Source organism: Neolamprologus multifasciatus, chromosome 20, assembly GCF_963576455.1.
Source record: "Neolamprologus multifasciatus chromosome 20, fNeoMul1.2, whole genome shotgun sequence".
Classification (NCBI taxonomy): Eukaryota; Metazoa; Chordata; class Actinopteri; order Cichliformes; family Cichlidae; genus Neolamprologus; species Neolamprologus multifasciatus.
Window position 1 is genome coordinate 15,159,295 of NC_140458.1, and position 144,179 is coordinate 15,303,473.

The following is a 144,179-nucleotide window of genomic DNA, read 5'->3' on the forward strand; positions in this document are numbered from 1 at the left end:
CAAGGCTGGTAACAGTTCAAAGACTTTTCAGCAATGCGGGAATTCTGTTTGACGATGGAATGCGACCAGTCAGGAAGGTGCTGCAGCAGGTGAGTGCCAAGCAGACATACTGCTGCCAGAGTGAGTGCAGCAGGTTGACTGATGAGGGTGGAGGGTAGCAGACTGAGGGAGATGAACTACAGGCTAAAGCCTGGCAAGGAGAGAAGGAAGAGAACCTGAGGCACTGATAAACACAGGATTGTGTAGCCTGAATGGTCTGGTGGAGAACAGAGCTTTATTGTTCAAACGGCAGGATTGGTAGGTGAATCAGAGGTGCACAAATGAATTGGCAGCAGGATGAAAAGTGCACCCGAGGTGTAAAATGGTGATTCACAATAACACAGGGAAGAAGAAAACCCCCCCCCAAAAAAATACATTAAATGAGGGAGAAGTGTAGTCTAAACCATGACAAAACTGTGCCTTTAGGTTTTACCGTGCTTTTTCTGTATTGCAACAGTCCAGTTGCTTCAGTTTAGTGGACACTAATTTAATCCCCCAAATACAGTTTAAATAAAGTCTTATTTTGCTTAATATTTGTCATAAAATGTAATATTACAATAACCATTTCTCAGTGTAGTGGAAAAAAGGAAGATGACTTTACACCTTAATGCTTAGGGTATTATCAGTGATTTAAACAGTCTTGCATTATACATGTGTATCAGGGGAAGAATGAAAACAACAGCACTGACATACAATTATAGGAAATGATAAAATGGCTCAAGGTAGGGCTAATCCTTATCATAAACAACTACAGACTGGAAGACTAATAGAAAAGATAAGAAAAGATAGTGAGCCTATGTAGACTTTAGAAATGCAGAAAATAATAAAGCTTCACAGAATCCTGGAAACTAGATGTTATCGTGGATATACACAACTGTGCAAAAATCTTGATCACCCTTTCTTTATATTTTGATAGGAAAATAGGGAATAGGTGAAGCAACATGCAAACATAAATGGAAATATAGTATATGAGGCAAAAATGAGTCTAATGAGGTATTATTAGACTATTATTCTATTATTATTAGACCCAACTTTATTCTGCAGTACAGCCTGCGAGCAGCTTTTTTCTAATTTCTTTAACACTAGAACCACCAGGAAGCATCACTTTGACCTTGTTCTGCAGGAAACAGCAGTAATGGCAAATAAATAACTTCTTGAAGAGGTTAAGTTTATAATTGTTCTCTAATTTTTGAATTGTAACTAAGATTTAGCATTTCGGATGGGGCTTCAGCAAACAGCAGATGGATCAACTGAAGGTCAACTGTGTCTTTCAGGTCCTGCGTCAGGATGTTGGAACTTTCAGGGACATGACTTTCAGATACTGTTCATCTAGTGTAGATCGTTTATTACAGGTGCCACTTCTTTTATCCTTCACTTACCTCATTTTTTTAAGGGCACACTGCAATTCCAGGTTTTCAGCTAATTACTCTTTTGGAATCACCTTGTTGGTGCAAAAATAATACTTCATGACTGTCAAACTGTGTTAGCGTTGGCACTTTTAAAGTGGAAAATGGGAGCAAATTCTGTGTTTTTGTTATAGGGTGCTAGTAAGTTTTTTCTTTTTCACTCACTATGTGTTTATACACCTGTGGTAGAACTTGACTTTAGTGGCCAAAGAAGTGCAGGAGACAGATGCTGTCCAGTGTAGAGAGTGATTTATTCACCGTATTGTGACCAAACAATATTTACAAAAATAAATAAGAAACTCAACTCCATAGTTAACTCAGTACAAATAAACATAACTGAACTTAAACCAAACTAAGCTAAACTAAGGTCAAAATGCACACAGCTACACTGACCTGGTCGTTTCCCTGAACACCTGCATTCATCTGCTTAAATAGTCCATTCACCCCTGGACTATTCCATTAGGTAGGTGAGACAAACATTTCAATACTCAAACCTATACTGCTACTCCTTCCTAGCAATAAAACTCTAAGGTATAGTCAGTAGGAAATCTTTCCTGCCTGTGGCCATTTCCCTGTACAACGCATCCACTTAACACACTGGTTACTGCTACAACTACACGTTTCTTTTCCAGCTATTTACTAATAAGTGACTTATGTACATATATATATATATATACTACTATTCTTAGTTAGTGTATTGTCTGTCTTGTTAATGTTGGTTTATAATGGAGCACTGTAACAAAAAAATAATTTCCCCCAGGGATCAATAAAGTATTCTGATTCTGATACATATTACAACAAATTCATTTCTCTACAAGCACTCTAAAATCAGCTTTATTAAATTACAAAGATTCTCCCTTCTTCACCTGGTCTCTTCCTGTGACCTCAGATTAACCAGGAAGCTATAAATACAGGAAATAAAACCATATTTCCTCCTTTTGTTCCTGGAACACAGGTAGGTAAGCTGAGTTCAGACTACACAAATTAACAGTTAAAATAAATAACATTTTAACTTAACAAACTTTGTCAGAATTGATTTAAACCAAGATGTTATGTTATATAATCTGTAAAAGTGCAAACCATAAACAAACCTGGGATAGTAGATGTTTACCTATTACAGAATACATATGAGATATGGCTAAATCAAAACAAGAATGTTAACTAAGACTTTGGACAAATGGATTTCTCACCCACTTTGTCACAACACCTCTCTGCATTTAATTATTAGTTAGGCCCCTCTTCTGTTTGGCCTTCAGTTTGGATTCGGGAGACAGACGCCATCTCTACTTTCAAGATTAGGCTTGAAACTTTCATTTTTGCTAAAGTGTATAGTTAGAGCTGGATCAGGTGACCCTGAATCCTCTCTAAGTTATGCTGCAATACGTCTGGGCTGCTGGAGGATTTCTTCTTCAGTCACCTTCTCCACTCACTGTGTGTTTATACACCTCTCTGCATTTAATTAGGTTAGTCAGGTTTTCTGTTTTCTTTGTATTATTGTAAGATCTTTACTCCTTAAAATATAGTGTCCTGAGGCAATTTTTGTTGTGATTTTGTACTATATAAATAAAACTGAATTGAACTGAATAGTAACAAAATGACAAAAGATAAAAAGACAAAACAATGATTCATCCATTGACTTGGGTACCTTTTATGTAGCTTAAAAAAAACAAGCAAAAAATACTTCCCTGAAAATGATTGGTTACAAAGAGTGGACTGAAAATGAATGAACAAGAAAGTCTGTCTCCTTTAAGCAAAATACTAAGAAGTAAAGGAAACTGAGGTAACAAGACATTTGCACAATGTTACACTACAGTAGAAGTATAAACTCATACTGCTTTGTAGGTACTGCAAAGCCACTACTAGTATATTATTTAAAAATGAAAGCCACCACCTTAATTTTAAGGAACAGCCAAATCTAATAACTGAAACTTATGAAAGATTAAACCCAGATTGTTGAGCTTTAATTTATAAAGAGAGGCAAATCCAGTCACTTTATTGGCTTAATCATTCTCATAAATCATTAACTATGGGTCTTGAAATCCTAAAAACACTATACTAAGTAAAAAAATCAGATAAAATGATGGGTGCCAGTTGTGATTATATTAGAGCTAACCCATGACATTACATAGAAAAATGGCAGTGAGATGGCTTCAGAACATTTTATTAAAACACAACAGAATTTATAACAATAAAACAAAAATCTCTGTATGTGTGTGTAAATTGGTGAGTGAAACAAAGGAAAGAATGCGATGCAGGATCAGATCTGGCTGGTGTAGGTGTGGAGATAAGCAGACATAAGATTTTAGAGCTCAGTGGGAAACTTTGAATTAACTTTCACCCAACATTACTCTTAACACAGAGCCAGACGAGCTCAAGCAGAGTCGAATTTTACACGAGAGTAGAGAGACAAGAGCACACACAGCCCTGTTCACAATAAGGACTGCACAGGTCAACAATATAGTGTGCAGCACACCACGTGCTTTTTCATTTATGACACCTGCACGTACTGACAGAGGATAATGTTGTCAGTTATTTTTACTTTATAAATCAAGCTTTCAATGTTTGCAGTGCAAATTGTCCACAGCAATTTTTACGAAACTATAAGACAGTAAGTCTGTTACTGAAATACAGGCAGCAACCAAACAATCCAGTTACGTGCAGAGACTGAGAAAGGAGTGCCTGGAGAAACACTGTTGTATTTGGAGTCAGGGGACTGCAAGATGAAAGAAAAATGCAATATGAGAGTTGCTTCTTATTAGAACACTGAGAAATCCGGATGTTTAGGACTATGATTATCCAGATGATTGCAAAGATTCAGTAGGGAACTGGGACTCCCTGTAGACTGGCAAAAAGCTAATAAGTAGTATGAGATGCAGTCGCATGCACACGAAAGTTTACATCCTTACGGCTATAACTTCCACAGAAATTAAGAGGGAAAGTAGCAAACAGGCACTGGTAATTCAAATACTGTATACTTGACAAGCTGATCATCAATAAGCATGAACACCACTCTAAAAGCAGTGATTTGGGGAGGTTATGGGGTTTGTAGCATTACGGTGTGTTTTAAAACAATGCCAGACATTAACAATAACCTCAGAGAAACGATTGTTGTTCCACACCAGTCTGTGGATGGTCATCAGGCCCTTCCAAATGATTTGAAGGCCATTATTCTACGGTGAGAAAGATTATTTACAATTGGAAAAACATTCAAAACAATAAGTTGCAAATATTCCCAGGAGGGGACATTCCTGCAAATTCACTGCAAGGTCAGACCATGCAATGCTCAAAGAAAACAGAAAACAGACTCAGTCTCTACTGGCTTCAGTTAGGATGTTAGAGTGCAATCAGAAAACAACTGAACAAGTCTGGCAATGTAATGCACATTGGCAAAATCCAAACACAGCATATCAGCACAAACAACTTATACTAGCTGTAGAATGTGTGTCTGACAGATAAATAAAATGCCAGCAACAAAAAAAAAATCAAGTCGATGCAATGGTCCAGTCAAAGTCCAGATTTCAACATGACTGACATCCTATGGCAAGACCTTAGAAAAGCTGTGAATGCTTACAAATATCCAGCAATCTGTTTTCTTCTGTTTACCAAATTCAGCACAGTAGGGGAGCTAGAGCTTTTTCCCAACTGTCATAGGGCAAGAGGCAGGGTAGACCCAAGTACATGTGGCCAATCTATCACAAACACATAGCACCAGGCAACCATTCACACTCACATTCACCAATTAATCTAACCCTGTGCATGTCTTTAAAATGTGGGAGGAAGCTGGAGTACCTGGACAGAACACATGCAGAGACGATGAATACATGAAAACAGTGCTAACCACAGAACCATTCTGCCACCCACTTACAAGCGTCCTTATTTTTATTTTTTTTACAAACTGTTCTTAACATTTTCTTCTTTCTAAAAGGGTAAAAAGAAACAAACTATAGATGCAAAGCTTTCTGCTTCATTAACTGGAACCAACCATCTGACAAATAAGTGGCTAAAGTAGCATGTGTGACCTACATAGAGGACAGACATGGAGACACAGACTGAAAATGAGCCAGAGGATTGAGAAAGTGTCAGAAATAATCATCAAAAGACGCAGAGAAGCTCTGGAAGGGTTGACTGACTGAGATGTGGTGTGGTTGAAAAAACAAAAACTGAGACAAGCTTGTTGGGATTTTTTTGTTTGTTTGTTTTATTGTCCTCAGTATACTTAAAGAGAAAAAATTCAACCACGTAAACAAGCATATGTGTGTCAAGCAAACACATTAACTATACATTATCAAAATGCGTCAAACTCTTAAGGATATTTATGCTGCTATAACTATTTAAAGAATGTTAGCTATGTTTATGTTTCCGTGATGTAGGAGCACATCCACATCCAAACACTAGTCATTAGCATGTGTGCGTCTTTGATCACACTCGGGACACGCTTGCTTGTTTACTCCAGTGCAAGGTCACTCTTATCGCTTTGTCAAGTTGTAAAACTCAATTAGTGATTTATCACTTTGTTTCAGTTGGATGAACTGACATTCAAATTTATCATCGTCATGACTACATTACAGTATGTGGCCTGTGCAAAGCCCACGTTATTGCTCATCTATATATCACAATAAAAGAGCTGTATATCGCCTGCTTGGCATTTTCCAAATCTACATAATGTTCTGCTTTTCTGCATTGAGTGATACCTTCCTAGAACCTGTGTGCATGTTGGAAACTTGCCCAAGACAGATTAGTTACGCTAATGGTGTATTATGGTGCTAGTACTGTTATTCTGAAGGATGTAATGGTTTGACATTTTTTTTTACGTGTTACAGGAAGAAAGGCTGACACATCTCAGCGGCTCTAGGTATGCTTGTGTGTAGCACTCTGCCTACACAGTGACAATGATTGTGAGAACCAACGCTTAGTTTACTGTTCATCCATGCCAAGCTAATAAAGTGTTCCTCATGGGTGATGACACTATGCATAGGTCAAATTCAACAGCTTGAATTGAAAAACACATATTCTTTGCAGTTATAGCTCATTAGTCCGCCCACCTTTTCTTCTGCACATTTTCAGTGTAAATATTTAAAGAAAAAAAAAGTAAAAAAGGAAATTTTGGAAAGAAATAGAAACAAAAAGAGAAAAAATATAAACATATGAATAGGGATGGGTACCGGTATCCGGTGCCATGATGGCACCGGTTCTGACATAAACGGTAGTAACCAGACCGAAAAGCAGCACACATTTCGGTGCTTTCTTTCAGTGCTTTTTTTTTTCCTGAGATGTCATACACTTTCCATTGTTTAAGCACTGCTTCCAGCCAAGAGTGATACCATATATGCCCTATAGCTGCAGAAAAGCCTAACATTGTTATCTTTTTACAAAAAAAACAGCTGAACATGAGAGGTATTTGGACAAATTGTGTGTTCTCCATTCTTTAAACACCGGTTTGAGCACCGTTTAAGCACCGGCACCGTTTCAAAAGTACCAGTTTGGCACCGGTATTGGATAAAACCTAAACGATACCCATCCCTACATATGAATATATAGCTCAGTGGTGACAGTTGCTGCTTTTTATTACATGTTATTAATGTTGATTTATTTAGCAAATCCTCTAAACATTTGCACTGCTTTAAATTCAATTTCAATTTTATTTATATAGCACCAATTCACAACAACAGTCACCTCAAGGTGCTTTATATTGTAAGGTAGACCATACAATAATACATACAGAGAAAAACCCAACAATCATCTGACCCCCTATGAGCAAGCACTTTGGCGACAGTGGGAAGGAAAAACTTCAGGAAGAAACCTCCGGGAGAACCAGGCTCAGTGAGGGGCGGGGCCATCTGCCGCTAACCGTTGGGGTGAGTGTAAATTTACACTTGGATTTAATAAATGGACAGGCCTCGCCTGCTCAACAGCCTTACAATATTTAAATAAATAGAGATAGCTGTGTAGTGTGTGTGGAGTGTGTAGCTTTACAATACTGGGGAGAACATTCTCTACTGTAAGTGTTTGTTTCAAGGTTATTTTACAGCATGTGTGCTGGGTTCATCTCTGGCCTATGGCTGGCTACAAAAGGAGGGTTTTATTTGTTTGAAGACATTTTATAATAGATTTACTTCACTGTTTGCAGTTATTGGTGGTTCCTGTCGCAACGCAATTCTCACTCAGCTTCAAATTAAGGACACCCCGACCTGCAGTAATCACCTAACTTAATAAAACTGGGAATTTTTTTCCTTTAGTTGGTGCAAGACAGCCCCAAACCATAATGTGTTATCCACCATAATGCACTTTTGGTGGGATTATGTTTTCATGATGGTATATTGTGTCTTTTTTATGGCACATAGTCGATACTCCCAAAAACATTCATCATCCCAAGCGAAACATTACAGAACATTTTCCCAGTTGTGTTTTGGATTTCTCTGTTCTTTCTCTGTCTTACTCGCTTTGTCTTCACACCATAATGCCTGTTGATTGGTTTGTTTTAGGGCAGAATCATGCACATAGCTGTTTACAAAGGCCGAATATTAATTAAATCCTTTGGCTGGTAATCTGTGGTTCATTTTTAACTGATTGCACACTTAGATTTTTCTTTTGAAATCAGCTCAGTGAAGCATAGGGAACGGTATCACAGTAATAAATCATCCCCATTTATGAAAGATTGTTTAACTGATGAATCGCTAAACACAGACCAACTCTCAGTCTGGAGTCTTCTGACATCTTTTTTTTTGTTGACCATTTTAAGACAAAGATATTAATATTTCTGAAACGGAGAACAAACACTTTGGAATCACAGATACGGAGCTTACACTGGATAATAGTAATTGTAACCCAGTGAGTTTACACAACTCAGTAACGCACTACAACATTGTTATTGTTAATTGTGATTCATCATTACTCTGTTAATCACTGAGTTGATCAAAAGTAAATCAATAATAAAAGATAAATACTATAAATATAAGAATAAAACCCAAAGAGTATATTTAACACCCCTACTGGTTAGGAAGGAACAAGCCCCGCCTTCCCCTGCTCTGTACCATCTAGTGATGGGATTTCCGGCTCTTTTTAGAGATCCGGTGCTTTCGGTTTGGCTCACTAAAAAGAGCCGGCTCTTTCGGCTCCGAACCGGCTCTTCAGGTTGTTTTGTTGCTTTAATTAATTTATTATTAACAATAATATAAAATTATGCAAAAAAGGAATTACTAACGTAAAAAAAAGTGGTTATATTTATATATGTTTATATATAAATATATGCGGTGGCCCCTAGAGACAAAACACGTACAAACTCCAAAACACATTTCTAGCATGAACTGAACTTGTGTGTATTGTTTGTGTATTTATACACAGGCACTCATATATATTCAAATAATTTAAAAAAAAAAGTTCATTTACCTGTTAATACCACACACCAAATCCGGTCGTTGGTACTTGCTGGCTTGTGTAGCCACTAGGTAACAAAAGCTCAACACTGCGCCCAGCATCCTGGAGCACTTCTGTTGTCTTTTGTACGTGTTTTGAGTTTTTACATGCTTCTGAGTTTTTACGTGCTTTGGAGTTTTTACGTGCTTTGGAGTTTTTACGTGCTTCGGAGTTTGTACGTGCTTCGGAGTTTGTACGTGTTTTTACGTGCTTCGGAGTTTGTATGTGTTTTTGAGTTTGTACGTGATTTGAAGTTTGTATGTGCTTTGTCTGTAGGGGCCACCGTAAATATACTTTTATTTATTCACTCCACATAAAATGTAATAAGTAACTCATATAATACAAAAATCAACTATTCACATTTCAAATTTTAACTATTTAAATTTTCAGCTTTTTCCTTTTACAAATTTAAAGTGAAACAACACAAAACACTGCAAACCACAACACAATTAAATATAAATTAAAATATGAAAACAAAAAGAAGATGCATATTCTCTGTCATATGGACCTGCATGAATAAACTTTCTGAATCCTTTATCATCTGCAACCGAAAATAGTTGTGGATGATTACTATACCTTTCTATCTCTTTCTCTTTCTCTCCCTCGGCTCTGTTCCTGTGCTACTGAGTGTAACTACCGCCCCTCACCCCTCTGCCCAGCGTAAAGCACAAGGCTCGTGTGCAGCGTGAGGCGGACAAAAGTGCGAGAGAGAGAGGGTGAGAGAAAGAAAAAAAACCCCATGTGACGGCTTGCGATAAGGAGCCGGCTCGCGTCGTTCATGTCAAAGAACCGGCTCTAAGAGCCATTTCGTTCCCGAACGACCCATCACTAGTACCATCATGTGCTCAGACACAGAGAGAGACGGAGGTGCATGAGACCATAGCTGATTTTCACCGCCAAGCTTTTTGCTGGAAAAGAACTATTAACTTGATAAATTGAGCAAATATCCATACCGGAGATCTGCATGGACCTTGGAGAAACGGACCTGATTTGTTGTGAACATTTTGGACCTTGAAACCATCGTGGTGAGTCAGAAGCTGTTAAGCTAACCTTGAAGCTAAAAGGCTAACAAGAAGTTAACGGGAATATAATGGCCCAATTTCAATGTTGTAGATCTGCACGGGAGCGGATGAAGTGGACAAGATCCTCTCTGAGAGTTGAACATTAAAAGTGTGCTGGTGAGTTAAACTGGGACTGGGCAAATCAGGCTAATTGAAAAGCTAATTAGCCTGGTGCTTATAGCTGTAGCTGACCACGTTTTCACTGTGGGAGAACACAGTTCAGCCATTCTGAGCACTCAGCTTGTGTGCTGATGATATTCTAGTATTACTTGTTGAATATTAAATGCACTAAAATAAGATGATGGAATAAGTTAATTTTGATCTTAAAGGTCATGAATCTACTTTATTTTTGTTACATTTGATGCTCGAGCGGCACTGGATAGATGTCCGTGTGTATTCTTACTGTGCTGATACGTTACCACATACTGTAAAACTACAGCCTGTGGGTTTTGTATATTCTTTTGGTAATTTTATTCTGTACATTGAGTGTAAATAATATATTGCTTTATTGCTATGCAGTGTAAAGCAATGCTCCTGTAATTCAGTTAAAGGGCAATACTGTAAAAAAAAAAATCTACCATAGTTTATGGTTTATTTCTGATTTCTGATAGAAATGTGTACCTTGATGATAGAATAAGCTGATTGTGATTTAAAGATTGCATTCATGATTAAGATGCACTGTATGGACTATAGTTAGAAATTAGAATTAATGTTTTGAGCTTGTTTTGTTATAGCACTTGCATTATTTACACATATGGCCATGTATATCATTAGAGTGTGAACTGAATTAGTAATAGTCCTGTTGTTTACAGGCTAGGTTTTTTTATGGGATCGTGAGACCTGGATTTCTTCCTGACGAGGAAGATGGCAAGCCTTTCCCTTTGAACCAAACCACAGCCATTCCGAGTTGGCCCAGAAGGGCAGGTTGCTCTTCTCTCACGAACAATTGCAACAGTGCGGTAGGACGAAATCGCACCAATCACAGACTTTTGACCTATTGGATTTGACTTGACTGAACACTGACTATTAAGCCGGCAAGACTGACATATCTGAGCTCAGATAGGATTCTGATTGTTATTATTATTGCTGTTACTGTGTTTTATTTTATGTTTTCATTTCTGTTCATGAAATGCTGTTAAATTGTTGCTAAATAGTTTAATACAATTCATAGCAACTTTACCTGTGGCTCCAGTCATTCTTCTCCACGCAACTCACTTTATCACTCCTACGAATCTAGCTATTGGCCCATTCTCTCCATCTTACTTTAACTTTCCCTACCCTATCCTGTACTTGGCTACATAATGCTCAAATATCTGTGTAGCATATGTCCCCTTTTCAATTATTATGTTATTATGCTGTTGAATATGTATATATTTATAATATAAAGTTAGTTCAATTATGCACTTACAGCTTTTTAAAAAGCAATGAAAATAAAATTCATTTTCCAACTTTAGAATTGGAACCTAAAAAACATATGTAACCTACAGAAAAACACTAAAACACAACGAAAATACCCATAAGCCTTGAGAGGTGTGTTATCTCCACTGCACCATGTTTGTTTCTCTTTCTCTCTGTGAAACTGGGTAGTGGAGGTCGGAGGGGGCCCTACCTGACCCTGCTGTGACACAGAGAAAGATAAGACACAACCAGGCAACCAGAAATGAAAAAAATGTGTCTCAGTATTTCTTTTTGATCAGTTGGCTCAGGTGCTGTATAAAACTCTTATAATTTTAGTAAAAACCCTGCAATTTATCCTTGAACCAGTATGTTTTATGAGAAGTTAATAAAAACACATATTGTACTAAGCTGTTATGGCTGCTATAGGGAAACAGATAAAAGTGATATTATCATAGCACACTGATGCATTATAATTACAACAGAAAATAGTTTATGTAGTAAATACACTCCAGCCTAAGATTCTGTACTATCTACGCTAAATTTTAAAAAGCTGTGGTTCCTCAAAATCTGAAAATATGCATTCAGTCATGATGATTCCACATCTATTGGTCTAAGAATCATAAGAAGTCAAATGGATTATTCAATAGCAATCCCCTGACAAGCTCGTGGGAAGTGCATCAGTGTGTGTCCTATCGTCATGCTGGAGAGAGACACAAGGATTACTGATTTGTTACAGTCCAGTGTGTACTGACATGTGACCACAATCTTCTCTTTTTTCCTCAACAAAACACTCCATGTTTTGGAGCTATTTCTGTTTTCGTCTGGTTTTTGTCAAAAACCACAGATGGTCCCAGCACTCATATCGTTAAAACAGAAAGGAAAAAAAAAACAAAGACAAAGACACACAATAAGCCAAGTGAGACACCCATGACCGAGATATTAGGGTAGGTAAAAAAAAACCCAAACAAAAACAATTTTAAGGTGTCTGTTCAGTATATACAGCGGTGTGAAAAAGTGTTTCCCCCCTTTCTGATTCCCTATTTTTGTATGTTTAACACACTTAAATGTTTCAGATCATCAAAAGAATTAAAATTTAGATAAAGATAAAAGTAAACACAACATGCAGTTTCTAAATGAAGGTGGCCCACAGGTGGCGTTGGGTGAATAAGTGATTGTGCCCCCCACTCCACCAGCACATCTGCTATAACAACACTTTGGAAAGCTGAGTTCAATTTCTATAGCCACACCCAGGCCCGATTAATGCCACACCTGTCAGTCACCAATCAAGAATTCACTTAAATAGGACCTGCCTGACAAAGTGGAGTATAACAAAACATTCTCAAAAGCCAGACATCATGCCATGATCCAAGGAAATTCAGGGACAAATGAGAAACAAAGTAAATGAGATCTCTCCCCCACAGTGAGAATCATTATCCACAAATGGCGAAAACATGGAACAGAGGTAAACCTTCCCAGCAGTGGTTGGCCGACCAAAATTACCCCGACAACCTGTCCAAGACGTCACAAAAGACCCAAGAACAACATCCAAAAAACTGCAGCCCTCACTTGCCTCAGTTAAGGGCTGTATCCCAATTCAGGGTCTGCAGTCTTAAAGGCTGCATTTTAAGGCCGGTTACGTCACAGTGGCGCGCCGAAGGCTGTCCCAATTCAAAGGCTGCTCGAAATGCGGCCCTCAAATGCGTCCTTCATTTCCCTGAATTTTAAGGCTGTGGCAGTGTAGACTTTGTGGCCCAACATATCCCACAATTCATAGCGCGGCAGTCGGTGTGGATAATTTTGCCGCAGACGGCAGAAGCGGAGTGGCCGAAGAGTAAACTGTGAAAAGTAAGTACTGAATATTATGTCACTTATTTATGTGCAAATGTTTAATAATGAGGAACATTAAAACATTACTGTTGGCCACATGTCGGCAAACTTATTTGCCATTAGCGATGTTTGTACTTTCAGCTTTTACTTGCTTTTAAAGCCTTTAAAATATAATAATACAATTGTCGACCTTAATCTTACAGAGAATGTGATGATTTTGTGGATAATTAAAGTCAGTCATTTATTTACAAACACAACAAGCTGAAAGTCAGTGATGCTGCTCGGTTTGCAGTCCTGAATATTACGACACAAGCAGGATTCACTGCACTGTTAGCTATGTTATATTGCTGCCTCTGTTCGGTGGTGTCGAGCCAAACGGACTTTAACGTGTGTTTGAACGAGCTGACGGTTCACTCGTTAAGCTGAAAGAAAGATGCTTTAATCACAGCAGTCACACATGTGTCCACTGTACCAGCTGGGAACTCTTCTTGTTTCGTAATAACACAAACACTAAATCTTCCTGTTTGTAGCAGTGTATACACCTGAGACTGTCACCTGTCTGTCTGTCCTGCACTCTCTCTCTTTTTCTTTCTCTCTGATTGTGTAATAAAAGTATGAACATGTATTTATAAATTACACTTGTGTTTGAATCCTGCAGCTTATCACACATTTGATTTCCATGTGTGACAACTGCAAGTGTCCAGAGTGAGGACACACTGAGGGACCCACTGCTGCACATCATCTGTGAGGCTTTGCACCCCTGATGATCCACCAGGACAAAATCAGCAGTGTGTGAGGAAGAGGAGGAGGAAGAGCCAGCAGCAGCTGACAGATGGAGAGAATAGACAGACTGTTCCCTGTTTGTGAAGGACTGCTAGGAAAGTTTAACATAACTAACTGTCTGTCCTGAATCAGTCTTATTAGATAATGTTGAAATAATTTTATCATTCCAGTGTTTGCAGTGGGGGAGAAAGTACTCAGGGCCTTCAAGTTAAACACTATGAAAGGAAGCAACAAGTTTAATATTCAGAAACCTAAAGTATGTATCAGCAGCAGAATGGAGCTAAAAAATAAATGTTTGTTTCAGTTCTATGAAGCTTTGAGTATTTTGGATTAGTACTGCTGTGTTTGTTGCATCATATTGCTGTAATTGTTTATATGCTTTATATATTCTGAGGTAAGTTGATCTATAGTGTTACATCATATTCTATAAGGATGTTATGTGTTTGTATACTTTCTGCCCAGTTTGACCCATTTAGCAGAAGTCAGCCTGTTTAAGGCTCTGATATCTATTCTGTATGACTTAAAGCAGTTATGACATGGTCTGATTTTCTCACCCAATAAAGGAATATTTAATATATCAGTCTACTCTTCATTCTATCAGACACAGTTATCACAGCTCGTACATTTGCTTTTTACACATATATGTAAGCATTGAGCCAAATTTAGTAATGCCAACATACTGAAGGAACAACATTTGCCTCTTATATATAATACATCTATATATACACTGTCAAAGATACTTGAGTGTCTTTGAGTGAAGATTTAAGGTGATAGGACATATAGCTGCAACTTGAATCTTTAATGAAGCTCAGTATTTGACACAGAGTTCACTCACATGTGCTGTACCAGTGTACCTGCACATGTGATGTGACAATAGAAGTGATTTGAGAGTTCAAACTCACTGCTGTAATAACTTATAATGATTAATATAATAACTATAATATTGGCCATCTCATATTTACACTGACTTTAGTCTCATGAACAACATTAACTATTTGTTATTTACTAGCTAATCTTATATTACTTTTCAGTACAGATATGAAGCCCAACAATCATGTTTTACAGTCCTGAGGTCTCAGCCTCAGATAGTTATTAAATCACACAAAGCTCATGTAGAAACAAACAAATGAACAAAATATGTTCTCCTTCATTTCTGTCAACCACACGTTTCCAGCTATCATGGTTGCTAGGCAACCTGGGCAGTGCGACAGAGGCTAGACCGTCCCATTTCACAAGCCTCACACTTCCGGCCTTAGCGGTCTTTGAGTACGCGGCCCTTGTGGACCGTTGAGGCTGCGTACTTTAAGGCTGCAGACCCTGAATTGGGATACAGCCAAGGTCTGTGTTCATGGCTCCATCATAAGAAAGAGACTGGGCTAAGATGGCCTGCATGGCAGAGTTCCAAGCCAAAAACCACTCCTGAGCAACAGGAACATAAAAGCTCATCTTAGTTTTGCCAGAAACATCTTGGTAAACCCCAAGACTTTTGGGGAAATACTCTGTGGGCTGACAAGACAAAAGTTGAACTTTTAGGAAGGTGTGTGACCCATTAAATCTGGCATAAAAGTAAAAGCTTTTCAGAAAAACAACATCATACCAACAGTAAAATGTGGTGGTAGTGTGATTGTCTGGGTCTGTTTTACTGCTTCAGGACAGTAAATGTAACAATGGATTCTGCTGTCTATCAAAATGTCCCAAAGGAGAATGTCTGGCCATCTGTTTGTGACCTCAAGCTGAAGCGCACTTGAGTTCTGCAGCAGGACAATAATCCAAAACACAAGTCCATCTCTGAATGGCTTTAAAAAGCACAATGCAGACTTTGAAGTAGCCTAATCAAAGTCCTGACCTGAATCTAATTCAGATGACCTTAAAAAGGTGGTTCATCTTTGAAAAACCCTCCAGTGTGGCTGAATTACAACAATTCTGCAAAGATGACTGGACCAAAATTCCTTCACAGTGCAGTAAAAGACTTATTGCCAGTTATTGCAAATGGTTGACTGCATTTGTTGCTGCTTTGGGTGGCCCAACCATTTATTAGGATTAATGGGCAATCACTTTTTCACATAGGGCCTTCTAGGTTTGGATTTTTATCCTTTTAATAATAAACACCTTCACTTAGAAGCTGCATTTTGTGTTTACAAGTGTTATCTTTGTTCAATATTTACATTTCTTAGATGATCTGAAACATTTAATTGTGACAAACATACAAAAAAAATGGGATCACTTTTTTCACACCACTGTACAGACATAAATACAGATGCATTAAACACTGTAAATGTTCATGAAAAGTCAAATTTATACTAATCAAAATATAGATCATGAACAAACGTACTTACAGAAATGTGTTTTTAACAGACATTTAAATAACATTTGAGGGAAATATAAAGGAAACATTGGTGCTGCTACCTCAAAAGACTGGTTGTATCTTGGTTTTAAAAGATTTCACGCATTTAGTCATGTAGACACGGTAATTTGACCTGCTGACTTTTGGTTGTTTATGCCAGGCGAGTTGGTTTGAGTATTTTACATTCTGTGGTTTACAGAGAATGGTCCAGAGAAAAAAAGAAAAATATTAAATAAGACACAGTTTGCTGAAGAGTTGATTGAGTCTTGCTGATGCCAGAGATCAGAGGACAATGTAGTATCCTTAGTACCAACTGAGCATTGTTTAAATGTCACAGCCTCCCAGAATATTGTTGCTGACCATGTCCCTCCTTTATGAACACAGTATATTAATCTTTTAATCGCTGCTTCCTGCAGGATAATGTGAAAAACTCAAATTGATTTATTGAACATAACAATAACTTCACTGTCCTCAAATAGTCTCTACAGTCACCAGATCCCATTCCAATAGAGCACATTTGGGATATAGTGCAATGGAAGATTCACATCATAGACGTGCAGCTGACAAACCTACAGGAACTGTGTGATGATATTGTGTCAAAATATGGACCAAAATCTGTGATGACTGTTTCCAGCCTCTTGTTGAATCTATGCCAAGAAGAATTAAGGCAGCTCTGAAAACAAAAGCGGTCTAAGAAAGTGGCCCATGACTGTAAAACATTCCCAACAGCAATGATGGAGCTCAGGATTCAACCTGAGGGCAACTGCTGTGTAGTTCGCGAACGACCCATCGAGCCGTGAGGTTTTTTTTTTTTTTTTTTCTCACCCTCTCTCTCGCCCTTTTTTCCGCTAAACGCCGCACGCGCGGCCTGTACTTTGCGCTGGGCAAAGGGGGGAGGGGCGTTAGTTACACTTGCAGTAGCACAGGAACAGAGCCAGAGAGAAAGAGAGCGAGGGACAACAATGTCACATTAGAAAGGTATAGTAATCATCCACTATTTTCAGTTGCAGATGATAAAGGATTCAGAAATCATGCAGGCCCATATGACAGAGAATGTGCATCTTCTTTTTGTTTTAATATTTTAATTTATATTTAATTGTGTTGTGGTTTGCAGTGTTTTGTGTTGTTTCACGTAAAATTTGTTTAAAAGGAAAAAGCTGAAAATTTAAATAGTTAAAAGTTTAAAATGTAAATAGTTGTTTTTTGTATTATATGATTTATTTATTACATTTTATGTGGAGTGAATAAATAAAGTATATTTACGGTGGCCCTTAAAGACAAAGCACATACAAACTCCAAAACACGTACAAACTCCTGAGCATGTACAAACTCCAAAATGCGTAAAAACTCAGAAGCACGTACAAAAGACAACAGAAGTGCTCCAGGATGCTAGGGCACAGTGTTGAGCTTTTGTTACCTAGTGGCTACACAAGCCAGGAAGTATCAACAACCGGATTTGGTGTATGGTAGTAACAGGTAAATGAATTTTTTTTTTAATTATTTGAATAAATATGAGTGCTTGTCTCACTCATATTTAAATACACAAACAATACACACATGCTTTAAATTGTGTAATTTAAGTGATCTGGGTAGCTCTGTTTTTGAAGTTCAGTTAACGCTAGAAATATGTTTTGGAGTTTGTACGTGCTTTTTGGAGTTTGTATACGCTTTAGAGTTTGTACGTGCTTTGTCTCTAGGGGCCATATATAAACATATATAAATAAAACCACTTTTTTTACATTAGTAATTCCTTTTCTGCATAATTTTATATTATTGTTAATGATTAAATAATTAAAGCAACAAAACAACCTGAAGAGCCGGTTCGGAGCCGAAAGAGCCGGCTCTTTTTAGTGAGCCGAGCCGAAAGATCCGGATCTCTAAAAAGAGCCGGAAATCCCATCACTACTGCTGTGTATAAAACGTCTTTGTGTCTCAGTTGCACAGAGTAGATTTTGATTTGCTGTTAGGTCCTGATATAATCTATCTCGGGAGTAATTGATAGTTCTGACTAGAAATAATGAATAGTTATGGATAATGCTTTCGCATGCTGTGTCATGCCATATTTCATTAACTGAAACAGCTGGAAGCAACAAACATTGCTTCAGCTCCTGTTGTCAGACCAGTGAGGCTGACTCCGATAACTCAAGCAGGTAAACCAATCAGTGCTCTCAGATATTTATGGATCAAGGTTGGATCTGAAATGTGGAAAAAGTCTCACTAAATACTCCGTACAGAAAAAAACAAGCTTACTTCGCCATTGTCTGGGGAAGTGTTGTGTTTCTGTTATTTTTCCACTCGGCTCCTCCACCTTGGCTTCGCTGGTCTTGGGCGGAGTCTGGCACCAGGGCCAGCCCAGTCTCACCTGCAAGCCATTGGCAGCAATCAGCGGTCCTGCATTTAAGGCCAGCGCTGATTTCCACTCTTTACCAGATCGTCTGCTACTCACAGTGGTAAATCAGCCTCCATGTATGAGTTCAAGTTTGTTTTCCAAATGTTAATATTCCGTCTTCCTGTGCTACAGTCTCCACGCCTAGGGACATATTTTCCTACATTTCAATAACTCCTTGGATCACTGTCCCGCTGGCCATTCTTGCAACATCCACGGCTCCTGTACCACTCACCTGCTCACCTGCTCTCAGGATTCCCCAGATCACTCTCTGCTAGAGCAAACACCTGTCGAAGGAATTCCCCTCCTGTATCCTTCTCTGTTTGGACACCTCAACACTTACCTGGACACTTCCCTTCCCCCTCACAGCTCCACAGCTCTGCCAAACAAAGTAAGGAGAATGCTGGTCATTTCCATAATCACTTCAACAGCTACCTCACCTCTACCTCTGTTTCAGTATCTCCTCACCGGTGACTCTTGTCTCTTCCCTACCCCTATGATCCAGTCTCTTGAGAAAAAGATGAAATAAACCTTCCATTCCTGTGAAACTTCCCTTCTGTTGAGTCTGCTTTTGGGTCCGGCTTTTTGATCCAGCCTTTTGGTTGTCTGGCAGACTTATGTTGTTTTTTTGCTTATTTGTCCTTAGATTTTCTTTTTTGCCTGGCATGAGAACGTGTGAAGGAACATAGATCACATACTTCACTCATAACTCATTATGAGCTCTATATGAAATGGTATATTTGTAATAACCTGCTTCCTCAGGAAAGCAATCAAATCCTTAGTTTGCTAGATTCTGAGGATAAACAGGGTATGGTGGCCGTGATTTTTCTTTATATGCAAACACTTGAGCTAATGACAGGAATGGAGGTGGAAAGGAAATATTTTGACTGTGGGTTCATGACTTTGTGGTGACATTACTTTCTAATTCGAGTAAGGACCTGGCAACACAACTCGGTGATATTGTGGTAATAGTGGTCTAATAAAGTGGAAACAAGGAGAGCAGTAATTTGTAAGTTTTTTACCAATTAATTACCACTTTTGTATCCAAGTAATTATCTTGTATCAACATCAGTTATAGTTTGTGTGACAGGCTAGCAACAGGGGGTACTAATGTGGAAAATAGTGAATACTCATGAGAAAAACAAGCTAGCGCTACAGAAGAAGAGTGAGCACAAAGAGAGCAATGGGTTTTTTTTAAGTGGCAGGTAATTTAAAATGCAATTGTTCAAACAATTCAACAAATTTCAGGAACAAAGCACAGAATTGTGCAATTTCTCACACAGTTTGTCTGCCAACTAAAGTTACAGGTGCTGTATTTCCCAGGAAGAGAACAGAGTGTGAGATGGCTTCACTCACAGAAGGTGAAAGATGTAAGAAAGGCAGGACAGGAGAGGAAGAAGAGAAGTTACATTTAAAGTTGAGGACTTCTCTGCAACATCTGTTAAATTGGAAATTTAGAGCTCACATGTAACATTAGGACAAACAGATTAGCTTGTCTTGAATTTACAGCCAAACACTGTGTTGCCCTGGTGCACAGTGGCTGTGTGGAGTCTGTTTAGATGTGGAGACAAATACTAATATAACAAAAATAGTTATTTTTGTTTGTTCTTTTTGCACAAAAAGAGTTAGTAGAAATGTTCTCCAAAGACTTTTTACTGTGAGTACATTTCAGAGTCTGTACTTTATCACTTTGACTACTTTTACTACACTTTTAAGTATTTGTACAAAAATTAAAAAATGTGCTGATAATGATGAAGAAGACGTTGGCTCCCCCAGAATAAACCAAAAATTCATTGATCAGGAATCCTTCGCTGCATTCAAATTTTTACAATTCATTCATAAATAAATCATTACATTCAAAGGACTTTAGACTACAAGAAACATTTGCCCATACAGCACTTTATTCTATGTACTCTGGAGGAATCCAGAGTACCCGAGGCACAGAGAGAACATGCAAACTCCATACCAAAGGGCCCATCTGCAAAAGATTCAAATGCAGAACTTTTTTGCTGTGGGTGACAGGTAGCCACTGTTAGCCCCAGAATTGCACATCCTTATTCTTGTGTTAGATGGGCTATCAGTGATGGGCTATGGGGTATCACCATGTGTGCACTCAGCATTTGTTACCTAGAGCCTGTCTCATCTGTCCTTACAGTTTACATGTCAAGTATGCACCTGTCCAACACTGTGTGTTGTCTCTATGCCTGTCTACAATGGAACTAACTCTGCTTTCAACAGTTGTCTTATTCTGCAAAATAGTATGCAAAAGTCTAAAATCCTCTCTCATGTATTTATATTTTTCTAGGAAAAGGGGAAATAGGTGCAGACATAAATGGAAATAAAGCAAGGGTTTTACAATTTTAAATAACTTCAATGTCAGCGTTTAGTTTGGTCACCCTTATTCTTCAACACTGCCTGAACTCTGTTAGATAAGCTTTTTTGTAATATTTATACATAGTCTTCAATAATAGTTCTCTGGACTTCTTGAAGGACATTCAAAACTCTTCTTCAGAAGTGTTTTGAATGTGTTGGCAACCTTTTGTTCAATTCTCTGTTTAAATAATGGTCCCTGGGACTCTGGGTAGGCAGACTTTGCTCAGTTGTGTGTTTTTATATTCATGTATGCTTTAACTGCAGTATGTTTGGGACCACTGTCATGCTCAAGAATTAAGTTGTTGCCAGTCAGATGTTTTCTAGATGGTACCGGATGGTGGACCGAGATCTGACTGTACTGACTGTACTGCACTCATAATCCCATCAATTTTGTTAAAATTGCCAACACCATTGGCTAAAAAGCCATTCAAGACCAATAGAGCATCTATTCCTCTCTTTTTGGCTCCGTTTAGTCACTTCCTTTTTTACATTTACAGTAATTTGAATCTGAAAATGGTGAGGTACAGGACTGGACTGAAGAACTTTGACAGACCATCAGAAAGCCTGGAAAACTATTACAGTTTGCCTCCTTTTGAGTCACACAACAGTGTATTGTTTTAAATTATTACCACTGTTAGGACATGCACAGGGTTGGTGTGACAGCATCATCAGTGTGGTCCTAGCATCATCATGATGATGCTAGGAATAGGGTAAGATGAAGGGAGATGATCTACTGTGGCGAATAACTAAAAGAAAAAGACTAAATATAAAATTTTAATTTGAGAAATATTATATTTTTTATAACCATAGCTACATTTTCAATACACTGCAAGCGATGCATATTAAAAAAGTGGGGTCAAGGGCAAAAGACTGGAAAAATTCTGTAATGCCATCGCCCATCAGTATGTCATGTCACACATTCAAGTCATGAAGACAGATGTGACATCTCAACCAGCTGCGACAGCATGGCTGGGATTGTTTTCAGTCTGTCTTTCTGTATTTGTGTACTAGTGGAAAAATGTGGATCTGAAGACACCTGCTGTAGCTAAAAGTAGCACAGAGAGTAGTTTGGCAGATGTATATATATATCTGCCTGTATGTGGATAGATTTTGTTAACATGGTGATGTTGCTATTGCTGAGATGCATTTACTCAGACCCACAAATGCTGAATAAGGGGCACTGGAAATTAATCGTTTCCCACTTTACACCCCCGTCACACAATCTTCTGAAATTTTCATGCGTTTTAACTCCAGCTGAGACATATTTTTATCTTGTGTATGAAAATGTAAATAGTTTATAATTAGTGTGGCCTGCAAATTCTGTGTTATTGCAGCTTTTGGGACCCCTTTTTCTCCAGCCTTGTGAAATTCTATTCAAGAAACTTGGGGAGCAAATGTACCCACACTAGTGTGACTTTGCTGGTAGCAATAAACTGTGCTAAGGGAGCGAACATTAAGCATGACATTTTGCTTTCAGTTGCACTTCAAAGTCAAACCTGTGCCCCAGTCCACCCCCGAGAACTCCCCACATCAAGATATTCATTTTGTGCGTGTGTGTCATTGTGCCTTTGCATTCTCACGGTTAGCTTTCTGTTTTCATCTTTCTCTCTTCAGTGCCTCTGTCTTTCTCCTGTATAGTATGTTAAATCTCTAAAATTCAATGTACATCAAGGGTTAGGGCTAAAAGTGAAAATGTGATAACAGAAAGAAATACTGGGAGGAGAGATTGTAAAGTGGGAAAGGTAACTAGAATGAATCAAAAAAATATAGAGACATTAAAACCATTAAAGACTATTTGGGGTAACTACAAGGAGAATGTGGTGTGTGAAGAAAAATGCTGGAACATAAAAATTGAGAGAGATGTGCGCGTGTGTGTGTTTGTGAGAGAAAGCGAGGCAGCAGATGCAGTGTGGAAAATGCATGTGTGTACAAGAGTGAGATTTAAGGGGGGAGAGAGAGACAGAGCAGAGCAACACAGACTGGTGAGAGAGTGGGAGCTGCAGACTGAGAGACAGAGGAGAGTGCTGGAGAGAGCAGAGACCGGCAGCACAAGGCAGCAGCATGTCTGTTTCTATCTGACGACTCTTGGATCTCCCCGAGCACAGCTGTCGGGCTGCTGCTGCTGCTGACTTGTGTGCTCACTCAGTGAGGGAGTGCTTGAGCGCGTAGTATACACCAGAGTTTACCAGTGGCTATGCATGTTCAACTCTACTGGTTTTCATAGCACTACCACACGTGTGAGAAGATTTAACCAGCTTCGCACTGGACCTGACTCAACACCCATGATCCCCAGCCAACCCTGGCATACCCTCTCATTAAGGTAAGGAGATCATTTATTTTACTGACTGGATGTGTTTGGTGTTCTAACCAGACTTGTACAACTTTTCTGTTTCTTTGCTCAAATATTGAATTTCTGATTATAAAGTATTGCTGTACAAGCTTTGTAAATTTAGAATAATATTTCTTTAAAATAAATAAACTACATGTAGCCAAGTACATATTGAGCTTGTCCCAAGCTTGTCCCAAGCTCAAGTTTCACTGTTTATTGTCTGACCTGCTTAACATGTACACACATTTTTATAGACTTGCTTATATCAAGTGCTGAAATCCCAAAGCTCTTACATTACCGGTGAGATTCTAACGAAGACACAATCCTACTATATGTTCTTACATCCAAGAGTAACTCTTTTCCTTAAGGAGTTAATGCAATAAAAGGTGACTGGGTGAGCGTGTAAGTGTAGGTTTAAAAGATTGTGCTTTTGAGTTATTTGGTTTTCTTGTTTCATCATCTATTGAATTAAAGTCACTTTAAATCTGTCATGTGACTCACAATAGCTATGGCTAAAACACATTTGACTCATTTACTCTGTACACTGAGCGTATTTTATAAGATGAAGATTCTATTAAACTTTGATTAACCTTGAGTAACATGGAGCAAAATGTACCCCTGCCATACATGCGACTCGGATTTCCCGGTTGATGTGTCTGTAAATTGTGTCAGTGAATGTACTTGTAGTGAAGACTCTCATAAAACATAAATAGGGATCATCAGTGTCTCTCCTGAGGAGCTTGACCAAAGATACGTTGCTCCCTCAGTAATGCCAGCTGTATCTATCAGAATCTCTCTCTGTCTCTCCTCATGTTGAGACTCCAGTGTGTCTAACTCTATTTGCTTTGGTGTTTTATGGTGAGTTTACCATCAGAGTTTGACACGGAAAGGTCCAATGTGAATAAAGACTTTCTCGTGTTAATGGGCTAAGAACAAATCCTTTATGTTGGTTATCTTATGAGCTAACCAAACTGAATACTCGATTTGATTTTATCTAATCAATTCTGCTCAGTTACAATGATGCCTTCTTGAACTGTTGTATGACGCAAACACTTGCCCAAATAGGTAAATCAAATGTGATTGCCATCAAGCTTTTTGGTTCTCTAATTTAATCACAGCTCGATAAAATCTTTATCAAAGGTGTTTAGTGCTAAAGATAAAAACAAAAGTATCACGGGGAGAAATCTAACCGCTTGTGCATCTGTTAATTTGATGATCACAGCATCGCTAGACTAGAAAAGCCTGACAGGCAAAGCAAAGACATTTAATTACTTACGGAGGCTATATACAAATCAGCTGCATAATATTTGACTTGTAAAACAAACAACGACTCTAAAGGCAACTTGTAGCATTAGGCACTAAGACTTTAGCAGCAGTCACATTGTAAGGTTGTTCTTACAGCACAGAAGATACATCAAACTGAAAACAAGTCAATGCCTAGAAGTCTTTGTTGTGTCCTCTAACCATTCCTCAGCAGCTCTTGCAGTGTGACAACATTAGAGATCAAAGCCAGCCTTTACTTCCCATGCACATCACTATGCCCACATCCCTGTCACCTATGCATTGGTTTTCCTTCCTTCTACTAACCTCTGCAGAACATTTCTGACCCTTTCTACCCACCACAGTTTGTCTCTTTTCAAAAATCTCTTAGGTCCTATCACTTATCCACATTTAGCTCTCCAAGGAATGACTGTTTCTAATAGGATATATACCCCAGCTTCCACCCCCTCCACATAACTGACACCTTTGTAACAGTATTAATTAATCTCACCTGTCAGTAGCTGGTAGTTGTATATGTCCTGTATAATGATGAGGATCAGCATGGGAAAAGATTAATGTTAAGGATTCAAGGACCACAAACGGCTCCACTGATAAGATATCAGCAGAGGCAAACAAAACACTACATAGCCACAGTAGTGATTTTAAAAATGAATATGATAAATATCTGAGATACAGAAAAAGTACTGATGAATTAAATTTCAGTGAATTTCAGTGGAAGGTTTAGCATTTGAGAATAACGCAGGGTCTTAAATCAAACAGGGAATTCTGTGGAGTATTGATTTGTAGTGGGACTTAAACAACCTGACTAGAGGCAGTTGCAAAGTAGACTTCTATGTGAAAAAGCTGACATTTGAATTTCAAATATTTTAATCAATATGAATAGAAAGATCAGTCCGAGACGAGGACCAATTTCTGGGGCACATCTTCAGATGAGCCCAGAAGTGGTACTCTGGGCAATTGCATTGAAATCTGCCCAACAGGATATTATTCAAAGCATTCCAACATGGGTCTTTAAGTCTTCAGTTTAAAACTGATCCACAGAGTCAAAAGCTTTATAGATGTCAATAAAAGGCTCTATGTTGCATGCTGTTTTTTATCTGGATAAATTGTATAAGTTGCCACAGAGAGATTAACCCTCTCAGGCTCAAAGTAAACTTTTTGTTGCTAATGCACAACCAAGTCCTGCAGTGGTACTTCTGAGTAGAAAAAACTCAAATAAAATATGTATGTGGGGTAATCAGGTTGTTAGTTTTTAACTGTTGCAAATCGGCAACGCCTGCCTTGAGAGGGTTAAAAAGATATGGCAAAAGCAGAGTAATAAAATCCACTGCTAGCTTTAAAAAGTAAAAGTTTGAGGTTAAAAGGACCTGCTGACTTCCTGGTTTTTAAATGTTTGAGGGCTTTATGCACCTGTGGGACTGTCTCTGGAAGAAAATTAAAGGAATAACTTCTGAGAATATTATCATTAGAGCAAACATTAGAGGGAATCTGATAAGTAATGTTAAGAGAATCAGAGAAAATGAAAGTCTTGTTCAGACTGGCAAGAATTTCAGCCTTATCAGAAATTCTTTATGAATCTTTAAAGATCTTTGTGACCTTGTTTTTGTTTCAGACATTTTAAAGATCAAATGATTCTTTAATCTTAAAAATTGAGCTATTAGTTGCAGGTCTAACATGAAGTTATGAAGACATCCCTTTGGCTTCAGTGAATGGTGAATCTTTTTGTCTTTCATTTCTGACATTTAAGATCCTCATAATAATCACTGGTTGATGCCCTACTGATTATGTATACACCTATTTGTGGCACATGTTTGGTGTCTGTGGATGAATGCGTGTATGTATGTGTCATCTGACTCTGACTTTATTTATTTATAACCCATGATATAACCCAGCTAGTCGCACTCTGTGACTTTATGGAGGTGTCATTTCAAGCATCAGTTTCCACATCAATGTGGGAGGGAAGGCGCTTTGCAGTGACGTGCCAGTGGGTGTGAAAGGCTGAGTCCACAATAAATCAGGTTTATGGAACAGATGAAGGAGAACTCCCAAGTACCTTTGTATTAGGAAGGTGATATTTTATATTGACCACTCACCACATCTGCTCTTTCTTCAAGGTGATTACATCATGTTGGTGTCCTGATGTTTCCGGACTACTACTTTTTTACTCCATTTGCTCCTGTTATTTTACATCTTTCCTTTAAAATGGGTTGAAGAGTTGCCAGAACAAATTAATGTAATCTATTTAGTTGGGGAAAGTGCTAGCATGCTAGAACGATAGTCAAGGTTACGTCATTGATTATAAATAAAGAGGGCATGCACACACACATGAACTCGCACACACTTATTACCCTTGTTTTTATTGTGAGATGTAAGTGGACGAGGTCACTGACAGTGTATAGGAGTGAATTATGAATGAAAATACATCATATTTCCAGTGGAAAGTCACACATGTGGTTATTATGTTCACACACAAACTGGCGGAAAGGCTCATTGATCCATTAACTTGTAAAATCAAGAGTGTGGATGTGGGCCAACTAAATCATGTTTCATTTACTTTTGCTAACTTGATGTCTGTCATTTGAATTTCATCTTTTTGCACATTTAATGAAGATGCAGAATGAATGTTTGAGAATCTGACAGGAAATTAAATGATAATCTACTGTTAGTAGTTGATGTATTAGTACATCTTAATATGCTTCTACCACAATTAACTACGTAGGTATAATTGAATTATAATTGCATTTAGTCAGGTACAGTGTATACGGACAGACTGCTGTGCAGTGTTTTTGTGTTATTACAATCAGTCCAAGTCTTGGGTGATAGAACAGCAACTCGGTTGTTTTTTATTACTCTATTTGGTCTAATGCAACAATAATATTTATTATCTTACAGTCAAAGTAATAAAGGTCAAAATGATTTATCGCTTGTTAAAAAAAATTCAAACAGTCTTTTTATAATCTTTATCCTTTATATGAAATTTTACAGGCTTAAAAACAAATAACAGGATCAATAAAATAAATCTTTTACATATCTGGCCCTCCAATAACACTGCTCACTTTTTTCCAAATTAAAAAACAAAAATAAATAAAACCCAATACCAAACCATATAAATAACAGATCACAAATCCCAGCTTCATTCAAGAATGTCTTAAACAGAAAGTTGGAAAATGCTGCTTAGGGCATTATGAGAATCAGAACAAGTGTAAAGCACATAGTTTTCTACAAAGAGCTTTTTTAGCTGGAGTCTGATCTCAGAGCTTCTAAAGACCATAACAATTTTGTCAAAGATTTCCCCTTCTTCCCAGCACAAATCAGCAGAAATCACAGGACATGCCCAAGGGATAATGTGACACCGAAGAGCACAATACACTCTTTGCTTTCCTTCTCATTTGTTTCTTACCACATTGAGAGTTTAATACATTACAAATACACAGAACGGCTGAGAACCTCAATTTACATCAAAAAGACCTTTTTTTTTTCTCTTTAGTCTATTTATAGACTACTCCATTTGAATTCCTTAGCTTTTCCTTGTACGCAGCACTATCTCTACTCTATGCTTTGTATGTGGACCATATAAAATTGCATTTTAAGGACAAACACAAAGAGCTAATAAAAGTTAAGAATTTCTTGACTTCCTCAGTGTGTCCAAACAAGCATTTCTTTGCAATTTAGTGTCCTAATCTGCAACTTGTGCGTAGGAATGCAGTTTAACAGCATTAATTAAATGAATCCAGTTTGGAGTTACTAATGTGATTCATTAACCATGTCTTGACTTTTTACTTTTGCTGCATGGGGAAATCATGTTTGCTTCTCACTATCTGCTCTGTTGCAGCTGCGGGCTCAAGTAAAAACAAACACAAGGAAAATCCTCTCAATTCTCCAACCTACAATGAATATCAGTTATTGAATTGGTAATATTTTGCATGCATTTTACTCCTAATGTTTGCTGAAGGCAGACACATTGCACTTCTTGCTTCTCATCAGATGTTAACACTCTGAAAGCTGAATATACACTGTGTAAGGCAAGAGTCAAATGCCCGCCAATAAAACAATTGACATTGAGTGGCTGTAATTTGACAGTAGCTGTGACAACTCATTGAGGTAGTAATGGTTCTTTAAAACGCTTAGTAAAAAAATCACTTCTCTGAGTTACCATATCCTACAATACTAGGTGTGACATCATCACATGAAATAATTTGCCTTCGATTGTGATGATGCCTAGCAACTAGAGTGACAGGCTACACCCATTGCCTAGCAACAGCGAAAAGGCACCTAAAATGAGACCGCCGACCTCTAACTTCAGGGTGCACTTACTTGAGTCCCCAGCAGTGTGCCTGGATAATCGGTTCTCAGAAAAAGTACAGCAACACACACAGAAGGAGACTGCTCGATTCAGTGGATGTTAGAGATTTACGTTACGTTTTCACGTTAGATGATGTGCTTCTATGGATGAAAAAAAAGTACACAGAACATTTTATTTTTTTTACCATGGTTTTAGATTTAATTAAGTTAATAGTGAGTGTGCATCCCTTTAAAGGCAATTTTGCAGCTGTGGTTCCTGCTTATCACACACAAAAAAAAGTAGGGACATTTCGATTTGATGACAGCAACATGTCTCAAAAACGGAGCTGTTTGCCCCTCTTTAGCTTCCCCTTTTCTTTTAACAACAGTACATAAATGTTTGGGTACTGAGGCAATCAGCTGTTGGATTTTTGGGAGAGGAATGTTGTCCCATTATTTTCTGATAGAGAGGTCTAGCTGCTCAACAGTCCAGCTGTATCCATTTGTTTCATCATGCAAATGCCACCAGATATTTTCAGTTGGCGAAAGGCTGCGCTATGTTGTTTCTGCAAGGCCTAGCCTGAAATTATCTGGATGAGAACATGTTGAATCCAAAACCTGTACTAACGTTTCACCATCGATGGCAAAGTTGAAAGAGTTTGAACTAAATTCTTTAAAAATTAATTAATTAATTAATTAATTAATTTTAAAGTCTTTAAAATTAAATTTGCAAATTACGATTAAATACGTATTAAATAATAATAAAAAAAGAATGAAATTTAATTAAAATGTCAAAATTAAATTATTGACTAAATCAAATTAGTGACTTACACTGTTGCCAAATGGTGATTGAGAATATGCTGCTATCATAAACATGCTGCAAAATTTACAGTACTACAAGCTGATGTCCCTCATACAAAATATTTTTAGTCATGCTAATGGAAATTAAACAGTCAGGATTTCAAAAGAAATCATGCTGAACACATTTAACAACAGCTATATTTAAAAGCATTTGTATTATGAAGTAGTCAGAGGGAAACTTTGCAGTGTGTTTGTAAGCGATGTCATATCACTGAAGCTGCATACAAAACAAAAAAACTGGCATTTTCTACAATTTTAACAGCGAATCAGTCTAAGATGATGCAGGGTGAAGTGGAACAAGAAGGACCTTCCACACTGAGGTGTAGATGAAGAGCTGCAGGCAACAGTCGGAATCCAACTTCTGAGCAAGGTAACCAGCTCCTTTGACTTTGCCCTGCTGTTTCACAGGCTCACGTTCAGCATAAAATCAGATCATAATGGTTCCCTGAATAAAGAAATAATGCCAATTGCTCTCTCCCTTTCTCATCAAAACATTAGCAGTTTCTTTTTGCTTCCCCTAGAATTGTGTAATTTCCAGCATTGAACCATTTAAACTGTTTTATTAGGAGCAGCTAATCAGAGTTAAATGTCCAAATAGAGTGTTTTTACTCAGCTGTGTAGCTGCAAATTGGTTATAGGTTTAGTTTTGCAAAACTCTGCAGAATTTGCTATGGATAAAGTTACAGTAATAGCATCAGCCAACAACTGCCTGCAGTATAAAGACTCACATGTTCAGTCAGTCCTATACTGTGAATTGTTAACCTAATGTTTGCTGTAGTCAGTGAATTTAAGAAATCCATGAGGAATTTCAGTGGCTGCTTAGTGGCTTTTGGTATGTTAGTATATTCAATTCTATATTGAAATTATTATACAAAAATTTCCAGGTTACACAATGTTCATAAAGTTGGCTGAAAAAACAGTCTTGCTTGCTAGCTTTACAAAAAGAGATCATGTGATGTGGAATTAAATTCTATCTACCAGGCTGAGACTGTGGCCACAGTAATTACCTACATTAAATGGTCTGTGTACAACATTTAAAAAAAAGCTTCTGTGTTCACAGTCATTTCAGAGTTTAAACAGCACAGAAGTAATTTTCATGTTTCTTTAATTGGTATCATTTTTAACCTCTTAAGCCCCAATGCCCCCTAATACGGGGGCAAAAAGCAGGAGATCAGGTGGGGTTGGGGCTTAAGAGATTAATTGGGATTTTGAGGATGTCACAGGTAAAGTTTTCACTGAGGGCAAAGAGTACCAGAGGTCTGCTAATTGTGACAATGGTAAATGCCTTAAATACCCAACTGTGTTCCAATTAGGGCGTTCAACTCTCAGCCTAATGCTCACACCATAACCACCTTTAGTGAAGGGCATCTTTTCATTTTTTTTTCTCTAAACACTGCGTCACACCGTTCGCGTGTATACCGTTCTCTTCTGAAATTTCTCGGCTTGTCGTACAGCCTTTCTTGAGCATAGTTTTCTTTTTGAAAAGCAAAATTGCTACTTGAGTTGAAGCTGATATTCACCTGTAAGTCGCGTTCAGCTCCAAACCCACTTCCCTTCTCTTGTGGTTCTCTCGCCCATAGTCACAAGTTCCCTGGCTATAAAAAAATTGCCTTCGGCGTGCACACAACTTAAGTGTTGATGTATTTAGTATGGTGCAATATTGACATTATCGCAAGTGGCACAATATTCATGTGCTGTGTTGCCTTTTTAAAATTAGATTTACTCACATTACAAGGAGATTAACTCAGGTGAGTCAAAGGTTGAAAATAAAAATCTTTTCTGGCACAAACTATAACCTTATAACTCTATAATCAAAAGTGTTCACCCAACGCACGGCTTTAGTTAACTATACAAAACAGTAAACCGGTAAATGACTGACAAACATAAATCTAAAATGTTCAGACAGCTCTTTAAGTTATGTTGTGACATGCTCATAACATTTGATCTCCTCTTGATGAAATAAACAGACGGTTTAAAAATAAAAGTGTTCTTGCAGCAGTAAGCCCTGGCTGCGCAGCTGCTTCCTACATGTCTGTGTCACAGAGTTATGTGTGTTATGTACTGTATATGCTTCAGTAGACAACTTATGTAACATGCTGGTCTAAATACCATAACTGATGCAGTGTGGCTACACTTTACATTCTGGACAAATATTATAAAAATGAAAAAAAAAAATTTAACTGTGTCGTAATTGCAACCAAAAATAAGAATTAAAAATGCTTGAATTATACATATTTGACTGTAACTCTCACATTTGACTAAGCATTGTAGACACATGAGCCCATGCTGCATGCACACTGTGCTTTAAGCTGTTTAATCAGCTATTGTTTAACACGGTTACACAGAGCTGAATCCAGCCTTCTGCCATTTACAGTACCCGGATGAGAAATAGTGTATACTTTGGCTTATGTACAGCAACTTGTGTGTGTTTGAGGGTGTGTGTGTGTGTGTGTGTGTGTGTGTGTGTATTAATACCCATGTGTGATTATCGGAAAGCGTAGTCCCCCCCAGGGAAGAAATATCCTAAATGACGAGCAACCAAATGTCAACTATCCTTATCCTCATGTTCTTAATGCATTATGTATGAGGCTGTCACTCTCAGTTTAGACTATAAGGACAACATGAACATGATTTTGCACACATACACCAGCACACTAGCAAATGTGCTAAATTCCATCACATTTACACACTCAGTTATATTGGGAATTTAATAGGTTGTGTTCATACTTGCCAGATGTATGTCTCCGTTCCTCCTTAAATATGGTGCTGTAATCTCCCAGACTTAAGAAGCTACAATACAATAACTATATTACTGTGTTTCATATAGCGTGTGTCATATATTGTCTATATGTGATTATTAAAATGTGCCTACACTAATGTTAGGCAAACACATTTAAGTTGGCAAGCTGAATAGACATATCCAACAACCTAGCCAGCAAGTATAATAAAATCAACACACTGTTGGATTTAGAACTGATTATCATGTCTTTACAGCTGGAGCATGTAGCATCCTGTTAGTATGTGTCTTTTGTCTGGTTTTCAGTTCTCTTCTATCTGTAAATCCATATCCATACACACAAACAGAAATACTCTCTCTCACACACGCACACATACATATGGATATATTCAAATATTTACTACTTTGCCATCTTCAAAGAAAAGCAAGTCCAATCACTCAAGTAAAATCAATTTGCAACAGCAACAAATTTGTTCCCAAGATGCATCCATGGCAACAAAAATGGGAAGTACCCATTTGTTGTCTTTCATAATCCTCCCTCCAGTCATTCAGAATAAAGCATCAGCAACACCTATGCAAGATTAAATATATAAAACCAAGAATACCAGATTCAGGTGGAGAAACTCTGTGCACTGCAAACTCCCACATGTGTTATGCACACAGGCTTTCCATTGCCGTAAACTTCGAGGTGATTCATTTAGGATTCACTATGGATTCTGACAAGCAGTTAGTAGAACAGTCCACATACCTTACAGTGTCGCCTCTTCATCTCTCACATTCTTTTCCTCTGAAAGATTACATTACATCTCTGTGCTATTCTCCCTCTTGCCATTCCCTTTTCATGTCTGACACAGATCCAAACCACCCCACACCTTCTATCAACCTATAACCACCTCATTTGTGTCAGGTCTGAGGGTGACACACTCTGAATTCTTTAAAAAATGTAGTAATATGATGCTCACCAGTTTCAGATAAAGAACCAGAATTTGAAAATAACCCAACTGTTGAAAAACTCACACTGCAGCAGACATGTTCCACCAATATACAAATAACTCACTTTGTACCTGCTGATATGAATGAACCTCCTACCTGTTTGCACCTCCAGTCTGTGCACTGGACATCCTACTGGCACAAAACAGTCATCCACACATGTATTTTTCTACAAGGGAAAAATGCATTTCAAGGTCAGGAAAAACAGCTTCCACCGGCTGTTCCACTCACATGAATAGGGTTTTAAAAGACTACACCATTTAGGAAAAAAATGACTGCCTGTGTCCGATATGCTAAAAATACTCGTTTTCATGCTATAAAATAAAAGCTGAAAATTACAAAGATGTACTGTATAATGTATAAGGCAGGATCCTTTTGGTGTATGACATCAACAGCTTATCAGCAAACTACAAAACCTTTCTACAAAACCCTGACATCAGGGTTTTGTAGAAAATTACTCATAAAAAATATCCCTGCTGACCATAAATGCTCCAAAAGTTATGCAGTTTCAGGGATTACCTAGTTATTTGTACCTAATGATTTGGCATTTACCAAAGGTACTCAAGACTTCATGTTTTCCTAATCTAAAACATCCAGAGCAAAAAATATTATTAAAAAGCCTTCACACCATACCGTAAAGATAAGAGACATGAAAGTGCTACAGAGGCCTGGAGAAGTCATACGTCAGCTAAGTTTTATGATTAATTCTTGACACGAGGCAGCAAAAATTAATTAGTGTTCACAGGAAAAAGTTATAAATGTCATCATGCCAAAATTTTCCAGGAACCCATAAATTGTAGAAATTCATAGAAGTGCTAAAACCACCTGCAGCAGGGGTGTAATTTCTAGTTGTTGAAATCTGTCACTGTTGCCAAAGTATCAGAATTTCACAATTTACTTATTTAAAGAGTCTATATACTACCAAGACTACATGAAGTACTTTCTGAAAGCCTGCTAGAAGATGTGAATGCTGCTTTAAGGCCAATCCATCACTGAAACCAAAGTAGCTGATTTACACCAAGGCAACAGTGATTTTTGAGAAGCTTGGCAATAAGATAAACAGTACCCAGCAGCAGTAACCCCCATGATGGCCAAGATCAAGGTAGCACAGAGAGAAGTTAGCCAACTGTCAGAACTGTAGAAAGGTGTGATGAAGAAATGGCTGCCTAAAAATACACCAAGCCACTGGTGCCTGAGGTCTTACGATGGCCCAGGATCCAGAAACCATCACAGCGGCAGACATCAGAGAAAGTAAAAAAAAACAAAACTCTTTCACAGTGTGTCTTGTGTAATGAACATTGTTTGTTGTACAAAGCTTGTGACTGATATATTCTTATGATGTTATTCTATATAGTGGAAAAACAAAAAAAAATACTGTAAAAATACAAGTCAGTGAATAACAGTATATTTTAGATAAGAATACAACCTCCAGTATCTCATATTAGAGACTCATATTTTACTGCCACCTTCTCTTTTGCATTTCTGTGGAAGGGTGAGTTGAACAAAATATAGCATCATTGAAGCAATGCACTTACAAATCTGTGAACCTGTGATCAGCAAAAACACTTTAGGGAGTTTAGGGATCAAGAAATACAGCACATTCATGGCACAAATGATAGTAAAGGAGGTTGTGGAGTTTGCTTTTGTGACAATGGCTTGAAGGAAAATAGAGAGCCACCCCCTCTATTTGTTTTTGGCTGGTGCAGTATCATTGGGGCATTGATAGGAATATGTGTGTCATTGATGCCATTTATATACACTGTATACAATGTTTCCAATCAATCCATTGTCTCTTGGAGCTGTGCACCATTTGAGACGCCAACGCATACATACAAAAAACCAATTCATATCAAAATTCATATGAGGCTACAATTCAATACAAAATAACAGTGACACTAATAGGATTTCACCAGTGTATTGTTTTACTCCTTAGGTTTGACTTAACAAGTTCAGATACAGTGTCAAACATGTTTAGACTCTATTTATCTACATAAAACTGTTGAGACATTTGACCAAGCCACAAAGTCTCATAATTTCCCGCGACTTCCTACTTTCTGTGACTAGCATGAATTGAGAATCCTCTGTTTGCAGGATCTAAAAGGTTAAGACAAATTTATATATTTACTGTTTATTAATAGTCAGAGAATTAAGTGGAGAATAATTGAACTTCACAGACAGATAATCAGATCTGACTGGATAAATGCGCTCTTTGAGTGACAGTAGCATCTGCCTTGTGACAACCTCAAAGGGGAATATTTGTGTCAGGGGGCTGGGTCTGTGACCCAGCATTTTGAGTTATTTTGTTTTTTTTTATTACTTATGAGATAAGGTTGAGTTCTGGGGTTATTATTAGTTTGTCTTAGTTGAAGTTTAGTCTAGTTTATGTTATCCTCCATGTCTACTTGAGTCTTTTTCTGTTTATCATGTATTATCTCCTTGTCTGTGTAGGTTCCCCTTGTGTCTCTTGAGATTAATAACAGATATGATTCAATGCACAGAGGTCTATTAACACATAGTGAGTGAGAAAGGTGACTGGACAGGAAAAACTCAATGCATCATGGGAATCCCCTGGCAGCCTACGTCTATTGCAGCATAACTAAGAGAGGATTCAGGGTCACCTGGTCCAGCCCTAACTATATGCTTTAGCAAAAAGGGAAGTTTTAAGCCTAATCTTAAAATCTTAAAATCCAAACTGGAAGCTGGTTTCACAGAAGAGGGCCCTGAAATCTGAAGGCTCTCCCTCCCATTCTACTTACTCTAGGAACAACAAGTAAGCCTGCAGTGCGAGCAGTGTTCATTTGTGTCAGCTGTGTTTCCTCAGGTGTTTCCACTTCCCTCATTACCCTTCTGTGTATGTCCTCTGTCGTCCTTTGTTTAGTGTCAGGTCATCTGTTGAGTTTTTGCCTTCATTTATCCAGGTTTTTCCATGTCCAGGTTCTTATTATGCTCAAGGTTTTATTCTTTGTCTATTGTGTTTAGCATTTAGTTTTCTCAGTTTAGTTCTTGTCAGGTTTGCCTCAGTTTACATCTGCCTTTTGCTTTGTACCTTTTCCCGGCCACAAATAAACTGCTCGCCTTTTGTGAAATTATAGTTTTATTCTAAGTGTCTGCATTTGGGTCCTCTTCGACCCTAAACACGGTCTGCCAATGCAAGCTGTGACATTTCGTTTTTTTCTATCAGTTTTTCAGCAATATCACTTCCTCACATTGTAGTGAAAGCTCTTAACAACAGTAACACAGAGGTCAGGGCTACATGATCTCTTTTCCTTTGGCTTCTTAGATTGTTTCAAAAACAACGCTACACTACATTTGTGATGTTTATTGACTTGTATTTGGATATTCAAAATGGAGTGAGCCTGAAGATTTTTTCAGGCAGACATCCCAAGCTGCACGGCATCATACATAGGTAACATGCAGTTTCTTCAGGCCTTACAATTTGGTGTTGTTTTTAGGCTGCAAAGTTTCAAATTTCTCCATCTGACAGTTCTCTCACATCCCCTCCACCTTCATCCTACCATCCACCTGTAGACATTTAACTCTCTCCCTATATGTAATAAGTGTCTTCATTTAACACAACATGAAAACAGTGCATACATTAATGTCAGATAAGTTCAATAAGAAACTAGACAAGCATTGTTTTTGTCTAACACAGATCTTCATGGCCAATCTAATAATTTTGCTTTGATGCACTGACTACAGACTGGTCTTTGGGCTGCAGGATACAAATGCTGACTGAATGAAAGGATTGTTCCCAATGAAATTATTCCTCACTAGACAACCAAACGCATCATATTTTCAGTTTAATGCATCCTGTCCCAACTTTGAACAAACGCAAGCCTTTTTTCCTGGCTTTCTTTTAACCAACACTCACTGTAACATTGACACTACGAGTAGAGAACAGTTGCCTAAGGCAACATCTGATAGACTTCTGCTGAAATCCATTGGACTGTACATTGCAAAAAGGGTACCCAGTGTTTTAAGATTTGACTCGTCCTAACATTGGAACAACAGCTTATTTGTGTTCCAATCACCAATGACTGAATTTTTGTGTGTGTGTGTGTGTGTGTGTGTGTGTGGGGGGGTTCTTTTATGTTGAAATGGACTATAATTTCTTAAATAAAAGTTTTTCAAAGTTTTTTTTTTTATTAACCAACGTATGTGACAAGCTGTGAGTGAGTGTTCTATTCAGGTATAGTGGAACTGTAACCTTGTCATTGTGGATATATATTTTCCCTCAGCTACCTGGTAAATAATCCATCTGGATTGAGGTAGCTTTTACTTTGAAAAGACTCAACAGGAATTTTCCTAAATTATGTCCTGTTCCACAGTGCCTCTAATTTGATTGTATTTAGAGGGTTAGGTTGACGCATGACTCACGAGGAATGATAATTGGTTGGTTTAGATGCCAGGAGGGAATGAGAGGCAGAGTAGGGTCAAAGACATTGAATAACTTTTGCTGTTGAGCTACTTAAATCTCAAGTGAATAAATAACTTTTTAAGGTTTACTTTATTTCCTTGTTTTATACAAAAAACACTCATCTTCCTTGTTTCTATATAAACAGCTCCTCCAGCTAAAGTGGGGAACTGTGTAAAATAAAGTCCCTCAGACTTTTCTAAATTTCTGGCTTTGATTATATTGCATTTCTAGGACCTTGTCTCTTTAGAAGTATAGCCTTATCCATTTTTTATTGGACCACAGGTGCTAAATTTGAAATATGATGGATCAAGAGGCAAAATTCTGGACCTCAGTAATTCCCTGGTTACAGCCCTGAATTCAAGGTACAGCAAATGCTTGGAAGTCAATGGCTTTACTTTGGTAAATCTACTCAATGAGCAGTCTCAACAGTCTAGTTTAATGTGTTTATTTCAGTATTCTGTCACCATCTGTCCAAGAAATAATCTGCCACTGAATCAGTCTAGTGATCTCTTCTCTTCTGCCCCCCTTTGTCAATTACTTCATTTCCTTTGGTCAGTTTCATATCAAGATTCAGGGTCAAGCTGTCCGTCATCATAAATCCTATTTCCTTTGCCATGGAACTCACAATTTTGAATATAACCCAGCTTGTAAAGTAATTAGAAGGGAGTTTAGAAAGGGTCTGAAATTAGAAGTGAAACATCGGTGAAATATTTTTTTAGAGATGTCTGACTTTGATTCGAGGTGGGTGTAAATTACATTTATGAGCAAGCTCTGGGTGTGAGCAAACACTGGCATCTTACCAGCACTTTATCTCTCTTGAAGCTTTTTGGCATGCACATGTTCTGCAGCTTTCACTCCATTATCCATGGATCACCCAACAGACAATGCAAATGAGGTGTAGCTTTTCTCCATTGTAGCCATTTGATTAACCAAAATTAGATTTTTCAGTGTAAGCCTTCCTCTGGGTCACTGAATGCTATAATAAATGACTTCTTCACTCTGCAACATGAGAATAGTGCGGCTGTGCCGTTTCAAAGGGAACAAATTGCTGTTAAAGTATATACTCACCAAACACACGGCTACTACTGGATAAAAATGTAAAAATTGTATAGTTTTTATAGTCATAGGTTTTACATACATCATTTTTTATATGGCGATTTGTGTTATATATTGGTTGAAGTAGAGAAAACATCAAATATTTAGCATACAGGTTTAATACCTAAGCTTATGTGTGATTCCCTAAGCTCTCATAAAGTACCAGTCATATAATTCCCAGCTAATCCGCTTTAAAAGTCAGTATCTGTGGGTGATTTTTGTCAAAACTTGGATGCATTGTTTTGCGGTCACATGAGATTTGGAAAACACTGCAAACTGGCAAGTTGTCTCTTCATAAGCACTGATGCTGGATACGCTAACAGGATTGTCTCTATTTGTTGTTGTTCCTTCTGTTTAGGCTGAAAACAGTTTGATGTTTGTTTGAAGGCACACTGTGACACCTCTGCTTTTTGTGTAGTGGCATGGCTCCAGGGAATGTTGGCCTATTAGTTAGACTGTTATGAAATTTTCTACATTTTGTGGACAGGAGAAGAAGGCTACTGGGACCTTTGATATGTTTTTTTTTACTTTTTTTTACTAGCAAGTCTGATTTTTTTTAAATTTAACTGGAATATCTTGTGTGGGTTGTCAGTACTCTAAGTGTAACACAGGCTTTTATCATTGCCAGAGGATGAATTGGGACACTATGTGTTGGACAATGTTGGTATTCTAATGTGCCAAGCCAACATGGTAAAATTCTTATAAACTATAAATGTAATTATAATAACTGTCAGACGATTTGTGTGTGGATTTCAGCATCTAGCTTCATATTTAATGTATGAAGCTAGATGTAAATAAATTAAAAGTTAAGCTCAATTGCAACCTTACCCACAGATAAATTTCATTTTCTTGAAAAACCTTAAAATATCCTTTTTCCAGGGAGTTGGCTGGGCTCACAGGCTTAGCAGGTGACTTTGGGTTGCAAGGCTGAATGGAGTCAGGGTTTGACTCCAACCCGAGGCCCTTTGTTTTATTTTCTTCCCCCACTCTCGTTCTCCTCTTCACTGCACTGTACAATAAAAGCAGACTTAAATCTTATTTCAGGTGTTATGACTGTTTGAAGTGTAGGATGTGAGAATGGAGCTGACAGGAAGGAGGAAAAGTGAAAGACCACAGAGAAGATTCATGAATGTAATGAAGGAGGACATGCAGAGGGTTGGCGTGACAGAAGAGGATAGGGTGAAATGGAGGTAGATGACTCTGCTGTTGTAACGCACAAAAAAGAATAAGAAAAAAGAAGCTTTTTTTTCCTTCAGGAAGAACAACTTAAAAGAGGTTTTGACTTTTCAGGAGGAGCATCAGCGGGTCTGCATTCTTTCCAGCACTATGGAACATAGCAAGTTGTGTACGAAACATGACCCCATGACTCCATCTGCTTTAATTGTTTGTGGTTTGTGATCTTCACTATGCAAAATGCATTGTAATCTCTATTCCTGCTGTAAACATCAACATAATTGCAAAGTGTGTATATTAGCATGCTGACATTTAGTTTAAAATAAAAATGCAAAAAAAAAATTAAGTACAAACTCGACAGTTTGACTACAACAGAATATATTTTTATCGCTTTGATTGAAAGTCAGTGTTTTTGGTTGAAAAGCAGAACCGCATATATCATCATACATATTTTATAACTTAAAGCCTATGACATATTCAGTGCCAAGGTTCTGGAAAAAGGGAAGAAAGTACTGTGCCAAACAAGAATTTGAGTTTTCTTTGTACCGGAAAGAACCACATCATTGAATAAAGTCATTGATTGTGTAATACTGCTAAAAAAAGATCCCATTAATGTCCTCATTCTGTCATCAGCTGACTGAATTAACTATGATAGTTCAAGAAGACTCCTTTGGCTGAACTCTTATGACACAGTATAGCCTATTGTTCAGCTCCCATGTGGACGCTAAACAATAGCCTGAATGCATGAATCCTTCATATGCAGTGTTCTTATCAAGTCTCCCTCGAGAGTACATAAAGGTACACGTAAAGGTATACGTTCCTTCAAGTATGAGATATTGTTGTCTTGTGTCTTATTATAAAGGTGTTCTCTGGCTTCCATAACCTTTTTTCTTTACTCAGGGGTGAATAGTCGGGGTGTCAAATCTAGTGTCCGGGGGTCAGAATTGGTCTGATAAAGATTCAATTTCGGTCCGCTGGATGGCTTCGGACAATATGAAGTAGGACAAATTTTGGACTTCCCCCATAGCCATTCACAATACACCAAGATAATTAATTTATAGATTTCTGTGATTTTCCATTTTACTGCTTACAATTTAGGAAGTAAATTTACATTTTTTTTCATTTACTACAGCAGCATTTCTTTATCACGTAGAAACTAAGAGATGCTGTTGAAATTGTCCTTCTTTCTCTTTTATCTTATTGATTAAATGCATAGATAGTTTAAGAAAGAGATAGTTTAAGAGTTTAAGAAAACATTTTTAACAGGGGCCATCAAACAAGGAAAATGGTATATAAAAATGGCACGCAAGTTTTGGATGTGTTTGTATGTTTGGGCCCTTTTTTTGGTAATCCTTCACAACCTGTTCTTATAACCAGTGAAATATGGAGATACTTGTAACTTTTAACCATAATATAAACATGTGTTTGATGTACGTAAATATGCGTTTTACTTATTGAATTACAAAATTAAGCAGTGTCTTACAAAATTTGCACACTTTTTGAAACAGTTTCTTCATTATTGTCTTACACAAGGCTCCTTGTATATTATAAAAGCATTTGTGACCCCTTTTTCCCCCCTCTCTGTGTAACTGGTCAGTTCAGCAGTTCATAGAAAACAAACAAAAATGCTATTGTGTGTTTTGGTTTTCTTCTTCCTCAGTGATATCCTCGTGGAAAACAGCAGGCCAATTTCTTAATTTGTTGTTTATTCTGAGGTTAAAATAAAGCACTGATCTGAAGTGTTCAACCTTATCTATCTTGACCTCATCTAAGGAGATCTGTAGAGCAGTGACTCCGCCTGAGGTTACAGTGATAATGTCTTCTTGGATTAATTTAGTAAGTCGTCTTTTACTTTTTTGTTTTCTGTTCATTCCATTGCAGTCAGGATGTTAGAGCCTTGAAGGCTGTTATGCTGAAGTTCATTGTAATGTAATATAAAAAAAACATTTTATAATTTATTTATTTTAGAACAACAGAGCATTTTGTAGCGAATCAGGGAAACGGATTACTAAAAATTGTGGTGGCTTGCAGAGATGTGGTTTACATGGTAATTGCAATGACATGCTCAAAAGTGTTTCCTTGGCAAGTGATCCTGTTTTTGAAATGCTTTTTATTTTACCAGAATACTGTCATTGGGTGATGTGATGATGTGAAATGATACAGTTATTGTCCTCACTGGTCATATTACATGACTAAACAGCCCCTGACACATTGACACAGATAGTTTAAGAAAGAGATAGTTTAAGAGTTTAAGAAAACATTTTTAACAGGGGCCATCAAACAAGGAAAATGGTATATAAAAATGGCACGCAAGTTTTGGATGTGTTTGTATGTTTGGGCCCTTTTTTTGGTAATCCTTCACAACCTGTTCTTATAACCAGTGAAATATGGAGATACTTGTAACTTTTAACCATAATATAAACATGTGTTTGATGTACGTAAATATGCGTTTTACTTATTGAATTACAAAATTAAGCAGTGTCTTACAAAATTTGCACACTTTTTGAAACAGTTTCTTCATTATTGTCTTACACAAGGCTCCTTGTATATTATAAAAGCATTTGTGACCCCTTTTTCCCCCCTCTCTGTGTAACTGGTCAGTTCAGCAGTTCATAGAAAACAAACAAAAATGCTATTGTGTGTTTTGGTTTTCTTCTTCCTCAGTGATATCCTCGTGGAAAACAGCAGGCCAATTTCTTAATTTGTTGTTTATTCTGAGGTTAAAATAAAGCACTGATCTGAAGTGTTCAACCTTATCTATCTTGACCTCATCTAAGGAGATCTGTAGAGCAGTGACTCCGCCTGAGGTTACAGTGATAATGTCTTCTTGGATTAATTTAGTAAGTCGTCTTTTACTTTTTTGTTTTCTGTTCATTCCATTGCAGTCAGGATGTTAGAGCCTTGAAGGCTGTTATGCTGAAGTTCATTGTAATGTAATATAAAAAAAACATTTTATAATTTATTTATTTTAGAACAACAGAGCATTTTGTAGCGAATCAGGGAAACGGATTACTAAAAATTGTGGTGGCTTGCAGAGATGTGGTTTACATGGTAATTGCAATGACATGCTCAAAAGTGTTTCCTTGGCAAGTGATCCTGTTTTTGAAATGCTTTTTATTTTACCAGAATACTGTCATTGGGTGATGTGATGATGTGAAATGATACAGTTATTGTCCTCACTGGTCATATTACATGACTAAACAGCCCCTGACACATTGACACATGGATACAGGATCTGGACTGATAACATCCACAGTGGGTGTCACATGTTTGCAGCAGATCTGTGTGTAAAGTCTTCTATGATCAGGGTTGTTCTGGTGCATCACTTGTACCCTCGGTCAGATGGGGATCAGGGCAGTTTTGCTGTGTTGTTTTTTCTAGCTATTCTTGAGTAGTGTGGTGGGGTGTATTATCATGCTAGAGGAAGGTCACTAGTGTCAAGGAATGCCATTCCCATTAATGGGTTTGCTTGGCGAGAAACAGAGTTTAGATGCATGCCAAAATAATATAGACATGAATGCCAGGAACCAAGAATATCCAGCAGAAAATAGCTTCGTATTAATATCATCAGCATTATTCATTTGACCCGTCAGTGGTTTTGATAGTGTGGCTGGTGTGCATACAGTACTACACAATACAGTTTGAATACCCAAACAGAATAAATATTCCCCATAAAAGTCCTTAGTATTTGTAACTTATTTAAGTTGGTTCCTTTATGCTTTGCATTTGTCATGACAGAAATGTGTGCATATCAAAAATGTTGATTTCCAATCTGAAATGGTTCTCTGCAAACAGTTGGCATTTCAAAAGTGTATGGTTATCTTCTCAGACATGTCCAGAAAGCTTCCAGAGTAGTTCTTATTTTTATGATACTCCCTGGACATTCTAACCACTTGAACTGCTGCACCACTTCCAACTTCTGCTTCAAACTGACCTGAATTTAATGTGAAGGATGATCACTGAGAACCGTTTACAGCAAAAACATTTCAGTTAAACAGCCCACCATAGTGTGGAAGGTGAAGGGTGAGAACCAGGGGCGATTCTAGGATCAGAGCTTTGGGGGTGCTGAGCACCCAGAGAGCTGCCCAGCCAGCCAAGATACACTTTACTTGTCACAATGAGACTACGGGTGGGTTTTGATAAATGATTTATCGATTAAAATCGATTCTGGCTTGGATAACGTGATATCGATTCATTAAAATCCTGAATCGATTTTGCCCGAAACGCCTGAATCTCAGGTTAAACCTCATAAAATTTCAACAACCACCAAACAGCTAAAACAGTACATGAGAGCAGGTACACGGATTCTGCACAAAGACATAAACACAAAGCCCGGACCCGCCGACGGATCAGAATCAGTGAGATGTCGCCTTTCTCACCCAACGGCACAGACACGGTCGGGGCGGAAAGCCAACAGCTCGCTGATTCTGATCTGTCGGCGGGTCCACGCTTTGTGTTTACGCCCTTTTTGCACTGATTCTAAAGCTGTTAGTTTTATCTCTCTCCAAACAATACTGACCGAACCAGCAGCAAAAGAAGATCCAAACTACGCTTCACAAAAACATTGTCATTCCCTCTTACTTTTGCTGTTTTGCTTCCACCACACTTCATGCACAGCTCTCTCTCTCTCTCTCTTTCTCAGTATACTTCAAGAACAGTTTCCCGTCTAAAAATCTGTTCTCTGCATTATTCGCTTGCTTGTTACGCACAAGTCTACTGTTATTTACAGCGCTGTCGGCCGATGTTTTTTTCCTTTTACTTACTTCTGAAAAGAAAGCCTCATTACTGCCGTTCAGTAGGCTTCTGAACAAATGTAAACTTTTTAAAATTATGCAAAATGCAAAACGCTTAGCCGTGTCTCTAATAAAACCGCTGTAACGTCAGAGGTAATGTTCATATGTTGATTAATGGTTTTCTTTTGTTTTTGATGTACTGCAGAATATTTTTATAAAATCCCAGGCCAGGAAAATCACCTTCATGTTTTTCTGTATTTTATCTTCAGCTTCCTTTTTATAGATACAAAAATATGTAAATGTACTGATCTGAATTATAACATTTCTGACTGTCTGAGGCAAAATTTCCCAGATTTAAATTGAATTGAATCGAATTGTGGATCGAATCGATTCGATCCACGATTCGATTCGGCACCTTGTGACTCAGAATCGAATTGATTCTAGAAAAAAGTGACGATACCCAGCCCTAAATGAGACTTCTTCCCTGTCTCTGTCAGTCCCTGCATCAGTTATGCATCCAATACAGATGCATAAAAAAACACTCCCAAAACAGAATAAATGATTACAAAATATATAGAAAAAATATATATAAAAATAGAGGCAACTTTGCCTGTGGTAGAACGTATACAATGCATGAAAAAATCTTTACTGCAGATACTAATTTGACTAATTTAATAATACTAATTTTGGGCTCTTGCACTCTGGGGCCTCTGGATGTCTGGGGCCTGGATCTCCTCCATGCCTGCTTCATGCCCTGGGGGACAGGGCTATGGCTCTCTACATCCTCTAGCAGACCATTACATGGGGAAACCATTTGAATACAAGCGCGCCGATCCACACAGGTGTGCACATGGGTGTTCACTGTTCGTAGACTTAAATCACACCTTTCTTGGCTGCTACTTCAAAGCACATTGTGCGCTGTCTGTGCTGCACAACAACATTCAATATTTAGTATTTACTGCTGTTTACACTTAGCTAGATTAATGCGATGGTGTTGTGTATAGTATGTTGCTTTGTTTTGTTTTTTTTGCTTGTTTTCTATTCTTTTTCTCTCAACAGGTGATCCCGGAGATATTTTTTCTTCCCCCCTTTTCTCACTGTCCCTCTCCCCTTCTGTTTTTCTTTTCCTTCCTCTTTCTTTCTCCCTTTCCTATCCCTCACTCATGTCTGTCCCGTCTGTAACAACTGAAAATAAAATAAATAATAAAAACAAAGGTCGATCAAATGGACCAATACGGCAATGCCATGATGATCCATTTGGCAAAATAAATCCATTGGGTATCCTTGTTGGTCTTCAGACAACAATTCTGACGGCTAAAGAACCAAATGGGACAGGCGGGAAAAAAAAAAAAAAAAAAAAATAATAATAATAATACTAATTTTGTGTTGTAAGATTTATGAGTTTCATGCTTTCATAGTGGTACTTTTTTTTTTTTTTTTACATTTTTTATCAGGTAGTACACACTGTAAAAAGTTTGAGAAACACTGATAAGGTAAGTGTATGTGTGCTTTTGGAAAACATTTAAAGTTGCTGTACAGAGTCTTTGAAATAAGCTTAAAACATTTTTAAAATATAAACAGCACTCTGCTTCTCTTTACAGCTACTCACGTACGTACTGCGGCAGTCATACAGACAACTGGACGCTCCAAAAGTTGGCCTACCTATTACTGGCTGCGGTTTTAGTAGAGTTGTGGCTGAACTACATAAAAATATATAATTAATTTTAATCTCCCCAATCAATTATAATGTTATGTTGGAATGTTGTTAAAGAGGGTCAAAAATGTTTCAACCTAGTTTGTTTTGCAGATTCTGTATAGCAGCTTTAATATAGGGAGAACACAACTTCCAGATTGTGTGAGTAAAATCAGGTTTTTTCTCTTTGTCAGTTTAACAGTTTCTGTTTTGCCTGTCACTGTTCCCTGTCTGTTTTCTTACCTGGTTCTTCCTGACCTTGTACTTTCTCCTCACATTCCCCTCTTTCCTCTCTCCCTGCTCGGACTGACAATCATTCACAAATAGATTGTATTCAATTAGATGAAAAATTACATTAATATGAAAAAAACCCTATTAAGATCACTAACAAAAAGTCCTCTCTCAGTTTACTTTCAACCAAAAGGCAAATAACCAAACCACATGAACATCTAATAAAAGATATAAATATTGAAACACTGATCCAATGTTATTCTTGATTGACGGATCATTTGATTTTACACTTTTACCTGAATGTGGCTTCCTTATATCCATTATGAACCTGGCTGTCTCTCTCTACACACACACACACACACAACAGGATTTATAAGGTTAATGGGCATCCAGTCAGTTAGCTAGTTAGTATCTGTAATGATTGTCCTGTAAAGCATCCACGGGACACAGGTGTGAGGACAGCAATACTTTTATTAATACTGTGGTTTTCAGTTCACTGGGACACAGTCACTCCCGCTCTCTGCTGTCACGTCCGCTCTTCCGCCTCCGACTGTCACTGCGAACATATAAAGAGTGACAATCACCTTCACTTCTCAGCACACCTGTTCACCCCACCCCTGCGCCGCCCCGGGAGCTCACTGCGTCACCCCTCCTCTGCAGCCGGCCAGAGACCACACCCACGCCACAGTATCCATTTCAAACAGGACAGTGGTAACAACAGTAGGCTACGGACAATTTTAAGTTTTAGATTTTAAATAGGCTGTATACATTTCAATGGGAGCAACAGGTTGGTCAAATTTCGCTGATTTTACTACAGAGCAGGACGGATTGTAGGGTAGCAAACATCGTCGTTTTCAACACTGCAGGTTACCTGGGTGTAATGTTTTTCAGCTAAAAAGAAGCATGTTCTGACTCCTACCTAACTATATAAAGAGTAACTGAAGATTAAATGCAGCTAATGGCTGTATCCCAATTCAGGGTCTGCAGCCTTATGGGCCGCATTTTAAGGCAGATTATGTCACAGCGACGCAACAAAAGCTGTCCCAATTCAAAGGCTGCTCGAAATGCGGCCCTCAAATGCGTCCTTCATTTCCCTGAATTTTAAGGATGTGGCGGTGTAGACTTTGTGGCCCAACATATCCCAGAATGCATAGCGCAGCGCTGGGTGTGGATAATTTTGCCGAAAAAAAACGGCGGATGACGGGCGCCCGAAGAGTAAACTTTAAGTAAGTACTGAATATTATGTCACTTATTTATGTGGAAATGTTTAATAACGAAGAACATTAAAACATTACTGTTGGCCACATGTCGGCAAAGTTATGTGACATTAGTGACATTTGTACTAACTTGGTTTTAAAGCCTTTACTTGAAAATATAAGCCGTTCAATAGCTGACCTTAATCTTACAGAGAATGATCAAAGCTCATGTAGAAACAAACAAACAAATGAACAAAAGATTTTCTCCTTCATTTCTTTCAAACAATGCTGTATGAAACGTTTCCAGCTGTTAGTATCATGGTTGCTAGGCAACCTGGGCAGCGCGACGGAGGCTAGACCGTCCCATTTTACAAGCCTCGCACTTCCAGCCTTAGCGGTCTTTCAGTACGCGGCCCTTGTGGCCGTTAAGGCTGCGTACTTTAAGGCTGCAGACCCTGAATTGGGAAACAGTCAATATGTCCTGTTTTAAGCCAGGCACGTATACTTCCGCTCTGCTGTATCTCAGCCACCATCGCTTTAGCAGCAAGGGCGCTAGAGCCAGAGCAGGGGAGAGGCGAGCTGGAACAAACCATTTTAGGGGGAGGGGGGTATCTATACTTTTGTTGTTGAAATGTTACGTTTCAACCAAGTACTGTAATCTTTTTATATTTTTAGTAGTGTGTCACACAAACAGCAAGTATTGTGAAAAAAAGTAAGAAATCTTTGGGGGTGCTTTGATTCATTTTGGCTAAAATCGCCCCTGGTGAGAACATTTGACAGTTTGACAATTTTTTTAAATTCCTATTGAATCCTTTGCTAGCTACCCGTAACTATCTTTCTCGCTATTTTTCTTGCTGTTTTGACACTAGAGAAGATCCAGCACCCATTGCAGAGGCACATTGCAAGACTTCCACTAAGAGACGTAAAAACAGCAGTTTCAATAAAGAGAGTTCAGAGGTGCATAAGAAAATAATCCTGAACAAAACTGCAGTTGGGGGTTTGACTTAAACAGTTCTGCGTGCTGAGGAGCAGGTGAGAGCTAGTGTTAGAAATAAACACCTGTCCATCACTCATAGTTAGAATCACCATCAACCACCATCATTCTACCACTCAGAATAAAATAACACCTGAGACTTGGGCTTCTCTCTGCACCAAATGCCACTATTTGATTTCTTTTCATGCAGAAGCATAATGGAAAAAGGCTGAAACCCTAAATTCCCAAAACACTTAAAGCAATGCAGAGCACCAAAACAATGAGCAATGCACACAGGCACACACACATGCAAAAATCCATGCCCACAAAGACCACAAAACACTGACAACTGCAAGACTTTTTTAAAAATCTAATATTCTGACAGTACACACTTGCAGTGATATGAATATTGACCTTAACAAGACAGAAAAACCACACTCCACAGCAGACACTGACAGCTTTTTAATTTAACTAATCACATATTAACCTTCTGCAGCTGTCTGACACATCCGCTGCCCTCTAGAAAGTATTCCCAGCACACATTCAAATACTGAAATGTCAAAAAGGGGTTGGCACATATCACATGTGACATCAATAGCCCAACTGGGCTGTCAGATGCAATAGAGTCATGATCTACCAGATGTCCAACAGATGACTCATGCTATATTAAGTGTACTAAATAGTAAATAGTCTGGTACTTGTGTAGCACTTTTCAACTCTATTTGAGCCCTCAAAGGATTTTTGTACAACATGCCTCATTGACACAATCACTTCTTTCTCTACATCTGAGCACTTTTAATCTAAAATTCACACATCAGTCGCATCAGGGGCAACTAAGGTTTAGGTCTCCTGCCCAGACAAGAGACTTGAGCACCCATTATATGTCCTGAGCCAAAGTTGCTCCTCAACTTCAGTCACAAGGGCTGGCATTTGCACTCAACAGATTAGCTTAAAATGTTGCAGCCAGAACAGAAGAATGCTTTTTCTTTATACTGCCTTGAACCTTATGGACATTTTTGTGTAATTTTGTACATGCAAGTAAGACTGTAGTGTTCTGTTGCAGAGTGTAGCAACTCTGATTAAACACCAAGCTAAACCTCTGTCAATGAATACACGAGTCCGAGTAGAGTTGACTTTTTACTCAGAATCTTCATTTGACAAGCGGTGAAAACTGTAGTTGAAAAGAAATACAGAATAGAAAAAATGATCGTTTACATAAATATTGCGTCACGAAATAACTCAAAATGTGACCTTACACCTTCGTGTTAGCTTTAGCAACAGTAATGATCATCAAAACTGCCTTTTTTAACATGTACAAATCAACCTCCATGAATCACAAATAAAATATAATTTTTAACAAATACCGCTATTTTAATTCAATTCAATTCAATTCAATTTTATTTATATAGCGCCAAATCACAACAAATGTCGCCTCAAGGCGACATTTGTTGTGATTTGGCGCTATATAGGTGTTGTGATTTTAACACCTTCATTGTGAAATATATACACTTACGGCATTGCCTGAACAATGTTCCCAAGTGGATGGCTGTGGATAAGCCTCAGAGCAAGAACCGCATGTCACTCTCCCTCTTAGAGCAACCAGGAAGAGCAAGTAAACAGGAAATTAAGCAATACAGGTAACCCACCAGGAAGTGAGGTTATTAGCAAGTCCACCTTCAAAATTAAAGCTTCTTAACATTTTTAACTCTTTTTACTGTTCTTTTTAACTTAAATACATACAAAAGAATTATTTTAAAGCAAACATTAAAGATAAATGACATAAATGCCTTTGAGGAATCACATTCCCCACCTGGCCTATGTGAGGCCACTATCCACTTGACTGAGTCCAAACAACAGTCCTTAAATCAGTCCTTAGGCAGAAGAAGAACTACTTCTGCAACTGGCCTAAAGAAGGTTCTTGTGTCACCTTGGTTGGTCGTTTTTACTTCAACCTTTCTCACATGTCCATCCTTCCCAGGAAAGGTTGCTGTGACTATGGCCATGGGCCAGTAGTTGCGGATGGTCTGCTTGTCCCTGAGGAGGACCAGATCCCCAACTTGAAGGTTTCTGCGTGTCACTGTCCATTTTTGTCTTTGTTGTAAGGATGGTAAGTATTCTTTGCTCCAACGGGCCCAAAACTGGTTCGCGAGCGCTTGAACTTGCCTCCATTGTTTTGTGAAGAGGTCCTTATCTGTGAAATCTCCTGGAGGAGGTGGAACTCCTGATTTCTGTGTCAGGAGCATGGCTGGTGAAAGAATGAAAGGTTGGTTTGAGTCTGTAGACACAGGTAGGAGCGGACGTGCATTGATGATAGCTGTAATTTCTCCACTAGTGTTGACAGCACTTCATGGGTTAGGCGACTCTTTTGCTGCAAGAGCATTGAATCAAGGATTCTCCTGGCAACACCAATCATCCGTTCCCACGAGCCTCCCATGTGGGAAGCATGAGGAGGTCTGAAGTTCCAGCTACATCCTTGCTTGCTGAGGTACCCCCGTACAGTATTATCCATCTCCATCTCCTTGCTAGCTCCAATGAAGTTGGTCCCACAATCAGACTGAAGTTCCTTTGCAGGGCCTCTGAGAGCGAAGAACCGCCTGAGAGCATTTATACAGCTAGATGTGTCCATAGATTCAATCAGCTCAATGTGGACGGCCCTTGAACTCAAACAACTAAACATCATGGCCCACCGTTTGCTCTCTGCCTGTCCTCCTCTGGTGCGTCTGGTTACAACAGACCAAGGTCCAAAGACGTCAAGCCCCACATATGTGAAGGGAGGGCAAACCTTGAGACGTTCCGGCGGTAAGTCAGCCATACGTTGTTCTTCCGGCCTCCCACGCAGCTTCCGGCAGATTACGCATTTGTGTAGGACTGAATTGATTAGTCGCTTACCACCCAAAATCCACAGTCCAGCTGCCCTTACTGCACCTTCTGTGAGATGTCGACCCTGATGTCTCACCTGCTCATGGTGATGTCGTATGAGCAGTAAGGAAATGTAGCTGTCCTTGGGTAGGATTACTGGGTTCTTTTCTTCACACGTTAGTTGAGAATGTTTCAGTCTGCCTCCAACACAGATGAGACTACTCTCCAAAGTTGGACTGAGTTTATACAACGGGCTGTTTGTGGGCACCACTTTGTTTGCTTGGAGGGCTGACAGTTCCTTGGCAAAGGCTGGCCTTTGTGCTGCTTGCAGAATGACATGTTTCGCTTGAGCTATTTCATCCACAGTACAAGGTAAGCGGCATGTGTGCCATCCTGTACACCTGCTGTTTTGGTTTGAATGTTTGTGAGATCTTGCCACATGGATAAGGAAAGCCACTGCTCGCAGTAGAGAGGTAAAGGTGGAGAAACGGCAAAAGCAATCAGGGGTAAGTACAGGTTCCTTCAGATGAGTAGTGTAGGTGCGTACCTGTGGTCGAATCTCTGAGTCATTTCCCGGGTCGATGAGCTCAAATGTCTCACTGGTTTGTGTTGTTTCTGCAGATAACTGATGCAGGAATGAAGGTCTGGTGAACCAAGAACTCTGTGCCAGATGGGATGCAGGCAGAGATCTGGATGCATGGTCCGCAAGGTTTTCTTCCATGCACACATAACGCCATTGTTCTGGTCTGGTAGATTGTCGGATACGTTGGACTCTGTTATGGACATATGTGTAGAAGCGTTTTGTCGTGTTACAAATGTACCCGAGTACCACCTTACTGTCCGTGTAGAACCTGACAGCATCCAATTTCAGATCCAGCTCCTCCCGGATGAGATCCGCCATTCCTACTGCAAGGACAGCAGCGCAGAGTTTGAGCCTCGGGATTGTTGGTTCAGACTGGGGTACTAATTTGGCTTTGCCCACTTTAGCCATCCTCCTGGATGGCTCTCAAGTAAGTGATAGCCCCAATGGCCATAGTTGAGGCATCTGAGAATAAAAACAACTCTGTGCGCACAGCTTTGGTGAGCGAGGTTGATGTGTATGCACGTGGTACATGAAGCTCCTTTAGGACTTGAAGAGAATCTCTCCAGGTTTCCCATTTCTTCAGCTTGTCTTCTGGAAGAGGTGCATCCCAGTCAGTCAGTTCCGAACTAAGTTCCCTAAGAAGAGCTCGTCCCTGGATTGTGACAGGTGCCAGCATACCCATCGGATCAAAAACACTATTGACGGTAGAGAGGACTCCACGTCGGGTGAAAAGTTTGATAATAGTTGATGCACAGAATGTGAATGTGTCTTTTCTGATCTCCCAAAGCAAGCCCAGGCTGTGCTGCATGGGTGCTGTCTCCCCACTCAAATCCAGATCCTTGATGAGCGAGACACAATCTTCTGGCGGGAAAGCTCCAGTGACTGCTGGACTGTTCGACACGAACTTGTGCAAGCGGAGGTTTGAGTCAGCAAGTGAAGTCTGAGTCCGCTGGAGAAGGTTGATTGCTTCTGCTTCAGATGGGAGAGACACTAAGCCATCATCCACGTAAAAGTGCCTTTCCACAAATTTCATTGTGTCGGCACCGTACTTCTGGGCACCTTCAGCAATGGCTCTTCGCAGACCATTGATGGCCACAGCCGGAGATGGTGAGTTGCCAAAGACATGAACCCTCATGCGGTAGTCGATAACTGCCTTGGTGAGGTCGTTGTCCTCATACCACAAAAACCAGAGGAAGTTGCGGTGCCTTTCATGGACCAAAAAGCAGTGAAACATTTGTTGGATGTCGGCGAGGATAGCTACTCTCTCCCTTCGAAAGCGTAGAAGGACACCCAAGAGAGAATTGTTGAGGTCGGGACCAGTCAGAAGCACGTCGTTGAGGGAGACCCTGCAGTACTGAGCGCTGGAATCAAAAACCACCCTGATTTGGTTGGGCTTTTGTGGGTGGTATACCCCGAATGATGGAAGAAACCAGCACTCTTCATCTTCCCTCAAGGGTGGTGCCACCTCTGCGTGACCATTGGCAATGATCTTCTCCATGAATGCCACATATTGCTTCCGCATCTCGGGTTTCTTCCTGAATTGGCATTGCAAGGATTCAAACCTCTTAACTGCATGCTCTTTATTATTTGGCAAACGTTGCCGTGGCTCCTTGAACAGCAATGGAGCAACCCAACTACCAGTGTCATCTCTGTGGACATTTGTATCCATGATCTCTAGGAAGAGGATGTATTCTATTGATGGGGCAGGTTTGTTATCATGTTCAGATTGGTTAAACACTGTGTGTCCTAGCATCCTCTCTGGCATTTTGTTAGACTTGCTGAAGCTTGGCTGTGTTTCTTTGACATGCATGAAACTTGCACAGGGCTGAAATATGGAATGGCGACCGCTGTCTACCACATGGGTCTTGAATGTGTCCACTGTTGGCTTATGCACATTACCTAGGCACACCTCCCCTATCACCACCCAGCCTAGATTGAGACGTTGTGCAAAGGGAGCGTTGTGTGGCCCGTTAACTTGCTGCCTGACCTTGTGTGCTCTAAGCACGTCTCTCCCGAGCAGCAGGAGTATCTCTGCTTCTGGGTCCAGATCGGGGATGTGTTTGGCTATATGGTGGAGATGAGGATGATGCAAAACTGCACCTGGTGTTGGGATTTCAGCTCGATTGTTAGGGATTTCAGGGCACTCAAGGAGTGGTGGAAGAGGTATGAGAACGTTGCCGTTCAATGACTCTATCTGGAATCCTTCTGCCTTCCTGCCATACGTTTTGATGATGCCAGAGCACGTTCTGAGATGGTATAAGAGTGGTTTGTTCTCCACACCAAACAGTTCAAAGAACTCTGGCCTGGCTAAAGAGCGATTGCTCTGGTCGTCCAGAATTACATAAGCTTTAATGGCTTTGTGTTTTGAATGTTTGGGGTAGCAAGGCAGATCTTAGAGCAAGAACAACCCCATTGGCCGGGGCCACAAACCTCTGTGCAGCTGGTTCTAACATCAGTTACATTAGAGTCATCTTCTCCCTCCCCGCCATTCTCTTGTGGTGGTGGAGGAGCCTTGGTGAGTTGAGGTTGTGGGCCAGGGTGCATGGCTGCATCATGATAGATGCTTTCACACTCTAAGCATTTCACGGAAGATTTGCCGTCTTTGGCAACATGTGAAGTTGAAGAACAACACTTGAAGCATATTCCTTTCTGTTTTAGAAAGGCCTTCCTGTCATCGATGGACTTGTTACCCGGCTACAGATGAATGGTCTCTGACTCTTGGTGGCGCTGTCACTTGGTGTTCGCTCGCTCTGTGGTAGAGTATCACTTCTTGTTCCTGCTCAAACACAGTGGTGTTTCTGAGTAGCTTATTTGCTTAGCAGTTTAATTAACAACTTTTAAATACATTCTTTTTTCAGAGTATAATCTTCACGTGCTTCATCCGAAGCACACTTTCTGTGTACTCACTACCTAATTTATAGCCAAAGTATTCACTCACTGTCTCTGTACTGTTTCGCTAGCTTAGCTTAGCTCGTAGCCAACTCGTTAGCACCATGGCTACTTCACCTGTCCCTACTGCACTTTCTTGCTCATTGTGTCAGATGTTTAGTTACTCCTCGGCCTCCTTTAGCAGTAATGATATCTGTAACAAATGTAGCATATTTGCAGCTCTGGAGGCCAGGATTACTGAATTGGAGACTCTGCTTCGCACCCTTCATTCACCCTTAGCTAGCCAGGCCCCTGTAGCTGGTGCAGCCGAAGATAGCGTAGGCCCCGCTAGCTGTTCCCCGGCAGATCCCAAGCAGCTGGGGAAAGAGGGCGGCTGGGTGACGGTGAGGAGGAAGCATAGTTCTAAACAGAAGCCCCAGGTACACCACCAACCCGTTCATGTGTCTAACCGTTTTTCCCCACTCGGCGACACACCCGCTGGGGGTCAAACTCTGGTAATTGGTGATTCTGTTCTCAGACATGTGAAGCTAGAGACACCGGCAACCATAGTCAATTGTCTTCCAGGGGCCAGAGCAGGCGACATTGAAGGAAATTTAAAACTGCTGGCTAAGGGTAAACGTAAATTCAGAAAAATCATAATTCACGTCGGCAGTAATGACACCCGGTTACGCCAATCGGAGGTCACTAAAATCAATATTGAATCGGTGTGCCACTTTGCCAAAACAATGTCGGACTCTGTAGTTTTCTCTGGTCCCCTCCCCAATCAGACCAGGAGTGACATGTTTAGCCGCATGTTCTCCTTAAATTGCTGGCTGTCTGAGTGGTGCCCCAGAAACGATGTGGGCTTCATAGATAATTGGCAAACCTTCTGGAGGAAACCTGGTCTTGTTAGGAGAGATGGCATCCATCCCACTTTGGATGGAGCAGCTCTCATTTCTAGAAATATGGACAAATTTATTAAACCCCTCAAATGTGACTATCCAGAGTTGGGACCAGGAAGAAGAGTTGCAGTCTTACACACCTCTCTGCAGCTTCTCTCCTCCTGCTACCCCCCCCAAAAACCCATCTCCATAGAGACTGTGTCAGCTTCCAAAAAGACAAAAAACAAACTAAAAACATGCAACAAACAACTTAAACATAAACAATTACAAAGAAAGAACAATACAGTATCCACATCTGAACCAAAGAGTAAAACAGTGAAATGTGGATTATTAAATATTAGGTCTCTCTCCTCCAAGTCTCTGTTAGTACATGACTTAATAATTGATCAACAAATTGATTTACTCTGCCTTACAGAAACCTGGTTGCAGCAGGATGATTATGTTAGTTTAAATGAATCAACACCCCCGAGTCATTCTAACTACCAGAAATCTCGAAGCACAGGTTGAGGGGGCGGTGTGGCAGCAATTTTTCACACCAGTCTATTAATTAATGAAAGACCAAGACAGACTTTTAATTCATTTGAAAGCCTGATGCTTAACATTGTCCACCCAAGCTGTGAAACTCAGAAACCAGTCTTACTTGTTATCATCTATTGTCCACCTGGGCCTTACACAGAGTTTCTGTCTGATTTCTCAGACTTTATATCTAATTTAGTTCTGAGCTCAGATAAAATAATTATTGTGGGTGATTTTAACATCCATGTAGATGCTAAAAATGACAGCCTCAACATGGCATTTAATCTGTTATTAGACTCAATTGGTTTCTCTCAAAATGTAAAAGAACCCACCCACCACTTCACACTCTAGATCTTGTTTTAACATATGGCATAGAAACTGAACATTTAACAGTGTTTCCTGAAAACCCTCTCCTGTCTGATCATTTCCTGATAACATTTACATTTACAATAATTGATTACACAGCAGTGGAGAGTGGACTTTATCAAAGTAGATGTCTTTCTGAAAGTGCTGCAACTAAGTTTAAGAATATAATCCAGCCACTGTTATCATCGTCAATGCCCTGTACCAACACAGAGCAGAGCAGCTATCTGAACGCTACCCCAACAGAGGTCGATTATCTTGTTAATAATTTCACCTCCTCACTACGTACGACTCTGGATACTGTAGCTCCAGTGAAAACTAAGGTCTCTAATCAGAAGTACCTGACTCCGTGGTATAATTCTCAAACACGTACCCTAAAGCAGATGACTCGTAATCTGAAGAGGAAATGGCATGTCACAAATTTAGAGGATCATCATTTAGCCTGGAGAAATAGTTTGTTGCTTTATAAGAAAGCCCTCCGCAAAGCCAGAACAGCTTACTACTCGTCACTGGTTGAAGAAAATAAGAACAACCCCAAGTTTCTCTTCAGCACTGTAGCCAGGCTGACAAAAAGTCAGAGCTCTTTTGAGCCAACCATCCCTTTAACGTTAACTAGTAATGACTTCATGAACTTCTTCACAAATAAAATTTTTATCATTAGAGAAAAAATTACCAATAATCATCCCACAGATGTAACATTATCTACAGCTACTCTTAGTACCATTGATGTTAAGTTAGACTCTTTTTCTCCAATTGATCTTTCTGAGTTAACTTCAATAATTACTTCCTCCAAACCATCAACGTGTCTTTTAGACCCCATTCCTACAAAACTGCTCAAAGAAGTCCTGCCATTAATTAATTCTTCGATCTTAAATATCATCAACCTATCTCTAATAATCGGCTATGTACCACAGGCCTTCAAGCTGGCTGTAGTTAAACCTTTACTCAAAAAGCCATCTCTAGACCCAGCAGTCTTAGCTAATTATAGGCCAATCTCCAACCTTCCTTTCATATCAAAAATCCTTGAAAGAGTAGTTGTCAAACAGCTAACAGATCATCTGCAGAAAAATGGCTTATTTGAAGAGTTTCAGTCAGGTTTCAGAGTTCATCACAGCACAGAAACAGCTTTAGTGAAGGTTACAAATGATCTTCTTATGGCCTCTGACAGTGGACTCATCTCTGTGCTTGTCCTGCTAGACCTTAGTGCAGCATTCGATACTGTTGACCATAATATCCTATTAGAGCGATTAGAACATGCTGTAGGTATTACAGGTACTGCACTGCAGTGGTTTGTATCATATCTATCTAATAGACTCCAATTTGTGCATGTAAATGGAGAGTCCTCTTCACACACTGAGGTTAATTATGGAGTTCCACAGGGTTCAGTGCTAGGACCAGTTCTGTTTACATTATACATGCTTCCCTTAGGCAGCATCATTAGAAGACATAGCATACATTTTCACTGCTATGCAGATGACACCCAGCTCTATCTGTCCATGAAGCCAGATAACACACACCAATTAGTTAAACTGCAGGAATGTCTTAAAGACATATACCTAAAAAGTTATGCAAATATGTACCCATAACTTGTTTTTCAAAATATTAATAAAAGGGGTGTGTCTCCAAACAGCCATCTCTTTCCTGACAATTTGCTTTGTGCATATTCTCTTACATATGATAAGTCAACATTGAAACACCTGCGGCTTTTAGTCAGGTGCGGCTAATGTATGTACAAAACAGGATTTTCCCCTGTTTTTAGCTTGTGCGGCTAATATTCGGGTGCGCTTTGTAGTCCGGGAAATACGGTCGTTAAACTGCAGGAATGTCTTAAAGACATAAAGACCTGGATGGCCGCTAACTTTCTGCTTCTTAATTCAGATAAAACTGAGGTCATTGTACTCGGCGCTGAAAAGCTTAGAAATATGGTATCTAACCAGATTCTTACTCTGGATGGCATTACCTTGGCCTCCAGTAACACTGTGAGGAACCTTGGAGTCATTTTTGACCAGGATATGTCCTTCAACGCACATATTAAACAAATATGTAAGACTGCCTTCTTCCATTTGTGCAACATCTCTAAAATTAGAAATATCCTGTCTCAGAGTGACGCTGAAAAACTAGTTCATGCATTTATTACTTCCAGGCTGGACTACTGCAATTCATTATTATCAGGATGTCCAAAAAACTCACTGAAAAGCCTTCAGCTAATCCAAAATGCTGCAGCAAGAGTACTGACAGGGACTAGAAAGAGAGAGCATATTTCTCCCGTTTTGGCTTCCCTTCATTGGCTTCCTGTTAAATCCAGAATTGAATTCAAAATCCTGCTCCTCACATACAAGGTCTTAAATAATCAGGCCCCATCTTATCTTAATGACCTTGTAGTACCATATCACCCTATTAGAGCACTTCGCTCCCGCTCTGCAGGCCTACTTGTTGTTGCTAGAGTATTTAAAAGTAGAATGGGAGGGAGAGCCTTCAGTTTTCAGGCCCCTCTTCTGTGGAACCAGCTTCCAGTTTGGATTCGGGAGACAGACACTATCTCTACTTTTAAGATTAGGCTTAAAACTTTCCTTTTTGCTAAAGCATATAGTTAGGGCTGGACCAGGTGACCCTGAATCCTCCCTTAGTTATGCTGCAATAGATGTAGGCTGCCGGGGGATTCCCATGATGCATTGAGTTTTTCCTTTCCAGTCACCTATCTCGCTCACTATGTATTAACAGACCTCTCTGCATTGAATCATATCTGTTATTAACCTCTGTCTCTCTTCCACAGCATGTCTTTTATCCTGTCTTCCTTCTCTCACCCCAACCGGTTGCAGCAGATGGCTGCCCCTCCCTGAGCCTGGTTCTGCCGGAGGTTTCTTCCTGTTAAAAGGGAGTTTTTCCTTCCCACTGTCGCCAAAGTGCTTGCTCATAGGGGGTCATATGATTGTTGGGTTTTTCTCTGTATCTATGAAGCGCCTTGAGGCGACTTTTGTTGTGATTTGGCGCTATATAAATAAAACTGAATTGAATTGAAGTTTCTGAATGTCCTGCATTTTTTAAGTGGGTGAGGTTTATTGTGCAATGGGCAGTTCTTGTTAGGGTCGTTGTTGATTGTAGAGACATCTGTTTTGTGAACCGCAATAGACTTGTTGGTGTTAAAGCTCTTCATAGGTAATCTTTCTAGTTTTGTGGGGTTTGCGCCGTTGCTTTGACGAATAAAGCTAGGGTTATTTTGCTTCTTTGCCTCATGACAGACAAAGTTACAAAAGTAACTAAAGGGAGGGAAGCAGCCGTTATTCTCCTCTTTGTACCACGACCCAGATGACACCCACTTCTCCTGTAGCCCATATGGGAGCTTGTCTACTATGGGTCCAATACCTCTGGAGGTGTCTAGATATGACAGCCCAGTGAGGTATCCATCCTCCTTGGCGCCTTGTATCTCCATAAGTAAATCCCCAAGTTCACGTAATCTGATGTGATCTTTGGCTGCAATTTTTGGAAAACTGTCAAGTCTCTGAAACAGCAACTGCTCGATCATCTCAGGGGCGCCATAGCAGTCATTCAACCTCTCCCATGCCTTGCGCAGAGCCAAACTGGCATTATTGACATGCACTGAGTGTATGCATCTTATTTGCTGCCCAGACTCTTTTCCTAACCATTTGGTCATGAGGTCTAATTCTTGTGTTTCTGTAAGTTGAACCTCAGCAACAGCGTTAGTGAATGAGGACCGCCATGCACGGAAATTCTCTGGCTTATCATCAAATTGGTACAGTCCTGATGTAACGAGATCACGTCGCGCCGAATATTGTGCAAGAGGGTCTGGTGGTTGTGACACGCTCACTGGAAGCATATGCCGGGGTGTTTGTGATTGAGCACCTATATACGTGCGAGGGTTTGTCCTTTCGACGTCGGTCTTCGATTCAGCTCTGGTCAGTTTAGACAGGTTTGTTGTGGGTGGATGTGTCCCATTATCTGCTTCAGGCTTGGGCTTGCTATTGTTATGTTGGAATTCCGCTAAGCTATCAGGTGGATGCCATGTTCTGAAACTGTCTTGTGATTCTGCACGGTCTACAGATTTAACAGGTGGGACAGATACTGGTGCAAAGGTAGACTGATTCTGATCATTTTGAGAGCAAACATATTCACTAATACGTTGCAATCTAAGCCTGTCTTCTGACTCAGATTTCACATTTTCTACATTTCCATGCATTTCTGCTACATCTTCTAACACCTGTGCTTCAGCGATGGCTGCGTCTGCTTCACGATTTAATGTTAGCACTTCCAGCTCTGTATCAATTCTAGCAGCTTCCAACTGATTTTGAGCTTCTCTAGTTTTCCTTTCTGCTTCTCTAGCAGCCTTTTCCCGTTTTAATTTAGCCTCCTGGCTAGCATATGATGCTCGTACCTTAGCAGCTTCTGCTTTAGCTCTGGCGCGAGCCGCACTTACAGATGATGCTGATGTCACGTTGCTCCTGGTATTTGATACCAATGACTTGTTGCTTGCTGCCATCACGAACACGTAGGACCATCGAGTGCCGCCTTTTCACTGTAGTGTTCTGTTGCAGAGTGTAGCAACTCTGATTAAACACCAAGCTAAACCTCTGTCAATGAATACACGAGTCCGAGTAGAGTTGACTTTTTACTCAGAATCTTCATTTGACAAGCGGTGAAAACTGTAGTTGAAAAGAAATACAGAATAGAAAAAAATGATCGTTTACATAAATATTGCGTCACGAAATAACTCAAAATGTGACCTTACACCTTTGTGTTAGCTTTAGCAACAGTAATGATCATCAAAACTGCCTTTTTTAACATGTACAAATCAACCTCCATGAATCACAAATAAAATATAATTTTTAACAAATACCGCTATTTATGCCTTTTTAACACCTTCATCATGAAATATATACACTTACGGCGTTGCCTGAACAATGTTCCCAAGTGGATGGCTGTGGATAAGCCTCAGAGCAAGGACCGCATGTCACTCTCCCTCTTAGAGCAACCAGGAAGAGCAAGTAAACAGGAAATGAAGCAATACAGGTAACCCACCAGGAAGTTAGGTTATTAGCAAGTTCACCTTCAAAATTAAAGCTTCTTAACATTTTTAACTCTTTTTACTGTTCTTTTTAACTTAAATACATACAAAATAATTATTTTAAAGCAAACATTAAAGATAAATGACATAAATGCCTTTGAGGCATCACAAAGACATTTGAAGTTTTGAAAGCAAGCAAAAGATTAAATGGGCGAGGATTGTTTTATTAAATTTAAGCTTTTCATTGATGCATTTGTACAGTTAAATGCATGTTTTGCAAACATACAATATTACTTTAATAGCCAGATACAGAGTCTCTGTACACTGTAAATGTAATCTTGTGTTTAATTAAAAATATTAAATAGGCTGAACTCAATTTTTATCAATTTGTTTTTAGAACTCAATTTAAATAAGTTACAAGTACTTTTTATGCAAAAATGCTGATAAACTCAATTTATTTGAGTTGTCTTAACTTAGAAAAACTAAATAAGCTGGAAGTTTTGCTTCTCAGTGGGGAAGGATGAAAGATGTGTTTTGAAAATGCCACGTGACTACCGTCCTCCTCCCTCTCGGATCAGTCCGCATGTTCATGGTGCCAGCATTTGTTATGCAATATGTTGAGCAAACCTGGAGAAGCGTCAGCTCAAGATATTATTGTCATTGCTGTGGATCTTTACCTGATACACTGACTTGGTGAGTAAATGTTTACTCTTATTCAAACTGATTTTGTGGCTTCTCTGAGTTTAGCACCAGGTTTATAATCTTGCTAGCTAGTTAGTGTTAGCCTAGCGTTGCTGCTGCCGCTGGGTTCATGTTACTTAAAAATTAACACCACAGCCTTAAAAACCTTACATAACACTATGTCTGTGAAATTTTCTGTTGATTGTTTGAAATAAAAAAAAAGTGAGATACAAGCCCAGACAAAATTCTTCAGGGGTGTGGTGTGGGGGGTATTTTCAATCCATAGCCATAACTAACTAACTAACTAACTAACTAACTATATATCATGTTTAACCTGTGTAGCAAAAGACCGCAGGGGGTTGAAAACAATAAGCCAGGAGTTAGCTGTGCTCCCGGACTCTATCGAGCCTTGACCTCCCGGTCAGCTATCGCACTGGTGGATAACAGAGCTCTCCGAAAACGTGGAAGCACTTTTGCAAATATGTGATATTTTGATAAATTAAGTAGATATTTGAGCATTACACAGCTACATTCTCGCCTGAAAATATCTTAAAAGGTTATTTTGTGACCCAGAAAGGGTAGTCTGGGGAAAAGGAGGATCGCATTTGTCGGCTGCGGTTGTCGGAGCCTGTGCGTACTTGTAAGCGCGGCAATGGCAGAGGAGCACGGCTAAAAAACTTATTACTTTTTCTGGGTCACAAAATAAACTTTTAAGATATTTTCAGGCGAGAATGTAGCTGTGTAAAGTTCAAATATCTGTTCGATTTATCAAGACATCACATATTTGCAAAATTGCTCAGACGTTTTCAGAGACGTCCATTTTTTTCATGCTTTGTGGCAGCTTTTGAACATCTGTGGCATCTATTAATGTCAAATCTAGCCTTTATTTAACAACATAAGCAAACTCTATGTTACAATGATTGCACAGCCATTAAGGATCAAATCAGTTTCTGAAAAATGTTCTGTTTTTTCTCCCTCTGCTTGCTTCTTACTGTCTTTGAGGCTCGGGACCAGCACTCCTGCTGTTGGACAGAAAGACATCAGTAAGTATTTTGGTTTTCCAATATATTAGCAACTGTCAGTGACATTTATATTAATCAGGCTGAACTTTAATCACACTTTAGATCAGCCTGTTTTACTTATTGTTTTATTTGTGCTTTGGTTTGGGGAAGTTGTTTCTTTACTGATCTTTTCCTGTCTTCTGTTATTAGACTTGAGATATGACTGCGCGATGCTGTTGCTGGTGACTCCAGTTAATTCTACAAGACATGCTGTGTAAGTAAACAAACAACAACAGTTTGGTCTGCATTTCTTGAAAGATCACATCCCCCAAACTTAGTTTAGAGAGTCTACACTGTATATAGTGAAGTCTGCAAGTTTTCTAACAACAAAATTTGTTTTGTTCCCAAATCATTTTGCACATCATTAAAAGAAAGTTATTGGCCATGTTTGCATTGCCCTTTTTAAAATAATGCTTTCATGACATTATTGTGTGTTGAGTGGTGGTCAGGGCTATCCAGACTGACAATTGGGACATTGAATGTCACCTCTCCGGTTGGGAGGGAGCCTGAGATTGTCTAAATTTGAGTTTGTTTATACCAAATGCAGAAAAAATGTTTTAAGAAAGCAATTAAGTTCATGTTCCAAAAAATATGATTGTTTGCTTGCAAGACAACAGGAGAGATGAGTCCTCCGTCACACATGGTGTGGTCAGTGAAGATGGTCGCCTGCAGGTTCAAGCTCATTGCATCTCCAACCCACATCCACTGACACTGTACTTAAGGGAAGTTAAAGACTTTCTTCTGCACCTACATTTGGATCACCTCGATCCATGATAGTCATTCAGGCAGTAATGCCTGGACTGGAAACAAGCCATCCTTAAAATAATACAACATTCCAGCTCATGTGTTGGAATGCAAAACACATGTGTTGGAATGCAAAACACATGTGTTGTTTAAATCAGAGACTGCACTTGTGACAGAACAATAAATATTTTATTTTGATTATATAAGTAATGTAAGTACAAAACAAACTTGTGGTAGGCCTAAACTTATTTTCAGAATAATTACATCTGAGACTTTGTTTCATTGTAAGATTATAACAGTGATGGCAATATATTTGTTTGTTGTTCGACAGAACAGTGTCCAGTATGTTGGCTGTTATACTTTGTTGTGTTTGAAAATAAAAGTTGGGCTGATTTTAACATCATTACAAAAAGTGTTGTTAATTATTTTTAATCATATTCAGGTTACCACAAATTGTTTTTTCATTTAGTTGAACTTGAAATGTTTGTCAGTAGGTAAACAATTATTATTGTACAGTCAGAAATATCAAGTTATTCTTAATACTGTAGACTTGCACTGTGTAAGTTGTCCTAACAGTCATCTTAAGTAAGCTTTAAGTAAGTTTCCTTAATTTTTTTTGAGTTCTCTGAGCTAACAAGGCTGTACAGTGTACTCAAAATGAGTAAGTTCCTCTAACTTGGTCATCTTACGTAAACTTGATCCAATTTTCTTGAGTTCTGGGAACAAATGAGCTTGTACAGAGTACTCAAAATAAATAAGTTGTTCTAATTTAGTCATTTTTAGCTAAGCTTTACTCAATTTTTTTGAGGCAACGAGTTTCCTCAATTTTTTTGAGTTCTGGGAACTAATTAGATTTTACAGTGTATTATCATGCACATGATACTTTGTGCATGATAGCCCAGTCAGAAGAGTGTATCAGTTGATGTCTCATTTGAGACCCTCTTTTTTTCACAATAATAATAAACAAAACTGGCCAGTTACTAAAACAGCTTCATATAAACCATCTTCTGTTCAGAGTTTGATTATTTTTAAAGAGACCTGATGTGGAAAACAAACCCAGGCTCTAGCAACTAAACTTTGACATTTAATCTTCACACGCCATCACCACAAATGTCCTTCAAGCCAAGGAAATTGGAAAACATTGAGATGATAAGGTAGGCATTTACTTAGTCACAGGGGACATATTATTCAAATTCCACTTTTTCGTTCTTTTTTTTTTTTTTTTTTTTACCATAATTAGTTGTGTATCCAGAAATCAAAAAAATTATGAGAAGAGACTGTCCCTGTGTTTCTTTCCTTTCTCCATAGGTCAGAGAGTGCTCCTGAAAGGCGCTCTGTTCAGATGTCAAAAACCTTCCCCTTGTGAACACATCGAAACGGCACAGATCTGCCATAAAATCCACATGATCAGCCACAGTTTGACGCTGTTATTTGCTCACTAGAGCTACTGTTTCTAACTCTTAGTGAAGGAAGCCAGCGGCCTGTTTCTGTCTGCAAGAGTGAACAGAGTCTTCTTTAACTCCAAGCTGATAACCCAGTGAAAATCTATCAGAAAACAATTTCCTAAACTGCTGGCTGGTTATAATAACAGTCAAATAACAGTCATAAAAAGTGAACTATTTTATAATAAATTGGCCAGAATAACATAATTCTTTTTATTTGCATGCATGAAAACATTTAAGAGTACAAAATATTGTTTTCAGGGGTGTGGTATTTAAAACTGTGCATTAAAACTGAATTGAAACTTATTACAAAATGTAATTAATTCATTACTTCACTTCAGCAAAACATTTATTTTATATGGTAGCGTTCAGGATGGAGCATACAAGGCGTGAGGAACATAATGTTGGAATTAATGCAAATTTTTATGCACTGATTACAGTGGGTGTAATTACAAACAGAGCTGCTGAAGGCTATACAAAATGAAAATAACACTGTGGGTTACACAGTTAAATTAAAATAAGTTTGAAAGAGTGATCTGCTATCTGTTCTGCTTTACCGTTTATTATTGCATTCCCAGGAGAAGTATTTTCTGCTCGGAGCTATATGTACATTATGAGTTATACAAGGTAAAGAAATAAAAACAAGTAAGAAAAGTTAAAATATATGTAAAGTCCTAAAAAGTATTCACATTATACTCATTGCCTCAGAGTAAGCCATGGGTGCATGCTAAAGTTTTTTTCCAGCATGCTCTGAGACAACTACTGAAGTAAAAAAAAAGAAATAAATTGTTAAACTACATTTCTCCTGCGCATTGTCTTTGCTTTTCCTGAGGACTGCGCTCTTCTGGACAGAGATCTTGGATGCCCTGCCAGCTAGCATCTTGAACCCTGCTGTTATGTGCATGTGATGGATTGTCTCGGGGTTTTCCTGGTGTGGTAGACCAAGAGACTGTTCCTGTTGATCATGTATAGTTTTGGACTCTCCAGGATCAATGTGTGAGGCATTCTTTTGAGGCTTTACTGTAGTCAGTACACAAGATGCACAGATTGGTCAGTCTGGTCTTACACTCTTCAGTGGGTGCTCTATCAGTCTATTAGTAGTTGGTGTTTTCCCTCTGGTGTTTTGCCAGTTACTTTCTCAACGCTGCTCATGTAATGACTGAGCAATGTGCCTGTCCAACAGGAGCTTGCATGCTGTGCTGAGGCTTTCTACTGATCACATCTGTGGATTCTTGGGGATCAGAACTGACTGGCTTTTGGCAGTTCTGGGTGTGTCTCATCCATTAGCAATTGGTTCATTTCTGTTGCCAAACTCTCATGGAGTGCAGTTTGCTTCTTAAGCCAAGGGGTAAATCTGGTCAGGGCCTAGTGTTGTCCAACTCTTCAAGCTTGAGATTCTTTCTTGGATGTCTGCAGCTATGGTGGTTACTTGATTCTGTTCAGGAAGGTTGCTGTGGTCTGTGGGCGTTGTTGTTATGGGTTGTGTACTCCAATATGCTCTTCCAGTATTGCTCCATCTCCAGCCTTGGTGGGGCTGTTCTCAGATTATTACTGAGAGTACACCTCGGATGGTTCAGTGGAGAACAGCTTGTCAAGGCTGTGAGTATTTGCTTGGGAGTTTCTGGCCTCATGCATGCTATAAGGCCTCAGGTATGAACAGTTTGTTGAACTTCTTAGGCCTACCTTTCTTTATTAGCAAAAACAAGTAAATATCATGGTCTGGGTGAGTCACAGTAATTCTCCCTCTGGGTGGAGCCTTCATCGCTCCTCCCAGGATTCCCACCTGGAGCTAATCAGATCAGCTGTATTTAAGACGACTGTTCTCAACCAGCCTTTGCCAGATTGTCTGCTAACCAATTCGGATCATGGAAAATACTTAACCAACCTTGCCATAACTCAGACCTTCCCAAAGTGTGGGGCCCGCCCCATAGGGGGGGGTGCAGAGCCATTGCAGGGGGGGCGCGGAATGAAAAGGGGGGGGAAAAAAACAAAACACTTGGACACTGCTAGCACGGGGCGCCCACAGAAACGCAAAGCAGGAGCTGAATATGTTTCCAAACCAACTTCATTCTAAGCCAAAGACTAGAAAATATGGTGAAGCATATCTTCCCTTTGGCTTCACCTGCACAAGTGCCGAGGTAGGTCTCCCCTGCAGAATTAGTTTTCCCTTTGTCGGGAGCAGCGCTGGACTGTTCAAATCACGGACAAACAGTATCTTACAGTTGTTTATGTTTTTAAACCCATTTTACACAGAGAGGCATTTTTTGAAAAATGTATTGATAGCAATGTTGAATATTATTACACATGAAAAAAAAACTACACGTAAAATAATCACATTGTGACGCCTCTGCCTTTCTAAATGGAGGGACAGTAACTGCGTGTGTACATGTAAGCGTGTAAAACCTGAAGATAGTCAGATTAACAGTATTTTGTCTCTATCTGCCATTCTGCAATTCATCTCATGTAAAAAATAACGTGCGCACAGCGTGACGTGAAAAAGGCACATACCTTTGATGTTGCGTGACGAACTCTGTATTCCTCGTCCACACGTTACGCAAAAAAGGAGTTTAAAAAATCTCAGTTTTCGGTGATTCGAAACACCGTTTACGTGTGGACGAAACAGCTGCGTTTTCAAAAATACCCGTGTAGGTGCGGACGTAGCGTAAAAGAGTTGGTAGTTTATTTTATTACTACCTTAATTTATTGCAGATTACTTGTATTTGCTTAATTGTTTACTAAATATTTGAGGTGTGAAATAAACCGCAATGGAGGAAAATATGGGTGTGTGTGGTTGGAGGATGTGTTTGTGCACGTGCACGCGCGAGACAGGGGGCGCGAACATTTTTCTTGTCAAACAAGGGGGGCCCAGCAAAAAACGTTTGGGAACCACTGCCATAACCTCTCACGCCTGGATGTTGGTCTCCTCTGCTCACCCACAGCTGGTAACATTTCTTTGCATGCTCTTTAGCCTCAACTGCCTGCCTCCCTACTCCTCTGTTTTGAAAACCTTTGAACAATTCTCCACTGGACTCACCCAGGTCTCTACCTCACGTCCTCCTCCTCCTGCATCACTTCACCTGCAGACAACCGGAACAGTATTCGTTCAATCCTTGGAACCGCCCTTACTCTCCTCTCCCTCTGTTTCAGTGACCTAGACCACCAGCTCTTGAACCATATTTTGTTTGTCAAGCTCGAGCACCTGAATCCAGTCGCCCTAGCCCGGAACCTCACTGTCCATGTGTATCGCATTTAGTTAACCTCAGTCTAGAATCTCATAGTTCATGTTAATCATTCATAATCTTGTTCACAGCTTTAGTTCATGTTTTCAAGATGCCTTTCTTGTGTTCACTTTGTAAACAAGGCACTCAGTTCATGGTACCAAGCCTCCATTCTGAATCTGCTCTTGGGTCCACTTATTGTTCCTGATGGCCATGCCGTGACAGTAAAGGCACAGTTTAAGCACTCCAAGTGAAAAACATGTCTTCAATCACTATATCTAAAATTAAAAATACCCTAATGCCATGACAAACAAGCAGGGCATGTGGTGACGAGTCATGTTCACATTTTTTGATTAGTAATGAGTCATGCTTCTAATTAGTAACAAATCATTCTTTTATGAGATATGGATACACTGTTTAGGCATGTGGGCAAATACACACCTGTCCTGTCTAGCAGTGCGGAAGTATGTTTCTTTGCCTCATTGCCGTACCTATATCTGTCTCTCAGCTTGGCTCATGCTTGTTGATAAAATGAGCTTTCAAAGCTAATCTTGCAGGCTGTGTTATGTGTGTGTTGTTTGTATATTGAGGAGTGGGGCAATATTTGTGAAAGCTTTTTTATTTGCTCTGAGATCTCAGGATATCAACTAGAGAATAAAAGCGCAGTCTGGGCTGCCTTCAGCCACATGCCAGAAACAGAAGCAGAGACACGCTGCCTTTACTGTCTTATCTTTATTTCATTATTTAAAGCCCAAGGACTTCTAAGAAAATTACCAGTTCTAAACAAAGTTATATAGTTTACTTGCACTACAGACATGGCTCTTTTTAATCTCTACCTTGTGTGCATGTAATTTGCTCTTCTCACAGTTGTTTTGTGCGGCCTTTCAGGAAGCACAGAAGTGTGCTTCTATTTTATGGAAATGGGAAATGAAATTGGATTCTGACAGATGAGGAATTAGAAATGACAGTCATGCAAGTTTTTTGTTTTTATTTATTTTTTGTTAGTTATTTTCTTCTGATTTGCATTGTTTTTACTGTAAACCAGATGTTGACCACAATGATAAATGGTGAGAGACTGTGTGTGCTTAATTACTGCGAGCTACATTGTATTACATCTTGACCCTTATCACAGAGCCAGAAGTGGTCAAAAGCTGAGAATGGAAGACAAAAAAACGTTCAAAATCTCAGAGATCAACAAATTAATCTGTCAATATTGAATTAACTTTCTTATAGAATTTGAGAAAAAATATTATTAGCGATTGATTAAGTGTTTCTATACGCCAATGTTACGCAAATGTTAAACTTATTCATTTTGTCTTGTGCCAAACTGTGAACTTTATACATAGTGCACTGGTGGCATGTGTCACTAAGTGTTGAGTTTAGTATTCTTTAATATTTGGATTCTGGGCTTTTAGTTTCTTAGTTTCTGGTTTTGATTTATTTCTAGTGAAGTTTTTATTCCTTCCAGGGTTTCGAGTTTTATGGAGTTCAGTTCTCACTTTAGATTTGATTCATATCTAAAGTTTGACCTTTGTAAGAGCTAGTTATGCTTTTGGTATTTGTTTCTTTGGGTTTTTTCTAATTATAACCTAGCAGGCATCCTTTACATGTACTTTTGGTCTGTTTGTTGGGTTTTGTAGGATTATTTTTCTTGATATTTGCTGATTGGAGTCCTCATGTGCTTATATTTGTACTTGTAACCTTGAGTTTTTTTTACTTCTTCCTAATTTTGACACTTTGTTTGCAGTGTTTATTTCTCTTTCTGTTTTATCCTTAGTCTTTCTCTGTTTATCTTTATTCCCACAAAAGGATTTAAGCATTGTTTTGAATGAGTCTTTGCTATATTATAGGCTTTCTGTTCTTGGGGTTTGGATTACTGTTTTGATTTTGATCCTAAGTCATTTTAAAGCCTTTTAAATATAGTTATTGTTAATATTTGTGGTATTAGTTGTTCTCTCTCTCTCTCTCTCTCTCTCTCTCTGTCATTTCTATGTTGGTAGGTAGGTGTAGTGTAGGTGTAGTGTAAGTCTTCATGTGGTCGTGTTCAGTATGTATCCTGTAGGTTGTTTTTGTGTTGTATTGGTATGAATGTCTGTGTTAGCGTTCCTCAGTTTTACAGTGTTTTACTTTGGAAGGTTTGTTTTCTTTCATTTTGTGTGTAAGTTTTACTTCCTGTCTCTGTGTTCACTGTATTCTTATAGTTATCACTGCTTCTCATTACTCATCTGTTTTCTTTCCACTGTTTATGTGTCTGTGTATATACAGCCTAGTCATCCTCTTGTTCTTTGCTGATTTGTATTGTGGTCTTTGCCTGCTGGCATGCCTTCCCTGGATGTTCTAGTTTACTCCTCATTTCCTTTGGACTCGTTTTATTTTTTTCTAAATTGTTTCTGTTTTCATTTATTTTTGTCTTCAGGTTTAGCTTTCACATTTGAGGGACTAAAACTGGTCTCCATAACAGTTGTGATGTCTCGAGTTTACTCTGTCTCCTTTAGCAGATGGATGTATGGTCAGTCTTAGTCTCATTCAGTGTTTTCTTTTAATTGCATAAATGTAGGTTTGCAAAGAAGCAGGAATTCCTAAAGGCTCATAAATAATGTAAATATTAATGTGATATAGCATGCATGAGGCCAGTTAAATGCATTTAACATAACCAACTCACATGGAATATATATGTATGTGCAACTCGACTTTAACCTCACGTAATTTACCTTTAGAACACAAGACTCAGACCCGACAGATGCATGCTATGGTTGAAGTGTAGCTTCTCAAAAGCTGCCAACAGTGGCAGCAGGTGGATGGTGGATATAGGCATGCAGGAAAATAACGAGCAAAACCCTGAAGTTTTAAAAGTACCACCATACTGCACAATGTTCCATTAAGTTTTAAAATTAACATATATGCCTACCGTCAACCAGTTAAACTCGAGCAAACCCTCAGCAAGAGTATATGCATTGTAATAGAAACGGTAAACATATTCACAGTGTATTTAAAGTGTGTATGATGTTCTAGAGAGTTTCATTGCAACAATACTGTGTTTATATGGTGGCACATTTGTGCAATGAACTAAACAAACCTCCCATAAGAGATGAAGGAAGTAGTTCGCTGCTGTAGTTTAATTGAAGACAGCATTGAAAAACAAACTAACAAACAACAACAAATTTGTTTACCATTCTGAACAAAACCCTCCTCCGGCAAATCTGTCTCCTGTAATTATTTTTGGAGGAGAAACTGGAAATTTGTAGCAGCAAGTATGTTATGAGAAGTGACTTTTTTATATATTAACATAAGAATACATCATTAAAAAAGGTATCTGCCATGTTAGAAAATTATTAAATATATATATTCTGAACATGAAAAAATGTCTTTAGTTTTTCCTGCAAAATTGAAATATGTACACTCACGCCAACTAAAGATGGAAACTTTATTTTGAAACACTCAAAGCACTTGAAATATGTTATGTAAGGAATATGGCATTGGAAAATGTTTCTCCCGCCATCCAGTAACCCATTCCTTTGATCTTTCCTGTTGTTAAAATATTTAGAGCACTTCCCCTGAACACAATACAGCATTAATGTTTGCCTTGCAACAAGACTGGTTGTATCATAATTAAACTGGCTTTAACAGTAACTGATAATTCATTAAGTGCACATCAATCTGCATTAATCATGATTTTCTCAAACGAATGTTTAACATTTTGTAGAACGTTGGAAAGAAGCAAACGTATCAGCTTTTCACCTGTGACAGATTTGTTTCTTATCCCTTTTCTTTGCATGTAATGAGATTCAGGTTTGACGTTCTCTTTTTACCAAACACCTGCATGTTGTTTGGGATGTATTCAGCAGTGGTGGTTTGTTGGAGAACTGCCCATCAAACTGAAATGTTTCCCTTCTTTCTGTGCCATGCAATTATCATATTTAGATTAACCTACTGAAATTTAAACAGACAATTATTCATAAGTATATTTCTTTGCTGCCTTTCAACTCAGAGGTTGGAAAGAGAGCACATTGTAGGAAAAAGCCAGCAACATGAAGATGATTTATGAAGGAGGAGAAGAATGTTTGTTCTCCTTTAGCCTAAAACTCTTTCGTACACATAGCAGAACTTTCTATTTCTGAATGATGCTGCTTGAACCCTGGTTTTTGGAGGTTTTTTGAAGGTAAACAATCAAAAACTCTTTTCTTGTTTCTATGAGAAATGAAGCCCAAGTCTAGCCTGTTCCTTTTCACTCACAAACACACACACAAAACAAACAAACAAGATACATCTATATGTCTTTGCCACAAAGAAAAAAACCCTTGTGTAAATAAATCCCCAAGCCTTGTGTTTACAGCAGCCCAAAGCTTAACTTGAGGTGAGCAGATGGGACAGTAAAGAAAGAGTTGTTGGATTCACTGATATTACGGACAAAGTAAGAACACCAAGAGGAATCACTAATGATGAGTGTTGTTGTGCCATTTGAGATTTGTCAGAGACAAACTGGTGAACAGATGGAGATATAACAGGTGGAAGTCAGGGTATATGTGTAGCGCAAGCAACCCTAGCAAAGGATTTGATTTAAATGAGCTTCATTGTTTGGAGTAACACACACATGGTGTCATGCACTATGGAAGGTTGTGCACCTTTGGACAATGAGCATCACTACATGCTGTGTGAATTTACTCACACCATCAAAAAAGAAAACACAGTTTTTTGTTTTTAATAATATGATGACTGTGTTTCACTCTATTAGCTAAGGAGTAAATGTACTTTTTAGGATCTGAAAGCATTTCATGGTCATTTCATGGTCACTTATACAGCTTACAGCATATTATATAATCGCTATCATATCATTTTCTTTTAGATCAACTGAAGACAAATCTCTGTAACACCCTGCTTATGCTTTTCATAATTTAAGACCATTTTTCAGGTTTTCCTCTGCCCAACCTAGAGCTTGGTTTCACTACACTGGTAATCATGACACTGACAGGCAGGCTATCTTGAGGTGACATAACAAAACAGTCAAGCGTAGCAGTTGCTCACTACCAGAGGCAACAAGTGATAAGTTCAGTCATCTGAGTCCTCAGCTGACCAGATGACCATGAGCTGGAATCACTCGCTTTCAAGTGATTCAAGAAAAATGTGAATTCTGTTGCTTTTACATTACTGTCTTTGTTCTGAATGAGATCATCTGAATGAGATCATCTACATCACCATGCACTAAAGCTTTACTTTCTCAGTTGTAATCTAATTATCATTTTTTTAGATTTTACTTTTAAATGTTGAATCTTTAACACACCTTTTTATTAAACATGTTACTTTTGCTACAAAAATCTCAAAAAAGAAGCAATAAGATACAAAACAGGTTTGTTTCTGTAATCTGGTGCCCCCTACAAAAAACAGGAACAGGAAGCTGCAGCAGTCTACTGAAATGTGTGAAGCATTTGGACATAATAAATACAAAACTCAAATTCTTTCATGGGGAGCAGGTATAAACATGCAGTGCATATTTTATTTTTCAGTTATCTGCAGGGATTAAAAGATCAGACAGACTTATCTACTGATCGGTGTGAATATATTAAAAAAAAAAAGATTTAGTGTAATACAACTAAAAACATGGCTTACCTAAATGTCATAGCTCACTTTGCACTTGTTCTTGGACAAGCCATTAAAAGACTAAATGTTTCGATTTCCCACATTAATTTAAAGTAATTTAAATCAACAGTCAGCATTTCCAGAGATTTCTTAAGCAAAAATAATAAAACAGAATCATGTCTTGGTTGAATGTACCTGACACGTGGCTGAAGTAATGATGATCTAAGAAGCAGGAACAGTTCAAAGACTTTATTGCCAGGTGTGGGATCCCACAAATCCTGGTGGATTTATAGTGGAGGCAAACAAATCCAACAAAAGAATACTGTCAGGGACGTCAAAAGCAGGTTGTGGATCAAAGGGGGAACAGGCACAATGAAAGGGAAGAAGGGATGTGCAAAAAGAGGAACAGGTATGTTGTAAAATATCACGTAGGAACTAAGTGCAGTCTGCTTATCTTTAATAACTGAAGTTTTGTTACTTTAAAAGGTTTGTTAATTTTAAGTTCAGTTAACATAAAACATGACCCACTGTATTGGATCTGTGGCAAGTCCAGTCCAGGATCTAATTAAATGATTAGCCAACTGCTAATGACTAAAATAGTACACCCTACAGTAACTTCAAAGTGAAAAAGTCTGAAATTACTGCAACTTCAAGATGAAAATGATTTACATAAATATATATTAACCACACATTTGCATATAGTAATTAATTTCATGAAATTCAGTTGTTTATACAGCATACTGGCTGTGTGCCAGCACAGCTCTCAGTCTACAAGTCTTGCCAGCAGCTATTCTCATTTAAAAAGGAACCAGCAGCTATGCAGCAGGATCAAAGCTGTGGATTCTGCTGTTACTCGACCCCCCACATGCAAACCTATATTTTCATGTGGCAATGTTTCATAACCTAAGATTAAGTCTGGGCCTGGGTTGCTCATTAGAGAAATGTGCCAGTCAACTGATATTTACTTAAATTATAATTACTGATATTTACTGGTAACTGAATTAATTGAAGCACAGTGGGATATTCCTGTTGCTCTATTTTCTTTGTCACCCCAGAAATGCTTTAAGACATCAGGAAACAGATGCATCCAGCTAACGTCAGTTACACTAAACATGGCCAAAAATCCACACTATTTACACACGTTGTGAAGTACACCTGAGCAACTGCTCTTTAATGCAAATGTCTAATCAGCTGATCACATGGCAGCTATGCATTTAGCAATGTAGACATGTTCCTCCAGGCATTCCCATGCTGTCCCTTTGTGCATGAGAATCACAGACCTGGGTAGAAAGCAAACATGAGTTCTTTGTCAAAGTGACCTGACTTTCATTTCAAGGATCATCTCTGATGATATTCCCAATGTTGGGCTGCATAGGCTGGCTATGCCTGCTTTGTATCAGGGTAGGAGTGGGACCTGGAGCAATCTGACTTTGTTTGTTTTTTAAATTGATTTTCAAGTGTTCAAGAGCCTTGTGAATCAGTCCCCCAGGCTCAAACTGTCGCTGAGGAGTTTTACTCAATGATGGAGCATGCCAGTGTGCCATCTTGCACTGGCACCCAGCAGGGCACAACAACACAGTCTTCGCTCACCATCAATTTAAGTCAGCGTAATTGCCTCCCTATTAATTCTTTTTTACTTGTGTGTTTTTGCTTGTGTTTTAGGATTGAGCTGCACATTTATGTACTAATACTGAAGTAATTATTCAAACCTAATCACAGGGTGGCAAGTGGAAATGCACAGGCAAAACTAATGAGAATTTTTTTTAAAAAAGGCCTATAAAGTGGTCGCAGAAGATGACAGAAAAGCAGGTTACATGTGGGATGAAATAAGGGAACAGCTCTTTACCTATTTCCAGGGTTCTGACAGTGCCACCCTTGTGCACCTTTCAGCCCATTTGCAAAAAAGAAACAATGCACACCTTTACATTTCATTCATCAACAGTTCATGTTATACTAGGATACAGTGGGGCAAAAAAGTATTTAGTCAGCCACCGATTGTGCAAGTTCCCCCACTTAAAATGATGACAGAGGTCAGTAATTTGCACCAGAGGTACACTTCAACTGTGAGAGACAGAATGTGAAAAAAAAATCCATGAATTCACATGGTAGGATTTGTAAAGAATTTATTCGTAAATCAGGGTGGAAAATAAGTATTTGGTCACCTCAAACAAGGAAAATCCCTGGCTCTCACAGACCTGTAACGTCTTCTGTAAGAAGCTTTTCTGTCCCCCACTCGTTACCTGTATGAATGGCACCTGTTTGACCTCATCATCTGTATAAAAGACACCTGTCCACAGCCTCAACCAGTCAGACTCCAAACTCCGCCATGGCCAAGACCAAAGAGCTTTCGAAGGACACCAGGAAAAGAATTGTAGACCTGCACCAGACTGGGAAGAGTGAATCTACAATAGGCAAGCAGCTTGGTGTGAAAAAATCAACTGTGGGAGCAATCATCAGAAAATGGAAGACATACAAGACCACTGATAATCTCCCTCGATCTGGGGCTCCACGCAAGATCTCATCCCGTGGGGTCAAAATGATCATGAGAACGGTGAGCAAAGATCCCAGAACCACACGGGGGGACCTGGTGAATGACCTGCAGAGAGCTGGGACCAAAGTAACAAAGGTCACCATCAGTAACACACTACAACGGCAGGGAATCAAATCCCGCAGTGCCAGACGTGTTCCGCTGCTGAAGCCAGTGCATGTCCAGGCCCGTCTGAAGTTTGCCAGAGAGCACATGGATGATACAGCAGAGGATTGGGAGAATGTCATGTGGTCAGATGAAACCAAAGTAGAACTTTTTGGTATAAACTCAACTCGTCGTGTTTGGAGGAAGAAGAATACTGAGTTGCATCCCAAGAACACCATACCTACTGTGAAGCATGGGGGTGGAAACATCATGCTATGGGGCTGTTTTTCTGCCAAGGGGACAGGACGACTGATCCGTGTTAAGGACAGAATGAACGGGGCCAAGTATCGTGAGATTTTAAGCCAAAACCTCCTTCCATCAGTGAGAACTTTGAAGATGAAACGAGGCTGGGTCTTCCAACATGACAATGATCCAAAACACACCGCCCGGGCAACAAAGGAGTGGCTCCGTAAGAAGCATTTGAAAGTCCTGGAGTGGCCTAGCCAGTCTCCAGACCTCAACCCCATAGAAAATCTGTGGCGGGAGTTGAAAGTCCGTGTTGCTCGGCGACAGCCCCAAAACATCACTGCTCTTGAGAAGATCTGCATAGAGGAATGGGCCAAAATACCAGCTACTGTGTGTGCAAACCTGGTAAAGACCTATAGTAAACGTTTGACCTCTGTTATTGCCAACAAAGGTTATGTTACAAAGTATTGAGTTGTATTTTTGTTATTGACCAAATACTTATTTTCCACCCTGATTTACGAATAAATTCTTTACAAATCCTACCATGTGAATTCATGGATTTTTTTTTTCACATTCTGTCTCTCACAGTTGAAGTGTACCTCTGGTGCAAATTACTGACCTCTGTCATCATTTTAAGTGGGGGAACTTGCACAATCGGTGGCTGACTAAATACTTTTTTGCCCCACTGTATGTATACGAGTGAAGAACAAGACCAAGGAAGCATTTCCTTCTCAAGACATATAGTAGTTCTCTCAGTAATAATCCGACAAAAATATGACAATTATAAAGCTAAACCACCATCATCTAAAAAGACAAAAAAAACAACAACAACTTGATAAATCTGCTTAAAATGTTACCTAAATTATATTGTTGTTAAAACTACAAAACAATGTTGTGTTGGTATTCAGAGAAGTTTTTTTTTTTAAATTTCACAGATTCTGCATGTTTTGGACAAATTTATAGACTCCCCAACCACCAGGTATCTTACAAACTTAATGAATAGGAATAGAGACAGATGATGTCAATAAAACACACCCGTGATTTTCAGTGGCCTAAATTCAGTCCTCAAGATACTCAGTAACTCACACAGACACTAAACTATTGTCTCCAAGAGTGTTGTTTTCAGTTTAAGCATATTTCATTTCAGTTATCTATTTAAAAGGAAAAATGCAGTTTAACGTAGTTCCAGTATGGAGAATGAAACTGACGTGCTGCACATAGAGTTTATGGCTGTTGCTACATTTCAACCCTTGTCCCCATTTTAACATCATATTAACAGAAGATGTAGATGGAATTTTTTTTTACTCTGCCTTCACAGCAATGGAACTGATATCAGGCTGATGAAAAAATAATGAAACCATATTTATGTAAGAGAAACAGGCTGAAATAGGGTGTTAGAGGAATGAATAGCCTTAGGGATAATGGAACATCAGGTTAAATGATGAAGACAAGAGGTTGTGGTAGGGAAGAGGAGCAATGGGATACATCTACAAACATTTTAACTTCTTTCTCTTTTCGTTCTCCTTCGCTCATCAAGAACCATATTGCAGAAAGCAACAACAGGAACAGAGTTGAGGAATGAAGGGAATAAACCCAAATGGAGCTTGTCATGGGTAGTTTATCCTCTGTCCTCAATAACTGATACACAGTACTGTGCAGTCACCTTTCATTTCTTTATGTTTTTCTTGGGAAACATCTGCAAATATCTATGGAACTACAAAAAAAAAGGTTTGTTCAATTCTACTAAGCTTTAAAGTCTTTCTGTATGACCACCTTTATTCTTATCTAAACTATCTTGTAATTTCTTTTAGTAATCTTCTCAAGGCTTCTTGAAGGACAAAGCTCTTCTTTGGATGTTGTGCTTGAATGATTCATAGGTCAGTGTTCAGCAAACAAAAAAAAGCTTTCCACTCAAAATGGTCAGGCACAAGGACAAGAGTGAAAATGAGTCGTAAAAGCAGCAAATGTTCAAAGAAAAACTTTAAAAGACCTCCAGAGTGCCTGGAGAGCTATTACTCACGTACACTTTAAATATTGGCAGAAAGTCTGGCTCCTTGGAAGCAAAGTATAAAGAAATGTGGGTTGACTCGTGACTTTTGCACAGTATTGTATGTTATTGATAAAGTGGCCCTGTCAGAAGTGATGTAGCTCAAGCCTGGATTGAGCTACATCACTGGACACTGAAAATACTGCTGGCTCTAACTGCCAATGTTGCAAGTATGAAACTGCATTCACAGTGACACTTACTGTGAGTTATGATGTGTTATATCCACATTGCTGGCTCTCTGACAACCGCGATTTTTCAAAATCTACCAGTGATGTGACCAGAGGGAGCTCAGGTCACCTTTCACACCTTAAACAAGTTAATGTGTTGCAAATGGAAAGCAACAAGGAATGCATCAGCATTTTGTCACTGGGTTACGGACTAAAGAATGATTGATGAGTTTTTAATCATTGAAGGGTAAGACACAAACACTGGGAAAGAAAAAAAAAGGGGGGGGGGGCAATCATAGGACTGGACTCTTCATGTTCCATGGCTTTCTTATCTGGATGTAGGGGGGAGGAGGGGGTATTTGGGAGATAATCACTCATGTCCTGTTTACATAATTGTGCTTATTTGTTGTAACTAGCTCCCACTGTATCATTTCCTTCTGCTCAGTTCTCAAAGATGCATCCCTCGGGCTGGGTATTTTATTTATGCTCCTTTTTGTGTATTTGGATTTAAAGCATACACACTTTAGGGTCAATGTAGGAAGATTTGCAATTATTAATAATAAGTTTAACTAGACTTGTAATGGCTGGTTAAGTGCCAAACTTCTAGTTGCTTGACCTCACACAGCTACTAGGAGTGTGTGTGTGTGTGTGTGTGTGTGTGTGTGCGCGCGCACGTGTGTGTGCACGTGTGTGTGTGTCTGTGTGTGTGCGCGCGCGTGCCTGTTTCCTCCTTTTTCTGTCTTTTTTCTGTCACAGCTGGACCAATGTAGAAACCAGAAAGACCAGTTGATCCAGTATGCAGCTGTATAGCTTTATGAAAATCCAATAACTTAACACTTATCTCTGCCTACACTGACTGGGCTTATTTATATTTAAGAGTACCCAGACAGCAAAGTGAAGGAGAAGAAATAAAAAAATGTGCAAGAAAGAAATGAAAATAAAAAAAAATTCTGGTTAATGGTCTGGTCATAAGTCATAAGACCCTACAATAATATAAAGAAAACAGAGAAAATCCCAATACTCATATCATCATGGAAACTGAACCCTCATAGGGGGTTCAGTTTCTGTGCCGTATGTCAGAACAAGAGCAGGGGTGGGCAAACTTTTTGATTCGTGGGCCACATTGAGTTCTAACATTTGACAAAGGGGCCGGAACAGGAGCAGATAGATGGCATGCTTTGAAAATATCACCTCATTGGGGGAAAAATACACATCTTGGGATATGGAGAAAACATGTGCTTTAATTTCCAATGAAAATGAAGAAAAGCATTACAATAAAATCTCTGACTTCGAAATGAGTCTTTAAACAGTGAAAATCAAATAAATGACCATTTTATTTTAAAGCACTGAAAGTTATCCTTCAGGATATCACCATCACTCTCCTCCTGACTGTCTTTTTTTTTTCCAAAAACGGTAGGAGATGCAGATGTACTTGTCCTGTTCCTTTTATTCAATTTGTTTCCCCGGTGCCAAAAGTCAACAACAACCAGTGCAAGGACGAAACAGTTGCAGCAAGTCAGTCTGTGAAGCGTTATATTTGATCTGCGCGCACTGTTCATTTTAACAACGTGCGTATCACGGAGACACACACATTTTAATGGGAGCAGTGTTGTTGGTCTCCTTTTTTAGCCAGCGCATCAAAGTCTGGAGTTAGTTTTGTTGTGGCGATTCTCAAGGTGGATCTGAGGTGTAGGTCTGTTAACTTGGATCTGTGGCTGGCTTTGTTGATGTTCATGACGCTGAAGGTCTGTTCACACACAAAGGTAGAGCCGAACAAAGCCAACATCATCTGCGCTTTTCGCCTTAGATTTGGAAACACAGCATCATTGAGTGAAGCTTAGAAGTCATTTAGTTTCAGAGAGCTGAACTTCTCTTTTAATGCAAGGTCGGACTGAAGGTCGATCAGTTCGAGCTGAAGCTCCTCTGGAGCTGTTTTGGGGTCTTGTGACAGAGGAAAGGCCACCAATTGAAGTGACTTGTCAATTTTATCGAAATCCAAAAACCGACGGCAGAATTCTCCGTGCATTGCATCCAGTGACTCACTGTATTTCTTTACTTTTGCTCCGGCCTCTTTCAGCGTGGCTAGTGTAGGAAAATGAGTGAATGACTTGTTCAAAATCTGCCTGGAGAATAAAGCCAGCTTGGATTTAAAGGCTTTCACATTTGTGTACATGTCATGCACAAACTGCTCCTTCCCCTGCAGTTTCACATTGAGCTCATTCAAGTGTGAAAATACGTCCGTAGCAAACGCAAAGTCACACATCCAGCTCTTGTTGCTCAGCTCAGGAAATTCGTCAATTCAATTCAATTCAATTCAATTTTATTTATATAGCGCCAAATCACAACAAAAGTCGCCTCAAGGCGTTCATAGATACATCAGTCTTCCCCTGCCGCTCGAAAAAGACGCCAATCTCCTCTTTTAGCTCCCACACTCGTTGAAACACTTTGCCCAAACTCAACCAGCGGACACGGGAGTGATAAAGCAGGTCCTGGTGATCCGCATCAGTTTCCTCCAGGAACGCAATGAACTGACGGTGCTGAAGTCCCCGTGCGCGTATGAAGTTGATGAGTTTCACCACAGGATTCACAACATGATTCAGCTGTAACACCAATTTACATAGAGATTCCTGGTGGATGATGCAGTGGAGGAAAATGACATCCTGGTCAGGGTTTTCATCTTTCACTTTATTCTGGATCCTCCTCAGCAGGCCAACGTTTTTTCCCGTTAAATTCGGAGATCCATCTGTGGTGACGTTAACAAGCTTACTCCAGGGAAGCTTCATGTTTTCGATGGCAGCAGACACCCGTTCAAACAAGTCCTCTCCCCGTGTTTGTCCTTTCAGAGACTCCATTGTCAAAAACTCTGTTATTTCAAAAGTTGATTCCTCAGATAAAAATGAGTAGCTGAGCAGTGTCTTTGACATTGTTGCTTTCATCCAGTGCTAAAGAATAAAACGTGAATGACTTTGCCTTTTTGTTTAATCTGCTGGTGATATCTTCATCTATTAGTTCTACACGGTGAGTCAGTGTCTGCCGTGATAAACTGATTTTCTCAAATTTGTCTTTGGTCTCCGGGCACAAAATACCTGCTGTCTGTACCATACATTCTTTTAAAAACTCGCCCTCAGACAGTGGTTTGCTGGCCTTTGCTATTTTGAATGAAAGCATAAAACTGGCCTTGGTACTTGACTCTTGAATTGCAGTTTGACGGTGAAAAAAACTTTGCTGAGCCTTCAAATTAGCTGCCAACTTCTCAGCAGCAGCTTCCTGTTCTTTTGTTGAGAGCTTGCTAGCATAATTAGCGTGCTTTGTGGAAAAGTGACGGCTAATATTATACTCTTTAAAAACCGCCACAGTTTCTTGGCATATCAGGCAAACAGCAGATGATTGGTGTTCAGTGAAAAAATATTTAGTTGTCCACTCCTTATTGAACACTCGACATTCTCTGTCCACTTTCCTTTTCTTGGGTCCGCTCATCTTCATAAAGGGGCGGTGGGTCAAAGGGTAAAGTGCAAACGTGGAGTAATAGGCCTACGCTTCACCTCAACAAAGCCAATATATCTTGAGTCCGCCATCTAGTGAGGAAACATCAGAATTGCAGGGGAAATACTTTTTTTTTTTTTTCTGCCTATCCCGTTTGGTTCTTTTGCCATCAGAATTATTGTCTAAAGGCAAAGAAAGATGCCCAACGGATTTACAAATTGACCATCCCAGCCTTTCCATAATGGTCTATTTGATTCACCTTTTATTGTTTATTTTATTTATTTTTTATTTTCACTTGCTATATACGGGACAGACTTGAATGAGGAAAAGAAAAGGGAGCAAGGAAGAGGACAAAAAACAGCGGAGAAGAGGGATAGGGATAAAGGGCAAAAAAAACAAAAACCAACTAAATAAGCAGACAAAAAAAAATACACATATCAATCACCTGGATCACCTGTTGAGAAAGAAAAAAGAAAACAAGCAGAAGAAAACGAGAGTAATACAATAAACAACATCACGATGATATATGGGAATATAACAGTAAATACTAAATATTAAACATTATTGTGCAGCACGTAATATCGACAGCACAGTGTGCTTTGAGGTAGGAGCCAAAAAGGGTGTAGTTTGTGTGTGTGAGCACCCGTGTGTACACCTGTGAGCATGAACGCGCTTGTTTTTAAAAGGTTCCTTCATGTAATGATCTGCTAGAGGGTGTGGGGAGCCACAGCCCTGTCCTCCAGGGCATGAAGCAGGTATGGAGGAGATCAAGACTCCAGACATCCAGAGGCCCCCAGAACACAAGAGACCAAGGAAGACCAACAGAGGGGCAGCCACGCCACTATCCCAGAAAGAGCTGAGGAGAGTCCCAGATGAGGGGTCACTCAGCAGCCGCGGAGCAGAAGCCAGGGGGTGTTGCAGTGATGTGCCCGTGAGCTCCGCCGGCAGCCAACTGTGCTAGAGTGACCGAGCCCCAGGCCGAGAGGCTGAGGGCACCCCACCCCTGAAGTGGCCCGAGCAAGCCCCAGGCTCCAGGCCCCGATAAGCAGCCACCAAGGAGTGAGCTGGTGTGTACCTGGGCGCCCATCTCCAGACACAAAGAACCACCAACGCACCGATGTCTGAGGGCATCTGCCACCGGCAGGGGAAGTGGTGGGGGGAGATAGGCCTCCATACCTTAGAGATCCTGAGATGTCCCCAGAGAGGTGGCGTCTGATACCCAACCTGACATATAGACACAGACATACAGGCCCACCCGACCCCACCACAGAGAACTGCACCCACCCCGTCATCCACTCATCTTCCAGACTACACAAGACAATAGACGCCCAGGCTGAGATCTTCCTCCACCTCTCCTATATCTCCCCCTCCTGCAGAGTGAGTTCCTGAAGAGAGGAGAGCTCCTGCAAGGTGTAACAACCTCCCCCACCAGTTGAAGAGCCCCCCAGGTGGCTCAATGCACTGGCGGCAATAAATAAAACATTAACAAGGTTAATTTATTACATTTTTTCAAGTTTGGCGGGCCGAATCAAAATGTTTAACGGGCCGCATGTGGCCCCCGGGCTGTAGTTTGCCCATGCCTGATCTAGAGTGTGATTAAAGTGGTGGTTGGGTTCTTTTACATTTTGAATGAAGCCTTTTGAGCTTAATAATAAATTAAATGCCATGTTGAGGCTGTCATTTTTCACCCACAATCACCATTTCATCTGAGCTGAGCACTTACCAAAAATCTGAGAATTCAGACAAAAACTATTTGTAAAATAGATAACAACAAAAAAATGAATAAAAATTCTGTTTGGGTCTTTGGTTAATTAACATGCTGGTGTGGAAGATTTCTGCCACCCCATGTCAGCATGCACTTGGAGGACTCTGACAACTAGTATAACTCTGGGGTGTTGATTCATTTAAACTAAGATAATCATCACACTGTAATCAGGTTTCTGTAAGGCAGAGTAAATTGATTTGTTGATCAATTAGTAATTCATGTACTAACAGGGATTTCGAAGAAAGAGATCTAATGTTTAATAATCCACATTTCACTGTTTTACTCTTTGGTGCAGCTGTGGATACAATATTGTTCTTTCTTTGTGATTTTTTTTTTTGGTTTTTTGAGCAGATACAGTCTCTAAAGGGTTTTGTGGGGATAACAGGGGGAGAGAAACTGCAGAGAGGCCCAATAGTCATGTTTTGGGGGGTTTAATGAATTTCTAGAAATGAGAGATGCTCCATCCAAAGTGGGATGGTTGCCGTCTCTCCTAAAAAAAAAAAAGCTAGCGGGGCCTGCAGTACCTTCAGCTGCACCAGCCACAGGGGCTTGGCTAGTTATGGGGTTTTTTTAAGGGTGCAAAGCCAGGTCTCCAATTCAGTGATCCTGACCTCCAGAGGTGCAAACAGGCTACACTTATTACAGGTATGATTATTGCCAAGGAGTAACTAAACATCTGACGCAATGAGCAGGAATGTGCAGGAGGGACAGGTGAAGAGTACAGTAGATGTGCTCGGTGTGAGGTCTCGCAGCAAGCTATGAAAGATAGTTACTGATCAGGACTCCCCGATCCATACCGTGCATGTGCAGATGTTCTCTTCTTTTTCTGTTTCGTTTAATGGTGATTTACTCCCCAGTGTATGAGCATACCCCCACTTGCTGACCGAGCGAATGAGCGCTATTGTAAACTGAACTTGCGTCATAAGAAATCGTGTTTGTGCATGCATGTTAAATTTGATTTAGTGATGAGTGATTTCTCAGCTTTTAAAACAATGCTATGCATCGCCAGGTGTTTCATCAGATTTGAGGTGTTACCTCCTTTGCACAGTATCACCTTAAAGCACTTGTTGCAGGCTGCTGAGTTTGCATCTTTTGCTGTGAAGTACAGCAAGACTTTTGACTACTTCGCCTTGGGCATTTTTAATCTGTAGCTCTGCTCTAAAAGAACGTACGTACCTGCTATCCTGCTACTATCCTTGGAAAGGTAAAATGATTGGCTAGAATGACATCTCAAGAAAAAAAAAAAGCACCGAAATGTGCGCTGCTTTTCGGTCTGGTTACTACCGTTTATGTCAGATGGGATACCAGTATCCATCCCTACACTTAATCTGGCTGATGAATCTTCACGTGTAATATTGCCAAGTCTGTAATATTAAGTCTGTAATTAGGTGCCATTCTTCTTAATTTGCAGCGCTGTTATTCTCCGTTGAGGAGAAAAGCATGAATTTGTTTGTATATGGAGGTATCCATTGTTTAAATGTCCCGGGCAGTCAAAAACAAGGCAGAGCTGTCGAGAAATGCTAGGAGCTAACTGGGCGCTGGGTCATTCACATATATTAACTGTCGCAATGTTGGCAAAGAGAGGAAGTGACATAAGATTTGCGCATGCGTGGTACCCATCGGGTTTCCGGTAGGGATCAGGTAGTGACAGGCCACGTTTGGAGCAGCCTTCGAATTGGGACAGCCTTCATCGCCTGCCTGTCACGTAATTGGTCTACAAATGTGGCTTCCAAAGGATGTGGCCTAGGTTTTGGGACACAGCTACAGTGAGTGATTACTGTGAATATAATTAGCAGGTGAATCAACAGAGAGTGTGCTTTGGATAATGCACGTGAACAATGGACTGTGAAATAAGACATTGTTTATAGTTTTTAAATTAAATTGGCTATGCAGATAAGCTACACAAAAACACCATTGTGTAACAGGTACAGGAAATTATACTCTACTGCAGAGAGAGCCATTTTCTATTTTCCACTTTGGCCATTCAGCAATTCACTTTGAGCAAAACTCTGACATTAAACACTTGACAAAAGAATTAAACCTGTGGCAGTGATTAAGAAAATGCATCTACTCCAAATGAAAAACGCACCTTGGCAAACAATGCACACATGAAAACATGAACGTGAATATTTCATATTCACGTTCATATTTTTTGAATATTTTCATATTCATATGAATATGAATATTTTCATATTCATATGAATATTCATATGAATATTTTCATATTCACGTTCATATATCATAGTTCATATCTCTTTTTAAAGATAAAGTTGCGAAATATAAGAATATGAGAGAAAAATGGTAGCTGTGTATCCTTTGAGATCACTTCAGTCCTTCCACCCTCATGACCTTACAATTTTAAAGCACAATCACCATTGTACTGTAGTATTTTTTGTCTTTCATTTTGTAATAACACAATTAATTGTAATTTTAATTTTTAAATATATTCTTGAAATTCTGGATAGTCTTCACAGAGGTGTGTATGACAAAAATTAAAAAGTGTACAAAGAAAGCAGGGCTTTGTCTAAAATATATGACTGTGTTATTACTGCTTTAATAAAGTATTCCAAAGTGTATATGTTTTTGTTGGCAAAAAGCCTTTTTTCAACAAAGGATTGTTTGCAGTGTTTCATTATGTCCTTTTATCTCCAAGTGTTTTGACAAGGAGTGTGTAAGTCCAAGCTGAAACTTAAATTACATTTCTTGTTTTTTAAGGACTTTGTTTCTCTCTCTCTCCAAGTAAGGAAACACTTAATGTCTCTACTATTTATTTATTTATCAGTTGTTTATACCTTTACTGTATTACTGTGATCTGCTCTTTTTGAATGCACCTGGTCAGTAACCTAAAGAGTTTAGAGAGCAGTATGCTTTACATTTTATTAGTGGATGTGGAAATTGAGTATATATCCCTGTTCTATGTATGTCGCTGCTAAGTGGTCAACTCTGTATGTCTGCAGACCTTCCCATTGGTTGAATTTTATATACAAATTTCTTCTTCGGCTGCTTCTTTCCAATCTGTTTGCATATATGTGTAAAATGTACAGTCAGCACAGCTCTCACAATATTTTACAAATGTTTCTCCTGAGAATCAGAATAATTTTAAGAGGGAAAAGGCTTTTAAATACGCTTGTCCTGTTTCAAGGACTTCAAATTGTCAGGACCGGTAATGAGTTTTCAATCATTTTAAAGGATTGAGTGAATTGTTATTTTGGCGAGTGTTGCTTTTTCTCTTCATGTGTAATTGTACATGAATCAGATCTTTGTATTTAATTGCCTGTGTTGAATGTCAGTTGAATTGTTTCTTAACGTGTGTAATAATTGTTGCAATTTCAACCTTAGATCTCTCTAAAAATTGCATTTTTATTCTGAATGAGACTGCATAAATAAAAGCTATGATAAAGGTATGAAAATCATAATAAAATAGGGGGGGAAAGCATTAAAGTTCTTTGTAATCCTCTTCATTCCAAGGTGAAATGTTCATTCAAAGGCAATCATTCATTTTCTGTTCATCTAGTAACTTTGTCTACTACAGTATGCCAACTGCATACTGGAGATAGCGCTTCTGAAGGATAACTGCATGAAAACAAAATGAGGCATACAATAATAAATTATGGCTTCAAGCTGAAAAGGATATAGGCCAGCTGGATGAATGAGTCCCTAAGGAAATGAACACGATCATCATTATTTAATCTCATACTGACATCCAGTATTGAAGAACAATAGGGCCGGTTAAATGTAGCAGAGAATATACATCACTGAAAAGAACATAACTGTAAAAGATTCATGTGAGTCCAGTACTCTAGTGAGTTTGTTCTAATCATTATCAGTTTTGGTGCTGTAAAAGTAGGTGTCCTTAACTGGCTGTGTGGAGATGTTTGCTATAGTTTGGGTATTCCAGATTTACTAACGTGTTGTGCAGTGCAAACTGGGTTTTGGTGTAAAAGAGAAAAATAAAAGTTTTTGCTATATTCACAAACAGAGTAGTGAAAAGATTACATGCAAGAAATGGGAACTCAGAAATTGTTACAACTGACCCTGTTACAACCCTGTGGCACATCTGGCTAACACCTTGGCATTGCACCTTCCTAATGAAACCAACTTATCTCAAAAGGTTCAATTCTGAGATTGAAGGCAAACCCTCTCTGTTTCCAGTTTACATTGCAATTTTGGCCATTTCTTTGGCACTCGTTGGTGAGCGTTTGCAGTAAAGTAAGTAAGTAAAGTAAGTAAGCTGGAGAGGAAATGGCGTGTCACAAATTTAGAAGATCATCATTTAGCCTGGAGAAATAGTTTGCTGCTTTATAAGAAAGCCCTCCGCAAAGCCAGAACATCTTACTATTCATCACTGATTGAAGAAAATAAGAACAACCCCAGGTTTCTCTTCAGCACTGTAGCCAGGCTGACAAAAAGTCAGAGCTCTTTTGAGCCAACCATCCCTTTAACGTTAACTAGTAATGACTTCATGAACTTCTTCACAAATAAAATTCTTATCATTAGAGAAAAAATTACCAATAATGATCCCACAGATGTAATATTATCTACAGCTACTTTTAGTACCATTGATGTTAAGTTAGACTCTTTTTCTCCAATTGATCTTACTGAGTTAACTTCAATAATTACTTCCTCCAAACCATCAACGTGTCTTTTAGACCCCATTCCTACAAAACTGCTCAAAGAAGTCCTGCCATTAATTAATGCTTCAATCTTAACCCTGGAGAACCCAAGGGGTCAAATTTGACCCCATGGTTTCCCTAGAAAATCAATGGCGTCGGCTCTGACCCCATGGGTTCTCCAGGGTTAAATATGATCAACCTATTTCTAATAATCGGCTATGTACCCCAGGCCTTCAAGCTGGCTGTAGTTAAACCTTTACTCAAAAAGCCATCTCTAGACCCAACTGTCTTAGCTAATTATAGGCTCATCTCCAACCTTCCTTTCATATCAAAAATCCTTGAAAGAGTAGTTGTCAAACAGCTAACAAATCATCTGCAGAGCAATGGCTTATTTGAAGAGTTTCAGTCAGGTTTCAGAGCTCATCACAGCACAGAAACAGCTTTAGTGAAGGTTACAAATGATCTTCTTATGGCCTCTGACAGTGGACTCATCTCTGTGCTTGTCCTGCTAGACCTTAGTGCAGCATTCGATACTGTTGACCATAATATCCTATTAGACCGATTAGAACATGCTGTAGGTATTACAGGTACTGTGCTGCAGTGGTTTGTATCATATCTATCTAATAGACTCGATTTATACATGTAAATGGAGAGTCCTCTTCACACACTGAGGTTAATTATGGAGTTCCACAGGGTTCAGTGCTAGGATCAATTCTGTTTACATTATACATGCTTCCCTTAGGCAGTATCATTAGAAGACATAGCATAAATTTTCACTGCTATGCAGATGACACCCAGCTCTATCTATCCATGAAGCCAGGTAACACACACCAATTACCGTACTTGTCGGGCTATAAGCCGCTACTTTTTGCACAAGCTTTGAACACTGCGGCTTTTAGTCAGGTGTGGCTTTTCTATGGATTGTCCATGATTTTTGTGATATCGTAAGAGGATTTGTTTTGTTTGTTCCGCTGTTGTACGGCACTACGTTGCCTGGCGGAAGGATCGGGGTTCAAGAGTGGTATGTTGGTCACATGTCCATCCGCCAGGCAACGTAGTGTCGTACGAAGTAGCGCGAAAAACAAACTTCAAAGTAGCGCTACGCGTTCAGCGGGAGGCGTGGATGATGTGCGGCGATAAATTTGCGAAAAGCAAGTTATGCCCAACTCCACCAGTGGATTCTGAACTCTATTTTTCTGGTGTGCTGTAGGTTATTGTTAAGTACTACATTTGTTACTCATTTATGAAGCACAGTACATGTTTCGTACTTGTAATTACCGGTACTTGTACATATACCTAAAAAGTTATGCAAATATGTACCCATAACTTGTTTTTCAAAATATTAATAAAAGGGGTGTGTCTCCAAACAGCCATCTCTTTCCTGACAATTTGCTTTGTGCATATTCTCTTACATATGATAAGTCAACATTGAAACACCTGCGGCTTTTAGTCAGGTGCGGCTAATGTATGTACAAAACAGGATTTTCCCCTGTTTTTAGCTTGTGCGGCTAATATTCGGGTGCGCTTTGTAGTCCGGGAAATACGGTAGTTAAACTGCAAGAATGTCTTAAAGACATAAAGACCTGGATGGCCGCTAACTTTCTGCTTCTTAATTCAGATAAAACTGAGGTTATTGTACTCGGCCCTGAAAATCTTAGAAATATGGTGTCTAACCAGATTCTTACTCTGGATGGCATTACCTTGGCCTCCAGTAACACTGTGAGGAACCTTGGAGTCATTTTTGACCAGGACATGTCCTTCAATGCAAATATTAAACAAATATGTAAGACTGCGTTCTTCCATTTGCGCAACATCTCTAAAATTAGAAATATCCTGTCTCAAAGTGACGCTGAAAAACTAGTTCATGCATTTATTACTTCCAGGCTGGACTAGTGCAATTCATTATTATCAGGATGTCCAAAAAACTCGCTGAAAAGCCTTCAGTTAATCCAAAATGCTGCAGCAAGAGTCCTGACAGGGACTAGAAAGAGAGAACATATTTCTCCAGTATTGGCTTCCCTTCATTGGCTTCCTGTTAAATCCAGAATTGAATTCAAAACCCTGCTCCTCACATACAAGGTCTTAAATAATCAGGCCCCATCTTATCTTAATGACCTTGTAGTACCATATCACCCTGTTAGAGCACTTCACTCTCACACTGCAGGCTTACTTGTTGTTCCTAGAGTATTTAAAAGTTATTAATCTCTGTCTCTCTTCCACAGCATGTCTTTATCCTGTCTTCCTTCTCTCACCCCAACCGGTCGCAGCAGATGGCCGCCCCTCCCTGAGCCTGGTTCTGCCGGAGGTTTCTTCCTGTTAAAAGGGAGTTTTTCCTTCCCACTGTTGCCAAAGTGCTTGCTCACAGGGGGTCATATGATTGTTGGGTTTTTCTCTGTACCTATGAAGCACCTTGAGGCGACTGTTGTTGTAATTTGGCGCTATATAAATAAAATTAAATTGAATTGAATTAAAGTCAGCATCTTTAATTAAGGATGACCACAGCAAACTGCAAGTGACCAAAGCAATCAGATTGAGGTTTTCAGTGCAACATTGCATTCTTCCTTTGTGATTGAGTTCACCTAGCTACTGCTAGCAACCTCCCACAACCACTTCCCAACCAGTCAGGGAATAAACATTTTCCTAGCAACCAGTGATGACCAGGCAGTAGTTAACCAGCCGCTAGGCCTGCATAACTGGGGCATAAGGGATGTCACAGCAATTTTAACATATACACACCACATATAGAAGATGATAAAAAATAAATGTTGAAAATTGACCATAGAATTTACATGCAAATCATATTCTGTAACGATTAAACCAATAATCAATAAGTTCTTTGATAGTTTAAAATTAACAACACAGGCATAGAAGGTTGCAGAATCTCAGTATGTAATATCAAAACCCTTTGCACAAAGAAGAAAGAAGGCAAACAATTGAAGACTACATGTTACCAAAGATGATTAAAGCGGTAATTTCTTCCAAAACAAAACATCAATTTATCTGTTAGCAGGTTGCCTCTTATTAGCATGTTTTAATTATGAGCAACACTAATGCTAATTCAATCATGTGTGTAATAGCTCTTCCCTAGATAATTTTATTCATTGTTAATCAAGCATTTCACTCAGAAAAATGTGATGTTGTTTATTTAAGCTGTCCTTATCACAGTAGCTAGTAATATTAAAGCACAGTGTTGCTGAGAAGCAAGATATGTAGAGTTAAATGTATTGTCTGTTACATGCAGCATATATAAGAACAAATAAAGCAATTTACAGTATTATAAACAACTCAAGAAAGGCTGGTTTTGCTCATCTTCAAAGCTACAATTTAAATTTTGTTTTTGTCTTTTTCTGAGAAAAAAATATTTCACCCTCATTTTTAGAAGCTTGGGGTTCTTGGGATTGATATATCAATCACTGACTGCTTCAGCATTATTGCCCTAAAAAAGTGTTCCAACTGCATAATGTTGGAACACAAAGGTTAAAAAAATATGCTATTTGAATAAATAAATGAAATCAAAATCTGTCTTTAAAACACCAAAATATTCTTCTTCATATATTCATGTACACGCACATATGTTTTTGTATACTTATTTCAAAAATGATATTAGCATTAGAAGTAGCTGACATACAAAAAAAAGATACATACATACATTGTATCCTGTGCAGGATACAATGTATGTATCCTTTGACTCAGGTCAAAGGTCAAACTCTTTTCATCAAATAAATGTGGTTTGTTGCCTAAGAGCGACGCCATGCCATAGAGAGCTAAACACCACTATTCCAAAGACTCAAGACTTGCAAATTCAAATATATGCAACTTGTTATTCCCCTACTGCTGTCTTTGATATCGGACTCAGGGGATCAGTGAATGAGAAACAGTCATCTGTTTTCCAAATAACTTCAGAAGAAAAGCTGGACTCTTTAGTGTCCAGCTCTCTTAATCGCTTTTCTTTCCACAAGGGGATTCAATGATATGTGAGAGCTGCGTGGATGTTTTCATTTCTACAAAATTTTCTCTTTGTCTCATATTTCTTCTGACTAATCTCCATCATTCTGCCCTCGATGCTTCTAACAATTTCAGTTATAGGATTTCTCTCATCCTACACTTGCCCTTGCCTATTTGTCCCAGCCTACAATCCTTTTATAACATTTCCACCTCCCTTTGTCTCCTTGAAAATTTTGCCCTCGCTCTTTGTTGTTGAACTGTGTGTCTGTACATGTAATTTGTGAAGACTGTAAGTTCCGGTTGTGTGACAGCAAGGCTTAAGCTGTCCAAGACGTTCTCTACAGTGATTAGCTCCAATTCCACAACTCGGCTAGAAGCTGACAATCATGTTATGACTGTTTCTTACATTTTATTGCACTTTCCCCTTTTCAAACTAATGGGGGTGAACATGCATTCCTATCTTGCTGTACGTCCCTCCCCTTTCATTTTCTCATTTTAAGTGTCTCTGCCTTGACTTCATCTTCTCAGACTGCTAATCCAGTCTTGCCCCTTGTACCCCTGACATTGCCGCAAGAAGAACAGATTGTAAAAGGGAGGAAGTGGGAGGTAATGTAAATAATCACAAAGACAGGCAGACATGGTGTCATGTGAAGGTCTGTTCTGTGTGTGTGTGTGTGTGTGTGTGTGTGTGTGTGTGTGTGTGTGTGTGTGTGTGTGTGTGTGTGTGTGTGTGTGTGTGTGTACAGTACTTCTGTTTTGAAGCTTGTCACTTGTATGGAAAGAGGGCAAGCTGAAGTCAAGACAGACAGTTTTAGCTGCCTTCACAGTGTTGATAAGAAGTCAGCAGAGAGTTATGTTTTCTGTTAGATGTGACCCCGATTTAAGGAAATGGTTTCACACTAAACCATCACATTCTGTGAGATCTTATGAACCTTCATACTGGTCTCATTGATAACATATAATCCATAAATCACCTCCATAAATCAGCATGCTTGATATAGATCAGCTTCCAGTGCCAGTGCTTGACATTCTCATACTCAAGACTGCCAATAAATTGCTAAAATATAGAAAGAGAGAACCTATCGTGGAACATTTCCATTATTGATCTTTCAAGGTAAAACCAGTACGTATAACCATGGTTAAAAAGAAACTACACCTTCCATTAATTCTAAAGTTTTACATATTACGACATATAAGAAGATGTCTGGTCCACAGTGTGATTATTTATTTAACAAAAACTAAGCCAATGTACAAAAGCAGTGTATGGAAATCTAAGAACACTAACAGTTTATAAAGGCACTTTTAGCAGCAATAACTTGAAGTATTATTTTTCCATATCAGTCTTTCACATTGCTGTAGAGGAACTTTGACCTGAATTCATGGTCAGCTCAGTGCCTAGTTTGCCCAGATCTTGTGGCAGCAATGCAAAGTCCAGTCATTTCACTGCTTATATTCTCACATTTTGAGAATCATTTGAGAATAACTGCATAACTTGGCTCCAAATCTGCAGCCACTATTATATTTGTTTCCTATGAGAGCCTGACAAAAACTGAACAACTCGTATTGCGCAATGATCAGTTCTTTGGCTCTTTTCAAACTATATGCAAAAGCATAAACATGCAATTAAAGATGAGGGATTTAGAAATCTTCAGCAGTAGACCCAATAGATTTAGATGGTAGTCTGATTTCTTTTATTTATTTATTTATTTATTTTTGATAAATCTTCAGCAGTAGCGAAGATGTTTGGTTTTTTTTTTTTTTTTTTTTCTTGTTTTGTTTTGTTTGTTTGTGTGCTAAAGAAAACCTTCAATTTTATCTTTTCAATAAAGAAACCTTCAAATCCTGTCTTGTGTAAAGGAATCATTTACAACTTTTCTAATCTATTTCTTAGGCATCCCCAGATGCTCAGCCCTGCTAGGTATCTTTCAGACCTGACATAAACCACCTATTATGCTGAAACAATGAGCAACCTTGTTGCTTTTGTTATTGTCTATCTTTAACCAGATTCTTTAAAATTACACAGACGCAAAGCTGCTTTACATTCTTTCAACCTTTTGTACTGAATTTTCTTTTCTGTTTTGTGCTCTTTCAGTGTTTCTTTTTGTTGGCATATTGCATTCTTTAGAGTAGACCAGATTAAATCGCACTTCAAATTCCACCCCTTACAGGGAACTGTGTGCATTTTTTGTTTATTGCAATAGCTGATGTCTGATTTTTATGGAAGCATGCTAAATGAAATGAGGTGTCGTGGCTGCAAAAAATAGATGGATAAAGCAGTTTTTGGACATTCTTCTTAATAGCCTAAATTATACACAAAAGAGTAGTAAATTTGGGTTTATAACAAATATCTGAAGTACAGCTTCTACTTCTTTTGCTTGTTATTACTGACAACAGCTAGATTTTTTGTAATATTTAGTTGTAACCTAAATAATGTATCATTCTAGTAGCCCAAGACCAGAAATGATTAACAAGATGAACCTGAATTAGCTAATAATACAATAATATAATGACAGAGAGGTGGTGATATGATTTCAAGTAATCTCGGTGGAAATTCCTGCTATTTGTGTCTTACCTGACTTTGTGGTGTAGTTTCTTAGTTTACTCATAAATAATTATAGATGGTAACAGAAAACATTTTTCCTAATATTTTGTGCTAAAAAATTGCATATATATGAATCTTTCATTCCTCCTGAAGAGTAATAGGTGATTGTAAGCTAAAAGATTGTGTAGTTTACAGTATTTCCTCCACTCGATAATGCTGTTTGAGTGCATCAGGCTACTATCTACTAAACCTGTAGATGGTCTGACTTTATAGCTGCAGTACTTTACTGCAATAACAAATATTAACAACTCATCAAAAGAACCAAAACAAACATGAAAATGTTTTAAAAATGGATCACACCAAATTGTTAACATTTTAGTAGAGAAGGTCTGTATAGCTGCGTCTCTGAGGCCCAGGTATGCTGTATGTCATTATTTGATCTTTTCAATTTTGCCACATTCTTCATTTAAATGGTCCATTTCCTGAACAGACTGCCAATTGAAATATATGTTTTTGAAACCAGAGCTACCAACACACTTTTTTTATTAAGACTATATAAATTTTAAATGATATAACGGAGAGTGAACAGCAACACCCAAGTGTTACAAATAAAGTATTTGTCCATACCTATTTGTTTGTCCAAACTCACATTGTTCTTCTCATATGCTGTAAACATCTATTTCTTATTTTTAGCCAATAAAATCATTAGTATCTCCTCATTCATGACCCATAATCACAGTCACAAACAACTCAGGTTGACCAGTACAGTAGTTTACCTCCCTTCGGGCCATAGACATAGACAGCCCATGTGAAAAGATCTTTGCTTTAGCACAAATGTTGTTCCAACATGTGATGTGTAGAGTATTTTTTTTTTATCATTTGCAAACATTTAGAATCAACTTGCTGATAGTCCAGCCATGGTATGAAGTCTGAATACAAATGTCTGAATGCTGAATATTCAGTGTTCATTCATTAAGGCATAAAAAACCTTAATGGAAGTTTGGCTTGGCTCCCATGTACACTTCGCTTGTTGCAAATACTCAGAACTGCACATAAAATGTAGTCTGAAAGTCTGAGTGCACAACAAGAACACATTTATTCCATCATTCATTTTCAAATGCTGTGTCTTGGGATGTTTTGCTTAACGCAAAACAGGAAAAGGGTATAAATATGCATTTGTTTGTTTTTGATGTATGAGATATCCATTTGGTGCTGCCTTGGTGAAAAGTCGTCAAACTTGAGTCAGGTTGAGATGAAGGAGAATGAGAAGCAGAAGATTTAAGCATTCTGTGGATTATTGAACGGATTCTGAAATTTCAGGTCAATCAAGGAGACTGAAAATGCAGCATACTTTTGCTATGGGATCACATTACATGAATGGAATAAAAAGACAAGCTATAAAGCAGAATTTTTTTTTTTAATTTTTTTTTTTTTTAACCGCAACATGTTCAGTGATGATAACAATTTAACAATTATTTTTGGTAAGAGTAATTGTTATTATGTAATTGTTCACTTATCAAGAGAAAAAACCCCACTTTGTTTTCAATGAATATTAAAAAATGCATCTTAATTTGAAGACGTTCATGCACCAGAAGTTCATCAACTTATTTTCATTAATTCATTAATGCTGTTCATTGGTAAGTATTTTCTTCTTGCTCTCGCTACTGGACTTGAGGTCAGCATACATTCACTCTGGGTTCCTTTATACCTCTGTGTTTGCATGCTGACCATTTTCTTCGTCACTAAAAACTGTAATCAGCTATCTGCTCATCATACAAAAATTGAACCACCATTCTCTGCACCTGATTATAAAACATGCAAAAAAAGATTGCCTCTTTTTTTTAGAATCTCTGAAAAACAAATTTGTATATCAATCAACTTTTTAATTCTCAGCTTGGTCCCTGACTCCCTGGTTACCATCCCTCTTTTGGCTACTGTCCACCCAATTATACTTATTCCCCATTTTTAGTTTTATTTTAGTATTGTCTTCTATTCCACCTTCAAATTGTACGACCCACTGTCTGTCAAGGTTCAGTTACAGCTGTCCGTTTCAAAATGGGCCTGTAGTGTGTGGCAGGGTTAGACCCTTAGTCTGGTATCTTCGGGTAGATCACTTTTTACTATATATCACTATGGTAGCCTATGCTCCACATACAGTATAACCTGCTCCAACTTGCTCTGTGTTCAAGCTCCAGGCTGAAAACCATTACCATTTTCCACAAATGGGAATGCAGTGGTTTTCTTTCCCCAGACATAAGACAATACGTTCTATTACTGTCTCATCAGTCCTCAAAACATTATTCCAAAAGCCTATCATTTCATTTTTAGCAGAAAACAGATGTGCACAAGTGCTTATTTGGGGATGCAGTGCTTTATTGTTGCTCAGTATTCTCACGATTATTGACACATGAACATTAGCAAATATGGGACAGGCTTGTAGTTCCTTGTGAGCTCTTTCTGGAGTGACGTTTGATCGCTCATGAAGATAGATCAATAGTCTTGAATTTCCTTCATGTGTATACCCTGTCTAAGTGGAGTATTTATCAACTACGTGACCAGCCTTCTCCTTTTTCTCCATCATGGTATGAAGCGAAGATCAAATTTTATTAGAGCTTTCTTTCTTAAATAAAAATTGTTTCCTACGAACAGTTGTCACTAGTGCCATTGAAAACACCCAATTCTAATTTAACCAAACATACTGATAAATCTGGGATTCACTTATTATGGCCATTTGCAAATGTGAAGTGTATAATTATTTTTCTTACGTAAATGAACAAGTGTAATGGTTTCATATAATTTGATTAATTAGGTTCTCACAATTAACTTTAAAATATGATGTTTCAGGTCATATTTCTATTTAATCTTAAAAAACAAATGAAAAGGGAAAAGGTGAAAAATCACATGTCACAAAACATGGCTGGCTTGAAAGGATACATATCAGCTGACGTAGTAACTACAGCTTGTCGCATATTACATCCAGCAGTTTATGAGAAAAAAATCTAATTAAATACTGAAATTGCATATCTCAATACTTATGCAAATACTAAAGCAAGTGTTTACACTTACACACAAACTTGAGCAGGACTGTATCTACTTACAAGCTATGCTTGGCCACATAAGGGCCACATAAAATTGAATTAGAAAACCCACACAAAGAAATCTCTGGCTCTTTGAAGATAAATTCTAGTGTGAATGGTTATAGGGATTTATACACAAGCAGCTCAACTCTTAACCCCAGGTGATTTAACTTGCCAGTGCCCCTCAGTACAGGTGAAGTAATTGAGTAAATAGAAAGGCTATGAATATATTTCCATCTTATCTCCGCCCATAATTTTCTTTAGAAAGCTTACCTCAGCAACTTGTGTTGGTCACAATGAAAACTGTATTGGCAGTGGGTCATGCTGTGTATGCACATCTCTGCCTGCTTTTCAAGATAAGAGTGATTATGAAGTGAAGGGTGGCATCAGATTTCTGCACCATCTTCTGTTCTCTTCTCTGCTCTAGTCTTTGATGAGACTGCGCAAATTTTCTAAAGGTTTCAAAAAGAAGCATGGGGAAGCATTAAAGCCACTTGCCTATTCTTCTGTAGAATCACAATATGCAACCAAAAGACTTTTGGTCTCTTGAAGTATAGCAAGAAAGGGTAAGGGTACAAGGGTAACTTTTTTGCACATCCAATGGATGCATGACCAGGCTGACATCTGGAGAACTGAAAGGACAAGCCAGCACTTCAGTTACAATGGGCAAGTTACACAGTTACAATCCTTATCCATTTTTGCCCTCCAACACATCAACTTCAAGGAATTCTTACTTATGTGGCTGATATGTTTAATGACTGTCGGATGTAAATGATGAAATATGCTTGATATGGCCTCCTATTTACAGTGTTGATCAGGGTGAACTATTTTGTTGTTGTGTTCAATCCTCCAAAGATATCAGTATGTAACATTTTAATGCAGATATTTGTGCCGTTGTGTTTTTTGCTTTGTGTTTTTTATGCCTGAGGGTGAAAACACATATTCTCTGTGTTTTTCTTCCTTTTTATTATACCTGTGTGTTTTTCCATTTTTGTTCTAGATGGGAAATGCCTCCGAAACATTTCTGTTCATGTCTAAAATATCAAAAGACAATGACTTCATCATGGGAACTCTCTACACCATTTTTGGTGAGTGATTTATCCCCCCCAAGGTCAATCCTTTTAATGTGGACTCAAATTCTTCAGCTCTTTACATTATATTGCTCTGTGTCCTAGGTGTGCTGTCAGTGCTTGGAAATGGCATCCTGCTGTTCGTGGCCTATAGAAAGAAGTCCTCCTTAAAGCCAGCAGAGTTCTTTGTGGTAAACCTGTCCATCAGTGACCTGAGCATGACCGTAACCTTGTTTCCATTTGCAATACCTTCAACCTACACACACATGTGAGTGACAATTCAGGTTTTCAATTTTTTTTCAAATTCCATCTAGTCCTCTTTTATGTCATCTTCACATTTTTGTCTTCATGAGAGACAAGGACAGAAGGAAAAAGACAGATGAAGAGTGAGGTTAGAGGAGTGGTTTGTTAAGCAAGGCTGTAGCTGCTGACGAAAACCAGGGCTTTAACAGCCTGAGCAGTAGTTTACGACATGCATTAAAAGACAAATTAAGGTTTTGTAAGCAGATGCTTGCAGACATAAATTTATCATATTTGATTGTTTGTGGATGCAACAGATAAAATACAAATAAATGCATTTTTAAAGGATTTTGTGGTTTTTCCATTTGTATAAAATGGAGGTGGAAATATACTATCATGCTAGATTTGCAACACATTAATGGTATATATCTGATATTGTCACTTTAATCTTTCAGAGCAATGTCTTCAGTGTCTTCAACAATCAAAATTTGAAAAAACCCTCCACATTTATGAAAACGTTGATATTCTAATTTTGAGATCCTTTTTGCTTGTAATTCTTGCTGTGTGCTCATAGCATAGACCTTGGGAAGAAGCAGTAAGTGATTTCTGACTTTTTGGCCAGAGTTTAGCCTCTGAGGCTTTACAAGGTTGTTGAGCCCAGCTGCAGCCTGAAAAGATAACTACAGATGCTACTCAAGGTTGGAAAAAATGCTGAAAAAGACACAAGTAGCATAGCAAGGCTCTGTGTAGTGCAGATGAAAAGCCAGCATTTTCAGTTTAACTCTGTGTGAAGTTTCCAGGTGTATGGTTTTAAGTAGTATTTGTGCAAAAAAACAATAAACAATGCAAATGTCTTTTTAACTCCACTGTCATTGAGCTTTGGACAATAACATGTTTCCTATTTTTGTAATATTTTCTTTGTGTTGCACTGATAGATAATGTGGAAAGCATTTATGTCTCCTTTGTTCAAGCATCCTACATAATACCTTTGTTTGTCTTCTGTCTCTTCCTATGATTGTCTGCCTGCTGTCTTATTCTCTGACCATTTGCTGCTGATAGCTGTCATATGCACCACTATTGGGTTAGAGTGCTTCACCGCATGCTACATTTGAATATGACCCAGGAGACCAGAAAATGTATTGCAGTCTCATTGACTGAAATTCACCAAAGGGAATTTGCAGGCAAACCCTTACTTAATATCACACAGTAACACATGTTCTGTTTTCTTTCTCTTCTCATTCAGGTGGTTGTTTAATAAGACAACCTGTACTGTGTATGCCTTTTGTGGTGTTCTGTTTGGCCTGTGCAGTCTGACCAACCTAACGGTGCTCTCCTGTGTCTGCTGGCTCAAGGTCTGCTGTCCTAACTACGGTAACAACACCAGTTTTTAATGCTTTACATTGCAATTCAGCATAAAGTTATTATCATAATAGTGAAACAATGCACTATTTTAACACTAAGGAATTTAATGACCCATGAGAATGACCCAGACTGAGGCAATGAAGAAAATCAAAGACATGGTTGTTTAGGGTTATTGTGAAACCAGTGAAATAAGATTCTGTGTGATCCCAGTGAGTTTGCTTGAAATGTAATTCCATTATTGGTTGTTTTCCATGAATGATCTACAGAAACCTTTTAGCAAGTTTTCAGGTGTTTTCCATTTAATATTTTTTTCATTCTGCAACTCATTTTGAATCACAACCAAACTTATGCTCACTCACTCACATGAACTACTTTGCTGTGTCAAACTGTTTCTGTATGGGAGTTCTCAGGATGCAGTTGGCATAAGATGCAAGTGTCCCTGCCTCTTTCCAGTATCACTTCACAATAATTATTTCATGATGCTTTATATTGTAACTAAAGACTCTACAGTATTATTCCAAGGCCCCCCAACAATCCAACTATCCCGGCAGCCACTTGGCAGCAGTGGGAATGAAGAACTCATTTTAACAGGAAGAGACCTCTGGCAGACCCAGACTCAGGGAGGGAGAGCTGTAGCCATTGGGGAGTATGAGAAGAAGAGAGAAAGAAAAGCATAGAGAGACAACATACACTCCAAGCACATACACATTGCAGTGCATCAAGTAAAATCATTTTGTTAGATGCAGATAACATCACAAACAAACCCAGAAGGTGTTTTGTTTTGTTCTTTTATTGTTGTCGTTGTTGTTGTTGTTTTTTAAGTGGCTGCCAAAGCAGCAGCATTATTGGATGTTACTAGAAAAAGTCTGCATTGAGAGGAGTGGTGGTGGAGTATGCAAGTTTCTTGTTTATACTCCTTTTGGATATTTGAGTTTGGAGCTTTGGTTTTGTTTTAACCCTTTTATTTGTTTCATTTGTGGCTTTTTTATTCTCTTGTGTGGGTTCTCTCTGGCTTCTCTCACAGTCCAAAGACATCCAATTATTGGGGTCAACTGGTAAATCTAAATTGCTCATAGGTGTGAATGTGAGTGGTTGTCTCTACTGTAGACCAAGACAAGTTACTGTTTCAGAAGGGTTTTTTTTTTTCTTATTCTGTATCATGCATCCCCAAAGGTTCTGTGTGATATATGTATATGTTTAAATTATGAATAGTGTGGCCCTAACAACATGTCCTAAGATTTTGTTAGGGCCACTATGCAAAGTGATATTATTCCTGACACTGACAGTTCTCATAAATGTCACTTTTAATCTCATAATCTAACTCTATAACTTGCTTATATAGATGTGAAATTATATGTTGTACAAGCAGCTACTGTGTACTGTAACACAGTACACAAGTTTAATAAATGAATAGGTCACCTGTCCAGGGTGTACTCCTCCTCTCACTCTATGGTAGCTCTAGCCCACATTAAAAAAGTACACATTTACCAACAAACTAGGCACTTTACAAATATTATGAGTATTCTTTTATTGACAGTAATTATTTTGAAGTTTAGCGTTGCCCATATTGATCCTTGTTAATAATGATGTTTGTTGCCCCTTCTTGAAGGCAAAATCCTTGATTCTGGAAAAAGAAACTAATCAAAGTACACCAGCAACTCAAGAGTTCATTACACAGTGTAAGGGGGCACGCTGCAGTAATGTTAATTTTCAAGGCTATAACATCTTGCAGCTGCATCATATTTATTGAAGAAGATGTTTGTTGGGCCTTCAAATGTTCCCCATCTTTAAACATGTATTTTCCAACAAGGTCTTATACTTGAAAAATACAGTTATTCACAATTTATTGGCAGCATGCTTAGCTACATTCTTGTAGGGATTACTAATAAATTCAGAGTTGTGTTGGTCTTTTACAGGATAGTACAGTACTGAAACCTGAGTCATTTTCTTTTCCTAGAAGAGATGGGCACCAATGTCCCCACTGTTGCTTCATCAGTTCACCTTCCTTGGACCACATTGCATTTTAATTTTAACACTTTAGATGTGATTGAAACTTACAGCTTTAATTTAGAGGGTTTAAAAAAAGTATTTCATTAACTTATTATTCCAAAAGTTTGAAAATTTAAATTTGAAAATTTGATATTGAAAATTCTAGTGACATATTTCCACTGGAATTCTCAATAAACAATCCCAAGAGTTGTCAATATAAGTGACAGGGGTTATCTATAGGTTGAAAAATCTAAATAAACCATCAGACAACCAAAAGGCACGAGAGACCACAGAAAAGAACTAAAGTGCGTGATGACAGAATTATTTCCATGGTTAAGAAAAACTCTTCCATCTCCACGGTAGTTTGCGTGTCATTGTCAAGGTTTATAATCAAGATATGTCTATAGTCAATATATGTCTTCATGACTAGATGACAAGAGGGTTTCCTCAAGGTTTATATTAGTAGTTACACTGAAGATTATGAAGGCCAGAAATAGCTGTACTATTTTAATGGTTTTGTTAAGCCCCTTGAATTAAAGCTGAAAGTCTGCGCTTTTGTCACAATTTATTTAATCATCTACTCTGGTGTGTACAAAGACAGAAATTACAACGCAAAATGTGTCATTGTCCGAAAACAACTAATGACTGCAGCTTTAGCAGCAAGAAAGGCTTCTATAGATGAATTGAATGAATCCAAATAATTTTAATACATAAAAGTTTGTGTTTCCTGTCATTCATTGTGTGTTTTAAAATGTTAGTTGCTCACATGTGCATTTTTACCACTTCAAATCAGTATCAACAAAGACATCTTTATTCTGGGTTAAAAATCAAGGTGTTGATTCCTTGATCTCAACCTTTCAAAACTCTCAGTGCTATTGCTATGCGAAGCTTCACTAATCATACTTCTACTCACCTTCTTTTATTTGTGGGTTTGCAGCCATAGTCTAAAAATCTCAAGGTTAGGAGTTTTAGATATAATTCTCATTGAGTTCAGATAGAATAATGAGATTTTTTCCAGTCACAACTAAAAGGGTTCAGCTATTTGCTAATTAGCAGCAGTAAAAGAGTAAAAGTAGACTGATTATTGAAAAAAAAGACCAGATTTAGAAATGCTAAAGTTTTAAAATTAAATTCTAAAAAAAGGAACAGAATTAGGGAAGAGAAACATTTATTGCAACATTCATGTTTGTGTAGTTGGATAGTATAAACCAGTTAAAATTTCATTGTGTCATATATATTAATTATTCACAGTTAGCATTTTGTTTTTAATCCTGGATTTTACCTCTGTAGTTCTCACCATCATGCTGGCGTTTGTACTGCTACAAATCTGATGGTAATATGGTGCCCTTTCCTCTTGAATCCATAGAAACCAAGGGTTTTATGGGACACTATAAACTGGGGGAATTCTGCTGCCGCACTCCTCCACAAAATGTTAAAAAGCACAGTTACGTTTTGTGGGCTCTGATAATTTGTTGTTCTACACAGTTGTCTATGACTAAGCCAAACCAGCACAAATAGCTGATTCTGGGTCAGTGTAACATTTCAATACACTGTTAGCACATCCAAAAAGCACTGAATTCATGGTTGATAAAGGTTAATTTTCAAGACTTATCATTTACTTGTATGTGCTTCATTAAACCATCCTTTTCTTTAATATTTGAAACTTTGATAATCCGAAGCAGCACTTGACTATAATTCATAATTTATAATTCATAAATCATAATTAAAAAAAAACACTGAATATGCAGGCATAAATTAATTGATAACCTGTAATTAAATTTTAATTTTGAACCCTTATTACTATTCTCACTCGATGAATGGGTGTGCTGATTAAGTGCCAGATTTAAGCAATATTCTCATTTATATCCTTTGCACACTTGCCCATACACACTGCAGGGATCACAGAACTGGGGGCTGCATCGATCATCTTTATAGTCCACTAGGTAAAACCCTGCCTAACAGGCATGTTCTAGTACTATAATATAATAGGAAAGCAGGTCAAGCTGTTCAAGAAACAAAATCAAAACAAATGGAAAAAAGAGCACAGACAGCACAAAACTAATGTAGTGCTGCCGGATGAGTTATAAGAAGCAGGTGGAGATTATATACATCTAATGAAAAGTGTCCACTTACAGTATATGATGCAGATATTTCAGGAATTGTCCTAACTTTGGCTAATAGGCACATTATAATTGAAGGCTGTGTTATGAAATAGCTCCTCTTGTCTGTTTTTTAGTGGCGCGCAGTCTATAATGCAGAGAATAAAAGCCAAGGGACTACAAGCTTCACAAGCAAATGTGTTTGAAATGCAAATGAGCACAAATAATTACATTGTCATATATTTTTTCCTGCAAGAAACTTTGTACAAATGTGTTGTTTTCTTGCTTTTATACACTGTTACACAGCCCTCCTAGTCAAACAAGCACACAAACAAAACAATGTGGATGTTTGGATCCAGACAATAATTGCAACCATGCAGTTACTGGAGTTTCACACCAACTATCCCATCTGCTAGCAGAAGGTTAGACCAAGAATAAGTGTAATTTATTGACTCAGAGCAAGCCTCCAACATATTTGCTCCTCAGAAATCCTTGTCCTCACACTACTTTATGTAAGAATGATTCTAATAGCTTCCAGTTGGCTAGACTATAAAAGGGAGAGTGTTAGGAGAAAAACCTCAGGAAAGCAAAGAATCACGGGCCCAGAGTTAATTCATGTACATGGACGATCTCTGTGCACGATCTGTCAACTACAGAGTCAGTGCAGAAATGCGCGCCAGGCATCTGGTCAGACTTTATTATATACTGTCCTACTCACGTAACACTCATGGGTGGAGTACAAGTTAGGAAAAAACAACTTCGTATCTGGTGATTGCATACGAGGCTGCACAGGATGCAGCCTTGCAAGACAAAGATGGACAAGTTGATTAACGATCTTGTAGTGGGTTAAAACAATACATGTGGGTGTTGTCTAAACTTGAGCAACTTCCTCATGTGATCACTTTGTTCCAGCTAAAGAATTTGCTGACACACATGTACAGGCATTTCTGTGCAATTCAAATAAGCTAAACATAAACATTTATCACTGTTGAATATTAATAAAATTCTAAATCTTTTAACAGAGAGTTGTGGACTTTCTTAGAAATAATAATTCCTCCATGTGTCACGTGGATAGCTGGAGTTCTGATTGGGAACGGGGTGGCCAAAATCAGATAAAAGCCAACTGTAATTGCTGACACAGTTCAGTGAGTGCCTTGGGGCAAAATGACCTCCCCCCACCATCAGCTTGAACCATAAAAACGGGCTGGAATCCTGCTGAAGGGGCTGTGTGGTGTCATGAGTAAGGTTTCCTCTGTTCTCATCTCCACTTATTACCCCTTAAATCAACTTTAGAAGAGTGTTGCCAGTAGTGATGTGCGAATCGATACTGAAATGTCGATTCCTCCGATTTATGTTCTAGAATCAATTCTCATATTAAAATATCGATATTTTAGTAATTTAGGTTAAATTTGTAGTTTATCTTTAACAGGAACACAGTGGAAAGAAACTATATAATTGTCTACTTTTGAAGGAACTACTTCCTGTTCCGCCTTTCATAGTCATGTGCGAAATACGGCTGTATAAATGTGTCGCAGCCCCTTGGCGTGCGCACTCACAACAATGGCTGAGCGTAAATGGAGTCATGCGTGGACGTATTTTACCTCCACAAACAGCCAAGAAGTGGTTTGCGATACATGTGGAAAGACTGTGAGGTGTTGTGGCAACACCACTAACCTAATCAAACTTTTTTTATTTCGGATCGGATCGGAAAGGAAATCAGTGGTATCGCACATCGCTAGTTGCCAGGGTTGTTTTGGCATTTTTTTCTGAGCCCCTTATTTGCTGGATAAGTGCAGTACTACTTGTAGAATGTTAATAAATCACAGTGTATCTTAAATGGAGCCTACTATATCTTCTTTATGTCCTTATCTGTCGATAATCAATTCTAAAACTCTTTTCTCTTGTCCTCCCTCTGCCTTCTTACACTCTTCTTTAGGTAACAAGTTTTCATATGTCCATGCATGCCTGCTGGTTGCAGGCATCTGGTGCTATGCTGGAGTCTTTGCTGTCGGTCCCCTGTCGGGCTGGGGAGAGTACGGGCCTGAGCCTTATGGTACAGCATGCTGCATCAACTGGCATGCGCCGAACTATAATTCTGCAGCTATGAGCTACATCGTCTGTCTCTTCTTCTTCTGCTATATTTTGCCCTGCACTATAATTTTTCTTTCCTACACATTCATCCTGCTGACTGTCCGTGGCTCACACCAGGCTGTGCAGCAGCATATGTCCCCACAGAACAAGATCACCAATGCACAAACACTTATCGTTAAGGTACGTGCATTATTTTCTTTTCAAATGACTTATACTAAATATTGTTTCCTTCATGAATTCATGTTTGCATTGTATGTTATTTGCTGTGTTGTGTCTATTTTTAGCTTTCAGTGGCAGTTTGCATCGGTTTCCTGACAGCATGGAGTCCATATGCTATTGTGTCCATGTGGGCAGCGTTTGGTAATTCAACAACTGTACCACCTATAGCTTTTGCTGTGGCAGCTATCTTTGCCAAGTCCTCCACCCTTTACAACCCTATCGTCTACCTGGCTTTCAAGCCCAATTTTCGCAAGTCCTTGTGTCGAGATGTGGCGAATTGCAGAAGGAGACTCTGTGGATGTTTGTGCCAGGGTGGCTCTGCAGAGAAGGGAATTTGCATGCAGTCCCATCACAAAGAAGAATGCAACTCTACAAGGTTATCCAATGGGTTACCAGAGAACCACAGGACCTGCAGACACTGTCCTTGCCCAGAAACAGACACCGGCAATAGAGAAAATTGTATAGACTACAGTCCTCAGCAAACCGCCAGGATTCTTCAAGGATCCGTACACAGTGAAGTGGCTGTCAGCCAGCTCTCCAATGAGATGCAGAGTGACTTTCTCTAGAGGAACAAGTGGAACTAGACAACAAGTCACTGTAAAAATGAAGTATGAAGCAAAAAGTGGCACGAATGAAGCCCAAATAACAGTAAGTGCAAGTTGGGGGGAAAGTGAAAATGCAATCAAACAAACAAAAATGGTAAGACTGATTTAAAAGAAAAAAAAGTTTAAAACTACTTTCATGCCTCAAATATGTGATACTGCCAAAAAAAATATGTGGTTAAAAGCCAATACAGGAGGATAAGCAAGCCAAACATTTCACTGGTGTGTGTATCAGCATTTTATCAGGTCAAATGAACAAGTGTCAGCAACTATCTGATCAGTTCAAGTGTAAACCAAGACTGAAGAGTCACCATGCAAGTCATTTTACGCTGGACTTAGAGGGAGGAACTGACGACGAAACTTCCTACTCCCTGAACCACATTTTATCAGTTTATTACGAGTACTGTATTTAAATATTATGTATTTATGTATGCCTCAAATTGAAGGACCACAGGGTTATTGTTATTGTTGTTGTTGTCTTTGTTGTTGTATCTAAAATGAAAAGAGTGCTTTCACCTCAATGTTGAGGAGAAATCAAAACCTCTACTCCTATAGTTAAAGCAGACACTTTGGGTGTTAATACAAAGCACTTAGGGAAAGATTTGGCTTGGTGAGCCACCTTTTTTTCCAGAAGGTATATCTGTAGGGAGGAGATGTTGTCTTCTATTTCCCTTTTTCCTAGTCACCTCTGTCCAGGCAAGAAGATTTTGATGGAGTGGAAAGTGTCAGCTGTTTAGGCATTTTAGCCATTTTTCATAATAAGCCCTTTTTCAGTGACTCAAAAGTAATTGGACTAACTAACATAATTTTATTGTTTTCAATACTTCGATGAAAATACGTTGCAGTCAATCATTGCCTGAAATCTAGAACATGGACGTCACCAGGTTGTTGATTTCACCGGTCCTAATGTTTTTTCTGATGTCCGTGTACGGTCTCAGTAATCCAGGTCATGGTAGTCGAAGGAGATTGGAAAGAAAGCAACTGGACTTCTTTGGAAGGTCTTTCACCTGTCATCCAAGACGCTCCTTCAGTTCTGAAGTTCAGAACTGAAGAGGTGAAAAGTCTTCATGCAACATCTTCACAAAACTTAAAGAAGTTCAGCCACTTTCTTTCCAAGCTCCTTAGACTATCTCTCTGATAGATTTTATATGACTTTTTAGTCTATAGTCTAACTTTTACCTAATGTACAATGAAAATATCAACATTTAGAGTGAACAGCTACCAAAAAGCATGTTCAGCAATTAACTCCAATTCTTTCATCAGTTGTCGTAGAGTAACGATGGAACAGGTCTCATCTGGGCATGAAACCTTTTGACAGTAAATCGTCCAGTTACATTTGAGCCTCTAAAATTGAGGGACATATAAAATTGAAAAAAATAAAAAAATAAATAAAATACAAAAAATACAATAAAAATGACTGTAATTTATGAACTTAAACTTTAGGTTATTGCAGTTACTTTTGTTAAACTTCTTGTCTGATTTAAAACTCACCGTGATGGTGTGCAGAGGCAAAATTGCCAAAAAAATAGAAAACACTGTCCAAATACTTATGGACACTACCTGTTTGTGATCAGAACTACATTGAACTCTGTCAGTGATTCTCTTTGGGTGGTTTTAGCAGATTCTGAAGACCAGTTTGAAAGAGCAAAAAGAAATTTCTTTGTGCAGAATTTCTGCTGCAAATGAATTAGTATGTTTTATGACATTAACTGTGGAAAAGACTCATTAAAAGGCTGATTGATGATTTATTTATCTTGAATTCCGAGCCTGGGATTATAAGGTTGCCTTTGGTGGCAGAGCTGGGTCATATTTTCATTCTTTTCAAAAGGAAGAAGAAAAAAATAAGTAAATAAAATGAAAAAAAAAAAAAAAAAAAAAAACACCTGCAGCATTTAGAACTTAAAAGCTTATTTTTCATATTTTGGGTTAGGATTTTTTTCATGTCACAGAAGCATCTCTACAATGAAGCCCAACTAGCCAAAGAAAAAGTGAGATGGTTATTTGGTTTAAAACAAGCACTTTAGGAAAACAAACTTCTTCATTAACTTTGGTTGCCTTAAAGCTTGGAAAGAGGCTTTAATTAGGGTACTAAAAAAATGTTGTCCTGTTCCAAATTTCCGCAAATAAACAGGTTAGTGTGTTATTATTACCGGCTTCACTGAGCACCAAACCTATGAGACTAAGACCCAAAATTGTAATAAAACTGAGCGATCTTTTAATCAGAGCCATTTTAACAAAATAGGAGAAAAAAGCCTGCCTGTGGATAGAATGCTTGCCTTTAGTACTTCTTTTGCTTTTTTTAATGTGAGAGACACAAGGCTTTGCCTCAGCACCCATCAACATTATTTTAATTAAAAAAAAAAAAAAAAAGCATAGTGAGGATGGATGAGGTTAACTGAAATGTTTGTCCAACAAGCAATTTTATACCCCCCATCCTCCCGACAGCATAGGCCATCAACTCAAAAGTACAAAACGACCTGCCATGGGCAAAATTAATTAGATGTGCTGGAGTGCAACTTGTGATTAACTGGCATGACTTTGATACCACGATTCCTTTCTTACAGAAAGGCTGAGACCGAAGACTGCAGTTCTGTGCAGTTTACACACAAGCGCGCACACACACACACACTCAAGCTCAAGACTTATTTCTCAGTTGTGAACTTAAGTTGTGTTCAGGCTGACATTAGCACTGCTCAGTTTGCTGAGGCTAGAACACTGATACGTGGGAGATTCAGCAGAATTATGTACTTCTCTTTTTGGTGTTGTGCATGTAAAACTTTGTGTTGAGGTCTATTGAATATGAAAATGAATATGCACAGCCGCACACAATATTATTCAAATGTGGACGATGCTGAAAACAGCAGCTGCACAGTATTACCTCACTTGCTCTGGCACTGTGCACAGGCAGTAAACTGTATAACCTTGGACGAGCTAGGAAAGAAAAGGAGGGGGAAGTCCAATTTATTTTAAGCAGCTTTAATAAAATTGTCCCAAAAAACACTGCCAAACTTATTAACTATTTCAAAATCCAGGAATTTTTAAAATATTAGCAGAATTCTTTCTGAAACACGTATGAGCACTGTAAATCCAGGGAGTCTGAAATAAATTAAAGTAAGTCATACTTACTTATATATGTCACAGATATGAACGAGTGCCACATTCTCCACCTTTAAAGAAATTACTTCTGCAAAGAAAAGACACAAGTTAGGGCAGAATAGTGATTAAATGTGATAACTCATTAGATACTCATTAAATATGTGACAACAATGCAGAATGTGAGAGAGGTAGGTTACAGAAGCATGTCTCATAGTGTTGTAATTCTAACTTTTGTCTTGGTGTTAGGAATTACTTCACAGTGTTTCGGCATCTGATAGGACTCATCTATTACTTAAACCAGCTTTGCATGAATATGTTACTCAATCAGATCCACTACTGACTTTATGATTAGTTTGGTTTTATTTATTAGTTAGTCACATCTTATTAGTTTATTGAATATATAATTTCCTACAATATTCATTAACTACAACGTCATTAAGATAAGGGAAGGCCATAAGTATGATTGTATCCATTTTGGGTATGCGACTAATCAAAGCTAATAAGGTCAACACTTTCTCCATCACATTGTCAAAGGAGCTTGCAAAGAAAAGCGTCTGGACTTCTTTAAGTTACTTGAAGACGTTTCACCTCTCATCCGAGAGGCTTCTTCAGTTCTAAGGTCACCTTATCATGCGAATTCGCATGATAAGGTGGGGCCAGGTTTCACAATGAAATCACCCGAAACTCTGGCTGATTGGGACCCACACCCAGTTCCACACCTTGGCTCAGGCGATTAGAGGATCATCAGGGGGTCCTTTTGTCCCTCTGTGGGGGGACACTCCCACTAGGGTTATATCTGGGACTCTCCACCATTTGACCTTAGAACTGAAGAAGCCTCTCGGATGAGAGGTGAAATGTCTTCAAGTAACTTAAAGAAGTCCAGACGCTTTTCTTTGCAAGCTCCTTTGACTACGATGACCTGGATGACTGAGAACCTTCACAGACATATCTCCATCACATAAAAACTCTCTCCTACACGACACTAAAGATCAGTCAGGAGGTACTTTAATGCGATATGATACTAGGTTGGTGCGTCTTCATCCTCATGCAACACACCACCAACAGTGCAGCCTTTTGCGTTTTCTACTGCAGTGCTGTTTTCTGGCTGAACACCAAATGACAGCTGCTTCAGTCTCTAAAGTGGGATAACCCCAGGCAACCTTCAGCTCAGAGTTTACAAAGCCCAGATCTGTAGTATTTGCTGTAATATAACTCTGATTGTTCTTAAAACTATTTTATGAGGTTTCACGAGAATAAAAACAATGGAAAATCTCAAGTCTGACCATATTAAAAGAGTTATATACGTCAAGTGTTGCGATAAATTTAATCCAGACTTGTGAAGTTCAAGTTTGAGAATCTTTTGAACCTGGAGCTAACTGTGAAATGAGGTGAGGAAAGCCTCGGGCCGTCTGGAGCTCGAGTTGATTTCAGCTGACTCATGTACATGTGAAAACTTGCTCCCTTTGCAAAGACAACAACCGGCTCTCCACGGACTCATAGAGTCAGTTTTTTATTTTTTATGAGGATGTTGTAGACAACAACATTATCTTCAGCTTTTCATTTATATATCAAAGATTTCCTGGATGTTCAGGGTAAGCAGCTCATTGCTGTTTCTTGCTCCACAACCTCCAGGTTGGAAAAAAAAGTGCCACAAAGCCTTTGAACTGTGTGCAGGATGGTATGGTAAACATTTCCTAGAAAGAAACAAATGATTGTACTTATTTTTCTGATATGTGACTAATGATGGTGGTTTCATAGTAACTATAACATTTTAAAAATGAGAAAAGTAGTATAAAAACTGAAGTGTGTGAAGTTTCTGCTTGTCATGCTGCAACCAAAGGTTACAGTCACCTTTACACTCACTGTCAAAGCCAAAATACTGTCTTGGACTGTCATATTTTTCTACCAATATCCAGGTGAACATAATAAAAAAGAAAAGAAAATGAAAAACAACATATCAAAGACTCGGCTTCAAGTCCAGTGCTTGATAGGCTCTGTTTTGCCCACAGTCTTTGGGCAAAAAAAGGACATTCAAAACAGGAAACATAACTGTGAAAATCTAATTCTGATGTCTATTTTTTCTATTCTGTTCTACTCTATGAACAAATATTGCAAGTACCTAGGTGTGCAGTCTGTACCACTAGCCATTCTACCTGGGTAATCTACACTGACTTTACTCCTTCAAATAATATTGCATTGTATATATCTGACGTCAGGGATTTCATGTAGATTGTTAGCATGGATGAAGATAATACGTGTTTGTACAAATGCCTAATTATAATGTATGTTATTATAAATATCAGTCAAAACATGAAAATAGAGATGGGGCAACACCTTGCAGTGTCTTGAAATGGTGATAATTTTTATTTTCTTGATGTTTTAAATGCAGTCCAAACAAGGTTTCAGTCCAAACGAGCTGCTTACTTCCTTTTTTCCCTTCTAATGTCTATAGAAAAGAGAAAAAAGGCTGGATATTCAATTGGTCATAATATAAAGCCTATTATCCAAGTGGAAAACATATCTATAATGATGTTAATGTGCATGCATCTGGTGAACTTGAATTGAAAGATTTAAGTACTTTGAAGGCTTTAATGTTGTTAAACAAGCTTATATGAGCATTTTACAATGAGGGAGGTTACATTTAGTGCCAATATGTCTGAGCTGTCTGAAAAAGTTCAAGCTTGGTGCAATTATAGTTAGTCCTTACATTAATAAATCCTGTTCCCACCATTAGAGTGCGTTAAAACTTTTGCTAATCATATTAATCTTAACGTTCTTTCGGAAGGTTTCTGTATCTGTATCTTCTGTATCTCTATATTCTGTCAAGATACAGCCTGGCAACATGGCAAAGACCTTTGAGTCTATGCATGGTCAGAATATTACGTTACATTCTGTTTGCACTGTGTCCATATAGCTGTATTAATGCATTGTAAATAAAGATTAATGTAATTGAGCAATGCAACTAGAATTTTCTGACTAAAACAGCCAAGTCTTTAAATCAATCCATGTTTCCCTTTTTATTTTCTGAAATGCAGTTTTGTTCATGAGAACACACACACCAGGAGTTTTGATGCACCTTTCTTCAGCTTCTTAGACACAAACAAAGCTGAATGTGTTGTGTAAATATGTATATGTGTGTCTGTATGTATGTATATGAAAACAATTCTGTCTAACTACATAGGCTTGAACAAATGCGTTAGATGTATTAAATTATTCTCATTGTTGCCAGTGATGTTTCAGATGCACTGTGAAAATGTTTACAGCTTTTGTTTCTTGTTTTAAAATTATTAAAGATTGTTTAAAAAAGTGTAAAGTATATTTAGCCAATGCAATATCATTTGTTCAGAAGTAAAATGGAATGATAAATAAATATTATTTGGTATTTAATTGGGGTTTTCTTTAACTACTTTTAAATACTATACACAGAGCCCTAAAAGACACAACTTAGTCCTCAAACCATAAACACTGAAACTGGGTCCAGTGCAGTTCAGGCATCAGACATAGGCAGGGCTTCTTGTTGTGACGGGATAGCCACAAGCCCCTGCTGATCACTACTGCTTTTCTGGTGTTTTTCCTGGAGAGCCTTACCTCACTTTAACTTACTGGATCTTACCAACCACGAGTTCGCCTTGTAATCGGAAGGTTGCCGGTTCGAGCCCTGGCTCGGACAGTCTCGGTCGTTGTGTCCTTGGGCAAGACACTTGACCCGTTGCCTACTGGTGGTGGTCAGAGGGCCCGGTGGCGCCAGTGTCCAGCAGCCTCGCCTCTGTCAGTGTAGCTGTGGCAACAATGTAGCTTGCCATCACCAATGTGTGTGTGAATGGGTGGATGACTGAATGTGTAAAGCGCTTTGGGGTCCTTAGGGACTAGTAAAGTGCAATACAAATACAGGCCATTTACCATAATCTGGGAGTAGTTCCAGATATCTGTCTTTATGTGGGGATTTCATTCATCTTCAGTGGAAAAACATGGAGGTTAGTAATGGGAAGAATGGCCTCCCTGACCTAAAACATAGCAGCTTTTGATTGTTCTGCACTAAGCATTAAAAAGCTATCGCAAACATCATGTTCAAGCATGAAGTAGCTCATGAGTGCACTTGTCACTGCAGTACCCTAGGCCAAAGGTCAATAATAGACTTTTTTTTGTCATATCAGCTTGTAGCCATACGTCTCATACAGTCCTGTCAAGCGACCACCAACTAGATTACTTTACTGATCTGTGTATTTTTGAGCTTCAGCCTTCAGTTTCAGGAAAAAAATGTTCTAAAGAAAAGCATTGCCTGAGGTGAAGGTCAGCCTCTTTCTGTCTCAGCAACCCTGCTAACTCATAACTTGTGTCTATCCCTATTTTCTTGTATTATGTCCTGCTTGTGTGCACACACAAACATGCACATCATGTTTTATTGGGGTTTCATTAAGAGGATGGCATGGACTTTTAGTCCTAATTGACTTTTACAACAGCGTTGTGCACTTCCAAAACACGAATCCTGACTGACAGTGGTGATTATTTGTCAGCTATTCACCGTAAATGATAGGGTTTTACATAAACTTCCTTTCTTGTATGTGTGCATATATTATGAACGTGAAAAATAATTATTCTTGAAAGGCTTTCACACAGTATAAATTGAAATCTATGTTTTAGCAACATCTTTGACCTTGAAACAATGTTAAAAAGCCAAATATTTTTTCCCCATTTCATTTCATGAGAGATTGAAAACACTATCAGCTGGTGTTGTTTCTGCCCATTATTTTTTTCCATTCTTTTCCTTGCACACCTGGCTTATTGCATTAACCCTGCAGATTTAGATATAGTTGAGAGCAGTTGCACTCCATGCAAACAGATGGACGTGATCTGGCTACCTCACCTTAACAAGATGTCCCTGCTGAACGCCATCTGCCAAAATAGCTACACTCTGCCAGTAGCAGGATGGGGAGGCAAGTATGATCGTGAAGTGACTGCAGAAGCTAAGTCAATACATTCTCACTGCCGGCTCGTCACATTCTGACTCCATCTGGTTATACTTCAGTGAACTGGGTACCCCTTTAGCAGAGTTTTTTCACCTTGCAGGGTAGTACTTTGAAATAAAGCAAAATGCAAATGAGAAAGCACAAACACACTAAGCAAAGTTTACAATTGGAGACACATGAGGAGGTGGTTTAAACTAGGATTTTCAGCTAGAAGGAACAAGATTATATCTCATGCATCCTGCTACTTTGTAGGTTTTCATTATCAGAAACTTTGAGATTAGATTTACTAAAAATAAAAATAAATAAATACAGGTTATATAGGCACACATCCACTTCACATTCAAACACATAAAGCAAACTTTTTCCATCTGCAACAAGCTTGTCCTCCGCTTTTTTGTCCTGACACATTGACAACACTATCATCTAGCAACTTTCCCACAGCCTGTGTTACGATGGTAATTGCAGCTGGTTGATCAATACGAATCCAGACTAACAGACATCATCTGGCTTGTTTTGTGAAGAATGTGAATAATAAATTATTTAATTACCTAAATCACTGCACATCAAATCCTAATCTTGCCCAAGGCACCAGGAAGGGGGCCTGACTGTTGTCCCTTTATGTGAAAATTTACTTCAGTGAGCCAAATAATGAGTGAACTAGCTGTGTAAACAGGGCTGAGCATATGTAGATGAATCCCAATGTCCTTGTATACACTGGCAGCAAAAAGCAGCAAAATGTGAATTTATTACATTTTCCTCCTTTATTTCAAAGTAATGAAGTACAATTAATCTTAACAAGGCTTCAGTTTCAGGGACAGCTTTTAATCATAAACTTCTTCTCCAAGTGCCAGTACTTGCAGTGTTTTTAATAGTTTCAGGGATCAAATCCTTTGTGCTTTCACACTTATGCTCGCATTTTATTTACTTGTTGGATTCTTTCTTCTCTTGATCCTGGTTCCACATCTTATGATGTGAAAAATGTCCTCGTTAAGACCTAAGCCAAGTCATCATTTCCTGCTTAAAATTCATTTAGAATCCCTACCCTTGTCTCCACTTCCACAGTCTGCATGCTGTAGTGACCCAAACTACACTACACTGCCAGTAACAATAATTTCATCAATGAATAATAACATCCAATCTCCCATACATGAATAAGTCATCCACGAACACAGGATATTAGTCTAATTAGATTTTCTGGCTGGAAGAGTATTAAAGTAGGTTAGACACAACTGAAATAACAAACCAATTCACAAAGAAACACAATGGTGATCTCTTTCTGTATGCTGTGTTTGTAAAAGTAGAAGTCTATCACTGCAGAAGTCACTGAACAAGCCAATTTGTTTAAGACAAGTTGTGAGAAGATAGGTGGGATAGAATGTTGAGTATGATGCAGTATGGTGCAAAAAAAGTGTCAGCTAGGACAGAAACTGAGCTTCAAGAACTGTTTTAAATGGATCACTGTGCTCAGGTGTTGTCAGTTTTAGAGGTGTTATCATCTGCCAACACCTCCCCTCCTGTACCTGCAAGGCATGCTGCCACAAATCAAGTAAGAGGAAGACAGTAATGCAGGACAGAGAGTTAATTAAAAAGCTGTAATAGAAACACTATTTTTGTTTCCTTCCAGCGGTAGTGAACAAAGAAGAACCCACCTGAAAACCAAAGAAGTACTGTCATTTCAATCTTCCCATTCAGTTGCCTGAGCATCATCCAGGACCAGTACGTCTCTTCTAGTCACATCTGTCATAATATTGCCAACAACAGTTAGCTCATTTTTAAGATCCTGCATCCTGGTGACAGTGATATGAAGCCAAAATGAATCACTCGTTTCATTCTGAAGATTTTCCTGACATCAAATTTGGGTCCAAGCCACACTATGTATTTTATTTACATTCCCAACCTACAAGGAAAAGTTAAATAGGATTTACATTTTTCAACACAAAGATTACCCAGAATGTTTCAACAAACGTTAATATCTTGAGAATATGTGTAGAAATTAAGTGATATTCAAAGTGCTCTGAGCTCATCAGTGTGTTTGGATAATTGTTACCTCTGAGAGGTTTTATGGATATTTCCTGTGCCTCAGACAGAGTGAGATGCTGCCTACTTTGTAGCATGCTTGTGTTAAGCATTAATGTTTTCCCACCAGACTTTCAGAAGAAAACTCATGCCTTTCTGTGCTTAAGCAAAGAGCATAAAAGAGGAAAATAATTTGTACATGACTTACAAATTATTGCTCTGACAGATTAATTGGCATGAGATTTAATTTATACACTCCCAAAACATTTTGGGTGCTTTAGAAAATAGCACGTGGTACGTAAACTGTAGTTTGCAGTAACTCGCCCTAAAATATACAGAAACACAAACAGTAATTCTTTAAATGTGAGTGTAACACATGAGTGAACCAGTCTGCAGCTGCAATAACAACACAGCCACTGAGGTAACTGTATAATTAACTGTGCCAAAGGCTAAATGGTTTTCTAAGACTCGAGTCCAAAACACTGACTATTAAAAACAATACACTGTAATAAATATTCTGGTTTTAAGGTTGGTGATTATTTCCCATATAATAAGCAGCCACAGGGTCTTTTTTAAATAATTTAAATAAATCATGATTGAGTGAAGTTAAATAAGCAATTGGTCACATAAGCCAAGCGACCAGTCAGCAACTCCTGGCAACCTCCAATCACAAAGGAAACATGTCTACTCTCTGACCGGTTGGATCAGACCGGTCAGATTGAAAGCAGTAACCAGATGTTTAGGATGTTGCTCAACGCCTCCACAAGTACTTGCAATCCACTGTCAAATAAAAAATCATCTATTTATACTATTATTGCTGTTTGCCATACTGTTTATACTGGTGTATAATCTTGTAATGCCATGTGTGACATATTGACACGGCGGTTTTTGTGAGTTTTGACACTTCTACATACATCACCAGTGTGATGCCCCTCCCCAGATTTTTTTAATTTGTCAGAGTGATCAATAAACATGTTTTTCTGGCAATTATTTCATGGATCAGGCTTTAAAGAGGCCATTTCTGATCTATTTTTAATAATACATGCTCATGTTAAGGTCCACATTTGGAGCAGCTATTGTTGTTCACATGGACATTATGTAATTTCCCCCTAGTTACTGAATGACAGGGCATATTTTCCTCATGTAGACATTCAAAACTAATTTTACAAATGACGTGTGACAGTGCCAATGCCTCTAATCTACTGTATGTCTTTAATATTAATGATACATCTATAATATAGGTGTTGTAGACACTTGTCTTTGCTTGGGGAAAATGATTGGTCATTAAAATGCTGTCATGTTCAGGTAGAATAAGGTAAGATTTGGAAACCAGAAACAAGTATTTTTCATCTCTTTGGGCAGACTATTGTCAGTGCCTGCAGTTACTTATTGATGTGTGTCAAACCTCCTGATGATTATCTGCAATATTTGCATTTTTTTTGGCCGTTGTTTTTTCACTGTAAGGTGGAACAAGGAATGATTTTGCAACGATCAACAGTATTCATGCAGTTCAGAAACAGAATTTTGCTTGCAGTGGGATGATATGATTTCATAATAGCATGTCAGTGTCAGATGTGATTATCAGGACTGGACAGGCAATGCTATAAAGTTGACCATCTGTCTTGTTCCATCATTCTAATCTTTAAATCCTTCTCTTAAATTGTAGCCTGTGAAATTTGTGTGGGAAAGTATGTGTGCCTCCTAAAATGCACTATAACTGAAGGATGTTTAGCAGTGTTATATATGAGAGATCAAGAATGTAAGTATCTAGAGTACATCCATCCATCTACAGTGGGGCAAAAAAGTATTTAGTCAGCCACCGATTGTGCAAGTTCCCCCACTTAAAATGATGACAGAGGTCAGTAATTTGCACCAGAGGTACACTTCAACTGTGAGAGACAGAATGTGAAAAAAAATCCATGAATTCACATGGTAGGATTTGTAAAGAATTTATTCGTAAATCAGGGTGGAAAATAAGTATTTGGTCACCTCAAACAAGGAAAATCCCTGGCTCTCACAGACCTGTAACGTCTTCTGTAAGAAGCTTTTCTGTCCCCCACTCGTTACCTGTATGAATGGCACCTGTTTGACCTCATCATCTGTATAAAAGACACCTGTCCACAGCCTCAACCAGTCAGACTCCAAACTCCGCCATGGCCAAGACCAAAGAGCTTTCGAAGGACACCAGGAAAAGAATTGTAGACCTGCACCAGACTGGGAAGAGTGAATCTACAATAGGCAAGCAGCTTGGTGTGAAAAAATCAACTGTGGGAGCAATTATCAGAAAATGGAAGACATACAAGACCACTGATAATCTCCCTCGATCTGGGGCTCCACGCAAGATCTCATCCCGTGGGGTCAAAATGATCATGAGAACGGTGAGCAAAGATCCCAGAACCACACGGGGGGACCTGGTGAATGACCTGCAGAGAGCTGGGACCAAAGTAACAAAGGTCACCATCAGTAACACACTACAACGGCAGGGAATCAAATCCCGCAGTGCCAGACGTGTTCCGCTGCTGAAGCCAGTGCATGTCCAGGCCCGTCTGAAGTTTGCCAGAGAGCACATGGATGATACAGCAGAGGATTGGGAGAATGTCATGTGGTCAGATGAAACCAAAGTAGAACTTTTTGGTATAAACTCAACTCGTCGTGTTTGGAGGAAGAAGAATACTGAGTTGCATCCCAAGAACACCATACCTACTGTGAAGCATGGGGGTGGAAACATCATGCTATGGGGCTGTTTTTCTGCCAAGGGGACAGGACGACTGATCCGTGTTAAGGACAGAATGAATGGGGCCAAGTATCGTGAGATTTTGAGCCAAAACCTCCTTCCATCAGTGAGAACTTTGAAGATGAAACGAGGCTGGGTCTTCCAACATGACAATGATCCAAAACACACCGCCCGGGCAACAAAGGAGTGGCTCCGTAAGAAGCATTTGAAAGTCCTGGAGTGGCCTAGCCAGTCTCCAGACCTCAACCCCATAGAAAATCTGTGGCGGGATTTGAAAGTCCGTGTTGCTCGGCGACAGCCCCAAAACATCACTGCTCTTGAGAAGATCTGCATGGAGGAATGGGCCAAAATACCAGCTACTGTGTGTGCAAACCTGGTAAAGACCTATAGTAAACGTTTGACCTCTGTTATTGCCAACAAAGGTTATGTTACAAAGTATTGAGTTGTATTTTTGTTATTGACCAAATACTTATTTTCCACCCTGATTTACGAATAAATTCTTTACAAATCCTACCATGTGAATTCATGGATTTTTTTTTCACATTCTGTCTCTAACAGTTGAAGTGTACCTCTGGTGCAAATTACTGACCTCTGTCATCATTTTAAGTGGGGGAACTTGCACAATCGGTGGCTGACTAAATACTTTTTTGCCCCACTGTATCTATCTATCTATCTATCTATCTATCTATAGTACTTTTATTATAAATATGATGCCACAGACAATAGTGATTAGAAATATAAAAACTGTAATATTAGCTTTATGTTGTAAAAACCCAATATAACATACAGACAGACATAGAATCATACAAACAGAAACATATCCTTGTATGTATTTTAACTGTATCAGTACAACAGAAGAAGTTTTTTTAAAAAAAAATCAGATTTAGCTTTTTCTGTTTTGTTGACAGCTCTGTCTCTAGTTTTTGTTTGCACTTCAAAGCTTGAATTGTCTATGCTGTCACAAGCAGATGGCATTACGTTTGTTAACGTGTAAAGGGCAGACGGACAGTTTCAATGTGAACTTCATTTAAATCAGCATTCATTTCATGTCAACATTTCACTCATTTCCTGTCAAACTCAGCTTTGCTTCATGTGCAGAACAGTAGCTGCAGCATGTTAACTTCAATGCCGGCAATGCCTCAAAATTTCAATATAAGTAAGTGAGTCTTTAGATGCTGTGAAAAGTTTTAACACTGTGGTGGTGAATGCTGTTTTCTATGCTGTGGTCTGGTGAAGGTGAGCAATAGCTTAGTCCTGAGGGTGGAGTTCCACCCTCTGCATACAGATGTAGAGAGGTGGATGCTGTCAAAATTTGGAGATCTCAGTTCATTAACTTCCTGCTAAAGTCCTTCAACCGTCTAGTACAGTTTCTGTAACTGCAGTAGACGTAATTTACTGTTGAATCACATTACACTTTGCATTCAGTTTATCTTTGAATATGATAGTAATTTACTGTTTATACTATATTATGAATAGTAATGTTCTATGAATAACGTTTCCATTTTGTTCTTTGTACGATGATTCCACTTTATTTATTACTTTTGAATAGTTACATTTGTTCAGTGTTTTTTGTGTAGTTTTTAAATAATCCGGTCGTTAAATGATGACGTGACGAATCATACTTCCGGGCCTAAAGTAGTCTGCGTTTAACATGGCTTTTGTGTTGTTAACATGTTTAATGTTATGTATTTTCTTCTATTTAATCTCAAAAAGCTCCTAAAACAGTCAGTGATCACTGTTGACCTCCCTCGGATTTTATTACCACTAATCATTTATTTAAGCTCAGTTTTTAAAACCTTAGGATGTAACTACAGCCCAGCCCATGCAGCAGTATATGAATGACTAACCTCGTATTGTGGATGGATTATCTCAGTTGTTCTCCTGGCTTAAGTTTGGTCCTTTTACAGCATCCTGCCATGCGATTACATTTGTTCCTGACCACCAAGAACCCTCACGTTAACTTTTATCGAGTGGAAAAAAAGTTAGCTTGTTTATATTATGCTAACATAGCTGTGTCGCTAGCAGTCACGTAGCACATCATTATATACCAGCTAGCCAAACTTCAGTAACCCTACAAACGTCACTGCTGTTTAGTTTTCTGTCTTCATTTATGTTGGAAGTGATAACAGAGCTGTACGTTTTAATTTGTTTCCAAAACCCCGCAGTCAGGACATGCTATATTGTATTTAGATGGAAGCTAGCGAGCTAACTTCCTGCTAACTTCTAACTCCGTTAAATGTCATAAATTCCATTTTCATGGATGCCTGGATGTTAAACTCAATTGTTACACCTGGTAGAGCAGAACGCTGATCATTTTATTAAAGATGAAAGACTTTAGACAGTTTTTCAACTCTCAGTAATGCCATAGTGATCGTTTGTGTTGCCAACTCCTCAGTAAGGAAAATCGCTATCGGCTGTCCTAAAAGTTGCTAGAAGTCGCTAAATGACGTCATCACCTAATTTGCATAATTGGTCATGCTAATGTCATTGTAACCTATGCTGCTGGAGAGAGAAATAACATCGTGGACGAGACATAAAGTGAGCAAAAAACGTCCTAAATGCATTTAGAATTTATTTAGAACTACAAATTAAATTTCTTTTAGCAATTATTGTTTTTTGTAATGTCACAATTCCAACCCTGCTCCTTTACCTGGGCTTGGACCGGCAAAAGTGACCCGAAATAGGCACTCTGGTGGAGTTACTTTATGTGTGTGTTTATAAGTAGTTTTAAACCTGATCCACAAAACAGCATAAGAGTAAAAGAAGAACTGACTGCGTTACAGCACCCGCTGCTTGTTGAGAGTAAAAGCGATATGCACTTTCACGTCTTTTTTTAGCGACTTTTTTTAGAAAAAAAGTCGCTAAGTTGGCAACACTGCCTGCAGCGGAGTTTAGGCCCAGACACGGCTAGTGACGTCAGATTTAACAACCGGATACAACATTTTTACTATTAGTATTTGTATTTCAATAAGTAGAGGCCATTAGAAGGAACTGAAAATGATTTATTGATGTACAGAATTCAGTTTGAGGTATTTTGTGGTTAGACTCCGATGGCCCTTCACAGCAGAATGGAATCCCAGCAGTGATAGGAATTAGTGCAGGACCCCCTGGAGTCATGACGTTGGTGCTGGAGATGAAGATGGAGGCTTGAATGGAGTCTGAGTGATGATGGAGATGCGGTGATGGGGAGGAGGTGGGTTGCACAAATGCGTCGGCAAGGGAGAATGACAGATCCAAAGTAAGATTTATGCAGTGTCAAGGCTGATTGGCCAGAAGAAGGTCAGCAGAAAGATGATTGGATTCAACCAGTGATGTCACAATCAGCTTGACAGTGTGGGAAAGTGAAAGTCACTTCTGTAGGAGGAGAAAAAGGGGTTGGTTCAACATAGACTTACAAAGGCAAAAAAAAGCATCAATCAGTTCAATGCATTCATGTAACACACAACTGCTTTCATGTGGCATTTTGCAAGATTTGTTCTATCAACCTGGAAAACACAGAGACCTTTAGTTAGCTGTTTAAAATGTGGTGGTGACTTAACTTTCTACATGTCTAGAAAAATGAACTCACTCGACAGTATATTGTATTAAATTTCATTTTATTTAATTATTCATTAACTGAAAGTGACGGCTGCTTTTGTTTTAATGTTTCTTTTGTCTGAAAGTGTTGTCTAAATTTGTAATCCATCTTTTGCTGTAGGTGTGTTGTTTTTTTTCTGGGTGCTCTGATCACTACAGGCTTAAAGCTGTATTTATAAAGGTAGCAGAAGCTCACTTTACTGAAAAACATGTAGGGGCAGTAAATTAAACTAGGTTTAACTGGTTCTGGCTGAGGCAGAAGCAGGAGAAAAAGTGTGTTACTCTTTCACTGAATAATTACTTTCAACGTTTTGCTGACCTTGTACACTCAGCTGACATTCCACATGGTGGATTTAACAATCTGAGAAGTACAAATTTAACTGGATTAAACATTTAAGCCTGGAGAGCATCTCAAAATAGTCTCTTAAACACTAACAGATGCGTGTATGTGTACTTCTAGGACTCCTTTTGAGGGGATACAGGTCATTTCAGGATGTCATTTCAGGATCAGGACAGGACCTAAGCAAGTAAGTGTTTAGGGGGATAGAGTAAATGTTCTCTCTGCCGCTGATATCTCTGTTTCATCTCTCAAACACTTCATTTGACGACGGATAAGAGCTTCTGTCAGTCTTCAGCCAAACATGTTATACTTTCTCATGATAGCATTTAGTGAAAATCTGATTACTTGATTTAATAAAGCTTCTGGACTGCGTTCAAAATCATCCCTTTATCCCCTCATTTACAAATCAACAACAGTTTACTAACAAGCAGTAAATTAAGTTCTCAGTCTGACGTATTACCATCATTTTACTTCTTTGCTGTCAGTTATAAAGTCACACATGATCAGAACACTCACATAAGGTCTGTAGCAAATATGGAGTAATGTTGTTGTGTTTCTGCATAATATTCCATAAAGAGTTTTAGCTTTTTATGTTCATAACTTTTTGGAGATTTTTTAATTTTAACTAAGACAATCTAGATGTGATTGACGTGCAGAGGGTTTAACAAAATATTGCATTAACTCTTGAGGAACTGGAGCCAGTTCAGTCCACTGTCTTCAGAGACTTAAAATTAATTGGGCACACAAACATAATGTTAAATATAAGGATTGTTTTTCATACTTAGATTCAAATCCTTTGTAGTCAGTGACCATCTCAAGCCTAGAACCCATGGGCACAACCAAATGCTGTGTTTCCTCCTTTGAGATGCTTTGCTTTATTGCAGTCACTTCCAGTTGCTCCTTGTTTGTGGGTCTTTCTGCATTAAGTATCTGAAAAGCATGCTTGGCCGTTGACTTTATTTGCCTTGAGAAACTTTTGGGCCACTTTTGCACCAAGCTTTCGGCCGTTATCATGGCCAGTGCATTCATTCATTTTTGAGAATGTACCAGATTGTTGATTTCTCTTGAGTAGGTTTATTCTGTTTTGTATTTTGTCAGATTAATGATGATGATTTCCCTAACGTGCATCAACTTATCATTGACTTCCAGTGAACTGCTAACAAAAACAAGTTCAACTCAACATCTTTTGTCTGCCTAGTTTGTCGTGGAATAAAAAGGACTCTGCTACTCATACAATACAATTTTCCTGTTACTTTTGAGCCTCTGAAAATGACTGTTTTCAAAGACAATAATGTCTGTAAAGTTTATAAAATACTTTTGTTAAACTGCTTAAAATAGAGCTGAAAGTCTGCACTTCAATCACATCTTGACTGTGTAAAAACCAATGTGGTGGATACAGTTAGCAAACAACGAATGTATTTCAAGAGGAAGTATGTTTCATCCGTGCAGCATGTCCTTTTTCTTCAGACTCTCCACAGGGCACTCATCACCATGGCAACCAAGAACCAAAGCTTTGAGAAAAAAGTGTCCTGAATTTTAACTTAAACACAGATAACGAAATGTAAATCAGCTGCGTGTGGGGACTATGGTTATTTCACAAAATAATTTATGACACATCAACCTCTGAAGTCTTTAGCCTCAAGCCTCCAAATGTTAACCCTGTTCATGTACATTAACATGAATTAGGTGATACAAGTCAGACCATAATGGAGGAAGTAAAGACCAGTAGAAACAATAACAACATTCACTACAGTCACAGTGAGAGAACATGTTTGTTTCTTTTTATTATTATTATTATTTATTTTAGTTTTATTATTTATTATTTATAAATTGTTATTGTTTATATGGGTTTTTTCTTGGTTAAAGAGACAAACAACACCAGATACACCTTCCATACATCCATTCAACCAATTTAAGCTCATAGTGGGGCTGGAGCATATCCCAGGTCACTTGATCTGTCACGGTACTAACACAGAGAGCCAGACAACCATTCACGCTCACATTCACACCTACAGCCAGTTTAGACTCACCAGTTTACCCGACTAACCACATGTCTTTGGACTGTAGGAGAAAGTACCTGAAGATAACACACACAGTCACGTGGAGGACATTCACAGCTTACAGTGCTGTCTCTTCAGAAAATAATTACACTCTGGACTGTTAAAAATCCTTTGTTCTTTGACTACTTAGACATAATAGAAAACATGATGAATAGCATTCATCCTGTTTTTAAAAATGCTTCCAACTTGTGTGAAATGTTTACATCATTATGAAATCTTAGGAGATGCCCTGGGGCCAACTCCAGTTCTTGTGCAGCCCTGCATGCAGAGTCCCACAGAAATGCCTCACCAGGAGTCAGAATCTCTGAGCCACCACGATGCTTGATTCAGATAATGAGCTGCTGAAGTTCCACTTGCCTAGAAAGGATTTAATACAGCTACTTTGTCAGCTGTGTTATTTGAGCAGGCTAAGAACATTTTATGATTTAAACTGAATGTTTTAATGTCCTCACTGTAGGCAGACATGCCTCATAAAGCACATCTGCCATTCCAGTTTCACCTAACATCCAGTCTAATTAGCTTGCATTTGCACACATAACTTAAGTGTACAATTCAGCATTATATGACAAGAAGATTGTCTTGATCATGGCTTCTTTGATTCTTTTGAGTTATAGCTTCTATTTCAAATATAGCCCATCTGCCTTTCTACGCCACCTCCTATAAACAACATTTATATTCCCCTGACATAAAACTGATTTACTACAAATGTTACTTCACTTTGATGTTTTTATTAATATAATGTACCATGTTAAATTTGGATGCTTAACATATCAGTCAGAACTAACTAATTACTCTGTTTTTTATCGTCACTAGTATCTCCTTGTAGAATCTAAAAAAATAAATTAAAAAAAAGGTGGCATGGTAATTGTTAATTTTAGGCATGCAGCATTTGATTCAGGATAAGACAGGATTCTTTGACTAGCATGAAAAACATCTGCTGTTATTTGGAGCACAAGATCTGATATCTGATGCACTTTATCGCCGTGTCACTAAAACTGTGATCTTAAGGACAGAACAAATTAGGGCCAAGATCATGGCCTTAATTTTTTTTTTTTTTTAAATGGTCTCCGGTTGATGTCTGATGAAGTGTGATGATTTCAAGCCCATCAAAGGCACTTGGCACAGAAGCCAAGTACCTCTTATATCTGGTACAAAAATGCACTTTTTTCACTGAAAAACAGTTTCCGTGAACATAAGCCATTATCTCCATGTCAAGGTACAACTTGGAAAATGAATAAGTACCATGAATACTTTCTGAAGAGAGGATAAAATAAATTAAAAATTTTGTATTGTTCGATACATATGCGTACCGAACCGAAAGCACTGTATGAACGGTTCAATATCGATACGAGTATTGTTGCACCCCTATGTAAAAGGGCATTCATTCCCTTCTAGGACCGGCAGTTCAAAAAAGCGCCCCTCCACAGCCAAACCCATCTGTTCTCTGATTGGATAGTTAAATTTGTGATTGACATGACATTGGCCAATCAGATCAAAGGAAGAAAAATAGGGTCAAAATTCGTACTTGTAACTTGAAACTTGAGTGCAGACTTTCTCACAGATTTTTTTGGCTAAGTCCACACACAAATCTTTTTTACACACACACAAATTCTTTTTACACATACAAATCCTGATTTACAAGTACAAAATATTTATGACCACAATTTGAGCCCATAGTGTGCATACTAAAACAATGAACAAAAGAGTATTCTTTTTTGGCACAACCTTGCCTTGTATTGTGAAAAAATCTTAAACCATCCCTAATTTCTTCATGCTTTTCTTCCAAGAATTATTAGGGCATTTTTGTAAGTTTTTCAAGTAAAAAATTGTTCTCGAGGTTTTCTGAAGGTCTTTCATAGTTTTTGCACAGTGAGTGTATCCCTATGGTATGCCACACATTGCAAAAGCTTTCTGCAGATGAAGTACAGTTTTTTCTGTTTTTTCTGGTAGATGTAATATTTTCACATGAGCACTTTGTTTTAGCTTTATGCGAGACATGGCTGACTGCTCATATATACCACGATTGCCATAAAGTTGGTGTCTGTCTTCACACCAAAGGGTTTACTGTTGGAGGAGTCTTCGAGAAACTCATGGCAGCATTTCTAGAACACAGCATTTAACTTTTGAATAGTTCTTTGTAGGAGCCAGAATGACATCTGGGCTTGAAGACAGCCAGGAAAAAAAAAAGTAAAATTTTATTTATTTCCAGGTGAGTGAATATCCAGTGCTCTATAGCCACAAGATGGCAATGGTATTGGACGTACTACTATGGAGTTTGCTGGAGCGTAACATTCCCATTCAGTCTGGGATGGAGGTGCTCACATGGGAAAGTCTCAGGGGAATTTCTGCCACTCTATTATAATCTCTCTGTAACTGGTACAAGACATTCTGCCTTCTGGTAACTTCCTTCACACAGCCAAACAAATATTGGAGATGGATAACAAATATATTATAAAATGGCATACATGTCTGGCAGCTGCTGGTCCTGCTACGCCTGAAGTGGAATTGCCTGATGTCCCTGCAGGGTTGTGATGCCTCCTGCTGTGATTTTACAGTGGCTCTCTCTTGCAGAGCAGGCATCCTTTGGCAGTATCAGCCAATTCTATGTTTATTTTCCTTTACTGCATATAACAGCAGGGCTATGGAGACAACAACTAAATTAATATTACATGGGTTTCTTTAATGTAATAATATCTAATAAGCATCTAATAATACCTCCACGCATTGCAGATCATATCAGATATATTGATGTATGCTCAATCATCCAGGTAAGTAAATCCCAAAACGGTTGATTCTGTTCATCTGGTCGTAGCGGTTCGTCACTCATCCAAGTGAAGAACCTCTACGACCAGATGAACAGAATCAACTGTTTTGGGACATACACATAAACATTAATCTTATATACTGGAAAGGTATCATATTTTTGATATAATGCTACATGTATTATACAGGACAATGAATTTATATTAACTGGAGAAACAAATTCTAAAGTGAGAAGGGTTCCGTTATAGGGTTCCGTTATTCAACAGCTTATTAGTTACAGAGAAGACCATTTTGAATGGAAATTCTTGCATGCTTGGTATAGTTAGGACACACTGTTCAAACTGTTCCACAGAGACCTTAAAATGGGTAAATGCCTCTCCTTTCATCTCTCCCATCACTGCCCTGTTTTCAGCCTCAGTCATTTTACGTGAACCAGGCTCATGCATCATCTGATCTGACAGATCATGAGGCTACTTTTGCGTCAGTCTGGGTCACGTATGCTCTGGAAAGTCTAGAAAAGCCTCCCAACCCACCACCACACGCACTCAGGCACACACACAAACACACTCCCCATCAATTTCTGAAACCTTGCAGAGCAGCTGTACTTTAGAAATTAATATATAAGAGTGCTACTGAATAATCTTTTTAGCAGTTCTTATTGTCAGTCAATGGGAGAATTGTTATGCTTTTTAAATACAGAAGCTTTGCAAGATGAAGAGATGTGGTTTTTGTATGTGTGTATGTGTGTATGAAACCATTGCTGACCCTGCATCTTTGTTCACATCCGCAACTTACCGCATGTCTACACCCCGTCTGTTACTGTAACAGCACCATATGTCTCTGTTTCTGTCCCTCTCTTTTGCTCCCCATTTAATTTCACCCCGCATTCACAACCCCCATAATGACTCATAACACTACAAGTGAATTTCTAAATGACATACTTTCACCCCGTGTGTTATGAGTCACATCCTGTTTTGATCATATTTTGGAAATCACATTTTTAACATATGGAACACAGAGTAAAATATTTATTTATGCTGCCCTTGGGCACATCCATGTTTCAGACCTGTACTTGCTGAGCTGTATTTGAACAGTTGAATATAATTCTGTTTGGTTTTTGGATGACAGAGCATTGCAGCACTTTTTCCAAAACTGAGGGCAGCCCCTTCGGTCCACATGTCAAAATGCCCCTGAACAAAATACAGAACTCGAGAGTCTTCTGATAAATATGACAGTCCCTTGTATGGCGGTTTACTGTGAGTGGTTTTGGTGTGACAAACTGTAAAGCGTTCTGAATAAAAGAGCAGTATCAGTGCTGCCTATTTTCACCAGAAACTGAAACCAAGAATGCCATCTAATTCTACTGGTGTCAAACTTTGATTTTCACTGTGTTTTTCAAAAACGAGACCTTAACACAAACTGTCAACAAGCTTAGTTGTGCATGCATAATTTGAGTGTTTGCAGGTCATAAGCTGGTGTGCAGTAGCTCCCTGAACAATGTGCAGTGGTTGCAGGCCCTAGTTTACGTGGTGTCCCAGAGTAACCTCTCAGATTTACTACTGCAAATCCGAAGGGAATGAACACACTGTGCAAAAAGACAAGGGAAAAAAATGTGCAAACTTTTGGCATTTGTAAAATCTGACACTATATGTCACTTGAGGTTTTTAGTCAGAGGAGTTGGTCCTCACTGAATCCAACACTGGGCTCTTGCTGAATGAAGCTAGGACAGCCACTGATGTTTCTTCATTAGTGACAGTTTTCTTGCGTCCACATTTTGGCAAATCCAACACTGAACCAGTTTCACGGAACTTAGCAAGCAGTTTGCTAACTGTAGCATGGAAGATGGGTGGTCTCGTAGGGTGTCTTGCATTGAAATCTGCTGCGATGACCCGGTTACTGCGTTCACCAGATATAAACACAATTTCGATCCGCTCCTCACGTGTTAACCTCTTCGACATGTCAATGGCTGTGAACAAAGAGAAACTTGTAAATAACTCCTGAAAGAATAAAGTTACGTTGAAACCAAGCACAGCATTGTTTTTCTTGTGACATTACCTTTTTTTTTTTTTTTTTTTTTTTTTTTTTTTTTTTTTTTGCCTGTCCCGTTTGGCTCTTTTGCCATCAGAATTATTGTCTAAAGGCGAAGAAAGATGCCCAACGGTTTTTCTTTACCAAATTGACCATCCCAGCTTTGCCGTAATGGTCCATTTGATTCACCTTTTATTCTTTATTTTATTTTCACTTGCTGAATACGGGACAGATTTGACTGGGGGAAAGAAAAGGGAGAAAGAAAGAGGGAAAGAAAAACAGTTGAGAAGAGGGACGGGGGAGAAGGGCAAAAAACAAAAACCAACAGAATAAGCAGAAGAAAAAAAATAAAAAAATAAAAAAATAAATACATATATCGATCACCTGGATCACCTGGTCTTGTGACATTACCAATGAGTTTGATGTGTCACATGGCCCTCTTCCTATTGAAAAAACAAAAGTTGTATCCAAGATGGCCGAATTCTAAATGGCCACCATGGTCACCACCCATCTTGAGGAGTTGGCCCCCTCACATATACTAATGCGCCACAAACAGGACTTTAATATCACCAACCGTTCCCATTTTATTATGGTGTATCCATATAAATGGCCCACCCTGTAGAATCAAAAGCATGATTATGTATTTAGTTATTTCTAATTTCTTGCACTTGCAGAAAAAAAAATAAAAACGTCATAAATATATTCTGCTTGAATCTGCACAAAAGATTAAGAGCCCCATTAGAAAATATCGGGTTTCTGATAAAATATCAAAGATACAAATAAATGCTTTGATGAAGACATTAACTATGACTTGTGTGCAGCTTTTCATTTGGAAAAATTTAAATCTATGAGCTTAAAATGTCCAGTATGTCCAGTAACCTGGTGATGTGCAAGCTCTTCTCTCAAATACAAGTTTGGTAAAGTGGCCTGATGCAAAGACAGAGTTGCTCATGATATAAATAGAGTGAAGATTTTTCCATAACACACTGTGTCCCTTCTGACTGCCTTCATTGGGATCTTTAGAAATGATCCCCTCTTAATTACGCAACAGTGCAGTGATAAGGCTTCCAGCTGTCAAACAGAATATAACTTATCTCCCATATATGGATTTACTTTCCACTACAGGCTGCTATACAATTAACTTCTTAGTGGAGCAGTTGTGGTCCTAATCTCTCTACTCACTCATCAAGCTACAGCTTATCTTGATTTGCTTTTTACTGAACATATCTTTTTTCGCGTTTGCTCAGGCAAAAGTGACCCCAACAGAAGACATGGATAATGTGAAGGAGAATAAAGGGCATGGATGAGAGAAACCTCTCACACAGGAGGCAATTTACTGGAATCACTATCTGAGATAACAGACACAGTTGATAGTGTTATGAATTTTAATGCAAAATGATTAAATAATTGTAACGGCAACCTTCGGTCCTTCTTTGCCGTTTCTGCAGGACGTAAAGTTTCTGACTCGTGCTCTTGTTAAGTAGCTTGGATGCCTTCCGGTAGCAAAAACGAGGCAAAGGGAAAAAAAGGGCAAAACATTTATTTTCCATACAAATCGAAAGGTACAAAACAAATGCCTCTGGTGGGAACTCCGTTTACATTCCCTTTATGTTACAACAAAAAATAACATTAAAACGGCGACGGTCAGAAAACTGTTGCTCCACGTCCTGCTTGCTTACCTAACCTTTTACCCACCCCCCTCCGCATGCGGGCCAAATACACACCTCCTTTACGACATCTATCAACACTTTACAACAACAACAGACTAACAAAGCAGGATTAATTTATGGAGCACAGCCTATTACATTATAACATAAAATGATCAAGATTATAATAGAAGCTTAAAGATCATGACAAATACTTAAATATGGCATGATGTAACTGAGTAAAATATTGGCCTGGACTTGGCTCCAACAATAATCTCATCCATCATTACAGCGATTGCATGCTGATGTCTTAATTATTCTAACATTAACACAGTACACAGAACACCTGTTTTCTTGGTTTATTTGATTAATCTATCCAGTGTGTTTTTGTCATATTAGGATCTTAGGATCTTCACAGGTGACCCTTTGTACTCCACCCACCACCTGTTTAACCTGCTGCCCTCAGATCCTTGCCTCAGGTCAATCAGGTCCCACACCAATAGACTCACACACAGCTTTTTCCCCAGGGCCATTCAGACTGTCAACAAACACCATGCCCGACACCCCACCCCTGCCCACCCATCTCACTAATCTGAGCCATGGTCTGTTACCTTCATCACTCTGGCCATTCACACATGAATCCAATTCAGACCAAGTCTTTTTTTTCCACTTCCTCCGAGCACTTTGCAACTATTTTGTTCTCCAATGTGTGCATTTCTCTTATTTTTGTATATATCCCTCTTGATTGTACATATTTCTCCCGTTTGCTATTTATTCCTGCTGTCTACTATTTATATTTTATTCTGGCACAGTTGGTGTGGAGCGCCCACAATTTGTACATGCACAATGACAATAAAGGGCTATTCTATTCAATTCTATTCTATTCTATTTTACTCTACAATTGCAGTATCATGAATTATGTATAACCTGACTTTGATTTGTTTACCAGACAACTCCACATGGTCATTATATTGTTCATTCAGGCAGACAACGAAGCCAAGCTCCAACATGTCAGCTGGTTTCAGCTAAGCTATCATTAGGTCATAGCTTAGCTGATATCCTCCAATATAAATCTCACTTAGAGGACACAAATGGCAAGCTTTAGGCGGCATGCATTCTACACCATAGCTCCTCCTTTCATGCTATTTCTGGCTTTATCTATGCCCATTGCCTGGACACAATAACGTAAGTACGTCAGTATTGGAGGAGAAGTATAGTAGTTACTAAATCGAATCTCTTAAAGTTTCCACTAAGGACTTTAGGTCTGTTCCACCTACTAGAAGTCACAAGGCATCAGCTGCAACTATAATGAATGAAATCTGTTTTACTCAGTCACACACAATTTCTATTCCACAATATTACGAAGACCAGAACAACACAGGAACAGCTGGCACTAAAGTAAATTAAACTACTAAAGAACATTGCCATATGAGTTAAATAAGATTGTATGAGCCCCTCCTTGTGTTGCTGATCATGCAGCTGCTTGGTAAGTTAACTGAAATAGGTTTTTTCTAGATAAATGTCATACTTTATTTAGGCCACCTATAGAGCAATAACAGTATAATCAATAGTATAGTAATAATGATGGATTATTTATTGATCAGGACATACATTTTACTGTGTCCTTGCAGCCAGGTTTGCCTTTATTGTCTGTTCCAAAACTTGTTCTAAAACAGCTGTTGCTGATTTACTTTTATGAAGTGTTAGGTGTTGCGCAGTATTATTGTATGTGGTACAACAGCAGAATGGGTCTGATGATGATTTGGAGGAATCTAGGAAATAGTTTTTCTGTTTTCATGTTCGGTGATTCATCGGTGATTCAGATTACAAGTCTGACTTGTAGTCATGAGGTCTGTCCCTCTTCCACCCTTCTTCTCATCCAACCGTTTTATTCCTGCACTCAGAAAAATAAAGGTGCCAACTGGAACCAAAACTGGTACTTTAGACTGATGCCATAGTCATTGTTGATTTTGTCTTCACTCTCCATCCCCTGCCAAGCTGCACCTGTGATTCTGCGGCTGCTCGCTGATGAGCTGACAGATAAGATCTTTTCTTATCCTCTGCATCCTTACCCTATCACCTCTGCCTCCCACAGGGTGCCAGCCTGCCCTGTTGAAACACTATTTTTTTTCAGTGTTTCAACTGAAAAAATAGAATGCCATTGATCAAAAATAGAATGCCTTTGATCCAAAGTAGAATGCCTTTGATCCCTTGTGATGTCATCATCTTGCTGAGAGAAAAAACCCTTAAGTAGGAGCTTTGCTCTGTTAAACTTTGCTGCTCAACGGACCTTGACCTGACAGTAAGAAAACCCCTTTGGAGAGTTTTGAGAGAATTTCACGTTACTTAGCAATTCACTGACCAAGCCGACACATTTCACCATGTCAGCTAACCCATCCTTCTGCTCAAATGAGCTTGAAATAGTTAAAGGGAGCATTTTGGGAAACCACTACAAGGTAGAGGCTTTCCTCGGAGAAGGGGGCTTTGGTATTGTAGCCAAATGTCGTGATACCATGACCAACCGAGCTGTGGCTATTAAAGTCAACAAGAGCGACCCTGATATTCTGCAACAGGCAAAACTGGAAATTTTCATCCTGGAGCAGCTGCGAAGGTTGGATCCAGATGCCGCCAACATTGTTAAATGGAACGGCTTTTTCCATGACGGGGGGCGGGTTTGCTTAAAGTTCGAACTCCTTGATCAATGCCTGTGGGAATATATAGGGGACCGGAAAAAACAGGGTCTCCCCATAAGCGAAGTCAGGCCAATTTTAGGTCAGCTCACAAATGCTCTGTCCCACCTGGGTTCTGTGGGAATAGTGCACGCTGACCTCAAACCTGGAAACATCATGGTTGTAAACCGCCATGAGTCTCCCATCAAAGTCAAACTTATAGACTTTGGCCTCGCATGTCCTGCATCTGCAGTGATGCCTGGTGACTGTGTGGGGACGGTTGGTTATAGTGCACCTGAAGTTATGCTTGGCCTTCCTTACAATGAGGCAAGTGACATGTGGTCTCTGGGGCTGGTAGCTGTGGAGCTTGGTACAGGGGTGCCACTCTACCCTGGAAATGAAGACTATGATGTTTTGAAATTCATCATAGAGACTCAGGGTCAGCCACCAGATCGTGTTCTAGACTCTGGCGTGTACACTGAAGACTATTTCATTAAAGACAACGACAACCAACAGCGCTGGACATTTAAGACTGACCAACAATTTCAGTACGAGACACGATATGAGTCCCTGGAGACAAGATACATAAAACTGACGCGTCTCGATGACCTCGAACAAGTAATGATGTTTAGAAGAGGACCTGAAAATGGCCAACGTTTGTTTGTAAGATTAATTAAACAGATGTTGGCCTTGGATGCAAACCAGCGCATAACACCGTCGGAGGTTCTCCGGCATCCCTTTTTCAACCCTAAGAGTTCCCCTTGCATTGACACGAGTGCTGAAAGACCACAAAACCCTGTGGTCTTTCAGCACCCTTCAAACTTGAAATGCAAGAGATCAGAGAAAATCAACTGCAGTTTTCAAAACTCAGTTGAATTTTCTCAGCATGTATTCGCCCACACGTCAGCCAGCCCTTCCTTCAGCTCAGATGAGCTTGAAATAGTTGAAGGGAGCATTTTGGGAAACCACTACAAGGTAGAGGCTTTCCTCGGAGAAGGGGGCTTTGGTATTGTAGCCAAATGCCGTGATACCAAAACCAACCAAGCTGTGGCTATTAAGGTGAACAAGAGCCGCCCTGATATTCTGCAACAGGCAAAAAAGGAAATTTTCATCCTGGAGCAGCTGAGAAGGTTGGATCCAGATGCCGCCAACATTGTTCAATGGAACGGCTTTTTCCTTGACAGAGAGCGGGTTTGCCTGAAATTTGAACTCCTAGATCAATGCCTGTGGGACTACATACGGGACCCGAATAACCGGCGTCTCCCCATAAGCGAAGTCAGGCCAATTTTAGGTCAACTCACAAATGCTCTGTCCCACCTGGGTTCTTTGGGAATAGTGCACGCTGACCTCAAACCTGGAAACATCATGGTTGTAAATCGCTATGAGTCTCCAGTCAAAGTCAGACTTATAGACTTTGGCCTCGCATGTCCTGCGTCTGCAGTGATGCCTGGTGACCGTGTGGGGACAGTTGCTTATAGTGCACCTGAGGTTATGCTTGGCCTTCCTTATAACGAAGCATGTGACATGTGGTCTCTGGGGCTGGTGGCTGTTGAGCTTGTTACAGGGGTGCCACTCTACCCTGGAAAAACATATTATGATGTTTTGAAATTCATCATAGAGACTCAGGGTCAGCCACCAGATCATGTTCTCGATCCTGGCGTGTACACTGAAGACTATTTCACAAAAGACAACTACAACCAACAACGCTGGACATTTAAGACCACCCAACAATTTCAAATACGAGACAGGATATGAGTCCCTGGAGACAAGATACATAAAACTTAAACGTCTCGATGACCTCGAACAAATAATGATGTTTAGACGAGGACCAGAAGATGGCCAACGCTTATTTGTCAGCCTAATTAAAGAGATGTTGGCCTTGGATGCACACCAGCGGATAACACCCTCTCAGGTTCTACGGCATCCCTTTTTCAACCCTGGCCTCTCCAACAGGTTCCCAAGTATCAACATTGAAAAACCATACAGAGTCAATCTCCAGCATGGCATCTTCCACCCTGGACAAAAGTGATAAAAACACAAACTGGGGTTGGAAAAGGATATTAACATCAAATTACACTGGAAATATTAATTAAGCTGCTCCAATAATTATCACTTTGGCTTTTTTTTTTTTTTTAATTTTCACTCCCCCCACCCCAACCAGTCGCGGCAGATGACTGTCCCTTCCTGAGCCTGGTTCTGTCGAAAGTTTCTTCCTTTTTAAAGGGAGTTTTTCCTTCCCACTGTCGCTAAATGCTTGCTCATAGGGAATCTTCTGATTGCTGGGGTGGCCAAAACTCTAGGGGAACTAGCAATTCTTGTGAAAATTTAAAAAAAACAAAAAGCCTACCAATATTCAAAGCAGAGCAGCGGACACCTTACCATCACATCAGTCCTTTAATCCGACCTAAAACACCATGTTTACAGAAATAAATTCCATACAAATTGGAAATAAATTGTTGTTTTTGATTGTTTATAAATATATAGTGCTACCCTTCAGCCTCCTAGTAGACATACCTGTGTTATAAATGTGAAACTCCTCTGATTTTCAGAAAAGTTGACCTCTGACCTTGAAGTCAAGGTCACTGAGATTTAAGCTTCACAGAGATTTTCAGTAGATGCAACCATGGTATTGATTTGAAAGATCTACACAATCACAAACTTGGATGTCCACAGCGCCTTGCCATATACCAAAGATTAAGAGGTGGTTTTTTTCTAGGTTTTTATAAAGATTACAAAACACGAATAACAAAAATGCCAACGCTATTGTCATTTTTGACAATGCTATTTTGATGTTGTCTAATGTAGTGCAAAAAAACAAAACAAAGCCGAAATTTAATAAATAAAGTAAATAAGGTATATACTACATAGTATACAAAATTTTAGTGGTCCACAATGGGGTCAATGAACAGAATAAAGGAAGGAAGTTTTTTATATGACAATGGTGTGAAAAAGCGTTTTCCTATTTATTTGTATGTTTGTCACACTTAAACATTTCAGATCATCAAATTTTTTTTTTCTTTTTTATGTAAAAAGAAAAATCCTTTAACTGTCCAGTTTTCTTGATGTTATGATGCTTCTGCCACTGGTTTGTCATTAATAAATCAGACTTTGGCTGCTGCAGCAGAAAAAGACAAAGAGAAAATGTAATCACACAAATCAGAGGTGCAGATTTACACTTTACCTGAAACAGAGCAAAAGTGCTTTTTAAATAGGTTAATGAATATTAAGTAATATAGGCTAGATGTCTGGACATTACTAGTTTCATTTGGGCCTTCTGGGCCATTAGTCCTCTGGCTTATTGCCAGTTACCAGCCAAATAGCTTGTGTATTTTATTGTCTTAGTGTGTTAAAGATTCTAGTTCTTATTCTGGTCAAACTGTGCTTCATTATTTGTTTACAGCACAGCTACAGTTCCAGGTGACTTCAAGTCAAAAGGATACTACATGTCAATGGCCAGCAGCCTGTATTCAGTTTGAATATTGCAGTAAATGTACCTGGATCTGTTTCTATTGGGTTGTGAATTTGGTCTCACTGTTACATCCAACTTTTAGAGTGGGATAAAGACAAAAAGAAACAAGAGAGAATGGATTTGTAGTTAGAAATCCAAAGTTGCTTCTGTTTTGCCCACACACATTGATGATGATTTCACATCACTAAGCAGGTTATCAAATGTGGACAGAATGTTAGCAGAATCTTATAATTTTCATAAGATTCTGTTTTTGTGTCATTCAATACAATGTGCTTATGTGTGACATACTGATATGAATCATAGTATCTTATGGAATTCCAAAAATGGCTGCCAGGACAGCTGCCACCACACTGATGTGACACACTACAAATCAACTCTTTGATGCTCTGTGCTGAGTCTGCACAATAACCTACACTTAAACATTAATTTAATATCACGTACACATATACACATACTGTCCCTCAAGAAGACACTGAGAAAAAATAAAGAATAACATTGAGACTGTAACTTTGCCATAAGTCATAGGTGTCAAACTCTGGCCCGCAGGCCAAATGTAATTAGGCTGCGGGCCAAATTTGGCCTGCGGGCCAGAGTTTGACACCTATGACTTATGGCAAAATTACGCGAAGCCATACCAAATTACTATTAGAGCTGGCCTACTGGTATTATACAGTAGGCCTACTGGTATTATACAGCTAATATATATATTGTTTAGTATTAAGCTTTGCTTGTTCCATATTCAGTTTTCCAGCAAAACTTATTTCAGTCCATAAGAAAAGATTCATTCTTATATCTGGAGGAAGTTTTTTTTTTCAATAAATATTAATGTTAGCCCGCGACTTTGTTCCAGTTTTGAATTTTGGCCCACTGTGTATTTGAGTTTGACACCCCTGCCATAGAAGAACCTTTTTTGGTGCCACAAAGAACCTTTCAAACAATGGTTCTTTGAAGAACCATTTCTTTCAGTGGTTCATTGAAGAACCTTCAAATGTGCCCCAAAGAACCATCAAGAAATGGTTCTTTGGGGCACCTTTAATGGTTTTTCAAAGAACCTTTTTTGAAATGGTTCTTTAAAGAACCATTTTAAATCCTTGAGGATTAAAACTAAAGGCATGTCTACCCTCAATCTCTCACTCACTCTCCCTCTCCCCGTCTTGGCTTCTTCCGCTGTCACTCCTCGTCTCACTCTCTGTCAGCACATCTGTCCTTCATTGACTCCATTTCCACACATCACTCAGGCGTTTTAGCTCTTTTTCTGACTGCTTCTATTGATCTGCATGTCCTTCTTGTTCCCTGCCTCTCAGTTCTCTCACTCTCCAGCAAATTCTTCAAATTATATTTGCTCTATGTTGGGTTGTTGCATCCATCTTATTATGTCTCATCTCTTCATTTTTTTCAGAACGTGTCAGGGGTTTCTTACGCATCAAGAAATGCAAAATCAAGCCGTCTCTCTCGTTCTCTCTTATACCGCCTAAACTTATACTCAACAACAGATGTAAAGCCACTGTCGCGTGCACACACACACACACACATACTTCACGTTGGACTTTCACTCTGTTGTGTCCAACATACATAATGCTCCTTTGCAGCTTATATAGTGCACATTACATAACAAATTGCACATTTTTACATACGGCATTGTGCAAAAGTCTTAATACACCCCTTGTTTTTTAATATATTGGTTCCAAGGAGCCAGATTTTGTAATAGTTTTATGGTCATCTTGAGCAATTTCTACAGGCTTCCTAGACTTTTGGGAAACTGGCTGCTTTTCACCCATTTTCATCCAGTTCTTGTACCTGATTATTTTGAGAGGGATGTTTTTTTTTTTTTTATACACTTAATACTAATCTGTGAATCACTGATGCATAAAAAAAGAACCTCTTTAACAATTAAACAAATAAAGTTAAGGGAAAATGAGGGGAAATTCCAAGAACACAATTGTAATACAGAGATATTGTCTTGTATTTATTTTTATTTTCATCTTTGCAGCTATATACATTTTATGTTTAACTATAAAACATGATTTATTATTCAGCAATCAGCCAAGCCAGACACTGTATTGAATCCCTTCAGCATTGATTGGCTAACAGAAAGATCTTGACCCTCATGGGGGCCGGTCTGTTTGACTTCCTTTCCCCATATTTTTCTCACCTTTAGTGAGAAATGGTCTCTTTTTCTCTGACTGTTTTGATTTACCTTTAGGGATCTAGTCCAAAGCAAGGTAAACATAGGAAAGCTTTCTTCATGTTAGTCTACTCAACAAAATCCCATATAAGCAATCCAAGATCGAGTACCATAACAGGGGTTATCATCTTTCTTTGTTAACACTGGCTTTCTGGGTCTCTGCATGCTTCTGTAAATGGGGACTGACAAGTTTGACACTTACTGGGGATATATACTTCTGTTACAGCGTAACAGAAGTATATATCCCACATAATCCCACACACCTACTACCCCCACACCAAGAAAACCGCCAAACAGACCAAAACACACGAAAACCACAGAAAAGGGCAGAGGACGAGCCCCCAATTCATGTTACGACCCGTCTAGGGCCAGGCAGTAACACGAGTGAGGCACTCGCATCCCCCCCAAGACCCAAGCAGCCACAAGAGACAAATCCTTTAGTTTCACTGTGATTTATTTACAATGTGGGAAAAAAAAGGAACCAAAACGGGAGTGTCAACGCTTCAGGGTGAGCCAAGGCCAAAACAATAAACAAAGCAGATCTAAACAAATCCCGCACCCCTGACCTCACCAAAACAAAGTCAAAAACAAAAACAGAGGAAAATTGTAACCACAAACCTATCTGATACCCTATGCTGTAACTTACAGTCTAATCTACTATACACCTCTACAGAAATGTAACTGCATGTTGGGTCGATACTGTCCACAACTACTTTGTTCAGTATCGTCAGTTCCTGCTATGCATTTTAAGCTAAAAAAATGAACCTAATCTAATTCATCACTGCAGTTTTTGAATTTATCACAACAAAGGCATGCACCGCATATAAAACACTTTGGCAGGACCACAATGTTATTAATACATAATGCACCATCACAAACAAATATTTCATAGGTGTAAACAAATTCGTCTCAAAAGTTTTTCCATTTCTTTTTGTATATTCTCTTATTTCTATTCTGAGAAATTGTTTCAGCATTCTCTCTCCAGGAGTTTTCTGACTTTTATGCTATTATTATTTTTTTCTTATATTTACTGTTTTTCTCCTATATTGACTCTTATATTGATTGTTATTAGCGACTGGTATTCTCTCACTGATTAGTTATAAAACTGCGGCGAAAACCTGGAAATGCAAAGAAGAGGTCAATCACAAATGCGTTGACCCAAAGGGTAGTGTAACCTGACATGCATTTCTAGGGAGATGCATGTCATGTTGCACCATAAGCTACTTCGTAGGGTTTGAAAGGGGTTTGTTATAATGACATAGCTATAGATGTAGATTTCCCACTGAGGCATAAATCCCCAGTAAGAGTCAATATAAGAAGCAAAGAAAGGGGAGTATGTTGAACCAGGACCAGATTGAGAAATGCAAAATTTTTAAAACCAGTCCAACTTTTCTGCTATTTGAAATCAAGGTGCAAGTCCACTGGACAAAGAGGAAAATAGTACACATGGGAAAATCTAAAAAGAGTGAGCATAAGGTGTCCATGCTCGTTAATTACATTCTGTAATAATATCTGAAACAGTAGTTTGGAACCTCAATCAGTGAACATATATAGTGTGTTTCTGACACAAAACATGCTTAATAGTGATTA

The 144,179-nt window shown here is 38.8% G+C and overlaps 2 protein-coding genes across 3 annotated transcripts; one reads left to right on the forward strand and one right to left on the reverse strand.

Moving 5' to 3' along the window:
- Positions 1-22,751: 22,751 nt before the first annotated feature.
- Positions 22,752-112,662, forward strand: opn7b (opsin 7, group member b). 2 transcript variants are annotated; one of them, XM_085147188.1, is made up of 7 exons: positions 22,752-23,350; positions 30,045-30,152; positions 100,369-100,456; positions 100,544-100,706; positions 101,922-102,049; positions 108,065-108,399; positions 108,504-112,662. In XM_085147188.1, the coding sequence occupies exons 3-7, from the start codon at positions 100,369-100,371 to the stop codon at positions 109,002-109,004; spliced, it is 1,215 nt and encodes a 404-aa protein (XP_085003314.1). In that variant the 5' UTR covers positions 22,752-23,350; positions 30,045-30,152; the 3' UTR covers positions 109,005-112,662. The 2 variants fall into 2 exon arrangements, with proteins under 2 accessions (XP_085003314.1, XP_085003313.1); XM_085147187.1 differs by lacking the exon at positions 30,045-30,152 and having other exon boundaries at positions 22,753-23,350.
- On the reverse strand, positions 58,666-62,292 carry LOC146494665 (uncharacterized). The gene is made up of 2 exons (XM_085147186.1): positions 62,013-62,292; positions 58,666-61,769 (listed from the first exon to the last, which is right to left on the reverse strand). Exon 2 carries the CDS (start codon positions 61,604-61,606, stop codon positions 60,062-60,064), a length of 1,545 nt encoding a protein of 514 aa, XP_085003312.1. The 5' UTR covers positions 61,607-61,769; positions 62,013-62,292; the 3' UTR covers positions 58,666-60,061.
- Positions 112,663-144,179: the final 31,517 nt, after the last annotated feature.

Coding starts and splice junctions, on each gene's coding strand:
- opn7b (XM_085147188.1), top strand. CDS start 100,369: ATGGGAAATGCCTCCGAAACATTTCTGTTCATGTCTAAAATATCAAAA. Junction 100,457..100,543: donor AACTCTCTACACCATTTTTG/GTGAGTGATTTA, acceptor TCTGTGTCCTAG/GTGTGCTGTCAGTGCTTGGA. Junction 102,050..108,064: donor GGTCTGCTGTCCTAACTACG/GTAACAACACCA, acceptor ACTCTTCTTTAG/GTAACAAGTTTTCATATGTC.
- LOC146494665 (XM_085147186.1), bottom strand. CDS start 61,606: ATGGCAGCAAGCAACAAGTCATTGGTATCAAATACCAGGAGCAACGTG.